This window comes from Lagenorhynchus albirostris, chromosome 5, assembly GCF_949774975.1.
Source record: "Lagenorhynchus albirostris chromosome 5, mLagAlb1.1, whole genome shotgun sequence".
NCBI classification, from domain to species: domain Eukaryota; kingdom Metazoa; phylum Chordata; class Mammalia; order Artiodactyla; family Delphinidae; genus Lagenorhynchus; species Lagenorhynchus albirostris.
Genome location: NC_083099.1, coordinates 87524067 through 87668245, shown reverse-complemented (window position 1 = coordinate 87668245; position 144179 = coordinate 87524067). Strand labels below are relative to the sequence as shown.

General features: G+C 39.5%; 2 protein-coding genes and 1 pseudogene across 3 annotated transcripts; 2 read left to right on the top strand and 1 right to left on the bottom strand.

Annotated features, from left to right (window-relative positions):
• The first annotated feature begins 49154 nt into the window (after window positions 1-49154).
• On the top strand, window positions 49155-134483 carry CD96 (CD96 molecule). The gene is given in 16 exon segments (XM_060149047.1): window positions 49155-49215; window positions 51551-51907; window positions 63905-64029; window positions 73138-73351; window positions 77167-77243; window positions 82861-83067; window positions 87935-88047; window positions 89756-89944; window positions 97391-97482; window positions 117269-117346; window positions 117855-117926; window positions 128483-128548; window positions 129327-129416; window positions 132294-132417; window positions 134319-134347; window positions 134350-134483. Coding segments are annotated over 16 exon segments (2028 nt in total).
• ZBED2 (zinc finger BED-type containing 2) lies at window positions 82085-84379 on the bottom strand. Of its 2 annotated transcripts, none has more exons than XM_060149351.1 (2): window positions 84349-84379; window positions 82085-83884 (listed from the first exon to the last, which is right to left on the bottom strand). In XM_060149351.1, the coding sequence occupies exon 2, from the start codon at window positions 83278-83280 to the stop codon at window positions 82672-82674; it is 609 nt and encodes a 202-aa protein (XP_060005334.1). In that variant the 5' UTR covers window positions 83281-83884; window positions 84349-84379; the 3' UTR covers window positions 82085-82671. The 2 variants fall into 2 exon arrangements, with proteins under 2 accessions (XP_060005334.1, XP_060005333.1); XM_060149350.1 differs by lacking the exon at window positions 84349-84379 and adding an exon at window positions 84041-84164.
• Window positions 123806-124883, top strand: LOC132520606 (cytosolic 5'-nucleotidase 3A-like; annotated as a pseudogene).
• Window positions 134484-144179: the final 9696 nt, after the last annotated feature.

Below are 144179 nucleotides of genomic sequence, written 5' to 3'. Positions count from 1 at the left end.
TTTGCGTATATTGAAGAATCCTTGCATCCCTGGAATAAACCCCACTTGATCATGGTGTATGATCCTTTTAATGCTCTGTTGGATTCTGTTTGCTAGTATTTTGTGGAGGATTTTTGCATGTATGTTCATCAGTGATATTGGCCTGTAGTTTTCTTTCTTTGTGACATCCTTGTCTGGTTTTCGTATCAGGGTGATGGTGGCCTCGTAGAATGAGTTTGGGAGTGTTCCTCCCTCTCCTATATTTTGGAAGAGTTTGAGAAGGATAAGTGTTAGCTCTTCTCTAAATGTTCGATAAAATTCGCCTGTGAAGCCATCTGGTCCTGGGCTTTTGTTTGTTGGAAGATTTTTAATCACAGTTTCAATTTCAGTGCTTGTGATTGGTCTGTTCATATTTTCTATTTCTTCTGATTCAGTCTTGGCAGGTTGTGCATTTCTAAGAATTTGTCCATTTCTTCCAGGTTGTCTATCTTATTGGCATAGAGTTGGTTTTAGTAATCTCTCATGATCCTTTGTATTTCTGCAATGTCAATTGTTACTTCTCCTTTTTCATTTCTAATTCTGTTGATTTGAGTCTTCTCCCTTTTTTTCTTGATGAGTCTGGCTAATGGTTTATCAATTTTGTTTATCTTCTCAAAGAACCAGCTTTTAGTTTTATTGATCTTTGCTATCATTTCCTTCATTTCTTTTTCATTTATTTCTGATATGATTTCTTTCCTTCTGCTAACTTCGGGGTTTTTTTGTTCTTCTTTCTCTAATTGCTTTAGGTGCAAGGTTAGGTTGTTTATTTGAGATGTTTCCTGTTTCACAAGGTAGGATTGTATTGCTATAAACTTCCCTCTTAGAACTGCTTTTGCTGCATCCCATGGGTTTTGGGTCGTCTTGTCTCCATTGTCACTTGTTTCTAGATATTTTTTTCATTTCCTGTTTGATTTCTTCAGTGATCACTTTGTTATTAAGTAGTTATTGTTTATCCTCCATGTGTTTGTATTTTTTACAGATCTTTTCCTGTAATTGATATCTAGTCTCATAGCGTTGTGGTCGGAAAAGATACTTGATATGATTTCAATTTTCTTAAATTTACCAAGGCTAAATTTGTGACCCAAGATATGATCTATCCTGGAGAATGTTCCATGAACACTTGAGAAAAATGTGTAGTCTGTTGTTTTTGGATGGAATGTCCTATAAATATATATTAAGTCTATCTTGTTTAATGTATCATTTAAAGCCTGTGTTTCCTTATTTATTTTCATTTTGGATGATCTGTCCATTGGTGAAAGTGGGGTGTTAAAGTCCCCTACTATGATTGTGTTACTGTCAATTTCTCCTTTTATGGCTGTTAGTATTCGCCTTATGTGTTGAGGTGCTCCTATGTTGGGTGCATAAATATTTACAATTGTTATATCTTCTTCTTGGATCAGTCCTTTGATCATTATGTAGTGTCTTTCTTTGTCTCTTGTAATAGTCTATATTTTAAAGTCCATTTTGTCTGATATGAGAATTGCTACTCCAGCTTTCTTTTGATATCCATTTGCATGGAATATCTTTTTGCATCCCCTCACTTTCAGACTGTGTGTCTCTATGTCTGAAGTGGGTCTCTTGTAGACAACATATATATGGATCTTGTTTTTGTATCCATTCATCCAGTCTGTGTCTTTTGGTTGGAGTATTTAATCCATTTACATTTAAGGTAATTATTGATATGTATGTTCCTATTCCCATTTTGTTAATTGTTTTGGGTTTGTTATTGTAGGTCTTTTCCTTCTCTTGTGTTTCTTGCCTAGAGAAGTTCCTATAGCATTTGTTGTAAAGCTGGTTTGGTGGTGCTGAACTCTCTCAGCTTTTGCTTGTCTGTAAAGGTTTTAATTTCTCCATCAAATCTGAATGAGATCCTTGCTGGGTAGAGTAATCTTGGTTGTAGGTTTTTCTCCTTCATCACTTTAAATATGTCCTGCCACTCCCTTTTGGCTTGCAGAGTTTCTTCTGAAAGTTCAGCTGTTAACCTTATGGGGATTCCCTTGTGTGTTATTTGTTGTTTTTCCCTTGCTGCTTTTAATATGTTTTCTTTGTATTTAATTTTTGGTAATTTGATTAATATGTGTCTTGGCGTGTTTCTCCTAGGATTATTCCTGTATGGGACTCTCTGTGCTTCCTGGACTTGATTAACTATTTCCTTTCCCATATTAAGGAAGTTTTCAACCATAATCTCTTCAAATATTTTCTCAGTCCCTTTCTTTTTCTCTTCTTTTCTGGGACTGCTATAATTCGAATGTTGGTGCGTTTAATGTTGTCCCAGAGGTCTCGGAGACTGTCCTCAGTTCTTTTCATTCTTTTTTATTTATTCTGCTCTGCAGTAGTTATTTCCACTATTTTATCTTCAAGGTCACTTATCCATTCTTCTGCCTCAGTTATTCTGCTATTGATCCCTTCTAGAGTATTTTTAGTTTCATTTATTGTGTTTCATCGTTGCTTGTTTCCTCTTTAGTTCTTCTAGTTCCTTGTTAAATGTTTCTTGCATTTTCTCTATTCTATTGCCAAGATTTTGAATCATCTTTACTATCATTATTCTGAATTCTTTTTCAGGTAGACTGCCTATTTCCTCTTCATTTGTTAGGTCTGGTGGGTTTTTACCTTGCCTCTTCATCTGCTGTGTGTTTTTCTGTCTTCTCATTTTGCTTATCTTACTGTGTTTGGGGTCTCCTTTTTCAGGCTGCAGGTTCGTAGTTCCCGTTGTTTTTGGTGTGTCTCCCCAGTGGCTAAGGTTGGTTCAGTGGGTTGTGTAGGCTTCCTGGTGGAGGGGACTAGTGCCTGTGTTCAAGTGGATGAGGCTGGATCTTGTCTTTCTGGTGGGCAGGTCCACGTCTGGTGGTGTGTTTTGGGGTGTCTGTGGCCTTATTATGATTTTAGGCAGCCTCTCTGCTAATGTATGGGGCTGTGTTCCTGTCTTGCTAGTTGTTTGGCATAGCGTGTCCAGCACTTTAACTTGCTGGTCGTTGAGTGAAGCTGGGCCTTGGTGTTGAGATGGAGATCTCTGGGAGATTTTCGCCGTTTGATATTATGTGGAGCTGGGAGGTCTCTTGTGGACCAGTGTCCTGAAGTTGGCTCTCCCAACTCAGAGGCACAGCATTGACTCCTGGCTGGAGCACCAAGAGCCTTTCATCCACACGGCTCAGAATAAAAGGGAGAAAAAATAGAAAGAAAGGAAAGAAAGAAAGAAAGAAAGAAAGAAAGAAAGAAAGAAAGAAAGAAAGAAAGAAAGAAAGAAAGAAAGAAAGAAGAAGAAAGAAAGAAAGAAAGAAAGAAAGAAAGAAAGAAAGAAAGGAGGGAGGGAGGGAGGGAGGGAGGGAGGGAGGGAGGGAGGGAGGGAGGGAGGGAAGGAAAGAAGGAAGGAAGGAAGGAAGGAAGGAAGAAGATAAAATAAAATGAAAGAAAGCAAGATAAAATAAAATATAGTTATTAAAATAAAAAATAGTTATTAAGAAAAAAAAATTTTTTTTAAGTAAAAAACCAAAAATGGATGGACAGGGCTTCCCTGGTGGCACAGTGGTTGACAGTCCGCCTGCCGATGCAGGGGACACGGGTTCGTGCCCCGGTCCAGGAAGATCCCACATGCCACGGAGCGGCTGGGCCTGTGAGCCATGGCCGCTGAGCCTGCGCGTCCGGATCCTGTGCTCCGCAACGGGAGAGGCCACAACAGTGAGCGGCCCACATACAGCAAAAAAAAAAAAAAAAAAAAAAAGGACAGACAGAACCCTAGGACAAATGGTGAAAGCAAAGCTATACAGAGAAAATCTCACCCAGAAGCATACACATGCACACTCACAAAAAGAGGAAAAAGGGGAAAAAATAATATATCTTGCTCCCAAAGTCCACCTCCTCTATTTGGGACGATTCGTTGTCTATTCAGGTATTCCACAGATGCAGGGTACATCAAGTTGATTGTGGAGATTTAATCCACTGCTCCTGATACTGCTGGGAGAAATTTCCCTTTCTCTTCTTTGTTTGCACAGCTCTCGGGTTTCAGCTTTGGATTTGGACCCGCCTCTGCGTGTAGGTCGCCTGAGGGCATCTGTTCTTCGCTCAGACAGGACTGGGTTAAAGGAGCCGCTGATTCGGGGGCTCTGGCTCACTCAGGCCGGGGAGGAGGGAGGGGTGCGGATGCGGGGCGAGCTGTGGCGGCAGAGGCCAGCGTGACGTTGCACCAGACTGAGGCGCGCTGTGCGTTCTCCCGGGGAAGTTGTCCCTGGATCACGGGACCCTGGCAGTGGCAGGCTGCACAGGCTCCCAGAAGGGGAGGTGTGGATAGTGACCTGTGCTCGCACACAGGCTTCTTGGTGGCAGCAGCAGTAGCCTTAGCGTCTCATGCCCGTCTCTGGGTTCCGCTCTGTTAGCTGCGGCTCGCACCCGTCTCTGGAGCTCCTTTGAGCAGCGCTCTTAATCCCTTCTCGAGCACCAGGCAACACAGAGGGAAGAAAAAGTCTCTTGCCTCTTCGGCAGGTCTAGACTTTTTCCCGGACTCCCTTCCAACTAGCCGTGGTGCAGTAACCCTTTCAGGCTGTGTTAACGCCACCAACCCAGTCTTCTCCCTGCGCTCCGACTGAAGCCCGAGCCCCAGCTCCCAGCCCCCGCCCACCCCGGCGGGTGAGCAGACAAGCCTCTCAGGCTGGTGAGTGCTGTTCGGCACTGATCCTCTGTGCAGGAATCTCTCTGCTTTGCCCTCTGCACCCCTGTTGCTGCACTCTCCTCCGCAGCTCCGAAGCTTCCCCCATCTGCCACCCACAGTCTCCGCCCACGAAGGGGCTTCGTAGTGTGTGGAAACCTTTCCTCCTTCACAGTTTCCTCCCACTGGTGCAGGTCCCATCCGTCTTCTTTTGTCTCTGTTTTTTCTTTTTCTTTTGCCCTACCCAGGTACGTGGGGAGTTTCTTGCCTTTTGGAAGGTCTGAGGTCTTCTGCCAGCGTTCAGTGGGTGTTCTATAGGAGCAGTTCCACGTGTAGATGTATTTCTGATGTATCTGTGGAAGTCCCATGTATAAGAGTAACACATTGAATATGGCCAGGAAACTTTATTTGTAGTTAACAAGAGCACAGTTTCCACGTCTTTTAAAATTCCCTTTTATTTACAAGTCACATTTTCAACTAGAGTAAGATTTGTACAAGTTAACAAGAATTTGAAGTATAGATATATTTTTTACATGTGAGTTTTATCACTTTTATGTAATCATTGTATCCAGAACTAGGATAATGTAAAGTTCATAATTAGCATATTAAAGTAAAAACCAAGGACAGCTTCACTTTGATTTTACTCAGTTGTAAATCAAAACATGTTTATTGGGCACTTAGTCAATAAAGAGCCCTGAATATGATATATGAGTCCCTGCTCTCAAGGCACTTAAGGTGTGGCTTCATTGTGCAAATATGGAAGTTGTATATTATAGTAACAGGCTTGAAATGTTTATGACAACTCTCCCAACTTCTCATTAAAATATCCATGAAAATAGAAAAAAAAAGTTTAAAAAAAAGCTGGCAACATCACTGTAAACTTAAGATAAGAGAAGACCATATGCCAAATCCAGGTGGAATTTCAACTAATTGCATCAGCCATGGGGATAAATTCAAGAAGTACATTCTTGAACTGCACAACACATGCTCTAATCTTTGAACCAGAATAGACCAGATGGTTAGTAAGGTTAGAAAAGGCTGATTCACCTTCTCTGTAAGTGCTTCATTCTGAAACAGTGAAGATGAACTGACTAGAAAAATAAGTGGCCATTCTCCAATTCTAGAGAAATTAATTCTGTAGCCAGATAGAGTGAAGGTCTTACCCCCTTCCCATTTATTATTTAATATTTCAAAATGGTAATTCCCAGAACAAAACAGAGAAGAAAATACATAGGGATAAGAGACTTGATAACCATAGGATGTTTTAAACATCTGGACAGAGATAAGAAGAATGTTAGAAGTGCAGGCTGAAGGCTATGGTCTTTTATGGAATTCTACTGTTTGATATTAAAAATTACATTACACCTTCTTGTTTACTGAAAGAATATAACAGAGCAAAAAAAGTCCAGAAAACTTGCACTAAATCCCTACTTTCTAAAATGATAAATTGAGTAAGAACAAACCTTGAGATTCGACTTAAGAGAAACAAGTTCCCAGACCTTCAGAAGATGGTGATGGAGTCCTAGAACTTACCACCTATCCTTTCTTTATAAAACTTAATTTATATATTCCTTGACAGCAAAGCATTAAAAATGACCATCATTAGGTCTGTTAAAGTGCAGCAATAAAGGGCATTGTTGCAAAGGTTCACAAGGAAAAAAAATCTTAATATGATTTTCTGTAATACCCCTGTGAAAATTTTAGAAGCCTCTACTTTGAATCCTGAAAATATGGTGAAAGGAGAGTACTTCCAGTTTTCAAACGACAATAAAGGATAGGTTTTTCCTTTCCACCCTTAGATATCACACAAAACTCAAAGAAAATGGGTAACAGAGCACTGTCTCCATTATCAACAGCTATAATTTACTAAACAGGAGACTGTTAAAACTTACTAAAATTTCTGAGAAACAATGACTAATTATAGTAAAGGTCTAATGGCTTTATGGAAGGAATCTAGAACATATGCTCATATCTGTAAATGTCCAACAAAGTTTTCAGAGCATAGATCTTCAAAGTAATTGACACCCCTAACCAATGAGCTCTGGTTTGGGATGATGAGAATGGGAATATTGTCTGGTAGCAAACACTTTTCTTGACTTTTTTTGTCACAGTATCTCAAGCAACAAGAAAATCAAGGTTAAGTGAGAAATCACACAGAGAAGCCATATTTGTTGGAAGATATCTGTTGGTAAGGCAGGGGATGAGAGCCTTTGCATATGGTAAGCCATCCTGATAGGTTGATCCCAGTGGGTTCAACCTATCAGGAAAGTAGAGGCAAAAAGAAGCCCCCCCCACCCATGCATGCATGTGTGCACACACACGCACACACTTCTGTGTCATAAGGTGAATTTCTACAAGCTGGAAACATGGTCTTTAAACTATAAGAAGCTTCAAAGTGAGTAGCAGGTCCAGGAATTCCTAATATGAATTACATGAATAGTAGTCAAAAGAACTAACACAGCATCATTATAAAGATATTACAAATAAACAGAGGAAAGGAACACAGAAGAACTTATAGATAAAATTTACTCATTTTAAAAATTTTTGATGAAGCAAACAACAATTGTGGGCAAATGTACTCCCATAAAATAAAAATTAAAAGTCAGAACCTTCATTGTCTCTTAGTTATCTTTAAAGAATTTCTCTAAATTAAGTAGAAAGACGTCACAAGGCAACAGAAGGAGATAAAATTTGAGCTTTCACCAGGCAAAAAGTAAACAAAAAATATATAAAACCTTAACAGAAGTAAAGGACACATTTGAAGCAGAATATTAGAAATTGCTGAAAACACAGTAAAAGGGGTAAATGATAGGCTTCAGGAAAAGAAACGAAATAAAAACAAGTAAAATGAAAATTACTAGGTTATCTTTATGGAAAACAGACAAGGGAAATCCAACATAAGTACAATTTGTATCTCCTTCTGTGCCTTATTTCAGAGATCTGAAATAATAAGACAGAAAGTATTTAAAGATATTTAGAATATTGCCCCTTCCAAACCCAACCTTTAATCTATAGACTGTAAGGGCACATCATGCCATGGGAAAAATGTCTACACAACCATCCAAACTAAGAAATATGGGTACAAGTATATGGGAACTCTCCATACCATCATCTCAGTTTTTCTGTAGATCTAAAACTGTTCTAAAAAATGAAGTTCATTAAAAAATTTAAAAGGCAAAAAAAAAAAAAACCTAATATGTTCTGGTAAAATTATCAACTTTAAAGATAAGAAAGTAAGACTTTGACCATTGAAAGCTAGTCATCTGTTATGGGAAAATATGATTTGTTTTAGATGTTTCCACAGCAACTTTAAAATCTAAATGCTATAAAATCCTCAAGGGAAGAAACTGCGATCCAAGGATTTTATACTTAGCTAATCTGTCATTAAGCTGTAAGGGTAACAGACAAATAGTTTTAAACATGCCAAGTTTAAGATCCTTTGAGCCTGTCTTGAAGACACTTGAAGCCACAAGGAAAATTTAAGCCAATCAAGGTATAAATGCATAATCTTACAGAAGAAAATCTACCTGTGAGCATTTGATTCATTTAGCTATAAACCTGAAACTAATGCAAATATGGAGATAATGATTACAGAACAGAATATAGAGCTTTAAGCCCAGACAGTGCAGAAATGAAGAATCTAATCAATAAATTGGAAAAAGAATTGCAAAAAATAATAATAATAACCCTAAGTAAATGAGTAGGAATTAATGTGTTAGAAATCAGTAATTGGCTGAATAAATCTAAGAGCTGATTCTTTGATAGTAGTGAAAACAACAATAATAAAGTAGATAAATTGATAGTTTTTTTAATGGAGATAGCACAAATTTACAAAATAATTATAATAACTATAAGGAAGATTTTATCAACTTTAAGGGACTATATTTTAAGACCTGGGTGAAATGGGTAATTTTCTAGGAAATCATAAATACCGACATTGACCTAAAAAAGAAAAAACTTGGACAGATCAATTACCAAAGGGAAAACAGAGAAAAATGTCGAAGAGCTAACCTTAAAAAAATGCACCAGTCCCTAGATGGTTTCACAAAGGAGTACTACTAAAGCTCTAAGAAAAGGATAACTTCAATGCTGTTGAATATGTTCACTAAGATAGAATTCTAAGGAAATCTACTAAATTCTTTTTACAAAGTGAGTATGATACTGATACCTAAACCCCAGGCAGCAAAATGAAAACAAAAACGTTATTTACAAAGGAAAAGAACCAGATGAACCTTAAACTGCTTTGACACTGAACACCAGACGACCACAGGACAGTAGAAAACTTGTGACCCAAGAATTTGAGTCAGAAAATGTGGTCATTTAGGTGTGAAGGCAAGAGAAAAACAATCTTTTAGATATGCAGTGGCTCAGAAAATATACTACTTATCTACTGTGCCTGTGAAATCTATTTCAAGATATTTTAACTAACACAGGTAAATGAAATAAAGAATTAAGGAATGGAGGAAATAACGGTATAAGAAGATTATCATTAACACTGAAACTGGTTATAAGATTTAACTTCTTTATATGAGATATATGTGTTCACTTAAATGTATATCTATATATGTATATAGATGATAGATGTTGTGTTTAGAAAGTCCGATGCCAAATGGAAGTGTGTGTTTGTATACATAAAGTTAGATGCCAAATGTTCATCTGTGGATCTATTTAATAAGTATGGTAATAAATAAAAATTTAAATAAAGAAATGCTTTCTGCCCACTGAAAATGAAAAAAAAATCTGTAAAACCTCTAGATTGAACTAAACCAAGGATATATTTATAAGCTTTTGGGTTTCTGTAGGTCATTTGCAATTTTCTAATCCAAATCTCTCCACACAATGTCAAAAAAAATACAGATCCACATGGACAGTAAATAAAATCACCCACCACTCATTCTTACAGCAAAACTAGAAGGTAGCGTGTAGTGCATCAAATTACAGTATATATGGGGAGTTAATAACCCCAAATATTCTAAAGCCAGCTCTAGAGTCATGCCATATTAGAGAGTACATAGAAAAACAAAATATAAATGAGAAACCAGCATAGGCAGTACACAAATAAAATCACCCTCATGAAAGAAGTCCCCATCCTGAGTTGTGAAAACAGAACTGTTTCACTGCCATCTAGGTCTAAGGCTAGATGGATCAGAGCATAAGCTACTGGAAGATCAAAAGGAAATGATTTTGGCAGTCTTGCCAAGATACAATTTCTAGGGGAGAAGAAGCAACTCGCAAAGGAGAGGCCTTCGTTGGAGGCTTGGAGTTAAATGGAAAGAAGGAAGGTGCAATACAAATTAAGATTAGAAACAAGAGAATCCCCAAATTTTCTAATGTGTTTTCTAACACATCAGCCCATCCTCTAACCCAAAAATGTGCTATTGATTTAAAATATTTTGAATCACTATACCAAAAGAAGAAAGTGCTCTTGAAGCAAGAAACTTAGTAAACACCCCCAACCACTTTACCCCTTCACATTATGACTGATTAGAAAAAATTAGACATTTCAGTGAACAAAAATGTCTGGTAGTATCCATACAAAACGGCTACATGGAAAAATAATGAGAAGAAAAACTGATGAAAAATTTACCCAAAGAACTAACTACAAAGTGGAGGAGACTGTGAAACAGTTCCTCACCCTGAATTAAATATCTTTAAGCATTTTACAAACAGGACTTTTTTTTTTTCTGCTGCACTGTGCAGCTTGTGGGATCTTAGTTCCCTGACCAGGGATTGAACCCTGGGCCCCAGCAGTGAGAGCATGGAGTCCTAACCACTGGACGGCCAGGGAATTCCTTTTATTTGGTCAGAAAAAAATTTTAATCAGAAAAGCACAATTAAATGAACAAATGAAGTAAGATATGATGAACAATAAATAAAACCTAAGAGAGAAATTGAAGAAAAAGGCAATATCATCTTATATAGGAAGAATAATTTCATAGTCCTCAATAAAAAAAAAAAAGGATTTCCCTGAAAACATAAGGAGAATTGAGAAAATAAGTAGAAAATTTCAAGAAAACAAAGAAGATAAAAAATATCATAGAGAAAATAATATAGAAGGTATGTAAGAAGATTAGACATATATACATTCAGATTTCTGAAAAAGAAAAACAGAACAATGGACAACAGAACTAACATTTAAATTATAATCCAAGAAAGTTTTCTATAAATGAAAGGAAATTTGGATCTATGATTAAGAAGGGCCCTTGTGTACAGGGGGAAAATGACCCAGAATGGTCAACTCTAAGACGTAGTCTTATAAACCTATTAGACATTAAATATCTAGAAGCAACCTTCTGAGTATCTATGCAAAAAGGCCAAGTCACTTTTTACAAAGGAAATAATATCATAAAGCAAGAAAACAGTGGAAGAACAATTTTAAGAAACTCCATAAAAAGAAAATGTGAGCCAACGATTTTTATATATAGACAAGCTGTCTTTTATGTATCAATCCTATGGAAAACAGTTTGATATAGACAAAAACTCAGTAAATACTCTATTTATAAACTCTTCCTTAGAAAGTTTTGAGATATAATTAAAGGAGTGATTAGAGGAAGATGCATACCTCTACACACTTGCAATGCTTAGGTAAATAAAAATTAAAAACTGAAAATAAGTGAATGAAATCCCCAACTTAGAAAGGCAGGGGGAAAAAAACTGAAGAAAAAGAAAATAAAGATATAGAAGTAGAAATCAATAAAATAGGAAGCTGAAAACTGGTAAAATTAATTAAAAAATCAAAATGCTAGTTCTTTGGGAAAAATTAACAACAACAACAAAAAATATACAAACCAACTAGCTAATCTAATCCAGTAAAAAGAAGAGAAAGCACAGTTACATAAAATAAAAAATGATATGGGGGAAATAAACAGTAAATTTTAAGTCATGACAGACTGTACATCTCTATGCAAACATATTTGAAAAATTAAATGAAATAGCTTCCTACAAAAATACAGTTTGCCAAAACTGACCTCAATAGAGATAAAAGGATTAATAAGATAATTTTTCAACAGCAAAACCAGTGACCTATGAAAAAACTACCCCACAAGAAGCACCAGGTCCACATATTTTCTCAAGGATGTTTTAGCATCCTTGCTCCTGAGCATGGAAAAAATCAAGGAAAATTCCAATTTTCTTAAATGGAGCAAGTATGACATTGATGTCTAAATCACATAAAATATAAAAAGGAAACTTTAAAAACAGTCTCATTTTTTAATATTGATGCCAAAATTCTATGTAAAACATCAGTAAACAGATTCCAATGATATATTAATAAAATATACTATTTTAATAGCCAAAGAGAAATAACAAATGATTATTTCTGTAGACACTAAAAAGGCCTTGACAAAATTCAACCCCCATCCTGATTTTAAAATATACACTCAATAAAATAAGAATTGATTTTTCTTTAACACTAAATATATATAACTCACCTCTAAAGCCATATTTTTACTTAATAGGGAAACTTTAGATGTAGTCCCAATAGGGTCAGGAATAAGCTAAAGATGCCCACTGTCTCTTCCATTGTTTAACAACATACTATATGATTTAGCCAATAAAATTAGGCAAAAGAAAATGACTTAACACATGAAAACTGGAAAAAGAAGTAAAACTACATCTTTCTTGAGAGACTATGATAAAATACAAAACTCAAAGGAATCAATGATAAAACTAACACAAATAATAAGAACATAGGAAGATACAAAATTAATATCTGCAAAATAGTCTTCAGTTGTATAAGTAATAACAAATTAAAAGATATAATCATATAATGCAAGAGAAAACCCATTTTATATTGACAAAAAATAAAATGCTTAAGAATAAGCTTTAAAAGAAGTAAGCATATTGGTTCCAGTCCTGGCATGATAGTGTAAGTCTGTTATGGTCTCCCTTTCTAGCTGATTACAACTGAAAATCCTGGGAAAAAATACAAAAATTAATTACCTATGTCCTCTAAAATTAAACAAAAGCAAGCAGATTGTGGAGGAAAATCAAAACTTAAAGAAGGTACCACACAAGTGAGTTTGCCAGCTTGCTTTTCGATGGGCTTTGCACTGAGTACAGAGCCCCCATTCAAAGTGCAAGGTGATAAAGCACTGAAATACCAGTAGTAACCCTATCTTTCTGGCTAAAGGAATCAGGAAAAGGAGATCCAGGGGCAGGAGCACAAGAAGGGAAAAGTCCCATATCAGAAAGGGATCTCTACTTTTTCATATAAATCTGCAGACCTTAAGCTCACCCCTGAGTTATGCATGTGTGGGACAGACCCAAAGCAGCATAACAAAGTCTTAGAGAACTCAACTGAGATGTGTACCACAACCAGGGAAAAGTGATAGTACTTGGGGTTTGAACTTACATGGGTTGCTGCATTCTTAAACAAATCATTAGCATTCACCAGAGGATTACAGCAGGTCTCACGGTCCAAACAACATAACATTGCACAATTTACCAAATATAATCAGAAATTGTGCAGAAAATGTGAACAATTCTCAAGAGAAAAGACAATCAACAAATGCCAAACACAAAATAACTTGGAGTTTAAAATATGAGAAAAAGATTTTAAAGCAGCTCTTATAACTGTATTCCATGAAGTAATGGAAAACACACTTGAAAGCATAGAAAGAAGCTCATTGAACCCCAAATGGGGTATAACAACAACAAAAGGAAAATTATCATTCCTAGACATAGCATAATCAAACTGCTGAAAACAAACAAAGAATATAGATGAAGACATGTAGGAAATTATGAAAGCAGCTACAAAATGATGCATTACATTGACTTTTACTTCTTGCATATGCAAAAATAACTAAAAATGAATTATAGGCCTAAACATTAAAATTATAAAATTTTAAAGAAAACAAAGGAGAAATTCTTTGCAATATTGGTGTAGGAAAGACACTTCTTAAATAAAACACAAAACCATAAAAAGTAATTTGGGGCTTCCCTGGTGGCGCAGTGGTTGAGTCCGCCTGCCAATGCAGGGAACATGGGTTCATGCCCCGGTCCGGGAAGATCCCACATGCCGCGGAGCGGCTGGGCCCATGAGCCATGGCCGCTGAGCCTGTGCGTCCGGAGCCTGTGCTCCGCAATGGGAGAGGCCACAACAGTGAAAGGCCCGCGTACCGCCAAAAAAAAAAAAAAAAAAAAGTATTTTGGACATCTTCAAAATTAAAATCCTCTGCTCTTTGAAAATCATAATTAAGGGGGAAATAAAGGCAAGCCATAATATGGGAGGATATATTAAGAATTCGTATGTCAGACAAAGGACTTGTATCCAAAATACATAAAAAAAAAAAAACTTCTTACAACTTAGTAACAGAAAGACAAACAACCCCTATCTTCCTAGCTCTCCAAAAAAACTGGGCAAAATGTATGAATGAACACCACAAATATACCGAAAGCAGGTAAGCACATGAAAAGATAATCACTAGTCATTATGAAAATGCAAATTAAAACTACAAGATTTCACCACACATTCATTAGAATGACTAAAATTAACAAAACTAACCACACCAAGAATTGACAAGAATGTGAAAAAAGTAGAACTCTCATACACTGCTGGTGACACTTTAAAACAGTAAAACCACTTTGGGAAACTTTGGCAATTTAGGAAAAAGTTAAATACACACCTACCAAAACACCTAGCCATTCCACTCCTAAGTATTGACTTAAGAAAAAAAAGTGTATTCACACAAAATCTTCTATCCTTATGTTTATAGCAACTTTATTTGTAATAGTCAATAACTGAAAACAACCCAAATGTTGATCAACAGATGAGTGGATAAACAAATCGTGGTTTATCTAAACAATGGAATGCTACCCAGTAATAAAAATGAACAAACTATAGATACACGCAACATCATGGATGAATATCGAAATTATGTGGAAGAAAGGCAATATTGCTAAAATGTACATACTCCCCAAAGCCACCTATGGATTAATTGCAATCCCTGTGAAAATTCCAATGCCATTTTTACAGAAATAGAAAAAAATCCCAAAATTCATTCAGAACCATGAATAACCAAATCAGCCTTGAGAAAAAAACAACAAACTTGGAGACATCACACTTTCTGATTTCAAAATATATTTCAAAGCTACAGTAATCAAAACGGTATAGTACTGGCATGAAGATAGATATATAAACCAACAGAATAGAATAGAGAGCCGAGAAATCAACCCACGCATACATGGCAAATTGATCTTCAGCAAGGGTGTCAAAAATACACAATGGGCCTAGATAGCCTCATCCACCAGGGGGCAGAGAGCAGAAGCAAGAAGAACTACAATCCTGCAGCCTGTGGAACAAAAACCACATTCATGAAAAGATAGACAAGATGAAAAGGCAGAGGGGTATGTACCAGATGAAGGAACAAGATAAACCCCCAGAAAAACAACTAAATGAAGTGGAGATAGGCAACCTTCCAGAAAAAGAATTCAGAATAATCATAGTGAAGATGATCCAGGACCTTGGAAAAACAATGGAGGCAAATATCGAGAAGATGCAAGAAATGTTTAACAAAGACCTAGAAGAATTAAAGAACAAACAGAGATGAACAATACAATAACTGAAATGAAAACTACACTAGAAGGAATCAATAGCAGAATAACTGAGGCAGAAGAATGGATAAGTGACCTAGAAGACAGAATGGTGGAATTCAATGCTGCAGAACAGAATAAAGAAAAAAGAATGAAAAGAAATGAAGGCAGCCTAAGAGACCTCTGGGACAACATTAAATGCAACAACATTCGCATTATAGGGGTCCCAGAAGGAGAAGAGAGAGAGAAAGGACCAGAGGAAATATTTGAAGAGATTATAATCGAGAACTTCCCTAACATGGGAAAGGAAATAGCCACCCAAGTCCAGGAAGTGCAGAGAGTCCCATACAGGATAAACACAAGGAGAAACATGCTGAGACACATAGTAATCAAATTGGCAAAAGTTAAAGACAAAGAAAAATTATTGAAAGCAGCAAGGGAAAAACGACAAATAATATACAACGGAACTCCCATAAGGTTAACAGCTGATTTCTCAGCAGAAACGCTACAAGCCAGAAGGGAGTGGCATGATATACTTAAAGTGATGAAAGGGAAGAAGCTACAAACAAGATTACTCTACCCAGCAAGAATCTCATTCAGATTTGATGGAGAAATCAAAAGCTTTACAGACAAGCAAAAGCTGAGGGAATTCAGCACCACAAAACCAGCTCTACAACAAATGCTAAAGGAACTTCTCTGAGTGGGAAACACAAGAGAAGAAAGGGACCTACAAAAATAAACCCAAAACAATTAAGAAAATGGTCATAGGAACATACATATCGATAATTACCTTAAACATGACTGGATTAAATGCTCCAACCAAAAGACACAGGCTCGCTGAATGGACACAAAAACAAGAACCATATATATGCTGTCTACAAGAGACCCACTTCAGACCTAGGGACACATACAGACTGAAAGTGAGGGGATGGAAAAAGATATTCCATGCAAATGGAAAACAAAAGAAAGCTGGAGTAGCAATAATCATATCAGATAAAATAGACTTTAAAATAAAGAATGTTACAAGAGGCAAGGAAGGACACTGCATAATGATCAACGGATCAATCCAAGAAGAAGATATAACAATTACAAATATATATGCACTCAACATAGGAGCACCTCAATACATAAGGCAACTGCTAACAGCTATAAAACAGGTAAACGACAGTAACACAATAATAGTGGGGGACTTTAACATCTCACTACACCAATGGACAAATCATCCAAAATGAGAATAAATAAGGGAAGAGAAGCTTTAAATGACACAATAGACCAGATAGATTTAATTGATATTTATAGGACATTCCATTCAAAAACAGCAGATTACACTTTCTTCTCAAGTGCGCATGGAACATTCTCCAGGATAGATCACACCTTGGGTCACAAATCAAGTCTCAATAAATTTAAGAAAATTGAAATCATATCAAGCATCTTTTCTGACCACAATGCTATGAGATTAGAAATGAATTACAGGGACAAAAACGTAAAAAACACAAACACATGGAGGCTAAACAATACGTTACTAAATGACCAAGAGATCACTGAAGAAATCAAAGAGGAAATCAAAAAATACATAGAGGGGCTTCCCTGGTGGCACAGTGGTTGAGAGTCCGCCTGCCGATGCAGGGGACATGCGTTTGTGCCCTGGTCCAGGAGAACCCCACATGCCGTGGAGTAGCTGGGCCCGTGAGCCATGGCCACTGAGCCTGTGCATCCGGAGCCTGTGCTCCGCAACAGGAGAGGCCACAACAGTGAGAGGCCCGCATACCGAAAAAAAAAAACAAACATAGAGACAAATGGCAATGAAAACACGATGAACCAAAACCTATGCAGCCTATGCAAAAGCAGTTCTGAGAGAGAAGTTTATAGCTATACAAGCCTACCTCAAGGAACAAGAAAAATCTCAAACAACCTAACCTTACACCTAAAGGAACTAGAGAAAGAACAAACAAAACCCAAAGTTAGCAGAAGGAAAGAAATCATAAAGATCAGAGCAGAAATAAATGAAATAGAAACAAAGAAAACAATAGCAAAGATCAATTAAACTAAACACTGGTTCTTTGAGAAGATAAACAAAATTGATAAACCATTAGCCAGACTCCTCAAGAAAAAGAGGGAGAGGACTCACATCAATAAAATTAGAAATGAAAAAGGAGAAGTTACAACAGACACTACAGAAATACAAAGCATCCTAAGAGACTACTACAAGCAACTGTATGCCAATAAAATGGACAACCTGGAAGAAATGGACAAATTGTTAGAAAGGTATAACTTTCCAAGACTGAACCAGGGAGAAATAGAAAATATGAACAGACCAATCACAAGTAATGAAATTGAAACTGTGATTAAAAATTTTCCAACAAACAAAAGTCCAGAACCAGATGGCTTCACAGGTGAATTCTATCAAACATTTAGAGAAGAGCTAACACCCATCCTTCTCAAACTCTTCCAAAAAATTGCAGAGGAAGGAACACTCCCAAACTCATTCTGTGAGGCCACCATCACCCTGATAGCAAAACCAGACAAAGATACTACAAAAAAAGAAAATTAAAGACCAATATCACTGATGAATATAGATGCAAAAATCCTCAACAAAATACTAGCAAACAGAATCCAACAACACATTAAAAGGATCATACACCATGATCAAGTGGGATTTATCCCAGGGATGCAAGGCTTCTTCATTATATGCAAATCAATCAATGTGATACACCATATTAACAAATTGAAGAATAAAAACCATATGATAATCTCAATAGATGCAGAAAAAAGCTTTTGACAAAATTCAACACCGATTTACAATAAAAAGTCTCCAGAAAGTGGGCATAGAGGGAACCTACCTCAACAGAATAAAAGCCATATATGACAAGCCGACAGCAAACATCATCTCAATGGTGAAAACAGAGAGCATTTCCTCTAAGATCAGGAACAAGACAAGGATGTCCACTCTCACCACTGTTATTCAACATAGTTTTGGAAGTCCTAGCCACTGCAATCAGAGAAGAAAAAGAAATAAAGGAATATAAATTAGAAAAGAAGAAGTAAAATTGTCAGTGTTTTCAGATGACATGATACTATAAATAGAGAATCCTAAAGATGCCACCAGAAAACTAGTAGAGCTAATCAATGAATTTGGTAAAGTTGCAAGATACAAAATTAATTCACAGAAATCTCTTGCATTCGTATACATTAATGATGAAAAATCTGAGAGACAAGTTAAGGATACACTCCCATTTACCATTGCAACAAAAAGAATAAAATACCTAGGAATAAACCTACCTAGGGAGACAAAAGATCTCTATGCAGAAAACTATAAGTCACTAATGAAAGAAATTAAAGATGATACAAACAAGGAGAGATATACCATGTTCTTGGATTGGAAGAATCAATATTGTGAAAATGACTATACTACCCAAAGCAATCTACAGATTCAATGCAATCCCTATCAAATTACCAATGACATTTTTTACGGAACTAGAGCAAAAAATCTTAAAATTTGTATGGAGACACGAAAGTCCCCGAATAGCCAAAGCAGTCTTGAGGGAAAAAAAACAGAGCTGGAGGAATCAGACTTCCTGACTTCAGACTGTACTTCAAAGCTACAGTAATCACGACAATATGGTACTGGCACAAAAACAGAAACATAGATCAATGGAACAAGATAGAAAGCCTAGAGGTAAACCCACACACCTACGGTCAACTAATCTATGACAAAGGAGGCAAGGATATACAATGGAGAAAAGACATTCTCTTCAGTAAGTGGTGCTGGGAAAACTGGACAGCTACATGTAAAAGAATGAAATTACAACACTCCCTAACACCATACACAAAAATAAACTCAAAATGGATTAAAGACCTAAATGTAAGACTGGACACTATAAAACTCTTAGAGGAAAACATAGGAAGAACACTCTTTGACATAAATCACAGCAAGATCTTTTTTGATCTACCTCCTAGAGTAATGGAAATAAAAACAAAAATAAACAAATGGGACCTAATGAAACTTCAAAGCTTTTGCACTGCAAAGGAAACCATAAACAAGACAAAAAGACAACTGTCAGAATGGGAGAAAATATTTGCAAATGAATCAACGGACAAAGGATTAATCTCCAAAATATATAAATAGCTCATGCAGCTCAATATTAAAGAAACAAACAGCCCACTCCAAAAATGGGCAGAATACCTAAATTGACATTTCTCCAAAGAAGACATACAGATGGCCAAGAAGCACATGAAAAGCTGCTCAACATCACTAATTATTAGAGAAATGCAAATCAAAACTACAGTGAGGTATCACCTCACCCCAGTTAGAATGGGCATCATCAGAAAATCTACAAACAACAAATGCTGGAGAGGGTGTGGAGAAAAGGAAACCCTCTTGCACTGTTGGTGGGAACGTAAATTGATACAGCCACTATGGAGAACAGTATGGAGGTTCCTTAAGAAACTAAAAATAGAATTACCATATGATCCAGCAATCCCACTACTGGGCATATACCCAGAGAAAACCATAATTCAAAAAGACAACATGCACCCCAATGTTCATTGCAGCACTGTTTACAATAGCCAGGTCATGGAAGCAACCTAAATGCCCATCGACAGCCAAATGGATAAAGAAGATGTGGTACATATATACAATGGAATATTACTTCACCATAGAAAGGAATGATATTGGATCATTTGTTGAGACATGGATGGATCTAGACACTGTCATACAGAGTGAAGTAAGTCAGAAAGAGAAAAATATCATATATTAATGCATATATGTTGAACCTAGAAAAATGGTACAGATGAACCGGTTTGCAGGGCAGAAATTGAGACACAGATGTAGAGAACAAACGTATGGACAGCAAGGGGGGAAAGCGGTGGGGTGTGGGGACGGTGGTGTGATGAATTGGAAGATTGGGATTGACATGTATACACTGATGTGTATAAAACTGATGACTAATAAGAATCTGCTGTATAAAAAAAAAAGAATACACAATGGGGAAAGGATCAGCTCTTCAACAAATGATGGTGGCAAAACTGGATATCCACATGTAAAAGAAAGAAATTGAGCTCTTGTCTTTTATCACACACAAAAATCAACTCAATGTGGATTCAAAACCTAAAGGATAGACCTGAATCTGCAACTAGAAGAAAACATAGGGGAAAATCTTCTTGATGGTGGTCTTGGCAATGATTTCATGGATATGACACCAAAAGCATAGGCAACAAAAGCAAAAAGAAATAAGTGGGAATACATCAAATTTAAAAACCTTCTGCACAGCCAAAAAAAACAATCAAGAGAGTGAAAAGGAAATGAACATAATGGGAAAAAATATTTGCAAACCATGTGTAATAAGGAGTTAATCTCCAAAATATATGAGGAACTCCTACGTCTTGAGAGCAAAAAACCTCATAACCTGATTTAAAAATGGGCTAAAGACTTGAATAGACATTTTCCCAAGGAGACATACAAATGGCCAATTGGCATATGAAAAAAAATAAAATTCAGTGTCACTAATCATCAGGAAAATGCAAATCAAAACCAGAATGAGATGTTACCTCATACTTATTAGAATAGCTATCATCAAGAAGACAAGAGGTACTGAGCGTTGTCAAGGATGTGAAGAGAATGCTTGTGCACCATTTGTGGATATATAAAATGGTGCAGCTGTTACGGAAAATAGCATGGAGCGTCCTCAAAAAATTAAAATTAGAAGTAACATATGATCCAGAATCCCACTTTGCATATTTATCCACAAGAATTAAAATCAGGATCTCAAAGAGATATTAGTAGTCCCATGTTCATTGCAGCACTATTCGTAATAGCCAGTATGTGGAAATAACCTAAATGCCCATGGACAGATGAATGGATAAAATGAAGATTTATATATACAATGGTATATTATTCAGCCTTTAAAAAGAAGGAAAATGTGACAACATGCAATAATCTTGAGGACATTATGCTACGTGAAATAAGCCAGTCACAGAAAAGACAACTACTGTGTGTTTCTACTTATTTAAAGTATCTAAAATGGTGAAATTCACAGAATCAAAGAATAGAATAGTAGTTGCCAAGGGCTGGGGGGAGAGGGTAAGAGGGAAGCTACTAATCTACAAGCATAACACTTCAAATAAGCAAGATGAACACGTTCTAGAGATCTGCCATAAATCATTGTACCTACAGTTAACTATCTGTTCAGTTAATAATCTCTTAAGGATGTCCCTGGTGGCACAGTGGTTAAGAATCCACCTGCCAATGCAGGGGACATGGGTTCGATCCCTGGTCTGGGAAGATCCCACATGCCACGGAGCAACTAAGCCCGTGCACCACAACTACTGAGCCTGCACTCTAGAGCCCGCGAGCCACAACTACTGAGCCCGCGTGCCACAACTACTGAAGCCCGCGCTCCTAGAGCCCATGCTCCGCAACAAGAGAAGCCACCACAGTAAGCCCACGCACCGCAACAAAGAGTAACCCCTGCTCACTGCAACTAGAGAAAGCCCACACGCAGCAATGAAGGTCCAATGCAGCCAAAAATAAAATAAATGCATAAATAAATTTATTTTAAAAAAATCTCTTAAGAGGAAATATCTCATGTTAAAATTTTCTTTCCAAAATAAAATAAAATAAAGTTCAAAGCACTATTCAATATAAAAAGGAATTTTTTTCCAGGGTTAAAAAATACTTTTAAAAATTACCTAATTTTTTGACTATCAATATTGGTAATGCCCATCTCTCCCAGTGACATTGGCAGAATTAAATTAGATAGATGTAAAAATGATTCCCACTACATCAACTTATGTAAACGTGGGATAGAGAAAAGATTTGCAAGAGACTTCAAAGTATTCTTTGTTTTTCAGAATTTTTTTTTTCCTTTTAGATTCAGATCTTACACATCTTTAGGTTAAAAGAGGAAGGACCAGTGAGCTGCTTCTACTAAAATTGCTGCTCATGTCTGTCATTAGGGTCAGAAAGGAGGCTATGGCCTGGTATGATAGCATAGGACCTCCAACTTAGATCAGAAAGGAGAGAATGAGAGAATATAATGATATGTAACCAAGCTATAATAGAAAACTAAAATTAGCTCATCTTTCTCTCCCTGTGTTCCTACTAGTAGTCTCAGTTTATTTGGGGTTTACTTTGAGCTTCCTGTTAAGGACATTGCCTTCTGTTTAGAGACTTCTCTATCTTTACCCAGGCTATGATTTCAATGCAGAAAAATCAAACTTTGAGTTTCTTGAAGGGAATCATGTTTCATTCATTTTTTCTCTCCAGTACTTAAGAGTAATTAGCATATAGGAGACCCCATAAATTCTTAATATTTAGATAAATAAACAAGAAAAACTATTGTGAAAAATTATGCAGAGAAATCTTTGATTTTTATTTTTCACTAAGGAAAAATTTACACCTAAAATCTAAGTCTTTATTTAAACAAACCTGAAGATGAGATGGAATAAATTAAGGATAGATGAGGAATAAAGGATGGTAACTTTCATTTGCAGGAAATGACATCACTCTGGAGAAGTTTTGTTTCTCCTGTTCTTTATTCTTTACTTTCAATGACTGTTTCAACAAGTTATGCTGCAGAGTCCCTGATGATATAGTCAGTTACAGCCTTGAGCTGTGCTAAATAAAGGAACAATTATAAATTTCATAGTGAAGGTCTCTCTGACATACCATTCTTTTTGTGGGGAGATAGATGAGAGAGGAAGGTGGGGGAAATATCATGGTTATTTTTTTCCTCATTGGCTCCTTTTTCCTCTTGCCCAGTGTGTTTTACTACCATCCATCAGAGTTATGTCAACAACAGGCTTTACCTAAAATAGCTGGAAAGTACCATAGTCTATCACTTACCCCCATCAGCAAGTCAATGTGAAACTTACTGTCTTCTACTAGGTCAAAAGGAATTGCTAATATTTTTAGAGAACATGATGGATTACAGTTAGGATTCTTACAAAATACAAAAATAAAATATCAATATCATTTTCATTTCCGAATTCAATGGAAGAAGAAAGGGAAAAGCATAGATGAAATTTCTCTCTCAACCTTATTTGCCATTTATTTTGAAAGGGAGGGAGGAGAGCAATGGGGACAAATTCCAAGCCATCATTTTAAAATGTGGCCACAGGCTCTTGTTATTGATGTGTCATTACATCATGCTACTTGATAAAATTTAAATGCATTTTCCTTTTCCTGCATCTGATTTAAGGTTGTCTGCCCCAAACTCCTCCAGGGATGCTTTCCTCTTTGTGTCTTCATTTTTCAAGGAGTGTGAAGTTGACACAAAACTCTCCTGAAATTTGGCCTTGAAATCATAGAGGAAAGAAAATTAGTGCTTTGTGGACTCAGTGCCCTCTCATAAAGGGCACCACTGTGAAACTGATGTTCTTCCTAGCTGACTCCTTAACTAACCAGAACCACTGGTACCCCAATCTTGTGCTACATTCAAGATTTGGCTTTTAGTTCCTCACGTCAAGTGCACCTAGTTAGTTTCTAGGGCTTCAGTGCCCACTTCCCTAGTACAAAAGTTCATAAATTGGTGTCTATGGAACACTAAAAGGACCAGCAGGAGGACAGAGGAGAGTACCAAGAAATTGTAAAATCTGCCTTCCACCCAAAATTCATCCATAAAACTTCTGCCTTTACTTGTTTTATATGTTAAGGTTAATCCATATACTATATGGATTAAGGAAACCACTTGTTTAAAAAGTTGGAAAACCATTGCTCAACCCAATTTAGAATATCGGAAGAAAAGCAGAATCATAGAAATTTAGAGCTAAAAGGGATTTAAGTGACAGTATAATCCAATTCTGTGATTACATGAATGAGAAAACTAAGTTGGGGAGAAGTGAAGAGACATATCTGAGGGCTGTTATTTGCAGACATAGATCTATTGATTTGTCGTCCAGTATTCTTTTTGTTCTATCATGTCAGTGATACTTGAAGAATGAAAAGTGAGGAAACATCCTTCCAATGGCTAACTCAACTCCATGATGTTGTTAGCTACTTTGAAGAGACTATGGAGTATTAAAACTAATTAGTCCCCATTCATTTATCCTTCCATCCTTCCTCCCATCCATCCATCTATTAATCTTTAGCCAAGCAAATGTAGGTTAACACTAGAAGCCTATTCCTGATTATATTTTAATAGCACAAGTACTATAGTAAATCCATCTAATTCCCAAGCACTCAAAGGCTAAAGACTATAAGCATGTCTTTAAGGATCTCTATGAGGGCATACATTCCACATCCTACATTTAAGAGATCACTGAATCAGGTAATGGACATACATGTACTATGGGGCTTCTGATCACAGATTCCTGGGGACTTCCAAAAATAATTCGTATTAAAAAGAGGAACTTTCTGCCTAGATTTTGCCATGAAAACCTGGATATCAGTATGTCAGGTTGATTTACATACTGATGCCACTTTTTTTTTTTTTTTTTTTTTTGCGGTACGCGGGCCTCTCACTGCTGTGGCCTCTCCCGTTGCGGAGCACAGGCTCCGGATGCGCAGGCCCAGCGCCCATGGCTCACGGGCCCAGCCGCTCCGTGGCATGTGGGATCTTCCTGGACCAGGGCACGAACCCGTGTCCCCTGCATCGGCAGGTGGACCCTCAACCACTGCGCCACCAGGGAAGCCCTGACGCCACTTTTTGTCATGAGTAATCTGTGTGTCTTCAAGCCACTCGTTCTCTCTCTTGGATGTGTGTTACTGTCTAGAAGACCATAAGACAAGGGAATTACAGTGATGTTAAAAACCTGCTTTTCACTGGCTCTTACCGCTATCTGCTATTGTTGTATCACCAACTCTCACACCAATCCCTCAGCTCTTAAGTGGTATCTCACATGTGCTTCAAATAATTATTTTAGTGACAAAAAGGCACGTGCCCTTTTCTTGGTCTTCTGTTCCAGACTCATTCAGGGACAAGTGAGTGAGTCTGCCAAGGCATCCAGTGGGTGGGGACCCATGTGAAGGTGCCCTGTATCAGCTGACAGAGCCCACAGCGATTCTCTCTCTCACAGGGCACTCTCTATCATGGGTATTACCATCACCTCCACAGGGCCTGATGCTGCCACTGGGCATGACCTCTGCCTCTCCCAGGTACTGCTTCTTTCAAAGAGTGCTGTCAGCTGCTACTGCCACAATGTGCTACTATCGTCTCAACATACCCCAGCCACTTTGGCTCCCATCAACTGCTATAAATTCTGTCCAAAGTATATGGGGCTCTGTGGAAAACCATAAAGATTTCTTCTTTCCACCTTTTGTTCCTCCTGTTAGTGTGAGATCAAAAAGGGGTTGTTTGGCTTCCAAACTCTATGAGTTTTTCTGAAATGGCTGTGATGAAGTGAAATAAACATATAGACATTCACAGCTTTTTTCCTTCCTTTCTTTCCCCCTACTTAGCTTTTTTGCCTCCCTCCTTTCTGAAGAGGTAAAGGACAAAATCTAAGTGGATTGTTTGAGAAAAGCAAAGAACCACATCCCCAGGTTGAGGAGGGGGAACATATGGTAGAGGGATATGCCATTTCTGATGCATATTAGGATGCTCTGTACAGAGGAGAGAGGAGGCTGATGGACCAGGATGGACAAGACTATGTGGATGGGAGAATTCTGTTAGGATGCAAGAATGAGAGACTTCCAGGTATCTGAGGATGCTCAAGAATGTGGAAAAGACAGGAGGTTTTCACTAGAATAGCTATGAACTAAGTTTCTTTGTTCACCTAATGCTTGAAAGACAAAGAAGTAAAGCCTTAACTTTCAGCCTAGACTAGGTGCAGTTTTATATACACTGTGTAGTTACACCCGTATTTATATACCGCACACCACTGTATCCCCATCTATTTGTCTCCCCTCTATAGATTGGGACATGAGTTCATAAGGACTAGGTCAGGAGACAAATGTGAAGGAAAGACACCAAGACGTATACAGAATCCCGGCTGCTGCTTGAGGTTGAATCTTCACTGCAAAGCCAAGCTTGACTATCTCTCTTCTCCCCTGAGATGAATTCTCACCAAGACTACTCTTAGTCTCATAAACTTCTGGTAGATCCACTGCTGAGTTGGCCAGAGTTGTCGTTCTAGCCTTGCCTGAGCCACAGCCAAAAAGGAATAGAGTTTAGGCTCAGTTGGGACCCCCAGTATCCTTATTTTCAGTAAAAAGCAGAATTGTGTCTCGGACCCTGGCAAGTAACTCTTGCTCATGCACTTGAGTTCTTTGGGTACCAGCGTAAGCTGACACTTTCATTGTTTCCTCATTCCTACATTCTAGTTTTATAAATCCCAAAATTAATTTGGAGCAGCTGAAGACGAATCTGCTTCAGAAGACTACATACTTCCCGAAGTATACCAGTTGATTTAAGGGCTGATTTATTGGAGACTTGTGGGTTCACCAGCTTTTGACTTCATTTTGCTTCCCAGATCAGCATCTGTGTTTGTTTAACAGCCACTGGTTGACTCACTATGAGAATCATGGGTGCCATGTGGAAAGCCCAGGGGCCACATAGCTCATCTCCTGAAGTGACACTGCGGGTGTTTCTGTCACTCGTCAAGTTAGGATTTGTCACGTGGAAATTGCGCTCAAGCATTGAGTCTACCAGTTCTCTGGAAAAATAAACCTCAGAATTCACAATTCCATGAAGTTTTCTCCAAGCATGTCAACATCCTTTTTTCCTAAAGCCAAAGAAGAGGTGATTTCATTTCCTGATAGCAAGGAGGTTATATTTAATTCATGTTCTCACTGCATTCCTATCCTGTACCAGGCCCAGCACTAAGTACAGAGATCATGGAAGGATACACACAGTCTCCGTTCTCAACTCAAGGATGACACTGCCTACTAAGGGAGCAGATGGGTACCCCCCACGGGCAGAGTGTAATGCTAAGTAGAGGTTCACTCAAGGTGAGTGGGCTATTAAGTTTGACTGTGGAGGGAGGAGTAGCTTACGGTAGAGCAGGGCAAGGTGAGGACAGTTAGCTGTCATCTTTCATGTCACCTCATCTGTGCCAGGAGGAGAGGCACTTGGCTTAGAAGCCCTTACACCTGTCCTTTGTGCAAGTCCCTCCCATCTCCTGCCAATGCCCCTCCCCTGAGTTAGTGTGGTGGTTGCATATCAACGTATTTGAGACACTTTTGAAAGACAGAGATGCCCAAACCCCACCACAGACTGTCTGAAAGAAGATCTCCAAGGGAGGAGCCTGGGGATCTCTATTTCTTAAAGCTTTCTGTCCAGAGGATTCCCTAGTGGTGCAGCCAGCCAACCTGGCACAAGTCTTCAGACTGCTCTCTGAATACCATTGCTCTGAAAGTTTTCTCCAAAATCCCATCAGTGGTGCTGGGTGGGTATTCTCTGAAGTGTACCACACGACAAAATCTGCCTTTAAAGATTTGACTGTAGGCCCAAGTTGAAGATGAGATGCCCAGGGGAAAGAAGGTATATGCTAAACTTGGAAGTCTCCCAAGTCTATTTTGTTCCTATCCATCATGCCTAGACTCTCATATGCTACTGTGGGGTAGAGCTATTTAGGACATAGCTAATCAGACCACTATGGGCCATGGAGATAAGTGTATGAGGCCAGCTCTAGGTTAGCTTCAAGGTTAGCTCTCATCTTTCCATAAATTCCTGAAGTATTTATTTGTTGGCCAGATCAAGTGCTCCTTTTTCTGTTGTGATTTAAGTACATGCCAGGTTAGGCCACTTGCTCAGAACAAAGACTGAAAACTTGCAAGCATCCCTGTACCATCAGGTTCCATGGGCACCCTGACCAAATGCACTTCTTATGTCCATCGGATGCGGTAGTATCAGCATGGAACAGGGAAGACTCTGGACTCGGGACAAAAGACCTGGCTTCAAGTCTTGACTGTGCTACCATGTACCTGTGTGTCTCACTTAACCCTTCTATGTCAATTTCCTTGTCTACAAACTGAGGGAATTGAAGATCATCTCAGTAGATGCAGAAAAAGCTTTCAACAGAATTCAACATGCATTTATGAAAAAAACCCTCCAGAAAGTAGGCATAGAGGGAACTTACTTCAACATAATAAAGGCCATATATGACAAACCCACAGCCAACATCATTCTCAATGGTGAAAAACTGAAACCATTTCCACTAAGATCAGGAAAAAGACAAGGTTGTCCACTCTCAACACTATTATTCAACACAGTTTTGGAAGTTTTAGCCACAGCAATCAGAGAAGAAAAAAGAAATAAAAGGAATTCAAATCAGAAAAGAAGTAAAGCTGTCACTGTTCACAGATGACATGATACTATATATAGAGAATCCTAAAGATGCTACCAGAAAACTACTAGAGCTAATCAACAAATTTGGTAAAGTAGCAGGATACAAAATTCATGCACAGACATCTCTTGCATTCCTATACACTAATGATGAAAAATCTGAAAGAGAAATTAAGGGAACACTCCCATTTACCACTGCAACAAAAAGAATAAAATACCTAGGAATAAACTTACCTAAGGAGACAAAAGACTTGTATGTAGAAAACTATAAGACACTGATGAAAGAAATTAAAGATGATACAAAGAGATGAAGAGATATACCATGTTCTTGGATTGGAAGAATCAACATTGTGAAAATGACTCTACTACCCAAAGCAAACTACAGATCCAGTGCAAACCCTATCAAACTACCACTGGCATTTTTCACAGAACTAGAACAAAAAATTTCACAATTTGTATGGAAACACGAAAGACCCCGAATGGCCAAAGCAATCTTGAGAAAGAAAAACGGAGCTGGGGGAATCAGGCTCCCAGACTTCAGACCATACTACAAAGCTACAGTAATCAAGACAGTATGGTACTGGCACAAAAACAGAAATATAGATTAATGGAATAGGATACAAAGCCCAGAGATAAGCCCACGCACATATGGTCACCTTATCTTTGATAAAGGAGGTAAGAATATACAATGGAGAAAAGACAGCCTCTTCAGTAAGTGGTGCTGGGAAAACTGGACAGCTACATGTAAAAGAGTGAAATTACAACACTCCCTAACACCATACACAAAAATAAACTCAAAATGGATTAAAGACCTAAATGTAAGGCCAGACACTATCAAACTCGTAGAGGAAAATGTAGGAAGAACACTGTATGACATAAATCACAGCAAGATACTTTTTGACCCACCTCCTAGAGAAATGGAAATAAAAACAAAAATAAACAAATGGGACCTAATGAAACTTCAAAGCTTTTGCACTGCAAAGGAAACCATAAACAAGACGAAAAGACAACCGTCAGAATGGGAGAAAATATTTGCAAATGAAGCAACTGACAAAGGATTAACCTCCAAAATTTACAAGCAGCTCATTCAACTCAATGTCAAAAACACAAACAATCCAATCCAAAAATAGGCAGAAGACCTAAACAGACATTTCTCCAAAGAAGACATACAGATTGCCAACAAACACATGAAAGAATGCTCAACATCACTAATCATTAGAGAAATGCAAATCAAAACTACAATGAGGTATCACCTCATACCAGTGAGAATGGCCATCATCAAAAAATCTAGAAACAATAAATGCTGGAAAAGGTGCGGAGAAAAGGGAACCCTCTTGCACTGTTGGTGGGAATGTACATTGATACAGCCACTATGGAGAACAGTATGGAGGTTCCTTAAAAAACTAAAAATAGAAGTACCATACGACCCAGCAATCCCTCTACTGGGCATATACCCTGAGACAACCATAATTCAAAAACAGTCATGTACCAAAATGTTCATTGAAGCACTATGTACAATAGCTAGGACATGGAAGCAACTTAAGTGTCCATCAACAGATGAATGGATAAAGAAGATGTGGCACATATATACAATGGAATATTGCTCAGCCATAAAAAGAAACGAAACTGAGTTATTTGCTATGAGGTGGATGGACCTAGAGCTGTCATACAAGCAAGTCGGAAAGAGAAAAACAAATACCGTATGCTAACACATATATATGGAATCTAAAAAAAAAAATGGTTCTGAAGAACCTAGGGGCAGGACAGGAATAAAGATGCAGATGTAGAGAATGGACTTGAGGACACGGGGAAGGGGAAGGGGAAGCTGGGACAATGTGAGCGAGTGGCATGGACATATATACACTACCAAATGTAAAATAGATAGCTAGTGGGAAGCAGCTGCATAGCACAGGGAGATCAGCTTGGTGCTTTGTAACCACCCAGAGGGGTGGGATAGGGAGGTTGGGAGGGAGACGCAAGATGTATATGTATAGCTGATTCACTTTGTAATTAAGCAGAAACTAACACACCATTGTAAAGCAGTTATACTCCAATAAAGATGTTAAAATAAAGGAGGGGGGGATTGGATTAGAAAATTGCCAAGATCAGACCCCTTTTCACTGGGATAGTGTATGATTGATAGGGCATTGAAAATTGTTATGAATTAATTTACATAGATTTTTGTCTCTGCCAGTGCTTTTAGTAATTAGAAGTGTGACTTACAGAAACAATTTTTCCAAAGCTATATTTTATTAATTAAAATGGGAAGGAAGAAAATAGCCTAATACTTACTCAAAGTCTGTCATGCATCAAGTATTGTACTCAAAGTCTGTCATGCATCAGGTATTGTCTGGAATGTTTCTTCTTTTGTGATTTCAATCTAATCCCTGTAAAAGCCCAGGAAAATTCGTATTCCAGTCAGAAGACCCTGGAACATTCTCATTCCAGATAAGAAAGCAGACTTAGAGGTGAAATAGCTTGCCTAAGTTTAAAGTGCTAGTAAATGACAGAAGTAGGGTTCAAGTTCAGGTTTTGTGATTCTAAATGCAGTGCTGTTGATAGCTGAAATTCTGTTATAATCCTGCAAATGCAAGAGCCCCTTTCCTGTAAATTAACCGGCCAGTCTACTTTAGTGGACAGTGATTGAGAATAACAGCACGTGTGAGCAGGGCTGCTGTGTGCCCTTCATTTCATCCTTTCCTTCAGGGTCCTCCATAAGGCTTAAGTTAGCCACTCAGTCTGACTGAATTACCAAATGAATGTCTCTCTCCTTTCTGCTCTCAGTAACTCTTTTTTCTTTGAGAGGAAAAATAAAAATAAAGCACAGTTAAGTATTAAAGCGAAATCAATGCTGTGTTTTTAATCAAGTAAATGCCAGCAAAAAATCCCAAGTTTAAAACCCCAAGGCAGGGCTTCCCTGGTGGCGCAGTGGTTGAGAGTCCGCCTGCCGATGCAGGGGACACAGGTTCGTGCCCCGGTCCGGGAAGATCCCACATGCCATGGAGCGGCTGGGCCTGTGAGCCATGGCGGGGCCTGTGCTCCGCAATGGGAGAGGCCACAACAGTGAGAGGCCCGCGTAGTGGCAGAGGAAGAAATTAATACTGTAAAAGCTAATGAAAATTTTTAAGTATTTGCCAGGACGTTGGATTGTAGGAGCACAGCGAGTCACCACTTTACATTTTCTGCCTTTCTGTGTGATTAGTATACCGATTTTGAGGCTGTATGAATTTTAACCACGATTCTCTTCCAGTTTATGAAATGTTCTTTTAAATATTCAGCATCATTATAAAGCATCATTATCAATTAACATTCATAAAAGATGAGCAGGCAGCTTGAAATGACTCTGAGGTCACACAGTAGGACCTGTAGGTGGTCAAATCCCCATTCACACTTGGCACCTGGAAAACATTAAACCCTTAAGCAACGAGGCCTGTGAACCACTTAGCCGTTCTTTTGAGTCACAGAAATGCCTCATAGGGAATCTCCTCAGGCAGAGCAGGCAGCTGGGCAGGTGTACCAGATGTGCTATTAGCCGCATCGAGGCCGAGTGTTCTGTGGTGTGGAAGACGCGCCAGAAGTGCTTTCCAGGCTTAGCTGTCTCCTTCGCCCCCAACCTTCTGTCCTTTACTTAGTGTTCAATTTCCCCTCATCTCCTACCACTACCACCATCATCACTTCTATTTCTTCTAGCTCAGAAAGGGTTGTTTTAATATTAATATCTAGATTGGTCTATTCCAGAAGCTAATAGTCCTTGCCAATTTTGATCTCAGATAAACATATCTATCTATCCGTCTGTCTGTCTATCCATCCATCTAGATTGTCAGCAGAGTTCTTTCAGTCTGGGGCTGTGAGATTTTCCAGGTATTTTACTTCCTATTTTGTTCTCTAGATTTCTCTGGCTTGGTTTCAATATAGGCTCAGGTATGGCCACTAGATAAAGTAGATACAGTTATCACGGGCTTGTGAGAGTAATTGCTTTAATGAGGGGTCTGATGAGCTTGTGTTGGTCCCCCAGGAAGCATGTCAGAAGGGACTGTGTTTATAATTGACTCTAATCCGCTCTAATCTTCCACCTTAACCTCCCCAAGAATTAAGTGATTGATTTTTGGTCTCTTGAAAAGAAAACAAAGACCTCCTGGGATGAAACTTGGCAGCTGGCCAAAGACAAAGAGACAGTCCAGGGCTGGCATGATTTGTATTTGGATGTGAAGAGCTAACTGGACCCAATCAGGCAGTTTCCTCCCACGTCCCCGTAGAATCCCAGTTTTTGGTTCCTAATTGAGCACTAGCATGATCCTGGGTCAGAGTTTAGACAGAATTTCATAACCATTTCTTTACCTCAATGCCAGATATCCATAAGGCAAACATGGCAGAAATGGTGTAGGCAAAGGTTATTCTTTAGCACTCTGCTTCCTCTAAGAATCACCCCTCCCTCCCTGGCCCCCAAGTGCAAGGCCTGTGGTTCCCAGTTTGCTGCTCTTAGGCTGCAGACACTACCCTTTTCCTCCTCACCCCCTCAGGAAGGCCACCACATGTGTAGTTTCGCTCTAACAAAGTCCTTTTCCCCATATATACTGGCGTCAGCTGCTACAACAATGAGCTGTTGGGATAAGCGGAAGCTAAATTTTGGATTGGATATTATTCACACAAGTTCTTGTTTTTTTAAAAAAAATCTACAGTGAAAATGGGGCCACAGTTATAAACCAATGTGAGTGGAGAACGATATAGAAGCTTTGAGGGGAAGTGGACCTTCTTCTCTCTTACCTCTCTTCCTCCCTCCAGCCCTTTTCTCCCCACTCTGCAACCACTTTTTGAGTTTCCATTTCTCCCTGTATAGCCCACAGTCTGTCAGAGTCTCCTCCCTTTGTACCTCCACTCTCAACCTCCTGACATCACCACCTTGCTGAACTGCAACTCACTGTCATGCTGACACCAAGGATTGTTGATTCTAGTCCAAAGTCAACCTGTCATCTTCTGCCATGTCCTCACGTCTGCTCAGGCATCATTTTCCTCATTTCTTTGCCTTCCTGTCACCATCCTCCCGGTCCACAGTCCAAAACCCCATGTTCCCCTATCCTCAGGGCTCCTCCATCACTAATTTTCAGCAAATAACGCAACTTCTCTTCTGTTTATATGTAAAGTCGAGGGCTCAGATCTGAATTTCTTCAACTTCCTTACTCTCCACATCCCAATTTTACTATAATATTTCTTATCCTCCCTATCAGAGCAGAAGCATTTCCCCCCGCCCCTTTATTCTTTGCTGTCTGATCACTCCATCTGTGCTCTGGATCTCGGCTCTCTTAATCTTCTTCCAGACAGTTTCCTGTAAATTTTCTACTCTTTCTTGAATTATTAGTCTCTTCTTCTTCATCTGCTTCCTCTCAGCCTAAAACAAATGCTATATTAGCAAAAATCCTGTCGTAAACATACTTAATTGCTTCCCCTCCTGCTACGAAACTTTTTTTTTTTCCTCAAAAAACTCCTCTATTCAGTCAGCTTCCCAAATTCAAATTTGGTCTCTGTGCACACTATTCTTCTGCAACTGCCTATTTGAGCTTTCTAGTGAGAAACAGAGCAGGGAGGAAGGATAGACAGAGAAGGAAAGAAGAAAGAAAACAGAATTTCAGGAAGACTAATATTATGGAGTGGAAGGTTGAGTGGCCTTCAAAGAAGGAGAAAGGCCTGCCACACAAGTGTGTGGGAGCGGGGGATGGGAGCAGAAGAGCACGGCCTTGGACTTGCCCACAGAAGCCAGAACACATTTCACAGGGGCCCCACCCTCTGAGCAAGGGGAGTCAAGAGAGGAGAGAACCGCCAGGTGAACCCTCAACACAGTCAGTTCGTGGGTGAGTTGCTGGGACAGAGCAGTGGAGTTCCCCGTGCCGCAGGTCCGGGGCTGACCTTGGCATCTTGCCACACACTGCGGAGTGGAGGGGTCAGTCAGCTGCTGATGCTCAGTCCTAGATGGAGCTGCTAGAGGACGAGGGCATCTCCTGCTTAGGTGACCTGGTGCCCCCTCACCTCCCACCCACTAATCCACCCATGCCGCTAGCCCCAGGTACCTCAGTTTAAACAAAGCATTTACTGTTTTCTAGGTTGTATTCTGTCTTAAGTGTGTTCACTCTTTTCTCCATGCCTGTGTCAGATGATGTCTTTTTTACTTAAATTAATGAAAAATGTTCTTGGTCTTTAACCTAATCAGCAAACTTCAGGACCTGTCATCAAACTTACATGTACAAGAAGGAAAGCCAGACCAGGGCTTGAGTATAATTCAAAGAGAAGAGAGTGTTTTATTGTTTTGTCCCACTGAGACCTTGAGCCAGACAGATCCAGTTTATGTCAGAAAATATTAAAGGTCCAACTCTACAGCATGTGGATTTGGGGGCGTATGCCATATTTGACACGGGAAAGAGAGGAATATCCCATGACTGGGTAGAAGGGAAATGTCAAAGGCAAGTGTACTCAACAGCAACCTAAAAGGAAATGAGAGAGAAAACCAGTGCGGAAAGAACCGTGAGTCTTTCTCAGCCAAAAGAAAAAAAAAAAATCTCCTCGCTTAGTTAGGCAATACTGAACCTGAGTAAAAACATTCGTCTTTGTGTTCCTGCTTTCTTTTATGGTGTCATTATTCTAGGCAAGGATTATTCCTGTCTGGTTTCCACTGAACCCCCAGAGTCACTGACACATAAACACTAACTTGCTTAGGGAACTCCACCGGCAGCAGAGCCCAGGGAAATTGTGTCATCCATTTGAGATGTCTCACATTCCAGACACACTGTTATCCCAGGCCATTGCTGGCTCCCTTGAAAGCAATAAGCAGACAATATAGGAAGCTGTCAGGAAATCCAATATCTAAACCCAACATGAGATTGTGGCCCCAATCTAATAAGAATAGATTCATTTTGCTTTATTCCTGTTTTGTCACCTGCTTTGTGGGGAAAGTGAAACATGATAAATCAGAACATTATGGTCAACTCAGAGTACATATTGACTCATCATTTCCTAAATTGTTATGCCAAACATTTTTTTTTTTTTTTTTTTTTTTTTTTTGGCAGTACGCGGGCCTCTCACTGTAGTGGCCTCTCCCGTTGCGGAGCACAGGCTCCGGACGCTCAGGCTCAGTGGCCATGGCTTACGGGCCCAGCCGCTCCGCAGCATGTGGGATCCTCCCGGACCGGGGCATGAACCCGTGTCCCCTGCATCGGCAGGTGGACTCTCAACCACTGCGCCACCAGGGAAGCCCCTGCCAAACATTTTGAACCATGTAAATTCACGGAGACTGAGTTTCTTAGCGATCCCCTCCTTTCTATCACAGTGTTATAACCTTCCTCTGCTAAGGAAGCTAAAAGACTTCCTGAGGGTTAGCTTAAAAGACTGGATTGCTGGGTGATCTGGGACTAATTTAAATTCACAGATAAATTTAATAGAAATGTGAACATTCATCTGATATAGACTAAGTTGCCTCTGACCAACACCACTCCAGAAAGCAGCTGGGGCAGGTGCGTTGGCTAACTTGCCTATGATTTCCATGGAATACACAGTTTTATTAAAACTTAAATTTGGTTTGAGAAAAATCACTAAGGAGGCAAAAGGAAAGAGAAACCGAGATCTCAGACTCTTCCGATTTAGTAGTTTATTTTAAAGTAGATTGATTTATTAATTCAATTTTAAGTATCTTTTATAGTGGCTCTATCCCCTAATCAGTACAGTCTGTGTATTGGGTGGCTGTTTACTTTGGGCCTTGATGTAAGCCCTAGCAAAGTCTTCCCGTTAATCCAATCACTGCAACAGACTATGATTAGTTTACTGTAGCAGTGATTTTTAAGGATCACAGAAAAAGCCTCCTTAGTCAGGGCATGGGGTGGGGGAGGGCAGGGGAGGAGTATTAAGGGATTATAGGCTGCATCTGCCAGAACACAGATATTCATCCCTATAATTTATTGTAATTATTTGTGATTTACGTGATCTATCATCTTCTGTATATTTCATGAAAATCTTATATTCTATAACTTAATGGCAGGCCATGCAGACTACTGTGTTGGATCTCTAAAAGTCATTTAGTGATGACCATTAAACTTGTCTTGACTCAATAAACTAGAAGACAGCTTTCATTTTTAGCGGTTTACTAATGAGGAAACGCCAGCCTGGAAAAGTTAAATGACCCGTCTGTCCAACCTCACTGAGTTGGAGAAGACCTATGTCTAGAAACCATCTTCCTTCTCTTGACTCCCCTCCTTTGTGTCTTATTTTTATTAGTATTACCGTGTAGCTACCCTATGGGCCAGGCTCTGTACCAAGTGCTTTCACGTATGCGATCTCACTGAATTCTCACAGCGACCCTGGAGGATGGGTATTGTCATTAGCCTCATTTTATATATAAGAAACCCAAGGCTCAAAGAACTTAAGTGACTTGACCAAGGGCATTTAACTAATAGCTAGTGAATCCCAGACGTCAAACTAAAGTTTGTTTCAATCCGAACCCTCAGTTCCTAACCATACCCCATACGTAACATTGCTTAGAAAGATGGCATTTCAGGGCTCTCGCGTGCTTTTCTCATTTCCCCAAGGTCTGTCTCCTGATTTGCTAAACTGCCCATGCTTGGAGCTCAAACCCTTGTCTGAAAATCATTCCCTTTGACCATCTTTTGCTCCATACATCACTGTCTGTTAGGGATTCAAAACATAGCTGGGAGCTTTAGTTAATGATGGATGACACTAAACTAAGCACCAATCACTTTTCTCCAGGTCTTTTGAAGCTGCAGTTGATACAAGTAGAGAAAAATAAGTTAAAAATTGTTTTCATCAAGGAAAGAATAAGTGCAAACTAATACTTTGACAAAAGTGCAAACTAATACTTTGACTATTGTTATCATTAGAAAAACAAAATTTAAAAAGTACTGTGCATTTTGTGTTAATAATAACTAATTTTGCAGTGGGTTTACTTTGGTGCTAGGCGCTTTACATGTCATCACTCTTCGCACCCACCCTATTTTACAGACACAGCAGCTCAGAGAGGTTAAACATCTTGTTTAAGGTCACAACGGGGAAATGGCAGAGCCAAGAACTGAAGCAGATCTAACTGTAGAGCCCACATTCTACACTCAATTACTCCAAATTGATAAAGATATTTCTCCTTATATCTATATACAGGCTTAGGTGTGATAATCCTTGTGATTAGGATTAGGTCATGTTTAGGTTTAGAAACATGACCTAACATGATTAGGTTTAGAAACATGACCTAACATGATTAGGTCATGTTTCTACATGAAGTAAGATGCTGGATACACAAAGATGAAAAGCATGAAAAAAATTTTAAAATGGAAGTAATATTTTTCAGGAATCAAACTGAAGGCTAAGTGGATGATTAGCAGTACTGAGTATGTGCAAGAGAAATTGTCTTTAAACATTAAAGAATATAGAGAAGATTTTGATTTGTGATGTATTTAGTGGTATGAATGATGCCCCCCAACCCTGAAAAAATACGCAAGTCTTAATCCCCAGTACCTGTAAATGTGACCTAATTTGAAAAAGGGTCTTTGCAGATGTAATTAAGTGAAAGATCTTCAGATGAGATCATCCTGGATTAACAGAGGGGGCCCTAAATTCAATGACTAATGTCCTTATTAGAAACAGACGAGGAGAGGACACGTTGGAGTGATGCTGACAGACCCCAGGAGCTCAGAAGCCAAGGAACAGATTGTTCCCTAGAGCCTTCGGAGGGAGAGAGGCCCTGCTGACACCTTGATTTTGGACTTCTTGTTTCCGGAATTGTTACATTGGGCTGGCCAAAAAGTCCGTTCGGGTCTCTCCGTGAGATGATACAGAAAAACCCAAACATACTTTTTGGCCAACCCAATAGAATGAATTTCTATTATTTTAAGCTACCAGGTTTCTGGTAATTTGTTACAGCAACCCCAGAAAACCAATACAACATGTTATAGCATTTAATCTCTACATAAAAGCTATATTTTTTAAAACCCATAGTCTCAAGTATCTCTTTCCAATGGATTTAGTGCAAACCATGACAACACGTCAGGATCCAGGACTGCATGGACACTCACCATTTACCTTCAGATGATGGTATAGAATGTCTCGACAGATATTCATGGAAAAGGAGTCTTAGTTCACAGTTTGTGGCTGGGTCCTGCTACCCACTTTAAAACCAATCAATTTCTGGTTTGCCTATTTCTCAGGTATTCATTTCTACTCCTAACAGGTCATGGGAGTATTTTCCTGGCCCCTGAGATTTCATGCCCCATATTATAAAGGTAAAGAATTCGTTGGAAAAATCCAAGGATTTTCCTAAATAAGGGCTTTAGGTTGATGTCTGTGCTCACTCTTAACTTGTCAGGGGAGCTTGGTCCTACCTAGAATGTTGAGACCTAATGAAAAAAAGAAGTCTTTTAAATGGTAATACTTGTTCTCCCCAGGGAATGCTCTAGACATACAAGGAGGTGACAGAAATGGTGGAACTGAAGGGTACTGATCCTTCACCAGTCTTTAAAAGCAAGAACTAAATGCTATTCTACCATGGTTAGAGTCTCAAAAGAATGCCTTAGTCACGCTATACACAGAACATAACGACACACTCTCCTGATTTCAACTGTTTTCTTCCATGAAGTCTGGGATCCTCTTGCAGGCATTGCCAACAGGGGGAGCTCCTTCCCATGACAGAACATACCTCATTGCACAAGACTAAAGTAAGTGGCATCTTCTTAAACCCTTCTCAAAGGAGGAAAAGCTCCTCACCTGGCTTTCATCCATCATGCTGCTGAACATTCTCTAACTGGTAGTTTCTGAGGTGCCTCCTCGCCAGTAGGCTGGGCACTCAACAGCAAGTCCTGTCCTGGTCCAGGTGGACCAGCAAAGGAAGCCTGCAGCCTTTCCTGTTACAATAACTGAGGACCATACAGCTGCTGTGCTGGATGTTGTCAGTTTGTCCCTCTGTATCCATCATGTTCATCGTCCTGGTAAGCTAAGCTGTGTGGACTGTATAAATGAGCTCCCTTGACCTCTGGTTCAGCCAATGGGCACACATAAATACCCTGATCTCATGCTCCTTCCCTCTGTTTGACAAAATAAAAATTATATATTTGTCAAAACTACTCGAAAAAATAGAGGGAGGAAAAAAGAGTGAGGTCAAGTTATTTCCATCCCCAGGTCCCTACCTGAGGGGTTGCCATGGCTTGGCTGCACTTCTGCACTGAAAGACACAATTCGGGTCAGGAGGGCCTCCCCCTACAGCCATTCTCTCTGGTGATCCTCTTCCGTTTCCCCTCAGTCCTAAGAAAGGAAATGGCTTCTTGGTGTTGCCAGTTCTGAGAACTGTGCCATCCCTTGTTGTTTCCCCTATACCCTACCACACCTTTATAAATAAACTGTATATTAAGCTCTACTCAGTTATCACTTTTGAGGGTGCTTTCTGTTTTCTGCTGGGAAAATGTTGGCTAACCAACTCTGGAGTAATTCAGCTCCCAGGGAGCAATTACTTCAGTAAATGCTAAGCCACCATGTGACTTTTCTGATATCTTAAAAATATTATGTGCCTGTATGTAAGAGACCTAGATTTTACCATGTTCATTTCCCCACAGTCACAGCATTATACCACTTAACTCTGACTATCAGAGAAAATCATTTTGTCATTGGTAGATGTAAGTTTCTCGCACTTATTTCTATCTTAAGTACTGCTATTGAATTCCATGGCTCATGTAATGAGGATTTATGTATTTTCTACAGTTGATTTGAGCATTTGGCAAGTCAGCCATGAAATGTCTTTAAATTTATATTCACTTTGTCAAGGTATATATTGTCTGCTCTTTTACGAACTGCTAATTTCCTTAGTCTAATATACTTCATAGGGGACCTAAAGGTCGTAATTTGTGGTAGATCCAGTGGGGGTCCTTGAACTGCTGATTCTCTCCGTGATAATCTGAAAAGGCATCAGGGGAGAGAAAGGGTTCTCTATCTTTGCTCTGTAGATCAACCCTAGTGCCTGACATAGAGCTGGAGCCCAGTATTTGTTGAGAAGCCCATCAGGGTGAAGGATATCTTATTTTTAGGATGACTTGACTAGTTTTTTTCAGTTTTGTGTATGTTGTGAGATGAAGATGGGAAGTGGTATTTCTTAGTCAAGAGGGTTTCACCCCAAAACATTCATATAGTATCCATGGGGGCTGGAGATAGAACAGTGAGTAAGGAGACAGCCTTTGTACGCATTCCTCCAAAAGCACAGCTGAGACCAGGGCCTTCTTACAGTTACTTGAGGATATTATCCTCTGGAACAGGACTGAAAAGAATAAAGTAAAGAAGGAGGGAAAGCCAATCCAAGGGTGCATCGTCAAGCAGCTAACACTGTGGACGAATGTGGCAGGGGCCCTCTGGGTGCCCTCTGAGGAGTTGGGTAGAACACCTGAGAATCAACCACCTGAACGTCAGAAGAAGACGGATTTATGCACCAGCCCCTGCTCCCCATTGGTCAAGTGTCACCCCGTGGGGCATTAACTCCCTTGTACTTCCAACGTTGTGCATGTGTCAGAGTGGATGACATACTGTGTCCCGGCCCTGGAGATGCCCAACTCAGAAAGTAAGAGGTGTTCAGGGCAGCTGGGGAGAGGTGCCTTCAGGCTGTAGATGTGAGCTGCCGGTTGCCGCCACAGCAGCTGGAGGGCAAAGGCGGATGGAGAGGACGTTTGCACAAGGTACAGAGACCCTGTCCTCACAGAGCTTGCATTCTAACGGAAAGTGACAGTATACCTACGAGAAAATAAGAAACTTAACTTACAGTGATAAGCATGACGAAGGAAGTACAGCTATTGATGTGACAGAGACCCATGGTGGGAGGAGGGCGCTTGGCAGGGGAAGGTTTAGTCACAGGGGTCGGGAAAGGCCTCACAGAGGAAAGGGCATTTGAACAACCCCAGAATGAAAGAATCCAGTCATGTAACAAGCCAGTGGAAGAGCGTTCCAAGCAGAGAAAATGGTAAATGCAGACAACCTGGAGTTTAATGAACATGAAGAGCCTGAGAGACAGAAAGGGAAGAGGGGGCAGGACTGTGGTGAGAGATGGAGTGTTGAGCGGGGGGTAGGCGAGCTGCGGTGAGGTGCTGGGTTCCTCTCAAGCATGTGTATGACCTAGACGCATATGAATAAAGGAGCTTGGACATTCACAGAACTGGTATTTGAGGTTTGCACCTCTCACAAGGAACTCTCAGGGGTCTCTGAGCAGTTTTCTGTCATAGAGGCACGCGTCTGAGTTACGTGGTGCTGTGAGGTTGGCATGGGTGGGGATGAATTCCTTTGCTGGGGAGTGAATCTGGTTGACAACCCAGCATCCACATTTCAGCCTGGTTTTGTTGTCTTTTACTCATGGCCACGTACATAGCAACATCTGTGATATGATTAATCTTTGTTTCTGTGGGGGAGAAAAGGGTAGCCCAAGGTAAAGCCAAACCCTGGAGTTCAATATTTATGGTATAAATAACTCTGTGACTTCAAGTCCATCATTTCCCTTTCCTGGCCACCAGATTCCTCATACGTAAAATAAGGCGGTTGGTTCTTCTGAGGTTTCTTTGTTCTGTGAGTGTGGTTAGACTGTGAAATTGATACAAATACTCCTAATTTCAAGTAGATTCTAACTTTCTCAAAAGCAATGAAGCATGATTCTGTTTTAGGGGAAAGAAAGCTTTTCTAACATTCTCAAAAGTGACAAAACATGATTTTGTTTTAGGGGAAAAAAAGGTTTGAGGATCTTCAGCTTCCTTCAGAGGACTCTCCACACACAGGGTTTTCCACATACATTTGTTTGCATCGGCGTTCTCCTAGAGATATGCCTTCCTAGCCAGGTGCTGGGTCATTAGAGCAGCTTCCCCATTCAGCACTGTTGAGTGTATTGGGGATAAAGGGGAAACTGAAAAGAGAAAGAGAATTGCTTGGAGATGTAAATAGGAGACCTGTAGTCGTTCCCTGAGCAAAACCAGAGGGGAAAATAAATAATAAATGGCTAAAGAACAGTGAAAATAGGATAAAACTGATGCTGAATTATATAACACCAGAGTGAGGTTAATTCAATAACTTCCATTAAAAAATAGCATGCCTGGTCTCACCCAAAGAAGTAGTCAGAATTCCTGCAGGAAATTAACTTGAAAAGCAAGCAAGCAAACAAATACACAAACAGAAACTTTTAGAACAAATATATATGTATGTGTTTATATATATGTGTGTGACTACATATATATATATATATATATACACACACACACATACATATACAAATATATACATATAAATCACTATTGTTTCCTCTGTGACATAACAGGTGCAGGTTAGTAGAGAAAAATGTCATGGGAATTAAAAAAAAAAACCTATGTTTTCTAGATTGTTGCTTCCTTGTCAAGATGTTGAAGTTTAATCATGTTGAAATAAGACTCAGTATAACAAGTAGTACAGGATTCTTTATAACAAAACGTTTGACCTTGGTCAAGGCAATTTTACCTCTTGGGCCTCAGTTTTTTTCATCTGTAAGATGAAGGGTTCTGTCTATACTAGATGATCCTACAGTTACTTCTAGCTTCAACATTTTATATATCTTGGCAGAAAATATACAAGCTTCGCGCGCGTTCATGCCTCTGTCTTTGACTCTTCCACAAAAGAGGCAAATCTTTCGAAAGTTAGACTTCTTCTCTAGAAGAGGGAGTAGATTTTTATTTACAACTATCCTCTATATTCTTATGTTCCACGCTGGGGTCTGAGGTTCAGAACAATGTCCCTGGTCTCTGTAAGAATCTCAATCACCAAATAAAATGAAATAATGTCCATTACAAAGTTTTTATTGAGCCAGAAATGAGAAGTAATACCTTTTAAAAAAGATGTTCAGGGGCTTCCCTGGTGGCGCAGTGGTTGAGAGTCTGCCTGCCGACGCAGGGGACGCGGGTTCGTGCCCCCGTCTGGGAGGATCCCCCATGCCGCGGAGCGGCTGGGCCCGTGAGCCATGGCCGCTGAGCCTGCGCGTCCGGAGCCTGTGCTCCGCAACGGGAGAGGCCACAACAGTGAGAGGCCCGCGTACCGCCAAAAAAAAAAAAAAAAGATGTTCAGCAATGAGGACTATCTTTCCATCCCACCATTTCCTCTCCCCATTACAATTGTTCCTCCTCCAAGAAAATAATTTGGTTTAGCTCTCGGTTACCCTGGAAATGCTGTTAATCATAATCTCCTATTTCCCATTAGCGCTACTTAATTAAGGTTGCATTAAGCAACATCACTACAAGAAAGAGAGAAAGGAAGGGAGGGAAGGAGGGAGGGAGGAAAAACACCAGCATGGTCTCTCTCCCTCTCTTTCCCTTTCTCACTTACTCTCAAACTTAGAACTCCATTTAAAGACAAATTATTGGGGAAAAGGAAGAGGGGGATTACTGACAAAGGTCAGATCCAGTCCTTGGCTGACTTTCCCTAGCCTATTGTTTTCACCAAGTGTAGCAACACAGTATCTCTACATGAATCGGTAGCTGTAATAATGTAATGTGGTTAAGAATATGTTTGTAGCAGTCTACAGAAAAACCAGGGTGTGTGATTTTTGCTCCACACTGTCTTTTTATTAAGCTCTAAAATCAGTTGAATACTTCTCAGTTTTTCAAGGTGTTTTTTAAATTTCTCCATTGAATGTGAAGACACATTTGAAATAAATTTCATTGCTTTGAAACCAGGTAGAATGTAGAATTTAAAATATTTCTTCTAATGCTCACTATGCTAACTTAACCCTAGAGATGTTAATGGTTTTTCAAGTGTTTTTCTGCAGAAGTCACCATTATTGAGTTATTATTGAGTCATTAGCTTCCCAGAGCTTTGGCCAAATCAGGATTGATCTCTCTTTCTCTCTTTCTCTTTCTCTCTCTCTCTCTCCCTCTCCTTATTTCAACTTGCCACTGAAAAGAAAAATTCAAAGATTACTTACTATAATTATTCAATTGAATTTTGTAATTCTATTTCTCAAAGTAAAAAATATTCTAAAATTTCTCTTACTTAAAAAATACTTTTCTGGACATCTGTAGAATAATATATTACGCAACTATTTTAAAGGAAGAAGTTTATCTTTGTTTTATAACATGTATATATGTCTACAATATATTAGGAAGTGAAAAAAAGCACAGATTAGAGTACATGCAGTAAAAATAGTAAAAATCCAGTTTCTTCATATAACATATTTATGTAAATGTCTAGAAAGATATAAGACAAAATATAAATACTTTGGTTGTCTTTGGGTGGTTAGGATTCCAACTGATTTTTATTTTCTTTGTTATCCTTTTAAAGTGTTTTCTTGTAATGAGCAGATATTGATGCTGTCATTACAAAAATATATTACATTAAAATCAGTCTTTACTGGATGGATTGAGCATGGTGGAAATGATGGTGATAAAACAAATTGCTGTGTGGAAAGTCTCATGAAGTTCTCTCTCTTCCATTAGATGATAATTCTTAAAATTCATAAAATTTGAGTGAAAGCCAAAAGGAGGACCTTCATTCTCATGGAGGCAGGGCCTCTACCTGTACCTAATAGGTCATCCCTCACTTCTAGTTCAAAGTCCAGTGATCCTTGACGATTGCTCCTGGGGTAGGGAAGGGAGCAGGAATCCATTCTTCCATCAGGAATCCAGCTCTATGATGGTTTTTCTTTCCTCCTAATTCTGATGTATGAAAATTCAAAGGAGATTTTGACTCCATATCCAACTGGACACCAAGCCTTACCTCCGTTCTTTGCAATGTCCATGCCCCTATCATACTTGACAATTGCCAATAGGAAAGCTCTCATCCTCAGGTGCCTAAAGAAATACAAAATTCCTAACAGGTCTCCTGCCTCTTTTTTTCTCCCTTCTTTTATTCAGTCTTCACATGTCCACCTACTAATTCACCTAATTCATCCTACTAAAATGTTACTTTTAAATATGTTACTCTTTTGTTGAAAATCCTATAACTCTCTCTGACATGAAGAAAAAAATCTATAGCCTAGAATTCGAAGCCCTCCAGAATCTAAGCTCATCCCTAGCATGACTTTGCCCCAAGCCCCCCAATAAAGCCTCTGCTTCATGATAACAGCTGACTCACTGAATTGGCCTCGAACTTCAGTACTCCCAAGGGTTGGCTCTGCCTGGAATGACTTACCTCATGGTTTCCACCAGACTCACTTCTACAGTATAAAGCCAAGTTAAGATTCCACGCTTGAGATGTTCCTAGCCCACCTGATCCCTAGGAGATAATCCCCTTTTCTAAAGACCTGTGCTACCTACTCATTTAATTCTGTGCTTTATGTTACCTGACTCTCTGGTGCACATGGATATTTTTTCCCCAGCAAAATGATAAGTGCCTTAAGGGCTTATTTCCTCATTTGTATTTAAAATCACCTAGAACTATGCCTCTTCAGTAATCCCTTAAGAGTTGGCACTAAATACATATTTTTTGATTAACTGAAACATCAAGCAGCATGTTTCCTAAACATTTTGGGAAAGAAACATGTACAACAGTATAACACTCCACGTTCTTATTTTTTTATATAAGTGGTTAAAGAATAAAATCCGGGTAAGACAGGAATAAAGACACAGACCTACTGGAGAACGGACTTGAGGATATGGGGAGGGGGAAGGGTGAGCTGTGACAGGGCAAGAGAGAGGCATGGACATATATACACTACCAAACATAGGGTAGATAGCTAGTGGGAAGCAGCCGCATAGCACAGGGAGATCAGCTCCATGCTTTGTGACCGCCTGGAGGGGTGGGATAGGGAGGGTGGGAGGGAGGGAGACGCAAGAGGGAAGAGATATGGGAACATATGTATATGTATAACTGATTCACTTTGTTATAAAGCAGAAACTAACAGACCATTGTAAAGCAATTATACCCCAATAAAGATGTTAAAAAAAAGAATAAAATCCAAGACAAATCAATAATATTTGAGTTAACCTCTCTGAAAACCACAAAAAATAAGATTACCTTTTGCTCAACTTCCTATTTCTGAAAATGTCCTTAATCTCATTGAGGGTAAGCGTTTAGATGGAGCATTTAAAAAGTTTGTCCAAAACACACAATTGTGTCTTGCCTGCAGCAGAAATAATGTGTGCCCCTGCTTCACTTTGTCAATAATTGAATTTGCTTCTGAAGTTCAAGATTTCTTTTTGTGTGTGAAACTGACTGCTTCTGTTTTCTCTTTATATGCAGTAGACTCTAATCTAAGGCAGAAGAAACACCATGCAGTTGGGATTTAGTGAGCAGGGAGGATAATAGAAGAGATTGACATGACTTCCATAGAAGAGTTATTTTTAAGTATAGAGAATGCCTACCCTCATGCTGAAAGGGCCTTTAGAAAATATTCCCAGGATTGAAAAGCAGTGAGGGCAATTCCCATCACTGGGCTAGCAGTGCTGGTCTGTGGGGTGTTGCTGCCACCTGCTGCATGCAAACAGCCATGGAGGGGCTGGCGCCGGGCTCTTAGCTGCAGGACGCCAGGTGAGCACAATTAATATTCTGTGGGCATGTGAAATTTTTCTTCTATTAGAGCCTGGGTGAATCTCAAAGGAAAATCAGTCCAATCTGATGACTCTAGGCCACGGAAGTATAAAAACCACACCCAGGATGGGCAGATTTGCCCAGTAGCCACTAAATGGGGCCCTGGGCATCCCAACCCCAGGCATGGATTCCATTAAAAGTTACTCTGTAGCTCTGGAAAACAAGTGAGGATTTCCCTTTTTCTGAATCTGAGGGATTTATTTGAAGAGTTGCTTCACCTTCAGGCAATAAGAGATAAGAGACCTCTAGATGATTCAAGGGGGAGGATATTTTCTTAGAGAATTCAATAAATTTAGATTCTTATTGGTTTCTACTTAGGTAGATTCCTCTTAATATGACAAGTGGAGTAAAGTAACTGAAATCCCTCCCCAGGCTTGTAATGTCTCCCAGTTTAATAGGGACACCAACCTATAGATCAGGGTCTTCTTACTATATCTTCTGGCCTGTTTTTGCCTCTATACTCCATCACCGTGATTTACTAGAATCTCTAGGAGGAAAAGGGCAGATATGAAGGCATCAAGAGCAGTGATGTTTCTTCCTGCCTTTCAATCAAAGACTTTGAACTCCCCAGCCCTCCCTGAAAATATCCCTATCAGCCCCGACTGACCCAACACCTCCAGGGACCTGAGACCTACTGGGGAGGTGGTAGTGGGGGATAGGAATAACAGTTTGGGAGCCCTGGAGTAGGAAATCAGTAACTCCATTTTCTGGCCTCTGCAGGAAACATCATTAGCTGAGTAGTAATGAGTATGACAATTGTCACGGCAAATATTTGTAGGGGTGGTGTAGAGGGTAGCCTGGACATCCAGGAAGACAGTAGCCCTATTTCACCATATGCAAATGTCTTCTCCCAGGTAATTCTAATCTCCTGAATGGCAAGAGTGATGCTTTATATCTTAGCATCATCCGTATCCACCCCCCCAAGTCCTTGTGTAGGACAGATCAGTACATCTATGATGTCATGATACATGACGACATGATACATGATGATGACCTGGTCAGAATTCTCTCTCCCTGACCTCAAAAGAGTAACCATCTCAGGAACACAACTCAGTCTTCTCATTTGTCTTTAGCCTTGCTGGTAGTAAAGAGATTAGGGTCACAGAATATTTCACCAATTGTTCATAAGATGGTACATATTAATTCATTTTTATTCTTTGTTCATTAAACTTATGCTGTAGTTCCAGCCTAATGTTTCTTTTCTTAATGTTGGCAGGTAAAGACGGCCTATTTTACCCCAAGGTAGAAAACCAATACAGTTGTATCTGACAGGGGACAGTCATCATGTCCTTCTGCGAATAACCAGGGATTTTTACCAAGGAGTCACTTCCCTGAAATCCGGCCCTCGGTAAATGGAAGTAAGTGGGTGGATGTAACAGGGCCTGGTAACCAGCTGAGGTAGGAGATTCTCTGCCTTTGGATTCTGATTGTTTCTGTCTTACTCTACATGATCTTTGCTGAGGCAAAGACACGCTTTTCTGTCATCATCAAAACAGACCTCCCGCCAGGAGGGTGGGAGAATTCCCTACTTGACCACCAGCCTATCCCAGACACAGGGTGGAAAAGGAGCCCTCGTCTCCTCACCTCCAGGGAATGTGGGTTTCCCTGAAAGAAGGGAGACGTTAAAATTCCATTTCTTAGCTGGAGCTACCCTCTGTAACTTCTCAGATTTTATTAAAATTAAACCTGTTAATTCTTTGTTCTTTCACCCTGAAGCAATTCTGGAAAGAAAACATATTTTAAAATTGAACAGAAAAACTATTATGAAAGACACTGAGCTCACATTTGTTAAGTGACTTTGTGCTCTTGAAAAGAAATGTATAAAAAGCAGATTATGAACTGCTCTGCGTGATCTCCTTTGTGTGGATTTCAGAAGCAGCTTGACTGACACAGAGATCCTGGAGGAGAGAATCTTTGGATGCTAAAAATGCTTTTAACGAAGGTGATACACAAGATTTCAGAGAACAATTTCAACATTGTTCTGCTGAAGGTTATACTTAGCTCTGAACCACATTACTTTCCTGTCTACGTTTCATTTCCTGGGGTCTTGCCAAGTGATAAACAGACACAGGCGTTTGGTAGATGTGGCGTTTTTTCAGCACGAACAGGGTGGCTGGAGTTTGCTTAGTTAAAGGCATCTATTGACTTCTGTGATCATTATGGAAATGCTGGTGTGAGGCCTTCAGGAGGCTATGGGGGGAAAATGGACATACTGTGCTGTCTATTCCATCATCCAGATACATTTTGTCAGGGGTAAGGCTTCTGGTTGTCCTTTCTTGTCAGATCGGCTGCTTTGAGGGGAATGGGGCCTCTGTTTATTTAATATGCCTTGTGGCTACTGCCGAAATTGATCACCAAAGGCAGACTGTTATTAAGGTTTTCAGTTATGTATTTAAGTGGCAGCTCTCAGAGAGATGTTAAGAGTCTAGAAAGGATTACAAATGAGCGCTAAAAACAAGAAGGGAATGGGTGGTTTGTGCCACTGCCCTGAGACATTTTCACCCGTTTTCTTTCTAAGAGGGTCTCTTGGAGTAACTGGGAAATTGTGCTTCTTGCAAATGAAATGCTCTCCAAGTGATAGAATAACTCCGGAATACTAGAAAAATCACAAGCCATCGAGACTCAGAGCTCCTGGCTCAACCTTTTCTCTTTCTCAAATACTTTCTCTTTTGGATAGAGCAAGAATTTCTCCTCCAAATACTAAGATCTTTGGGAGCTGAACATATGTTGAATTTTAATGAGGCATGTGTAGGTATGGACCTGGGAGACAAAGTAGGGTCCTTATGACAGCGGGGACCAGTGCCTAAAGGGCCTATTTAAAAACAGCAGGAGGAGAGATTTGTTCTGCATTCCGTAGCACGAGGGTATTAGAGTGAGCCCGAGTGTCTTAAGAATTAGCTCTGCTTTTCAGATATAGTTATGAAGATTTTAAAGGAGAATTTCTAAATCAAAGGAGACTTTGGAATATAATGCTGTAGATAGGATCAGAGATGTATTACCAGGCAAAGGTGAGCTCACAGGGAGCTACGTTAAGCTGCACTAACCTCTGCCTACCCAAACTTTTGCATTCATAAAAGTGTAGTAACTCCCATTTGTCTAGTACCTTTGGAGCCTGTTTTTTTCTCAGTTGCTTGTCATCTTTTTATCTTTTTCCTTTGTGAGCTTCAGTGGTACTTGTCACAATAATATATCATTCCTGTAACAGTATTCCATGTTAATTCTAAAACTGAGACCTACACTATTGAAGGCATGTCAAGGGCTCAGTGCTTAACATATTGTAAGTGTCCTGTACCATTTGGTCAGAGAGCTGATGGGAGGGAATCTTCTTTCATGTCTAGTGTTTCAGTGTTGATTATAGATGATGCTGACCAGTGGGTTATCTTTAGTGGAAACCTCTACCGCTGTTTTTTCCCCATCCTTTCCTCAGGCACCCTAACTACATGGAAATGATGGCCCTTTTGATCCTCTGATATTGAATGTCAAATTTCTTACTCTTCTCAACCAATTTGGAAGGCAGTTTGGAGGTCATGAAGGTTATAGAAGGAGCACAGACTCTAGACAACCAAATTAATGTTCTTTTACTGAGGTGTGACTTTAAGCAAATCACTTAATCTCTCTGTGCCTCAGTTTCCTCTTTGATAAACAGTGTTAACAAACATCACCCTTTGGACTTCCCTGGTGGCACAGTGGTTAAGAATCCGCCTGTCAATGCAGGGGACACGGGTTCGATCACTTTTCTGGGAAGATCCCACATATTGCAGAGCAGCTAAGCCATGCGTCACAACTACTGAACCTGCACTCTAGAGCCCGTGGGCCACAACTACTGAGCCCGTGTGCCACAACTACTGAGCCCGTGTGCCACAACTACTGAAGCCCATGCGCCTATAGAGCCCATACTCCACAACAAGAGAAGCCACCACAATGAGAAGCCGCGCACCTCAACGAAGAGTAGCCCATGCTCACTGCAACTAGAGAAAGCCCGCACGCAGCAACAAAGACCCAACACAGCCAAAAATAAATAAATAAATAAATAAAATTTAAAAACAAACAGAAAAATCACCCTCTGGTGTGTGCAGAGGATTAAACAAAATAACCTATGTAAAATCCTCTTGTAAACATATATTTTTAAAAACATACGCATATTAGTTATTTTTCAGTTTCAGAAAATAATATTTGTGTGTTATTATATGTTATGTGCTTTTGATTCATAAACAAAAAAAGCCAATTATATTCATTGTAAGAGTAGTTGTCATAATAAACTTGCTAGTGGGCTCCAATCTTTAAACAGGCTTAATTTTTTTCACAGGTAGTCAGAGAACTTACATTATTTTTTGGACAGACCAATAGACAAAGTGATAGACATTCAAAAGTCAATAATTTCCTCTAGTGTCTTTAAGCAAATGCCTCCTCATTTGTGTTGAGTCTTATGCTTCTCTGTCTAGATCAGGAACAAGCTCTCTCTAACCCCTAAGTCAGCCAGGGAGGAAAGTTCCAGCTGCTCCCTCACTTCACCAAAGTAACCAAGGTTTCTCATTGAGTCACTCTGTGTGAATCATGCAAACTGATGGCTCACGTCCTTCCTTTTCAGGAGTATTGGAAGAAACGTTCAATGCAGAAGAAGACATTTATGCATTACCTGGTTCTGATGTCAACCTGACCTGCCAAACACAGAAGAAAGGCTTCTTGGTGCAGATGCAGTGGTCCAAGGTCACTGATAAGTTGGACCTGATTGCCCTTTATCATCCCCAACATGGCTTTTACTGTGCCAATGGGCGCCCCTGTGAGTTGCTGGTGGCTTTCAGAGAAGCTCCCAGGAATGTGTCAAAGTGGACTCTGCACTTAAGGAACATGTCCTCCTTGCTCACGGGGAAGTATGAGTGTAGTTTCACTCTGTACCCAGAGGGCATTCAGACGAAAATCTACAACCTACAGATTCAGACAAATGGTAAGCATGTCTGGGAGGGGGAAGGAAGCACATGCATTCATTCACCTCTCATTTGTTCAACAAGTATGTGTTCTGAGCCAGCCATGTGCCAGAGTACATGTAAACTTGCACCACTGATAAGTGGTGAAGACTACAGCCGTTTTGTGAGAGAATATAATAGACGTCAGGAAAACTGACTCTGAGAAAGCAACGCCTGAGCTGAGGTCTGAAGATTAGTAGATACTAACACCATTTGGGAGGTGGAAGGTTTGTGAGTGATCCAGAGACAAGGAACAGCTGATATGAAGGGCTGTGTAGTGTTTGAGGACATAGGAAGATGCCAGTGGGACTTCGGTACAGAATTAAGGGATGAGGTGGGAGATACGGTAAGGACCAGATCATGCTGAACTTTGTCAGCCATGTTTGAGGTTTGGATTTTTATCTAAGTGCCTTGGGAAGACATCAAAGGATTTTCAACCAAAGGATGGCATGACATTTATAGCCTGACTGAATTTGTGTTATAAAAAGCTGGTGCGGGCTTCAGTATGAGAATGAAGTGAAGAGGCATGAGAAGGAGAAGGTGGAGACAAGTTAGGAGACCAGTAGCCCAGAGGAGACAGAGTGATAGTTTGGGTAGATGTAGAAAGAAGATGACGAATTTGAGCTTTGAGCGTTAGACAGGTAGGACTTGGTAATAGAGTGGATCTAGAACAATGGCAGTATGAGTGAGGGAGAGAAAAATCATGCATGTGTCTGGCAAGCACACCTGAATGGTGGTGGCATTCACTGAGATGGGAGGCAAAGGAATCAGAGCAGTTTGGGGGGGGCTTATCAAAGTGGCTTTGGATATATTTAGTATAAGGCAAGGTTTTGCGGGGGGAGGACTTATCAAAGTGGCTTTGGATATATTTAGTATAAGGCAAGGTTTTGCGGGGGGGGGGGGCTTATCAAAGTGGCTTTGGATATATTTAGTATAAGGCAAGGAAAGTTACCAAGGAGGCTGCTGAATGTGTAGCATTCACTCATTCTTGCTTTAGAAGGCTGCCTTTGGAGGCAGGAATCCTAGGTTAAAGTTCTAGTACCTTTCTGGCTAGAAAAGAATTTCACCTGGGGCCTGGCATGTACATTCTCTGAGCCCATCTGGAAAATGATGACAGTAATGCCTACCCTAAATTAGTTGGTCCTAAAATAAATGATCTCCATTTATACTAACGGAAAAGATGAAAACGAAAGCCAAATGGAAAATGCACTGGAAATGGAATGTTTTTAACTCAGGGGCAAAGTGACCTGGTGTTATATGAAAAAAGCACAGCAAAAACTAACTCATGAACGCTATGCTAAAGAAGGCATGGGGCTGCCCAGGACAAACAACAGGTATGGATTTATTACTTCCTCTCCTCTTCTCAAGAGATAAGACCATGCATGGTGTTGGGCAGTCCAGCTATAGAGCAGGATCTCTTCTACCTCTACCTTAACAATGCCCCATTCCCATTGCTGTTTTCCAGGAAAAAATACTTCATTGGGGGATAGGTTGGGATGGTGGGGGTTGAGTGAAGAGAAATGAGAAGACCTGTATAGAACAGTGTTTACCTACATATATTTTGGCATCAGGTGGCCTGGATTTGAATGTTGGCTCTGTCATTCACTATATATTTCATCTTCGCCGGGTTCTTCCAAGTCCCTAAGTTTTTGTTTCCTGATATAACAAATACGGATAATGATAGGAACTCCTTCACAGGTACCATTATTTTGACGATGAGATGAGATAATCTGTGTAAAGCACTTAGCATAGTTCCTGCCCAAGAGTAAGAGTTTGGAAAATGGTACTTTTCATTATGAATAGTAGAAATAATAATGAGTGAACTCTATATCTCAGGTCTCATTAAAAATGAGTCTTCCGCCCTCCCTTTTTGTGTCTGCCTGATATGGGGCCCAACAAAACATGTGCCGCACATAAGCACAAGTACACGCTGACCTTGGCTTTAGACAAAGATTTTGGGTCTTCTTCCTAAAACTGTAAACTATGCTACTGCGTATGTGAGGACCTAGTGTTTATTCCATGGGGAATTGACAACATGGATTAATGTGCCGTATAGGAAATAGGAGGTGGGAATCGCTCAACATAAAGACAGCAGTGGAGAAGAGGTACAGTGTCATTCAGAAAGGAGAGTGGTGTTGCCTTTGAGGGAAAGTGTATTTCTTAAAATAAAGGGCCAAGCTTGTAACTACTAAAAACTGCAAATCACTGGGGAGGCAGAAGCCAAGTATACATGCTTTGTGGTTGTCAATTTCCCAGTCTTCTGACTGTAACTTCGCTCTTGATCTGCCGGACCAGACGGAAAAAACAATGGCCTCGATGTTAGAGAAATGGTTCTGGTATTGTGTATTTGGGTACAAAGGGAGCAAAAGAGAAAAGAGAAAAACAGAAAGGGAAAGAACTCTTTCACCGCAGAGTGATCAAAAATGTAAGCCTGGTATAAAGCTAAGGGGCAGATACTTAGACGGGCAGTTGTCACTCAAAAGCCCTGTCAAATCCCCCCTCATGACATCTTTTTCCCCTTTATTCTTTTGATTTTCACTCCTTCTTCTCTCTCTCTTGCCATTTGCCTCTCACAACCCTGAGAGATCTTCAGGTTTACAGGCTGGTTGGATAAGCAAAGCACACACGAGTGCAAGTATGTGCAATACACGAACAAATGCAAATTGAAGTGGTGTATGAGAATCTAAACATGAAAATGCTGAGGGACCAGAGGCGGTTGGGACCTCTTTCTGTTTCCTTTCTGTTGTCTGCAGAGTCATTCTCCTCCCTGCCTGCTCACAAAACAGTGTGTCTAAATCCTGTCCCCATGTTCCTGGAGTGCCTAGCTGAGAAGGGACTCTTCTCTTCACTATACCTCGTTCCTTTGTGTGAGCTAGTGCTCTGAGGCTGTGGATGAGGGTAGAAATGTAACACACTGTTTGGCATTTGCTGCTTTTTTCATTTTCACTTGACAGGGTTTCCTTTTAGGTTAGTTTTAGGGTTATTCCAAGAAACGCAGTTCTCTGAGTCAAGCCTTGGGTTATTGTCATCCAGGTTTCCATCATTTGACGCTACTGGATCCCACAATGCTTCAGACTGTGAGACTTTAATGTGTCTGAAATGTGTAGTTGTTAGGATTAGTTCTAAAAAGTACAATATGGCTTTAATTTCCCAGATTACAACAAAAGCCTTGGGGGCGGTTAATGTTGTTAGAAGCAGTAGTAGGAGAAGAAGGAGGAAAGGTAGTAGAAGGAGGAGGAGGTGTGGTAATAGAAGTAGTATAGACTATAATAACAGAGTAATAGTACTGGTAATAGAATGGAATAATCTGGATAATATAATCTTGATAATCTCAGTCTAACTACATGCTACTACCCTGTCTAAAGGCGTAGTGTGTTCTTTGACCTTTTTTCCCAGTTTTATTGAGATATAATTGACATATTGTATTCATTTTAGGTATACAACATGATGATTTGATATATGTATATATTGTAAAATGATCACCACAGTAAGTTCCGTTAACATGCATCACTTCACACAGTTAAAATCTTTTTCTTATGATGAGAACCCTTAAGATGTGATCTTTTAGCAACTTTTAAACACTTTTTTTTTTTTTTTTGCGGTACGCGGGCCTCTCACTGTTGTGGCCTCTCCCGTTGCGGAGCACAGGCTCCGGACGCACAGGCTCAGCGGCCATGGCTCACGGGCCCAGCCGCTCCGCGGCACGTGGGATCTTCCCGGACCGGGGCACGAACCCGTGTCCCCTGCATCGGCTGGCGGACTCTCAACCACTGTGCCACCAGGGAAGCCCCTTTAAACACATTTTTAACTTTAGTTACCATGCTGTACATTACATCCCCAGAATTTATTTATTTTATAACTGGAAGCTTGTACCTTTTGGCCACTTTCACTCATTTTGCCTACTCCCCACCACCTGCCTCTGACCAGTCTGTTCCCTTTTAATCTGAAGGCTGTCTTACATTTCTTATTTTTCTTTTCCAATGTATTTGTTGAGCAAATTTGATTATTTGTCCTGTAGAATTACCCACAGCCTGGGTTTTGCTTTTCACATCTCATGGTATCTCCATGTTCCTCTTTCACCTTTTAGTTAGGTATACAGATTTGATCACATTTATTTTTATTTTCTGGCAAGAGTATTTCATAGATGATGTTGTGTAGTTACATCAGAGCTACATAATGTCTGATTGTGTGATGTTAACAGCCACTGATGGGTATTGCCTAGATCCATTCGTTCATTATGGGCTGCCAAAGAGTGATGTTCTAATTCTATCATTCCTTCATTTATCAGCTGAAGTATTCTTATAAAGAGAAATTCCTCCCATGAACCAATTATTTACTACATGTACAATTTGTATAAGAAAAGCAGAATAGACACTTGGTTCTTTCCCTTTATTTACCAGATTTAAAAACGAGTTGGTTCACTAGCATTCTTAGGTCACAAATAAGTATTTGTGTTAAGTATCAAGAATTTATATGAATTTAAACATACTAATGAGTTTTAATTCATTATAATTATTATCCTTATTAGGCTGAAAATGTCCCACATATAAAATCTATTAACCATTTATAATATAAATTGCAAATATTTTCTCAGTTTGTCCTCTGTCCATACTTTCTTATCCTACCGTTTCCAATGCAGCATAATTCTTACATTTATGACATAAAATATATCACTTTTTTTTCCTTATTGGTTCTAATTTTGAGTCATATTTAAGAAACGTTTTCCCCATTCCCAGATTATACAGAAATTCACTCATGTTATTTCTCACACTTGCATGTTTTTTTAAATTAGCAGTTAAATTTGTGATGTTAGGTTTCTAGTGTTAAAAATTGTAACTAAATATATTTTTTTATGATTTCTAATACTTTTCTTTCTGTATTTCCTACTTTTTTTCCTTCCTGTGGTTCAGTTTAGAAATTTTCTATTGACCTCTTTTCCAATTCACGAATCTTATTTTTCTTGGTATCCAGTAAGTTTTCAATCTCATCAAATTCATTCTTAATTTCTGATGTTATATTTTTAAGTTATTGGTTTTTTTAGATTTTTAATTCTTTGATGAAATTGTTCATCTTTTCATGTAGTTCCTTCATCTTTTTCTCTATTCTTGAATATGTTAAAAAGAGTTAATGTCCTTGTTGGCTAACTCCAATGTTTCTATTTTTTCTATATATGCAGTTTATTATATGTATAATAAAATAAATATTATTATATTTATTATATGTATTATATGTATACATATATAAAGAATATATATTGTGTTATTATTGACAATAATAGCAAAAGGAAAGGATGTGCTGGAGTAAGTTGTGAAAAAGAAAAAGTAGACAAAAAACAGACACATGAATGATCTCCTATAACATACCCAACAGAACAGTGCCGCAATTAATGGTTTAAAGAATTTCATGTTCTTAAAGAAATTGAGAAGAAAAAAGAAAAAAAAAAGTATATATTTTATATTGACCCATATATTTACCATTTCCTATGCTCTTCTTTCCATCCCATGGAGTGAAGTTACTATTTGGTGTCATTTTCTTTCAGCCGGAAGGACTTACTTTAGAATTTCATATAAAGCGAATCTACTTGCCATGAATTCTGGTTTTTCTTTTTTTCATTTTTATTTTTGAATGATATTTTCAATGACTGTAGAATTCTTAGTGGACTGTTTTTTCTTTCAGTATTTTGAATATGTCTTCTGATCTCCATTGTTTCTAGTGAGACGAGAGCCATTAATTCTGTTATTGGTCCCTGCATGTGATAAGTTTGGGGCTTTTTCCTTACTGATTTCAATGACTGCTTTCCTACTTTTCTCTTTGTTTTGGCTTTCAGCAGTTTGATTATGACATGCCTAGTTGGGTGTTTCTTTGTATTTATCATATTAAGGTTTTAAAGTTCTTGAATGTGTAGATTAATTTGGGGAAATTTTTAAAAAATCAAATATGAAGTTTTTGGTCTTTGTTTCTTCAAATATTTGTTCTGTCCCCCTCTGTTTCATCTCTCCTTCTATGACTCTAATTACATATATGTTAGGACACTTGATATTGTCCTATATGGCTCTGACACTCTTTGTTTTCCTTCAATCCTCTTTCTCTCTGCTATGCAGATTAGATAATTTATATTAATCATTATTCAGACATAGTGACTTTTTTCTTCTGCCATCTCAAATTGGCTGTTGAGAATTCCCAGTGAATTTTTTATTTTTATTATTGACTTTTCAACTCTAGAATAACCATCTGGTTCATTTTATCCTCACTAAAATTCCCTGTGTATTGAGTCATTGCCATCATATTTTGCTTAATCCTTTGAACATACTTTTAATAGCTGCTTTGAAGTCTGTTAAATCCAATGTAGGATCTGCTCAGAGTCAGTTGCAATGAACTGCTTTTTTCTTGAGTATGGATCACACTTTCCTGTTTCCTTCATATGTCCTCATTTTTTGTTGAAAGCTAAACGTAAAAACAAAAACAAAAAACCCATAATGCGACAACTCTAGATTCTGTGGGTTTTTCAAAATTTTAGTAATTTACCCATATTTAAATTGCAAAATCTGTCTCCTTTGCAGTGTGTGGCCATTGAAATCTCTGCTTAGCTTTTTACTATAATTCTTATGTCTTTAGTTCGGCTTCCAAGGAGTTGCCCCTACATTGGCAAAGCCCCTTTGTTGGTCCACAAATGAATTTGGCAAAAATTGTGCTCAAATACCTCAAGCCCAATAGGCTTCCACCCTCTACACATAGATGTCTGTGGAGGCGGGGTTAGGGAGTGCCTTCAAAATTGCGACAGTAGTACCTCCCTTGGCTTTCACTTTTCACTGGGCTCTCTCAGGTCCCCCCGACTCATGTGTATATTTTCCCAGTCAGCCTGAGATATGTAGAGAATTTATGTCAGCTATTATATGACTCTCTGATTTCTAGAATCTCCATGTTAACTGTCTATCTGGTCTGCCCCTCATCCCAAATGAGACTGCAAACCCAGGCTAACCAAGCGTCAGTTTTTCTCTGTTTCCTACCAAATTTGTCCCTGTTAGCTGACAAAGTGAAGGATTTTCATGCTTAGACCTAATTTAAGTCTTCCCCTTTTGGAAGAAAAGATGCTGGGTTTTGTAGCCAGCTCTAAGACGGTGAAACTACCTTTCTCACCGACCTAGTCAGGAAAGGGGATAGAAGGATCCCTAAGCAAGAAGGCTAAAGACTCCTACTGTTCTTATTGAAACTCTAGTGGTTTTTCAGGAGGAAATGCTTCCCAATTAAATGTTTGTCTTTGGTCAATTTCCAGGGCCCTGAAAGTTGTGATTTTTTTAACACATTTGCTCAGTTTTATACATATCTTTTTTTCACTGACATCTTCATGCCCGCAAAACCAGGAGTCAGCCCCTCAATCCCCGCCTCATCTGCGTTTTTGATACTTATATTGTATCTTTATTTAAAAATACATATTCATTACTACTCTCTTATAACAATTATTTATTCTTAGTGCTAAAGGTAAATATATATTCAACACTTACCCCTAGCCTTTATGTGAATGTCTCTTCAGTTTGAAGTATATTCTATTGGAGAATCCTCAGGAAATGTTCATGGGGCAATATTCCCTGAGCTCTTGCATGACTCTAACATGATTTTTATAGTCTTCATATTAAAGACTGAATGTAATATCCTTAACTCATATTTTCTTTCCTTGAGTATATTCGCTATGTTACTATATTATTTTCTGACATAAAGATTTGCTGTCCAAAAGTTAATAACAATTTGATTTTCTTTCCCCAGAACTGACTTTGTTTAATACTTTTATAAGAAAATGCTTAATGTCCATTCTGAGACTATTTTCCTACTTTTGCAGTATAATCTTTTAATATGTATTTTCTAGTCATTTTATTTTAAGAAATTGTACTTGAGTTATAATTTTCAGTATTTTTTCTGTCTGTTGTTTATTTCCTTGAGTATCTTCTATTAAACATACTTTTTATCTTCTTTGCCTGTCTCTTTCTTTGAATCCCTTTTACCTCTTTTTTCTTTTAAAATTCATTATTTATTAACTCATTTCATTTAAAAATTTCCCTCATTCTATTTTTTAAATTTCTTTTAATGCATTAGCTTTTGTGTTAATATATTCTTGGTTTTGTTCTAGTTTGCTCTTAATTTCTGAAATGATTTTCAAAACTTATTATTTCCAACCCTTTCCTGAATTCTCTCACTTATCTTCTATAAACTTTCTTCTCTCCAATTGACTCATTTACTAGTCTTTCTAAATTTTTTCATAGCTTATATCATTTTCTTTATTTCTTTTAGCTCATTTTGAATAAGTAGGCTATAGTTTTTATTTATTTTGAAGTCATGTCTTTCTAATATGCTGTTATTGTTGTAGGAATGTTACTTTGTTCTCTCTTTTTTTTTCTTATGGTATCTTTACATGTGATTCTACCCCATTTCTTTCCTATTGCTCGATCTAAGTATGTTTAAGTTAAATGGATTTTGATTTTTATCATGGAAGAGTGGGCCAGGCTATCTTTTCTAGAGTCTTCAGTTTCTCTAGAGCTCTCTCTTCTGTTATGTTCAAGGTAAATTATATGCCACTGTACTTTGTGAGATGTACTTCCTTTCCTCCTATCCCTCACTTTTATCTAAATTGCCTCTTTGCTTTCTCCTGTTGGGCCTGTCCTGTTTAATTTGGATTCTACTCCCAGGGGTTTCTTCTCAGTATGGGATATGTCTGAAGAGTCCCCTCTGCTCTAGCACTGACAAGCTTTTCTTCTTTCCCTAGAAGGCTCTGGTAATTTGGTGCCTACATACTTCTTTCTGCATTTCTGCTGCTATTCTCAGATTAGTCTGCCTTTTTTCCCAGTGATTGCCTGTTGGTTTTTTTCTGGGGCAGGGGGAGAGTTCTCTAGTTCTAAGGGCCATCAGGAGCCCAGCTGACTTTCCTGTTTCTTTTTGCACAGTTGCTGATATCACAGTGGTCTAGTGGTTTGTCTCCACATATTAATGGTGATATATTGTTATTTAGTGTTCCTGTAGATATTGCTGTAGATATTGTGTTTAGTTTTGCTACTCTAGTTAGTCTGTTTTTATTAGGAATTTCAGGAATATTCAAAAAGTTATGCCACTTGTATTTCCAACTTCCCAGAATCTGGACTAACTTTACAAAAAATGTAATACTTATGTATTTGGGTAATGCACATTAAGATAGAGTTAATGTACCAAGTGGATTTCATAAACTACACAAATCTGTGCCTAGGTCAGTCTCTGTTTAAAATAAACTGATAGGTTCTTCCCTGGTGGTGCAGTGGTTAAGGATCCACCTGCCAATGGAGGGGACACGGGTTTGAGCCCTGGTCCAGGAAGATCCCACGTGCCGCGGAGCAGCTAAGCCTGTGCACCACAACTACTGAGCTTGCGCTCTAGAGCCCGTGAGCCACAACTACTAAGCCCACGTGCCACAGCTGTGCACCTCAACGAAGGGTAGCCCCCTCTTGCCGCAACTAGAGAAAAGCCCACGTGCAGCAATGACGACCCTACGCAGCCAAAAAAATAAATAAAATAAAATAATAAAACAAAATTTCTCTCATTAAAAATTTTTTTAAAATAAAATAAACTGATATAAGTCGAAAAATTACAATAATCTCAAAAATAAAATCAATAATATTAATGGTGGTATGCAAACATGGCAAAAAAAGTTTCGTAGTGATATACAAGTAACTCCATTTGGAAGTACTGTTATAGTTAAATGCCTTTAACCATAAAAGACTAGGGTTTTATTGTTTTGTTTTGTTTTTTAAATTACGGGGTTGGAGTAATATTTTGAAGCAGCAGTAGAAAGCAAAGAAGGCACTGATCCCATCTCCTGATCTTGAGGAAATAAGGGTATAAGAAAACAAACAACCACTGTCTGAGAATGATGCGGAGAAGATGGGCCCCAATGGGAAGGCCTGGCTTCAATTAAGGAAGGGGGGGAGGAGAGAGTTATCAGTGAAGAGGACAGCTGATACTGATGAGAGCTTGAAACACAATGAAGTTCTAAAGGCTAGGTATAACTTTCAAAATATCCAATCTTTTAAAAAAAAATGTGCTGTTGATAATAATGAGGATGTTCATACCCCATGATCCATTCGTTATACTTCAGGGAACTTATCTTAAGTAGCTGAATGGTCAGAAGAAAGCTGTTAGTTTAAGGACGATCCTTGCTATAAAGATTGTAATAGTTTAAATAAGGTAAAAACCCAAACTGAAAAAGCATATGCTTCAATAATTGAAAATTACTAAACAAATGATGATGTGTATATATGACATAAAGCATCTAAGAATTTCAACCACAAGTAGCTTAAGAATCATGCAAAACATTTTAAGTAAAAATATAGGTAACACTTTTTGGTTAATAAAATTGCAAAGTATGAAAAAAAATACATGCATACAAATAAGATTTGTATAGATATAGAAAAAAAGAAATAAGATTTTCAGGATATTAGGATGATAGAATTGTTTTCATTTATAAATGTTTTAAATTTATTTTTTAAAATCTATTTTTGGCTGCATTGGATCTTTTTGTACGTGGGCCTCTCACTGTTGTGGCCTCTCCTGTTGCAGAGCACAGGCTCCGGACGCGCAGGCTCAGCGGCCATGGCTCACGGGCCCAGCCGCTCCGCGGCATGCGGGATCTTCCTGGACCAGGGCACGAACCCGTGTCCCCTGCATCGGCAGGTGGACTCTCAACCACTGCGCCACCAGGGAAGCCCTGCGTTGGGTCTTTATTGCAGCGCGTGGGCTTTCTCTAGTTGGGGCGAGTGGGGGCTAGTCTTCGCTGTGGTGCACAGGCTTCTCATTGCGGTGGCTTCCCTTGTTGCTGAGCATGGGCTCTAGAGCGCAGGCTCAGTAGTTGTGGCTCACAGGCTCTAGAGCTCAGGCTGAGTAGTTGTGGTGCACGGGCTTAGTTGCTCCGCAGCATGTGGGATCTTCCCGGCTCAGGGCTGGAACCCGTGTTCTCTGCATTGGCAGGCGGATTCTTAACCACTGCACCACGAGGGAAGTCCTATAAGTTATTTTTGACATTATTATAGTTTCCTTACATATGTATATATGTGTGTGTGTATATATATATATATATCACCGTCCTGAAAAGAGAGACTACAAAACTTTATCTAATATCACTTTTAAAATGAAAATAATTTATTAATGGTGCTTCCTTGGAGTTCCTTATGTGTTTTTCTGTGTCATTTCTTCTTTGGAGAAATATTTATAAGCTCTAAAATGACAATTAGGTATGAAAACAGTAAAAAGATCAGCATATGTCAGGAGTTTGGTAGGAGGAAGGTATGAATAGGCAGAGCACAGAGGATTTTTAGGTCAGTGAAACTATTCTATATGATACTACAATAGTGGATACATGTCAGACATTTGTCAAAATTCATGGAATGTACAACACCAAGAATGAACCCTAATGTAAATAAACTATGGCCTTTGGGTGATGATGTGTTTGATGTCGGTTCATTGATTGTAACGAAGGCAACACTGTGGTTAGGAGTGTTAGTAATGGGGGAGGCTGTGCATGGGTGGGGCAGGGGATATATGGAAACTCTGTACTTTCCACTCAATTTTGCTATGAACTTAAAAGTTCTCTGAAAGTAACTGTCTATTAAAATTTTTAAAAAGACAGTTAGAGGCTAGGTTATAACGTTTTATGTTCTACCTGATCCAGGAAATGTGATCTGAAGCCTAAAGCACCAATTTGGGGTTAAAGCAGAGGAACATAACAAGCTGTGAGCTGGATTCTGTTAGGGTAGTTTCCCTATAGTTTTTCAGTGAGAAACAACTCTGTGCTTCTCAGTGACTCTTTTGCCATTTATACAAGGACTGTGGGTGGGATCCCCTTCATAGGTGTACCCTGAGGATAGATGAATCTCTATACTAAAACTGTTCTCATTTCTTGGATTAAAAGCACTTTACAAACCAATCACAGATCCATGTCTTTTCTACCTTACGTTTTGTTACAGTTACACAGGATGAATGGAGAAGCAACCATACAATAGAAATAGAGATAAATCAGACTCTGGAAATACCGTGCTTTCAAAATATCTCCTTAGAAATTTCATCTGAGCTCACCTTCGCATGGTTGGTGGTAAGTGTTGCCCTTTTCAGTGAATAACTGCAATGATCTTTAAATATTAATGAAGTAAAAATGAACAAGTAATAATAGGGAAGGAAACATGCTGGATGAGAGGCAGGCATTATGTGGAAGGTTGGGGAGTAGCCAGGGGAGGGAAGGAAGGACGCTAGGATTCCTTGCAACTCAGCAAGCCTCTGGGTCTGTGAATGCAGGAGCTTAGAAATTAGTTCCTGAAGGTTAGTTTATATTTCAAGCTATATACTAAACTGTGATTACAGAGAGAAAAAAGTGGGATGGTGCCCCCGAGAGGAGCCACATCCCGCAGAAGCTCCTACTTACACACACTTGTTTACACACATGTGCAGAGGTGTAGACTACCTTTTCCCAGAACGCTTACTACTCCATTCTGGAAAACATAACATTGCTTAGATTGGGAAGCACAAACTCTAATGCTTATCAAATATAGGGAGAAAATGTGCATGAGAGAAGCAGGAACTGAATAAGAAACAGTCACTGCCCAGCTCTGTTATTGCCACAGGCCCGTAGTTGCCATATTTTCTGACTTAAAAGAATAAAACAAAACAAAACAGAAATCTGGATTTTTATGAGAAATTTTCCAAGGCAAGCCAGCCAAATGACAGCCAGCTCTTAACCAGTATATACAGTAGACCTCTAGTACTACTGTTAGATCAGTTGATAGCACAAGTCTTACACAATTATAAAGATAACCATAAACACACTTTCGAGAATCATGTAATAGGGTGTTTATTTAGGTGATCCAGAATATGACTATATTAATTTTTCATATCATCATGCAAATGAAAACACAAGAGTTAAAAATTCTTACAGAACTAATAGTTGTCCGTGAACATAGCTGCCGATACCACCTGCAAAATACTGTGCTCGCATGGTTGATCACTCATGTTACAAGTGAATAGGTTTTTGTGGGCTGTCTTGGAAACTAGAACCTTCATATAAAAAGATTTCTCTGAGGATGTGCCAAATCCAAAATAATTGACTTGCAAGTAGGCCTTAAAATACAACCTACTGATAATTTTTTACTGTCTAGATATTTTTGGAGAGTCAGTAGGATCAAAAGATATTGTAAAAGAACTTTCTCAAATTGTCCTAAAATCTACAATGTCTCCTTGTCATCTGTCAAAAACCACATTTTTCCCCCCTTTTAGGGTTTGCTTTCCAAAATGTAAGACTTCCTGCCTGACATTATACCCATCATTAGTATAAGTCAATTGTTCTTAACAGATGTGATACAGTGTGGTTCTTAGAAAAAGAATTTAAAAGTGGAGATTATGTCAGGAAGCCAGAAACCTGCTGCTCTAAACATTACTGTCATGAAAATGCAGTATCTATACCTTGTTTACATTATTAATATATACCACCAATGGGCGAAACGTTTCTACCCTAATTATCACAAATTCACTATCAACAGGAATAGTAAAGTCTAATAGTAATAAATAAGACTAAAGTTTACAGAATATTGAGCAGAGTTCCCTGTGCTCAATATTCTGTAATAACCTAAGTGGGAAAAGAATTTGAAAAAGAACAGATACATGTATATATATATAATTGAATCACTTTGCTGAAACCAACAAAACATTGCTAATCAACAATACTCCAACATAAAATAAAAATTTTAAAAAGAATAATACTAAAAAAATAAAAGACAAAAAAAGTTTAAAAAGACTAAAGTTTAATAAGCTTTACTGTACAGATTTTTGCTGGCTAGTCAGTTGATCTGTAGTGAACTTATCTTATCTGAAGGGTGTCTAATCTGTTTTTCCAAGCAAACGTTAAAGCTTTCAGTCAGCTTATGTCTTTTCTGTGACGCTGAGCTTCTCCAGGGCAAAAAGCTGCATCACTCATTTCAAAAATCCCTAGCATCTAGTATAGTGCCTAGAACATAGGCAATCAGTAAATATCTAATACATAATTGAATTGTTTCATTTCTCTTTGTCCCCTTCCCTCACAGTCCTATTCGTTGGCCTCATATTAAATGGATGATCACTAAACCTCATGCTGTCTGATTGGTTAATGAGCAGCTCATTAAGTATCAATGACTAGATAACTGATAAGACATCCTCTATGTAACAGTTTTCTTCAAAGAAACTAACATTATCTGTGAATCCTGCCAACATATTTAGGATAAATAAGGGATGGAGAGATTGCACCTAAGGTCACACAGTGAGAGAGTGAGTCCTTAACTTCTACTGGAACTTCAAGCCATGCTCTCAGTTTAAAGAATGCATCATAATTGAGACAACTTGAGGAACTTTTTGAAAGAAACTTCTTTTCACAGGGAACATTGTATTGGCAAATGTGCTGATCGAATTCCAACTGTGCATTCCCTTTTAAAATGTCAAAATCTATTTACTCCTCTAATTTACATCCATACTCCATACTGCTGGTACTGTGGGATTCAGCAAGCCTGAGATGAAATCATCTAATCTCCCATTATTAAGGAATAAACTACAGTTTTTTATGTCATGACTGTTGTAGGTCAGAAGAGAACATAAATATCCCCTCAGTCCATTTTTTAGTGCTTTAGTTTCTTGTTAAACTGGCAGCAGTAATCATAATGATAACCAGTTGTTCTTAACAGACATGATATAATGTGGCTTTTAGAAAAAAGTTAAAAAAGTAGAGATGGTGAAGATGAGCCCAGGAGGGTAGAAACCTGCTTTATTGAACTCAGTAACTCTGGGGAGCTACAAAGTGCTTCCACTTCAAGTCCTGCATTAAACCCTGGAAACAATTTGACAAACTAAAATTAGTTTAATCTAAGTCACTGGAAAGCAAAAGCCATGTCCTGTATGTGGAATTTTATAAAATCTAATTAATTCAGTTGTGACCCTCATGAGAAAGGTGATTATTGGGATTCTCAGTTATAAAAATATTATTTGCTGGGTGTCTCTGATCCCATGCTAACGCTGCGTTAAATGTGTTCATGGAGCAGATCCTTTGCATGTTGGAATGTTACATTCCAGGATCATGACTACACTGAAGTAGAAAGGCATCTGGTGCAAATTGTATATCCAACATTTATCTAGAAAGAGAGGTAACTAAGTAAACGCAAAGGGCTAACCGCCAGTGTCAGCTGAGGCTCCATGTGCATGGTTGGATGATGTAGAAAAAGTCATAGAATGTGTGTATTTAGATGGAGTGCAGTTGATAGAGAAAGGACAAATGCTATTTTTCCTAGTTTATGTCCTGGGGCACAAGCATGCAGTCAACAGGGAAATTCTGCGGGCTTACTCTGGGAGCTTCTAAATACAGTCTAATATTCTGCGTTCATTCCAAACTATCATCCTGATTTCCCACAGTATAAATTTCAGTTCAATCTAACAAACATATGTGAATCTGTTTTAAGTGCGAGGTCCTGCAGGGATACAAAACTATATTGAACATGTTTCCTACCATGAAATACAACTTTAATAAAAATGTAAAAACTAGCAACATAGAGGGAAAATAATTTGATTCTGACTAAATGTACCTGGAAAAGCCTCTTAGGTTATGTCTGAGCTGGATAATTAAAGCCAGCAAACAACAGACATGTACTACACCAAGGCCCTGGGACCTGTGAGCACATAGTGGGAGTGGGAGTGGGAATGGGGGAGGTGATGAGGGAATGTTTGTTCCCAAACTTGGTGGATAAAGAGAAATCCATGACTTTTCTCTTTAAAATCACGAAAAGAAAATGAGAAGCATACCAGATTCACACAGTTCAATATTAGTGATAAAGGTGTATAACTAAAACCTAGATGCTTACGCTTCTGTACATTTTTATCTATAAATGTCTCTTTTAAATATTCTCTTCTTTATTATTTGTAATGTTCTATATGTAAACAAAAATTGAAATGGTACCATCAACAATATTGGTTTTCCATGCCTATGGGAAGCCTAGCTATTCAGAAAAGAAAGCTGTCACCTTCTACCTGATGGCAACTGACCCTAACTGTCTTCACCATAATCAAAAATGATGTGTTAACAAATACCGTATGCTAACACATATATATAGAATCTTAAAAAAAAATGGTTATGAAGAACCTAGAGGCAGGATGGGAATAAAGATGCAGACCTACTAGAGAATGGACTTGAGGACATGGGGAGGGGGAAGGGTAAGCTGGGACAAAGTGAGAGAGTGGCATGGACATACATACACTACCAGATGTAAAATAGATAGCTAGTGGGAAGCAGCCGCATAACACAGGGAGATCAGCTTGGTGCTTTGTGACCACCTAGAGGGGTGGGATAGGGAGGGTGGGAGGGAGATGCAAGAGGGAGGGGATATGGGGATATATGTATATGTATAGCTGATTCACTTTGTTATACAGCAGAAACTAGCACACCATTGTAAAGCAATTATACTCCAATAAAGAGGTTAAAAAAAAAAGAAGTGTTAGCCAACCTACAAAGTGTTGACAACCAATTGTGATGATTGGAAAAATATTGTTGTGGACTTCTATAAAATGGACATGGGGAGCTTTGCAAGGACCCTACTTGACAGCACTGACTGGATGGAGAATAAATGGAGCAAAGTGAAGATAGGAAGCAGTTAGGAGATAAAGAAGTAACAATCGATGCAGTTAACAGAGTTTATTGAATGGGCTCTATACACTCAGCACCTACTTGTCCTGTGGCCACCACTGCCAGCCCTGACATGGAGATGAGGTCACCTCACTAAATCAAATAGTTCCATGGTCTCTTTTCTGCATTGAAAATTCTGATTCTAGTACTAAAATAGGAACCCCTCTGCAAATTATTTTAGGGTTTGTGAGGTCATTAAGAGACATTCAGGAGGAGTTTTCTATGATTCAATATGAACCCTCCCAGCCCTCATCATGCTAATTATTTTATCCAACTCCTGTATGTTATTATGCATTTATTTTTCTTCTATGGGTTCTGATTTTCTATTTGTTTTTCTTGTGAATTTTTCTTCTCCTCAAACAGACTCTCAGCAGAAAAGTCAAGGACTGTCCATTCTACTACTTTTGTGAAGCAGTATGTAGCAAAGGCATTAATAGCATGGCTTTTCAAGGGAAATTGTTGTTTTCAAATCCGGGCTCTACATTTAATAGCTGTGTGACCTAGGAGCTAGGATTAGGGTGAAGTGAGTAGGGTCCTCACCTTGGGTGCAAAATTTAAGGAAGTGCCCCAAGAAATCAGTAATCAAGATATATATCTTAATAAAATATTTTTAAAAATCAAAATTTAGGGAAAATCCATGATGAACAAAATGTCGAATTTTAAAATAAAGGCACAATGTTTTTAGTTTGTTTTGAGATCCTGCTGTGCTGTTCAAAGAATAGGATTTTCCAATCAGCCTGTGGTTCCTTGGTCTTCATGGCATCATGCCCCCCATGGGTGCGGGTTTGAAGGTTGACAAGGGCAGGAGAAAAGATTGAGCAATGCATGGCTTCATGTAGTCATTTTTCAAAATATTAAGTTGTAGAGAGTTTATTAATTTTTTCCACTGAGGTAAAATATGGGAGAATATTTTGATAAGTGCATATAGGGATACATATTTTTCCTTTTGTCTCAGAATTCTATACAGCCTTGGATACGTTGCCCAGCCTGAGTTTTAGTTCTATCATCCACGAAAGGGGATAATTGTAGTTATAGAATATAATTATATTATAATTATATAATTATAGTTTTATAATTATATTATAATTATAGCTTTATAATTATATTGTTACAGTACCGGCTCCATGGTGTTATTGTGAGGTGCTAAATAACTTAGCACAGTACCTAGGCTCAATACATATTAAAAACTAATCTTTAAAGAGTTCGTTTTAGGACTCTCCATAATTCTTCAGTTTAGTTGAGCAGAGAGTAAATACTCATGAATTCACAGCAGGCTGACTCAGTTGAGGCTGGAAGACAGTGATTTAGTATTAATTGAACATCTATTGAGTGTTAGGACTCGTGTAGGTGTATCAGATACATTAGCTAGTTCAGTCTACATTCCTCATTCAGTTTTGTAAGGGTCTACCAAGTTGGAAGTCCCATGAAGTTTTAGAAATATTTATTAATATTTTTAAAATTATCAAAAGAAGAAAAGAAAAGAAAAACAGGCAAGAATAAAGGTTCTGTGGAAGATCCCCCACCAGACTGTTTCCGGAAGAACAGGTGCCCTAAGATCATTCTTAACAGGTAGGAGTTGAGGTGTATTCTCTGACCCTTATCACCAAAGGTAGATCAATATATCATAAAACACTCCTTTCAATCAGCAAATTGTCCACATCTCTAAAATCTCCAATTTATACAAAGACCTCTGGCTTCCTGGAATTTCTTATACATTTTTCATTCGAGAGAGTCCACCAAAAAAATTTTGTTTTGTGATGGCTTGGTTTTATTAAGATGTGCTGTCTCAGAGGCTTCTTTGTCCCTTTTTTGGTGCTGTGTCTTAAGTACCTTCTTTGTGTGACCTGAGAGCAAGTTAGCTAACCTTGGTTTATTCCAGATCGTTGTAAGGAGTAAATAAGGTAAGACTTGAAAGAACTTGGCACAGTGCCTCAAACACAGTAGGTGCTAAATAAATTTAAGCTATGACTAATAAGAATATAAAAATGCAGTAGTGGTCATCGTATAATGTTAGTATTGTCTCTCCCTCTCCCAGCCCTAGACATTTCATCGTTTCCCTGCATTTTGTCACCTCTCTTCCCATTTGCTCCACGAAGGCAGGTGCTCACATGCAGATTCTTGCCTCGCCCCTTTATATCCGGAGACTCTGGAATCTCTCAGGCTGTCCTGATGTTGTAGATTACAGGGCACACTTTGCAACCGAATCCGTCTTTCCCAACGAAGGAACAAATCCCTCCTCTACAACAGTCAAGCGCCCAGAAGATAAACAAACAAAAAACACTCTGCATAATTTTTTAAATATCTTTTCTCCATCAGTTAAACTACCCTGGCCAGTCACCCCCAGCTATGCAGTAAAGGAAAAAGCAGTTCTCTCGCCCATCTCCAACTTCAGCCTCTGACTGCCCTTCTTCCACGAAAGAGTGACAGATGCAAGTGTTCCAAATGGTGAGTCATTTACTAAAAGATCAAGCACTCTGAACCCCTAGATTCTCACAAAAGCAGTCCCTGTGCGTAAAACAATAGCTGTAAAGCGTAGCTTATGCTGAAGAACCTGCAGGGGGAGCCAGCCTCCTTAATTACTGGCCTCCAGATCAGCAGACGCTGAGTGAAATGCCTTCCTCTCTCTTCTGCCGTCAGGGCTCCTTTTGGGGCCCCTGTCTCCAGAACATAAGTTCTCTCCCTTTAATTTTCTGTATCCTTCCTCCTTAGGAAGGCAGCGGCACAGACTCTTAAGTCCTACTTTATGTGGGTATAAAGTTACGTTCTTTGCTTCAGGAGTAAGTCTGTGATTCTCTGCAGGCATTACTACCTGTATATCTGTAGGTAAAGCTGATACCAATCCTCACCATGTTCACCTAAAAAATTGTCTTGCGTAAGAGTTTCTACTAAGTATATTCTGGAAATACCTATCTAAACTATCTAAGTAGTCTGCCTTCCTGTTTTCCACTTCTTGCTCTGCTCCCAGCTCATACTTGAATTTTCTCCCTCACCTGGCTTCCCTTTCTTCTACCCTGAACTGTCTCAATTTTTAAACCAGAGAGTCCAAGTCACAGACCTTTGTTTTCATTATTTCATGGCTTCTTCCCCATCCGATGCATTCCTGTTCACCCTTCTCCTTTTCAGTTCCTTCCGTTTCCCCGACCCCTACTCATAATGATTCATCTGTTGTTTGGAGTTAGACCAGTGGTTTTCAGCCCCCGGTCCTCTGAGGACCTTTTAAAAAATGTGCCCTGGGATGAGACTGATCCCAGAACAACTCCAGTAGAACCTCCAGAGAAGAAGCTTGTGCATCAGAATGTGTTCAAAGCAACTCAGTTGAAAATATAGAGCTATACTGAAGGAGGATAAGGACATAGCCTTTCCTCTCTGCTTATGCCCCTGAAGAGTCCCCTTCTTACTAGGCCCTTAGTCAGCACATTTACTGACCCTGCCCAACACTGTGACATCTCCGGGACCTGGTCCATGAGATTCAGGCTAAGGCAAGAATAATGAAGGCTTTTTTTCATAGACCCACAAAAAGGTAATAGACTAGAGGAATCAAGTATTCCAGTTAAATTCTGATCTCCAAATTCAGATTAACATTTACAGCCTATTCCTTATGTGTCCTTTTTTGCGTGTGTGTGGTACGCGGGCCTCTCACTGGTGTGGCCTCTCCCGCTGCAGAGCAGCTGGGCTCCTGACGCGCAGGCCCAGCGGCCACGGCCCACAGGCCCAGCCGCTCCACGGCACGTGGGATCCTCCCGGACTGGGGCACGAACCCGCGTCCCCTGCATCGGCAGGCGGACCCCCAACCACTGCACCACCAGGGAAGCCCCTTATGTGTCCTTTTTGAAGCTCACAATCACAGAAATAAGAGCAGAAGGACAGCAACTAGGCTGAGGTAAGGAGGTAAGGAGATACCAAAGACACAAAATTTAAGGAGGCACTCACTCTCAGGTGCCCACCCTGCACTTACAAGATCCTGGGAGTGACTGCTTCCTTAAATTTTGCATCCTAGGAGACTCTCTTTACCTCATTCTAGTCCTGGCTCCAAAGGGAGCTAAAATGAGACCTTTTCTAAAGGAATGCTGGAATGCTGGGAAGCGAGGATGACTGTGATCACCCAGTTTAGTGAAGATTTAATAAGTAAAACTGATACAGCCTCCTGAGCACATCTCAGCAGTAAGATTTCAGAACTTGAAATGAGAATTATGATCTGACATTAGCTCCCAGGGCTGTACCCCACCCCCCAAATCCCACCCCCAATAGGCAACTTATGGAAGGTTATGAAAGGCAAGTTTTAGTCAGAAGAGCAGCAAGTTTCTATTCGTGTTAAGAGAGAGTGACACAAATTTATAACTGAAAGTCAAGTGTCACGATACTTTCTCTAGTAACATACTCAGTATCTCTTAATTTCAATCCTTCATTCATGATCTCTGTTGTTACAAGATACAAATGAATTACTGCGTGTGGGACACCTAGTCCAGGGCTGGTACAACTGAGCGCTCAAAGCTGGCAGCCATTTTGTCTCATCAGGAGGATAACGGAACTCAGGAAACACTTCTCACCCAATATCACCCCATCAGCAATTCCACGTGATCTAAAGACAGAGTCAAGCCAGGTACAGACTACAGCCTCTACCTCTCTCCAGTCCAAATCCAGGGTGATGGCCGGAAGTTCCCTTGCTAGGCTGTAGTCAGGTCTGGCAAAATCTTCAGGCGCTCCACCACGGTCAGGGTTTTTGCTAAGGGTTTCTGTTCTCTGGACTCCCTGCCATCCTCCTGTCACTGTCTCCTGCTTTCTCTCCACTAAAGAGGAAGCACCCTGTTAGCGGGAGAGCAGCCACACAAGGGTCACTATTCTGGAGTTCTGTTTGCCTTGATAGTTGTCATTCGTGTTACGGCTGGGGACGAGGGTAGGAAGCTAAAGAATGATGGTTCAGTTGCCAAAGATGGGTCAGTTTCCTGGTGACCACTACCTTATGTGCAATTTTAATGTTTCCTGAGAATACTGGAAGTCTCTTTAATTATAACTAGGTCTAATTGCTTAGTTGTCTAATTGCCTTAGTTGCTTTCTGGAGCAGAGTGGAATAAGGCCAGTGTGAGAAAAGGAAAATGATAAACACAGCTCCAAAGAAACTCTGCAGGAGTCCTCTCACCCCTACCAAGGCCAGCTGGGGTGAGAGACTGTCCAGCTTCTCCAGCCAAAGAACCTGCTGGGATGGCCCTCTGACCCTGCAATCACAGGAGAGTGGAGCTTAGGTGAAATATCCACTGTGGCCTCAAACAAATTGCAGAGACTCTGCAGGGTGTGAATTTAAGGGAAATGTGAAAATTCTATTTTGCTCAGTGATGCAAGGAAACATCAATAAACAGAAACCCTTGGCTTTGGATATTTTTCATTTTTGTGACTAAGAACTGTGTTTTTTAAAACATCATTTTTAAATGAAGGCAAAGAGAAAAACAGTGATGTGGATGAGCAATTAATTGTTTTTGAAAATGAGGTAAACAAAGAGAAAATAATTCACACCACCTAAGAGCATGGGCTGGTCGATTTTTTCTCAGTTGTCTGAATGATAGGACAAGTGAAAAATCTTTGTTTTTACTTAGAATCTTATTGATTATTATTAGAGGTCACACAATTCAGTATTTTGAAGGAAATGCAAACCCTTTAGTTCATAAAGGGGGGAGGAGCTACAACCAAAAGGTATTTAGTTTGAAGTCGCTTGCTTATAGCTTCTCCTATATCTCTTTCTCCAGCTCTCACTCTCGTCCTCCTGCCCTGCCTCCCTTTCTCCTTCCTTCCCTCCCTCTTTTTCCATCTCTCCTCAGGGATGGGCTAGGAAATAATCAGTTGCCCTTGATGGTCAGGTTCCTTATGGAGCCTAGACAATGCCCCGTGATGAGTTGGAAAGGCTGTTCATCTCTTTTATTGACATCACCATTCACTCACTTATGGGGTATGACTGTCTTAGCACAAACATGAAGCTGACTCATCTGGCCTGACTATTGGCAAATCGATGGAGGCAGCCATCCGGGGTGTGAAAAAAAATAATTCTGTGTTAGGCAAACTGTGTCCCATTTGGCCAAGAGTTTTTGTACCATAACTCCATCTAATTGCCTTGCCAACATTTAAACCATGTCCTGTATCTCTTTGCTGAATTAAAATACCTTCATCTTGGTCTGGAATGCTTTTTACTCTCTTACATCTCATCTTTATCACCCTGTCTCTACATCTCTCTGTCTCTATATTTCTGTTTTCTTCTTCTTTGAACTCCTTTCAGTGGATGCTCAAAAATATGAAACTCTGCCTGTTTGTTCATAGAATTAGATTTCTCCTGCTTCTTGGTCTTCTCCTTTAGCACATGGGCCAGCTGTGTTGTGTTTGGACAGTCTTTAATCTATTTGGGGGTGTCACCTGAGTGTATATCATAGTGATCCTGGCAGAGGTATACACATACCGTATTCAGGACCCACTCTGCGTGCCTGGGTGATTCCCCGAATAGAATAAACCAAAAACAAAAACATGAAAACCTTGAAATAAATATTCAGATGTATCACTGAGCCATTCTATAAGCCCTAAGTCCAGTTTATTTCTTCTTCCAGAACACCTTCATTCTCTGGCAGACCAGGGATTAGAAGCTTCCCCTCTGCTACTTCCTGCATCCCTCTCACTAGCCTCCTTTGACTTTCCTTTCTTTAGTGGGGAGTCACCTGCCATCACACGTTTGCTCTCCTGCACTCCTAAGCTCTAAACGTGATTGTCCTGAGCCCCCCGAAGAATCTGTCTCTCTCAATCACCTCTGCAACTTTTAGTAATTGTTCTTGCTTTCAGGTCCTTCACTCTACTGGCATTTGTTGCTAATAGGAAATCAGAAATAGGCCTCCTCCCATAACCATTTTAGGTTGTATCTTGGTTTGGGTTCCCCTGAAAGAAAACTTTGAGACAAGGATTTGAATTAAATTAATTTATTTGAGAGGTAGTCCTAGAAAACATAGGACTGGGAAAATATGTCAAGGAAGGGAAGGAAGATAATAAAATGTACGTGATCAAGCCAGTTAGCACTAGGGTTTAGAGCTCATTCCCACTGGGAAACCCTGGGAGAATACCCATCAGAGTTATACCAAACAAAGATGAGGAAGCTGGGGTGTTATCCACCAACTCCCCACCTGTTGTCACCATTAACCCTCTGGGACTTCCAGTCTGCTCTACTTGTGGACTGAGTGTGTTTCCATAACCTCAGTAAATCTTCAGGAGAGGATCATATATATGCCCAGCAAGAGGCCTTCAGTAAGCAGAGGCTGAGTGGATGTAGCAGACACTGATGGCATCTGTGACAAGGGTCTTAATATTTTTTCCACTGGTTCATAGAGGGCATTGTCTGCTATACTCAAGAACTTACTTGAGGGATTTCCCTGATAGCTCAGTGTTTAAGAATCTGCCTGCCAGTGCAGGGGACACGTGTTCGATCCCCGGTCTGGGAAGATCCCACATGCCGCGGAACAACTAAGCCCATGCGCCACAACTACTGAGCCTGTGCCCTAGAGCCCGCGAGCCACAGCTACTGAGCCCATGTGCCACAACTACTGAGCCCACTTGCCACAACCACTGAAGCCCACATGCCACAACTACTGAAGCCCGTGTGCCTAGAGCCTGTGCTCCGCAACAAGAGAAGCCACTGCAATGAGAAGCCCGTGCACCGCAACGAAGAGTAGCTCCCTCTCGCGGCAACTGGAGAAAGCCAGCACACAGCAATGAAGACCCAACACAACCAAATAAATAAATAAATAAATAAAATAAATAAAAATTTTTTTAAAAAAAGAACTTACTTGAAGTCACTTCAGTTCAACATGATGTCCTCAATGTCTGTTTTATGCTGGGCACTAAGTGCTAGAGATGGAGAGATGAATAAAGCATTCTGGCTCCAAGGCACTTACAATTTAGCGGGACAACAAAATCGCTGAAATAGCTCCTGATCTTTTCCAGTACCAAACAACTAAATAAGAACCAGGTGTTCTTCCTGCCCCTTCAGGGACCTCTAACTTGTGCTTTATTTCTAGGCCTTTGGACACATAGAACATTCCTCTCTTCCATCTGCCCACTGCCTGCCCCTCCTCTCCCCCGCATTCCTCCTTTCACCTGACTCACCCAGAAGCATCTTTCAGATATCAGATGTGGCCTCTTCCAAAAGCCTCTTCTTATTCCCTAAGGTTGAGTTAGAAGCTTTTCTCAAAAGCTTTCTTCAAATCCCACATGTCCTTAATAGCAATACTTATATCAGTTCTATCAATTCTAATTTCTAGTTTATGTAGCTGTATTTTCCATGAAAATGTAAATTTCTTGAAGATGATGAATATGATTTCTTCACCTTTGGTTCCTAGGCATCTAGTATACTGCTGGTACACAGTGGGAGTTTAATAAATATCTGATGAGTTATGAATGTTTTACACACAGACACACACACACACACACACACACACACACACACACACACACACACACACTAGTGACCAGGTAGGGTATCATTCAGGGCCACTAACTAACTGTGTTTTATTTGCCTTTAAGCTAAGCCAGAAATCTCCACAACTGTGGAAAATAATTTCACGTTAAAGTTTTTGAAAATCTACAGCATAATTATGCCAGTGTGTGTCAGTTTGCATCATTGCTCAGAATGTTTCTCAGAGGACCTTATTCCAATTAATTTCTGGTGGGAATGAAGGAAAGCTGAGTTGACTCTAGAACCCAAATGGGAATCCTTATTTTCTGACTTAGGGCTCTCAGAACATGTTATCTTGTGATCCTTAGTCCTTAAGTTTCCTGGAAAAATTGTCTCAATTGTTTAAATTTCTGTTTAATAAATGTTGAAGTAGATAGTGAAGGAAAAGTAGGGCAGAAAGCAGTGTGAATCCTGTTGTAAGAATGAGGTTTTTGCTCATCCTTTGACGTTTAATTTGTTCTAATTCATTTCCTATACCAGCTTTCCTAGTGTTTTTATTTTTAAGTGACAAGAGGAAATGTACCCTTCTGAACTCATTCAGAGCCCTGGCTATTTCTTAGGCAGTACAAGGAAGGGCAGGAGAAAAAGGAAATTAGAATAGGCCCCTCTGACTTCAAATTCTTGTAGGTAGTTCCCAGCCTCTAGTCTCTGGGATCTGGGCTTATTTCCCAGCTCTTCCTCTTGCTGGCTGTGACCTTGAACTAATTACTTCACACCTTTGTAGTCAGTTTTCCCATCTATATGAAGGGGGTAAGGAGAGTATCAGCACGTTGTTGTTGTTTTTAGGAATTAAATGAAATAATCCATGAAAAATTCTTGGTATATTGTTTGGTATATATTAAGTACTCAATAAGCATTTGGTTGTTATTACTACTAACGTGTGTTGATCAGCTGTCTTATGGCATTATGGCTTCATTGAAACTTTTCAAAATCCCAAGTAAAATAAATATTCTTCTTAATTCTCAAACATTTCCTGTTAGATGGGATGAGAGAAAATTATATTCCAGTTTCTTCTAGCCCCAAGAACATTAAATAACTTATGATTTCTTGTCATGTTTTCACTGAATATCAGTCATGTAATTTGACAGCTGCATTCAGATCATAGCTCAGGCTCTGTGGTGTGGTTTTAGATGAGTATATTGTCCAAGTCTTTTGATTTTATGAATTAGTCTCTTAGATTCATTGTTATTATAGTCCCAAGTACATAGGAAAGGTTTCCATTTTTTTGTTCTGCCACAATTAATTTTCAAGTTTATTAGTGGACTGCATTTCAATAGTTTAAGTAAAATAAATAATCTAATGATATAATGTTTGGTAGGTGTTTTGTTTCTTATCAGGATTTTTTTGTAGGTTCTTGGGCCAATGTTTATAGGTAACAAGGACTCAATCCAGATATAGAACCACAAGGTTGGATCCAAGAATTCCAGTTTAAAAAGAAAAGGACTTTGTCTTACGTGTCATCAGATTTTCTCTTCTGTACCCATGCTTCCCTGGGCACTGACTAGAAAAACCAGAGAACTTTCCTTCCTGGGGAATTAGTTGGAATTAGTTGGTGTGGAATCACCAACTCCACATAACCAGCTACAGGACACAGCTTGTCTGTGGATCCTTTAAGACCTTGACAAACGTTGGCAATTCCTCACTCTGATATTCTTATAATCCCAATTATATTTTTAATAACTTATTAACTCTTCAAAGCCCTTTCACATGCTTTTATCACGTGATGCTCCCAGTAAGCCTCTGAAATAGGTAGAACATCTTGTTATTTCACAGATGAGAAATCGGGGCCTGGAGAGGCTAAGCCACTGGCTGAGCCACTAATGAAGGGCAGAGGTGGGATGAGAATTTAGCATGCCTGTACCCAGGCAGGATGGCATAACGGAAGGAGATCATCTTTAGGGGCAGACAGAACTAAGGTCAAATCCTAATTCAACCACCTACTAGCAACATAGCCTCATCTAGTAGTTAAGCTCTATGAGTCCCAACTAACTCATCTCCAAAACTGGGATCATAATCAGTATTACACAGGGTTCTTAGGTGCATTCGATTTATGCACAGTAATGGAGTACGCAGCACAGAGTGGATGTCTCGGAAATGTTTCTTCCCTTCCCACTACTTATCACTCACTCTCTTTCACTTCTTCCTTCCTCTGCATGAATATTCATAAATCTGCTATGTGATTGATTCTTAGAGACAGTGGGAGTTAATGAAAAAACACAACAAGATAGGTTGTGGAATCTGATGAACCTGGGTCTGAATTCTCCTCCTTCACTATTAACTCTGGGCCTTGGACCAGATTAGATTAGATTAGATTAGATTCCTCATCAATGAACAGGGACAATGATACCAACCTCACAATGGTGACATACGGACCAAATGAGAGACCTGTATGCAAACTATCTACTATCTGGCAACCATTAGTGCTCAGTAATGGTAATTTCCTACCCTCTTCCCTTCATCTCTTAAAAATTAACCAAGTCAGCATGCATGTATTGATGCTTACTAGGCGCTACATGTTCACTGCACCAGCAGCCCTAAGTGTTAGAACAATAGGGGTTTGGTCAGCTGTGAACTGTGTCTTCCAGTGTTACTAGTTAAAATTACTAAAGCTTATGGTTAATTTAGCTTTCCTGTAGAATAGAAAAGCCCCCAGGTTATTCTATCAATGATGCCTTTCAGGCTTAGACATGCTAGGGATGTCCACAGAGAGTGTCACCCCTATGGATGTCGTGTTCTTGTGTGTTTCCAAGGGCTCGGCTTTGCCAGGGCTCCAGCATGGCACACAGCCTCACCTCCACAGCTCCATGGAAAGAAAGAGTCTTTAACGTAAACTTCAGGGCCCCCCATGTAGCAGCTTTTTGCTCTAGAGCAAGAGACGCTGGGCGGAAGAGTCCCTCGGCCACAGCCCCTGGCCCTCTATACCCCTTACTCTGATGATGCAGCAAAAGAAAGCACAGGAGAGATACACGAAAACTCTAGTTTACTCAGCAGGGCGGTCTTTTCACGAGCCACATGTGTGTCTTTTTCCTGCCTGTGCTTTTACTAGATCATCTCCGTGGGTCCTGTCCTTGTCACTCTCTATTATGTTTTACAAAATTTAGGAAAAAAACTTAAAAAACAAAACAAACAAACAAAAAACAAAACTACCTCACGTGTGAAACGTAGGAAACAAAAGCAGGTGGGATTGAAATGCCTAAAAATGAAGAGAGGTTAAAATAATAAGACCCATGGAAAAAAGTCACTGTAATCTAAAAGCAAAACATCAGAGTTTAGCAGGACATCTCCAGTAGCTATTTACAGAATTTGATTGTTTCTGTTTATTTAATTTTGGTTTTGCAAAGCCTGAGTTTTGTGCATTCCTTGACCTTCTTAAGCTCCATTTCCTGTGTGTGTGTGCGTGTGTGTGTGTGTGTGTGTGTGTGTGTTTAAGATTAGATATTGCAACCTTTTTTTCCCCTCATAGCATCTTTTGTAGAACATTAAGATTCTGAGTCCAAATCTCCAGCCGTGTGACTCCCAGCCGCCATCATCATTTGCAGCAGTGAGCCCCTGAGCCCCTGAGCTTTCACCACAGATGGAAAGGGTCCTAAAAGGGGCATCACACCCCCGGGGGGAAACCATAAGGAAAGTGAAAGCTTTAATATCAGGCAGGTTTCTAGAAGAAAGGGGATTACAGGACTGCAATGCAGCCTGGGTTTTTCACAAGCCTGGTGTTTGGACTTGTGTCTTTTCACAAACAGCTCACAGGGAAGACAGATCTGACTGTTAGAGCTGCTGACATGTCTAAGAACAGCAGTTAAAAGGAGCCACATAGGTGGGGACCGAATAAGGCAAGACACCATTATTATACCAGGATCTTGTCTGCTTTAGGGACATGGCTGTCTACAAGATGAAATGCTGGCTTTGTCTCCTCTTGTCTTCCCCCGCTCTCACCATGCCCTCTTCCCCACTCCCAATGCAGTTTTGTTTTGTTTTGTTTGTTTGTTTTTGCGGTACGCGGGCCTCTCAGTGTTGTGGCCTCTCCCCTTGCGGAGCACAGGCTCCGGACACGCAGGCTCAAGGGCCATGACTCATGGGCCCAGCCGCTCCGTGGCATGTGGGATCTTCCTGGACCGGGGCACGAACCCATGTCCCCTGCATCGGCAAGCGGACTCTCAACCACTGCGCCAACAGGGAAGCCCCCAATGCAGTTTTAAAAATAAATAAATAATAGGTTCTACAGGAATCATCCGAAACAAGTCAGCTCCAGCACAAAGGCCAGAGTAGTTTCTAGTTTGATTTTATTCTACTCCTGAGTTAATATTTTAAGCATATCCTCAGCAGCCCAGGGCATTTTCCTCTCCATATGGACTGCTGGATCCCTTTTCTCAAAGCATCTCTAAATATTTAAAGATGAACAGCTCTTAAAAAATCGGAGAACAAGGCATTGGCATGCAGTTAGTATCTTGAGGAATATAATCTGAAACCTACTGCTCAAATGAATGAGTGGTCTGTGTGGTATGCGGGGACAAAACAAAAGCTACTTAACTCATTAAAATTGACCTCAGAAGCTAAGAACATGTTCTCTGTCCTTCACTCTCTCAGACAGTCAAGGTCTCCTACCTTTCCATGGTGAATTTTCTCTAGGGAACTGTCTCTCTTATCTTCACATTTCTTCTCTATCCCTGTTTCTTTTTTGGTTTTCTGCCTCTGTTCTTTATTTCTCCTAATATACCCCAATCTCTCCTCCTTTTTCTTTTTCTTTTTCTTTCTGAGGTTCTTTCATCTCTTCCTCACATACTCCTCCTTTAACAGAGCTTAAAATGAAATCAAATTATGCTTTAATATATATCCTCTATTCTTAATGTTTAATTCAAGTGAGTTGAAAAGTCTTTACTTTTCTCTGTGCTAATTATGCATTAATTACTTATGTGTTAGATTGTGAGAGAGACTTACAGGATTCAGACAGGCTATATTGATGAAGCAGCTTTAATATAAGCGCGGCAATAATGGGAGAAAGATATACATCAGAAGAGTCTGGAGATCTCAGGCTCAGGTTTCTTTGTCCTTCCACTGCTGGGTCCCACAGAACAAGCTTTGTATCCAGTTCTCAAATCAACACCAGCATGTGTGCAAACACCTCTCTCCCGGGAAGCCTAATCTGTGTTCATGGTGGGCTCTCAAGAGTGAGCTGGTCGCATAGGCATATTCCAGCCACCCAACCAGCCTCAACCATCAAAACCTTCAATTCCACCAAAACCAAGTGCTAGGCATAAATCCCATTATTTTCACTCATCAGTGCTGACAGCCTGGTACATTCTGCCCCCAAATAACCCACAGATCCATGGTGGCAAACCGACATTTCTCTTTAGTTAGTATATTTTAAAGTTTTGATGAATACAGCTCTAAGGAACTTTATAGGCAAGCATTTGGCCAATTCAGACCTGCTGAGATTAACCACACTATGCTCTCTTTCTGTTAAAAACAAAATCCCACTAAGCCACTTTGCTATATATTAGAGCTGGAACTAAAATGGCCTTCTTTGCTATGGATCTAAACTCAGTGTTTTCAGAATAGAATCCCCCAAGCCCCGTTTAAACAAAATGGAAGGGATGAGCTGCTGCGGGCTGGTCTTTGTCCCTCTGGCAGGCCTTCTTCTCAGCCCTCACCTTCCACCTCATCTCCAGGATGGCCCTTTCCACCTCGTCCAGGGCTCGCTCTCTCCTTTCCACTGCCCTCTCCCTCCTAAGTACTTCCTTTTCTCTTTGGCTGGCCTGCTCCAGGATCCTGGCCCAGTCACCCTCAATGCCTGTGGGGAGCTGCGGCCCTTGAAGCCTGGGGTCCTGGTGCTGCCCGGCCTGACCATGGCCACCCTTCTCCAGCTCCTCTTTGTGCATGCTTTTCAGATGCTTCCACAGGGCTGTGGTGCCCAAGTTAACCCCAGGGCCACGGCCCACCTGCCAGCCACACAGGCGGCAGGTGGTGTATGGGTTGGGGTGGTGTCCAGCACAGGCAGGGGCCAGGGGGAAATACTCCCAGGCCTCGGAAAACCAAGTCCCCTTGTTGTGGGGCATCGGGGTGGGTGTGGTACCCGCAAAAGGGCCGACCGGTCCTCCCATCTCACTGATCTCCTCCTCCTTCACTTCTAAGTCCCCTTTTGCCTTTATCCTGGTTCCCTCTCCTTCCTCCTCTTCCCGCCTCATCCTGTCTCTTCTTTACAGCTTTCCTTTCCAAAAGTCTCTAAGGCTAGAAGTGTACTTGGCAAGGGACTGTGGTGACTCTTGGGGATTTGCAATAATGGTCAAAGGCCGGCCACACCTGGGTGGTGTGATGTTTCCTTTCTGCTTCACTGGAGAGTAAGGGTGCATCAGAGCCAAGCAAAATGGCCCGGAGGCCCTCCTGTACATTCCCTCCATGACCCGGATACATACTGATCCCTCCTTGGCTGGCCCAGAAGACAAAACAAATTAGTGCAACAAATACAAAGCTCTTGATTGAGCTCAGTGTTCTCTACATCAACCAGCAACACGGGTGTTTTTGAATATTAAACATTTTAGGTTTTTCTCTTCATTCTCCTCCTGGCTGCTTCCGCTGTTTCTGTGCTCCTGGCGATCGATCCAATGCGTTCTGGAAGCAGGAGGAGAAGCCTCAAGGTTCAGGCTGTTCAGGAGCCCCAGTGCTGGGGCCTCACTGGGTCTCCCTCAGCGTGGGTAGAAGCGAAGCATAGACAGATGCTGACGTCGGAGACTCGTGTTTCCTCAGAACGGATGCAACAGGCTGTCTGGAGGCTACAAAGTCTGCCAGGGTCTGGGAAATAAAGTTCTCAATGTGAGGTTAGCTTGTCCCTAGGGAGGTCCCTCTGGGGCTGGGATTCTAGGAATTCCACACAGCAGGCTTAGCTGTTTTCAGCGGGAGGAGCTGGCATGCCCGAAGGAGAGAGAGGTGGAGCGAATCTCCACAGACCTGGTTGTGCCTGGGTGTCCTCGGCAAGCAGCTCACCCCATCCTCCACCTTCCCAGGCACCATCGCCTGCAAAGCCAACAGCAGATGAGAACTTCCTGACAGCAACTTAGTCCAGATGTTTGGCTTATTTTAAGAGGTACCTCATTTTAAGAATAAATAAACAAAGGGAAAATTATAGTACATGTTAAAAACAGCCTGACTTCTCTCTCCTTTCTTGGGTCATTTCTTAAGTGATTGAGAGTTTATTCGTTAAGCTTTGGAACCTTGAACAGTTAGGAAGCACCTCCCAGCCACAAGTGGGTACTTACAGGCAAGCAAGGCTCTGGACTGGTCTCTGATGGCTCCGGAGCAGGGTGAGCACTCCTGCCGCCTTAGAAGGCTGTTAGCTGACTCCTATCCCTGGGAGGAGGGCACCTCCAGTTCCTGTTCCCTCCCACTTCCAGGGAAGCCTGGTTTCCAAGTGGGTGTGTCCCTGCCTGTAGGGTTTTTCTGCAACAAATGCAAAACTTTTCTCCGACTCCCTCCACCGCTGAAGAAAGTTGTCCCCGGCAAATATCATGTAGTAAAACAGTAAGTTGAGCACCTACAAGTCTTAGTTCTGTTTCCAGAAGACTAGATCATCTGGCCTGTCAAGCAAAGAAGGAGATTTAAGAGGGGGAATGGGTAGCATACGGGCAGAGAAACCACATGCCTCAAGAATATCTGTGGTTTCAAATATTTTATCCAGTTGTCAGACCATGAGTCTCCATTTTTGGTTGGAAACTATTGATGTTGTAAATACAGTCAGTAGAAAAGCCAGAGAACTTGCAGAAAGGGGAAGATTAAGTGAAAGGACTTCACCCCCAATTTAGAGTAATATAACAAATTTGGGGTTGCTTTTTATTATATTATGTAACTAGAATTGGAAAAGCTGAAATATGTTGGCTTCTACTCTCAATTGGAATGAAATAAAGGTATAATCAACTTAAGCAAAAAATATGTATTTCAGATAGGTAGATAGATAGATAGATTTAGGAAGGAAGACCTACCAAGAGGAGACAGGCACATTTTAAAGAAGGTGTCCATGGGAGAAAAAACTTTTGAGTTATAGAAGAAAATATAGAAATGGTAGAGTAGAAAACATGTAGAGACTGAAAGTCAAATTTCAAGTGAAAATCAAATGTGTGGGGCATGGAGAGACCCCAAATAGAAATGAAGAGCTGGTAAACAAATAGGGAAACTCTTTTCTTTTTTTTCTTTTTTTAGGTTTTCTCTTTCTAGACTAAACAGCTATTTTCAAACTGATTCTGTGAAAAGTCCTTTGGAAAAGGTTCTGTCCAAACTTAAGCAAACTGAATATGGGATAATTTACAAATGGTCACCATTTCAGTATTTCATCTGTGGAAATAAGGGAATGATCAGTCTTACAGCCAGATTTGGATTCATTTTTCCTGACTCATCAGTTTTATCCTGCTCCAACCTCTCCTTCCAGGACAACATCCCCACCTCACTCCCAAGCCCATGAACCGTTCCATCTGCCCATCTTTGTGAATCCCCCACTACTTTTCACCTGTAGGATCCAGGCCCAACTCTTGCCTGTCCACAAAATATAACTGTGCCCTCTAAGTTATTTCCAGATTTCATCCTTCTCTGTACTCCCACAGAACTCTCCAAATACTTTTTGACACTTACTGCAGAATTCTTTGTGCTACTGCTTACTTATTCCATATGTACTTAGAATAAAGTGCTGGAGAAACCAATAATTTACTTGTTTCATGAATGCAACAGACACACTGAGTGAGTGATGATTTTGACTTCTCAGCAGAGTAAGGGGTGTGTGTGTGTGTGTGTGTGTGTGTGTGTGCGCGCGCGCGCGTGCGTGCTTATATGTATGTGTACGTAAACTCTTGTTCATATTTACTTCATTTTTTTCCCAAATTTAGCATGTTTTTCTTCTTAATTGTTTGGAAATACAGCTCTGCTTTCTCAGCAAAACCATATGTGCTTGACATTTCATAATATGTTCGACTTCAATTTGAACTAGTTTAGTCTGAAGCTTTTCAATTTTGGAGACTAAAGGAGTTTCGGGACAAGAACCATATCCCTAAACAAAATCTTGGAACACTGTCTGGAGCTCGTATAGAATATATGAAATCTGAATCATTCCATGAAATCTGAATTCAGAGAATCTACAAGAGTTAAATCTTTTTGATATTTTTATTAAATTGACAAGAAATTTCTTCAGTGAGCCAGTTGCCTTTATGAAATAATGGAACCCCTACTTGTTCCTGATATGACCATATCCTCATCTTTTGGTGGGTTGAATGAGCATGGAGAAAATGAATCATGAGAGGGGTTAAAGGTATGGGCATTAATACAAACTTTTACAACTTTTACAAGACATTTTTTTCCTATAACTCTTACATGGACGACCTGGAGATAAATATCAATCTTTGGCACTTTATTAGATTAAATAAACTGAATTCTCTTTACTTATTAAGAATACAATTCGGGGGACCTGGTTTTACTTTTAGGACAGAAAGAGACATAATTTCATGGAGCTGCATTCCCGTCACGTGCCTGCATCCCATTGGCAAGTGCTGAATGGGTAGGAAAGCTGGGGCTGCGGTGTTTGCTACTACCATTTTGGATGCAACAGATGACCTCCTCTGAAAGTCTCATGATTTCCTTAGGGTTTTTGCCATGATGTGATGTTCTGAGGGATGTTCAACTGCTCCTCAGTGGGATCTCACCAGAAAGATGGGACTTAGTATCCTTAGGTTTGGTTTCTCAGTTCTGCTCAAGACCAGACTCTTTGGGCACCACTATCTTGTGGGGAAATTGGCACACCAAGCATTAAATATAGTTAATTGTTCTTTACTAGTTAACTAGCATATTCATCAGTATTCATGTTCATCAATGAAAAATATTTGAGAACTAAGAACTAGGGCTGGTCATATGTAAAACACACATATCTCTGGATGAGAAAACAAGTAGCTAAAAGTGGGATTATAATTTTGCAGCATCTCAGATAAAATAATGAAGATCCAATAAGTCTTATCAGATATGTTCACCAGGCTCTTGAAAAAACCACCATCTTACAAAGAACAAACACAGTGTTGAAAATAAAACATAACTAACCCTCCTCTAAGCTCCTGGGTTTTGTAACATAAGCTACCTCTTCTTCTACTTCTTTCTTGTTTCAATACAACGTGTTTTACCAGGAAATGTCTTGGACTGGGATTAAGGTAACTCTTCCAATTGTGCTATCAACTACATTCTTCTCCTTTTAACCATTCTGTGATTCTGTGCCTTGATTTCCCCATCTGTCAAATGGCAATAATAGGGTGGGTCCTATCTAGCCCATAGGATTGTTTAGATGATAAAATAAAAAATTAATTAGGAAAACTCTTTACAAGTCAAAAGTGAGATGTTTATATTAAATGGTTCCTGTAATTGTTGCTACAACTAGTACTTTACATTATTTGGGGAACGAAAGCAACAAAAGTCTGGCTATCTTTTAGCTTTCAGTCTAACAGAATATTCTTCTCTGGCCGCTTCTTCTTTCTATTCTTTGGTTTCCATTTATACAGTTTTATTCTGCCTATGTAGGGATGTAATTTTCCTTTTCCAGAACCCAGAATCCAGACTTGCAACATTAGTATAGTCCTAGATTCTTCTTAAATTGACCTTAAATTCTAACCATTAATTTATAACATCTGTACAGGAGATTGCCTGTTTATAATTCACTCTTTAAACCTCTTACAGGTAAACACTGCCTTGTTAAAAGTGGAGAAAATAATTTTGTGCCAATTTGCCTTGTTTGAGGCTTGGTGGAGATATAAGGGATATCAATTCAGTTTCTTCTGAATTGGCAAATAATTCTTTCTGTATTCTGCCTTTCACCACCTCCAGAGAATATTTACCTGCTCACTGAGGAATGTATTTCCCACAGCAAATCTTACATGGTTTATAGAGAGAAGCTTCCCTCAAGGTGAAAGAGAAGGTAAGGAAATCAGTCAATGGAAGTGGGTTTGGCAAAGAAAGAAAACAAAGCACAACAGAAGTTGCCACTGCCCAAGTTGATCTTGGCATTTAAGAGCAATTCTCATTCCAAGAAAAACATCATCTTGCCTACCAAATGCCATTTTCTGATACCTCATCTAGCTCCTCCAAGGGGTTGGGAGGTAACATTTCCCAGAATATAAGAAATATATTTGACTTGGTCAATTCGTATATAAACACTAACGTTGTATTTAACTGTCAGTAAATGCAAATCTTTTTATATGAGTGCCAACAAGTTTAATTCAACCTACATGAATTAATCATTTCAGTTAGTTCAGTGAACTTAGCATCACTGCTTTAAACCAATAAACAAATAGTTTCTACTTTTTCTTGCAAGGATCTGGGTGGGTTGGGGGTGAGGAGGTTTGGAGGAAGTGTACATAAAGGACTTGGCTCCATGGCAAGGAACATGTTTACCAAGAGGATTAGAAGTTCCTGGAGCAGGACACACGTCAAGACAAGCTCAGGTGAGAACATACAAAGCGATACTCTCATAGGTGGTAAACATGGCAGCCTCTGCCGGAACAATCCCAGCTGTCTCCTGCCTGGGACAGCAGCCCTTCTCCTTTCTCCTGAGTCATTTTGCCTCAGAGCTCAGTATATTTTCAACAGTCGCTGAGTCACGTAGCTCCTGCTGCACTGTGATCTTTAATTGATAAAATTTTAAGTTTACGTTGATGAATGATTGTATTGATCCACTTGATTCATTTTGAGACTATTACTGGTTTTGTCATTAGATCACTTTAAAAACAATTCACCCACGATAATGACAGGATGCAATCCTGCAAATATCTTTTAAGGGTCATTATAGATATGTTCTGTTAAATAAGCTGTGATTTGATGTGCCCACTACCCTTCCAACCTTGAGGCCAGGAGGTATGGCCAGAATTTTACCAGCACACAACTGCATTTAGTTATTATTTTGGCAAGTGATAACTTCAGAACTGGCATTTAGAACCCTCAGTGTCAAGAAGCTGTGAGACAAAGTTCTGGCCTCCAGGGATGGAGAGTTTTACATTCATTTTCTGCTACCATGTATGCTATTTGGAGGTGGTGCTAACAGTGGCAGTTAATATTTCTAAAGAAGACTTGCAGGACCCAGAGTGACAGTGTTATAAGTCTACAGCTTAATTCAGGAAAAGGATATAATCTAGCAACAATATTCTTAAAGTAAGGATACGCTTCCCATGTACACATTTACAGCACTCAAAGTGGGGAGCCCAAAATGGAGTCTCAGCTGAGGTTGTTTTATATTTTCCTGGTCACTTAGGCATATTCCTGCTACTACTCACACTCGACAGAAGAGTCCTCCCAGGTTCTCGCCTAGGCCAGGGGCGAATCATCAATCTCACTGTTATCGATAAGCAATGCTGATGAGCTGGGAAAACTTGTCCCTAGACCCACTAGGCCCATGGTTACAAATAAAGCAGCGCTTTTAATCAATACATTTCATACCTTGACCATGGATCGATGCCATGCAGGAGCTTGAACAAAAGAGTTCAGGTTAATTTCAGGCCTTCCGCACAAACGCTCACTGCAAAGAAGCTGTGGTTTGACCACTTTAGATTCTATATCACCATAAACCACACTGCCTCTAGCCATACCTCGGCATCATTGTATGGCTCATATGGAAAACGTTGGGGACTAACCTTATGCTTATCTGCCTTGTAGAAATACACATACTAATGAAAAGAGAAAAGACAAAGGATTTTGGGAACTGAAGTCTGTTTTGACAAGTGTGTATGATAATAAACCAGCCCAATCAAACAACCTGACCATCTGGTGTATGGCTGTGTCTCCAGTCCCTCGAAACAAAGTGTGGGATAGCTCATCCGAAAAGATCACGTTTTCCTTGGGTGAGTTGTCTATTTAATGAGATCAACAAGGGGTGGCCAAGACTGCCATAAGTTCAGAACATTTCTAACTGAAATGAATAGAATACTGAGTATTTCCATGATATTTTAATCTCTGAAAACTCTCTCTACACAACTCAAAATTATTAGATTTCAAAGTAATGGACATTTTTTGACTAAAGGAACTCTACTGAAAAGAATTTCTTCAAATAAAAAATAGTTGATTCCTGTTTCTAAGAATTTCTGGTGAATACAGCAATTTTTTAATTCAAATTCCATTAATAATAACTCTAAACTAGCATTTTTGTTAATCTACAATATAATAAAAATTAACACTAACATACTGATGATCAAGAGAGTTTTTAAAACCCTAAAATTACTTCAGAGTCTATAAAAACATTCATTTATGTATAGGATATATAATTCTAATACTTAGGAATGGATAAACCATGTATGAGATATAATGATTTTATTTTTTTTTTATTGAAGTATAGTTGATTTACAGTGTTATGCCAACCTCTGCTGTTATAACAATTTTAGTATCCCTAGACTTGAAGCACAAAATCTGACACGGAGGATTTTTATGACTTGAAAATTTATATGTGGGATCATTCTACTGTTACAACATTAGATTAACCAGAATATTCATTACTCTGAACCAGATCAAACAATAAAGATTTACTACATAAAAGATGTGAACACATATCTCAACAAATACAGTGACGACAGATTGTCTATAGAAAATAGAAGTGCATAATGACAACTGTCAAATATGCCTATGTAACAGTAAAGTAATACCTATAAAACTTGAACAGATTTGCAAGTCATTATTATGACTCTGCAGAACCATTAACATCTTTTACCACCTTCCTATTTTCAGAGATATTGTAGTCTATAACATACTTATAAAAACCAGAATAATTTAAACTGTATCCCTTTGTTTCAAGGCTACAGTCTGCATATTGGGTCCTTCCCAGCCCTGTTACCAATGCTGTTAGTTGGTTCCTGCGAGCTTTGGATGGGGTATGTTGCTGTGTAAACCCATCCCTGTTATGCAGAAACAGGTGCCATTCAGAGATGAGGACACTAGCATGATCCCTGCAAGCCTGCAACCACGCCCGTTCACATCATTCTGTGAATTTTGAGTTCATCATTCAGAAATGGTCATGAAATATCCATACTCAGCTTAGCCTAATTCCCTCAGAAATAAGTGCACCTCCTTTCCAGAAGACTGTACAAGGTTAGGGCTGCAGTCTTGGAACAGTGTAAAGGTAACTGGTTCTCACATAGATTTACCAGTAGCTTTGGCCGAATCTAAGGACATGAGCTAAAAAACAGTTAACCTCAAATTCCTAAGGAGAATCCTATTCCCATCATAGACAGAGCCACGTTTGAAAAAACAATATTTTATGATGTTAAGACTGGTTCTTGTTTTTTTTGTTATTGTTTAAAGACTTTATTTTTTAGAGCAGTTTTAGATTCACAGCAAAATTAAGAGGAAGGTACAGAGATTTCTCATATACCCTCTCCCCACACAAGCATCCTCTCCCTCATTATCAACATCACTCACCAGAATGGTGCATTTGTCACCACTGATGAAGCTACACTGACACATAGCAATCACCCAAAGTCCTTAGTTTACTTTAGGGTTTCCTCTTGGTGTTGTACATTCTACAGATTTAGGCAAACGATGTACTCATCATTATGGTTAGGTTAGGTCCTACAGCCCTAAAATTTCACTGTCCTAAAATTGACTTCTCTCAGTAATATGCATTTAAGTTTCCTCCATGTCTTTTCATGGCTTGATAGATTTATTTTTCAGCACTGAATAACATTCCACTGGATGCGTATACCACAGTTTATGTATCCATTCATCCACAGAAGGACATCTTGTTTGCTTCCAAGTTTTGACAATTAAAAATAAAGCTTCTATAAACATTCATATGCAGGTTTTTGTGGGGCATGCATTTTCAACTCCTTTGAGTAAATACGAAGGAGCACAACTGCTAGATTGTATGGTAAGAGTATGTTTAGATTTATAAGAAACCAAGAAAATGTTTTCCAAAGTGGCTGTACCATTTTGAATTCCCACCAGCAATGAATGAGAGTTCCTATTCCTCCACATCCTTGCCAGCATTTTGTACTGTCAATATTCTGGATTTCAGCCATTCTAATAGGTGTAGCAGTATTTCATTGTTGTTTCAGTTTGTGTTCTCTGATGACATATGATGTGGAGCATGTTTTTGTATGCTTATTTGCCAACTGTAGACTTTCTTTGGTGAGATATCTGTCTCTGGCACATTTTTATTTTTTTTTAACTTTTTAAAAAATTTATTTATTTTTGGCTGTGTTGGATCTTCGTTGCTGTGTGCAGGCTTTCTCTAAGTTGCGGCGTGCGGGGGCTACTCTTCGTTGCGGCGTGTGGGGGCTACTCTTTATTGCAGCGTGCGGGCTTCTCATTGTGGTGGCATCTCTCGTTGCGGAGCACAGTCTCTAGGCGTGCGGGCTTCAGTAATTGTGGTACACAGGCTCAGTAACTGTGGCTCCTGGGGGCTCTAGGCGCAGGCTCAGTAGTTGTGGTGCACGGGCTTAGTTGCTCTGCGGCGTGTGGGATCTTCCCGGACCAGGGCTCAAACCCGTGTCCCCTGCATTGGCAGGTGGATTCTTAACCACTGCGCCATGAGGGAAGTCCATCTGGCCCATTTTTAAATCAGGTTGTTTGTTTCCTTATTGTTAAGTTTTAAGAATTCTGTGTATATTTTGATAACAGTTCTTTATCAGATATATCTTTTGCAAACATTTTCTTCCAGGCTTTCCTTCTCATTCTCTTGAACTGTATTTTGTCTTAAGATCAGAAAGTAGTGAATATTTTTTAAGGTAAGAAGGAAGAGCACTGATTCTGATACTCAAAGCACACCATAATTTCAATTTTACAGGACAGCCCTGATCTAGTATAATTTTAGGCAATTTAAAATTGTCAAATGAGTCTTTATCCTTTATGATCAAATATTAAAGACAGTAAATCTTAAACAGTTCGGTTTCCCAAAATTATAGCTTATATTCTGCTCATATTCTGACATTTATCTTTTGAATGATTTAGAAGATATAGTTGAGGCTCTGTAAAGCAATATCACTGCCATGTCCTATTTTCCTATTTGTTGTAAGTTCTTAAACATTTACTTCCTAACATGCTTTCTGCCTGCAGTAGTACTGCTGGATGCTTTATAAACTCTGGAGTAAAGTTCTGATGCCTTGTGCAAGCGTCATTGCCTTGTGGGACAGATATTGACATGAAAATGCAGGAGAAAAATCTGTCTCTTAGTGCTAAAGTAGAGAAATTCTAAGACTATTACGGAACAAAAAGGAGATTTAGGGAGAGAACGGGAGGACTTTTTGCTCTCTTTTGTTCCCAGAAAAGAGTAACAATGTTGGAAGGCTGCAAGGTAACAGCCCTCTGAGGTGCTTCTTTCCCTACCTACCCACCTGTCTCTCGGGACATTCAAGTGCTCAGTGATTCTTATTCTAGAAAACTCAGAAAGGGGAAGGGGTCAAGGTGAAGGTGACTCGTCAGGCAGCTATTCGAGTACCAGGGCCTGAAGAATTGTCATGATTCAACAGTAACTTTAAAATAAGCTCTTTCTAAAAATATCCTATCATGCCAACCAAGTCTGTCAGAATGTCTAATATTGTAGCGTGGAGGAGTCAATGTTTTGGCATATACAAAGAGTTGTTTTGTTTTTTTGGGGGTAGAGGGAATAGTTTTCTTTTTCATTTCAAGAGTTGAGTGCAGGGGCTTCCTGGTGGCGCAGTGGTTAAGAATCCACCTGCCAATGCAGGAGACATGGGTTCGAGCCCTGGTCCGGGAAGATCCCACATGCTGCGGAGCAACTAAGCCCATGCGCCACGACTACTGAGCCTGCGCTCTGGAGCCCATGCACCTAGAGCCCGTGCTCCGCAACAAGAGAAGCCACCTCAATGAGAAGCCTACACACCACAAAGAAGAGTAGCCCGTGCTCGCCGCAACTAGAGAAAGCCCGTGTGCAGCAACGAAGACCCAACGCAGCCAAAAATAAAATAAATAAAATAAATTTATAAAAAGAAAAAAAGAGTTGAGTGCAGATACCTCCTGAGGTGGGTAATATTCTGCCTGTCTTGTTGATTAAGTAGATTTCTAACTGTAACTGTCGAGATCAAGACCTTTGGGATACAAAGAGAGTTAAGGGTTGGTGAGGGGTTCAGTGTGTGTGTGAGAGTGTGTATGTGTGTTTTGGGATGTGGAGAGAGGATTAAAAATGGATAGTTTGATAGTGGGATGAGAGGACCACTGAATATTAAGGTAACGTATGCCAGAAAAATACTTCTGGTTTTATGATTTCTCTCATACCCATGACTGATCCCGGGAATACTGAGAGTATCAATAAAGGACTTTACTATACATACAGATCACCTAAAGATCTTGTTAAAAAGCAGATTTTGATTCAGTAAGTTGAGGGGTTGGGAGGGGCAGGGCCTGAGATCCTGCATTTCTAACAAGATCCTAAGAGATGCTATGGACCACATTTTGACAAGCAAGGACCTAGCAAACCATGGGGTTCAGTTCATTTCTGGGTGGACCAGCTAATGGCTGATTCAAGCTCTGAAGAAGCTCTAGAATTGACCCAGCTGCCTGTGGGACAAACACGTGGCCACTGCTGCCCATGAAGGTGGTCCTGAGAGCCCTGCCAGTCCTGTGCAGAACAGACGCACTTGTGAACGGATGGAGTACTATCCCCTCTTAGTTTTGTTTTGACCAAGACAGAGTTTCTCCTTTATAGGCCAGTCTGAAACTAAAAGGACTCCTTATGGCCTCAGTGAAGCTGTGCCTCACTTTTGTCACAGAGCAAAGGATTCATCTCAAAATGCAAATCTTGCAATAACGTCCTAATGCACTCTGAGGTTGTATGTACCAAGAAGCCCTCAGTTTACAAAGACATTTGGTGATGAAACATGGCAAAATAATATCTTAAAGTAGAAATATTCAACAAATGAAAACTAAATGCTTCTTTCCCGTTTTGGAAATCTAGGATTGAGCATAACCTATCAACAACTTCTGTTCTAGGAGTTGGCAAACATTTTCTAATTTTAATCTGCCAGATAGTGAGTATTTTATGCTTTGTGGACCATATGGTCTCTACCACAAGTATTCAGCTCTGCCATTGTAGTACAAAAGCAGCCGTAGACAGTACATAAACAAATGGGCATGGCTGTGTTTCAATAAAACTTTACTTACAAACATAGGCAGTGAGTGGGATTTCACCTAGCCATAGTCTGCCAACCTCTATTCTAATCAATCCGCAGAGAAAAACACCTAGGCATTATTTTTCCAGGCCCGTTCCATCTCATTAAGGTTACTACTTTGGAAGATGATGCACCAGCAGTCACGTATGTACTTAAAGCTGATCTTTGTTCTTTGAATGTTAAGAAGAAATCTGTATACATTCAATTCATCCACTTGCATTTGCCAGGAACCAGAAATACAGTGAGAAACAAAACAGTTACTTCTCTTGAGAGGTGTAGTGATGAAGTAATGAGGCCTTTGCTAGGGCAAACATTAAGAGCTATGAGTGCATCACAGAGATCCCTAGGATTCTTCAAGTCTGAGAGGTACATAGTAGGAAGTTTGGGATGGGAAAGTATTAGGAAACAGTAAGCACAAACATCAAGAAGTCATGGAGAACATTGTGTTTGGTAAATTGGATTGAAATATTACCTGTTGGATTGAGGGTGTATTATTTTTTAAATGTATTTATTTATTTTTGGCTGCATTGGGTCTTTGTTGCTGTGTGCGGGCTTTCTCTAGTTGCACTGAGCAGGGGGGCTACTCTTCATTGTGGTGCACAGACTTCTCATTGCAGTGGCTTCTCTTGTTGCACAGCACGGGCTCTAGGCGCGCGGGCTTCAGTAGTTGTGGCATGCAGGCTCAGTAGTTGTGGCTCACGGGCTCAGTAGTTGTGGCTCGTGGGCTCTAGAGTGCAGGCTCAGTAGTTGTGGCGCATGGGCTTAGCTGCTCCATGACATGTGGGATCTTCCCGGCCCAGGGCTTGAACCCATGTCCCCTGCATTGGCAGGCGGATTCATAACCACTGTGCCACCAGGGAAGTCCTGAGGGTGTGATTTTAAAGAGATATAAAAGATAATAGTCAGCATCAGGAAATGAAGATAGGAGTGTAATGCGGGATTAAATCATGATCAGATTTGTGTGTCAAGCTGAAGAGTTCAAACTTGTCCCAGATGGCATAAGGGGAAGAGAATAGTCATTCTGCTGACCTATTCACATACTCTCCATATAACTACCCCCCAACCTCCTGAGAGATTAATAGCAAGGGATCATTTATGATAGCAAGTCACAGCCAGCTGTGAGTACTACCTATATCCAACAGCAAGAACAAACTACCAATGAGAATAAAACATAGATGCATTCAGATCACAAAAACAAATTCCTTCCAATGTGCTATGTGCTATCAAGTGACATAGCTTAAATTGTATATACTTATTCCTTAAAGTAAATTAAAGAATAGGAACAGTAGTATAATTTCTAATTAAATGTCCAAATAATTGATACAGCTCATCAGATGTGTTATACTGTACCCAATGCCATGGTGTCTAGAAAAATCACAAAATCCCCTAGCCTGGAAATCATTTAATTATATTTAATCCACATATTCCTAAAGTCAATAGGTCCTTCTTACATTTTTAAATTGTTTTAAAATGCTAATAGGATTATTTTACAGTACAATAATGGAGACTTATTAAGGAAATGACATGAATGTATAATGTGATAAGTAAAACAATGTATTCCAGCCTCTCTTTCATCCCAGACACCCCCCACACACACAGAGAGAAAAGCTATAGCCAAATAAAAGTTTTATGAAAAAAATAGAAATTTTAGAAAGAGCACAATAATACCATCAGTCTTAGGTTTATTGATGTTGTGTCCCATTGGAGAGCTGTATCATTGTTTCTACTCTTAGTAATAAAAAAATTTGTGGGTTTATGGATATGTAAACTGTATGGTTACTTTTCAAATACCTCAAAACATTAGCTGCAGTAATTGTTTTACCAGGTTTTGGTTAAATGTCTCTTTCTCCAGGAAACTTTCCCTGACCTCTCAATGCTGGTTGGTGCCCCTCCTTTGCATTCTCGTGGCACCCTGCACTTCTGCTGTCACAGCTCTAAACACAGTGCCTGGCTACCTGTCTATTTTCTAGGCTGTATGCTCTTTAAAGAAAGCTCCACGTCTTTGTCATCCACCATTAAATTCCACTGCCTTGCCCATAGCAGGGCAATAATGATGGTTTTTAATCAATAATAATTTGTTAGATGAATAAGTAAAGGTTTGGGGGGAACTAAGTTACTACTTTATCTTCCTATCACAGTATTTTGTTCATTACCCGTGTCTATTTAATCCTTCCAGCTCAGTGAACCCTCCAACAGACTCTCTGCTTGATGCTACAGCATCTACCCGTGGCATCCAGCCTTCTCCAGCCAACAGCATATCTCCTACAGGTAAGGATGTTTTCATACTGTTTTACTTCCCATGAGCTATTAATCCTTTAACTAAGTAGGTTGATAGAGGAAAAATTTTCAGAAAATTTGTATGATTCATGCCCTGTTCTTGCCTATGGCATTTCAGGTAAATATGTTAAGTACTATTCTCATGGATTAAATGAATTAGCACCGTTTCCAAAGCCCTTCACTTGAAGACCTGGCAAAATCAGGGTCAATAAATCTTCAATGAGAAATTTAAGTTCTGTATTTATTATTAAATAAGTTAATAAATTGACAGTCCTCCTCCACAGCTATGTTCTCAGTAGGGTGTTTAAGAAATTGGTTTGTAAATGGGGATCCTGTGGGCCAGAGGTGGGTAGATAGTTTTAAATTTAAATTTGTTCTGGTTCATATTAATTTTGACAAAGTTGACTGGTGTGGACTTGAATTCAGCCTCCTAGTGGCTGACTGGTGTTGACTGGTGTGGACTTGAATTCAGCCTCCTAGTGGCTGACTGGTGTTGACTGGTGTGGACTTGAATTCAGCCTCCTAGCGACATTATTAATAATGGAGTTCAGGCTGGGTCAGTGTTACTGTGGCAAAGGGATAGCAGTGACTTTCAGAAGTTGGCAGTGATGCAAACAAATCATAAATTTCCATATCTATGGCCTTTTTGTTTAACAAAGAGCCAAGGTGACTTTCTCTAACACAGAAAAGGATGTTCTACATAGAGTAGAAGTATGCTTTTTATTTCTTATTTAATTAAACTATCAATTTTAGCTCAAAATGAGAACTGAAAATGGAATAAGACAAAGCAGTCAGCAGGAATGAACAATATAGCCTGTAGCCTTTAGCATATAGCCTGAAGTCACTGTCACAGGTTGATATTTCTCAGAAAATGAAGCATGTGGCAGGATGAGAAATGCCTGCAAATCACCCAACAGAAGTTTTACATCCATCTGATTGTTTCCTAGTTCTTAAGGCTTTGTAATTTTCTTTTTTTATGCTTCTTCTTCTTCCACTTTTAACTCATCATTCAGCAATAAACCATAGTAAATTATGATATTCTTCATTCAACAAATATTAGCATATTCAACATTAATACCTTAAGTCTCTTTAGTACTGTACTCTACGTATTACCTATCCACTGCTGTATAACAAATTACCCAAACAAAAGTTAATTACTTATAACACATATATTGTCTCACGTGGTTTTACATGAGGCAGGAGCAGCTTAGCTGAGTGGTTGGCTCAGGTTCCTCCATGAGGTTGTAGTCAAGCTGTTGGTTGGAGCTCCTGTCATCTGAAGGCTTGACTGGAGCTGAGTGAGGGCTCTGCTTCCAAGCTTGAACACGTTGGCAGGAAGTCTCAGCCTCACAATATGGCAGCTGTCTTCCCCCAGACCAAGTAATTCAAAGAATAGAGTCACCAAGACAAAACCACCCTCCCTTTTTATGACCCAGTCTGCAAAATTGCACACCATTACTTTTGCTACATTCTATCTGTTAAAAGCAAGTCACTAAGTCCAGCTTACACCCAAGAGGCAGAGAATTGGGCTCTACTTCTTGAAGGAAAAAGTGTCAAAGAATTTGTGGACAAATTAAAACAACCACATCCTATCACTTAGAAGACGTTTGCACCTAAAATTCAATGTGGTTTGATATTCTCTATTAAGAGAGGTAGACAGAGTAAGCATTACCATTTCCATTTTCCAGATGGGGACACTGAGATGCTGAGAGCTTAAATGACCACATAACTAATAAGTGGCAAAGTAGTATTCACACCAAAGTCTTCTGACTATAAATCTAGTTCTCAAAACATTAGATGCCATGTTTTCTCCAAATGGTCTAAACACTTCATGAGGACAGGGACCATACTTATGTTGCTTCCTCACGCACGCTTAGCACAGAGTAGGCATGCAAAAATATTAGTTGAATAAATGAATGAAAAAGAATAAATGAGAATAATGTTCCTTCACTATGTAGATATCATTTAATAGACTGCATGGTGTCAAAAAAAGATGATAATTTGTTTCTGCCTTCTAAAAGGTTGCCTTGTACTTGGAGAGAGATGACATGCACATATGAAAATAAGTCCGAATAGTAAGGTGAAAGGTGCAGTGTTTTATAGAATTAAAATGCTCAGGGAGAGATACGGACCAAGAAGTCTTAAGTTTTGAGTATGGAAAGGTGCCTATGAGTTCGTGGAGTCAGGAAGCGTTACAGAGAGAGACGAAATAAGCTGACCCTTGAAGTATGTATTGTATGTATTTGACTATTAAGAGCTTGAAAAAACATTTTAAACAAAGAGAACAAAATGAGCTGTTGTGCATTGGTGAAGATATTCATGGGGATTTGAGAAAATTTTAGTAAGTAAAGTCGGGTCAGAGGAGTGGGATTGTGTAGCAGAGAAGCAGGGGTGAAGATTGGAAACTGCAGAATAAAGAGAGCCTTCAGACCCAGTCTAAGGATTATAAATGTTATACCTTAAGAGATGGGAGGGACCTCATTAAACATTTTTTTAGAAGGGAAGTGACATAATTCATTCACCAAATGTTTATTGAGCACTTCCTATGTACCAGGTGCTCTTCTAGGTGCTAGAAATACAACAGTGAACAAAAGAGAAAAAAGAATCATGCTGTCATGGCATATCCATTCTGCTAATTGAAAGCACAAATGAATTTCTTCTAGCTCAGTTTTCTGTGGGGTTAGTTGACATATACTAAATTGTTCCATCATTTCAAACACCATTTTTATTTCTGTGAAGAAATTCAAGAAAAAGGAAAGGACATTTGTTATCTTCAAAGAGTCTACAATCTAATATAGCACTAGTATTAGAGAGGTTGAAAGAGCACAGTCAAATAAATATATTTGTTTAAAAGCAGAAAAACTGCTACCTGATCTGCTATGATACTAAGGTGATACAGTTTGGAAATTTCTGGAGAATCAAAAGACCTCCTTAAAAATAAGGCCCCATTACACTGGACCTCAGGACTGTTTTAGATCAATGGTTCTCACCAGGGTGATTTTTGCCTCCGCCCCCCTCCCAGGGACATGTGCAGTGTCTGGGGACATTTTTGGTTGCCAAAATGGGGGAAGGGACGGTGCTCCTAGCATCTGTTACGTGGAGGCTGAGGATGCTACAACATACGACAGGACGAAGAATTATCAGGTCCAAAATGTCAATAGTGCTGAGGTTGAGAAACCCTGTTTTAGTTCCAGGCTCAGGTATAATAATATTTCTCACTTTACAAAATCTGGACCTCTGTCAAGATAGTAACAAGATAATGTTTGGGATAATTTTCAGTCTGATTTTTATATGTCAAAAAAAGATGTTAAATCAATGGCTGCTTATATCTAAGTGAAACTTATTTGCTTAGAATAACACTGAATTACAACTGAAAAATCTAAATCTCATCCTGGCAATCTGGAGGGTAATTGTGAAATCACATGATGACTAGCTGCCTCAGAAGCTGGTAGGATTCGCCCTTGTGTTCTTTTAAGAAAGGAAATGGGGTGGAACATGTCATGGAAACCAACTTCAAAAGGCTATGGTTTTGTTCTAAATTCTAAGATGTAGTGAACTATATAATTCAGTCATAATTATTAAGCTACAGATCTTGCTGCAAACATCCAATTCATATTCTTTTTTTTCCTCAATGAAAGGATATTCTTGAAACAAATGTAGAAAGTAATGGAAACAATGGAACCTTATAACTCACAGCCAACTTCAAGAGTTACACAGGGAAGCCCAGCTCAATTCAACCTGAACTAACTGGTGTTTTCTGAGTGCCAGCTGCATTCGCAGCACTGTCCTAGAAAAAGACAGGAGGCTGACAAGCTAAGTGGTGAGATGAGGCAAGCCTGCATGGAGCCATAGAGACCCCAGACAAATCTAGGATGAGACGGTACTGGCGTAACTCCAACCTTCCGTTGCCCTGAGCAGAGCCCTGTGCCTTCTAACGCACTGGCCATGAATTGCCTCTAGACTACGTAGCCTCAGAGAGCAGAAGCTCAGAAACCTCAGAGAGCATAGCCTCAGAAACACCAGCCCAGACTGTAGCAGTCATCCAAGACCTTCTTTCATTCAACAAACACCAAGTGCTGACAACGAGCGAGGAATTTTTGAGGCGCTGGTATACAGTAATGAATGAGACAGGCAGGCCCCCTGCTGCACAGAGTTTACGATCTAGCCAGACCCGCTTGCCTAGCCTCCCATTTCACTGGCTACCATGCCACAGACCTTTTGGCTTTGCCTCCTATTTTTGTGTACAACTCTTGGACCTTATGGCATTTACCTTTGATATTAAGCTGTCTCTAAAAACTTAGATAATCCTTACAGTCTGGATCTTTCTACTCCTGGAAGCTTTGAGTGAAATACCATATCCAGTCTGATTCTAACCATTGGCCAGCTCTCCAGGTGAGCACACCTGATCCTTGGCGAGTGGGGGGAATCAGAGAGGAAGGGTACAGACTGAAAGAAGTAGTTCCACAGGGGATGCAATGAAACTACTAATTTATGAGAAAGCCTGTCAGAAATGGGTGGGAGATCAACCTGGAATTAGATGAGATTAGTCCAACAGAAATACAGGGGAAGCAGATTAGATCATTTGTAGATCTGGATATTCTAAAGTGAAGAGGGGGGTCCCAGAGAGACTCTGCAAGGCAATGAGAAGGCTATGTGATTTGTTTGTGATAGCAACTTCTGACACCTTCTCTGGTCATGGCGTACCTGTCTTCAAGGGTCAGGACACCTCTGTTGCTGTCTGATCATTTCTGCCTTTATCATATGTATCCAGGCACCGAAAATTAAGAAAAGTAAATGAGTTCTGGGGTCATGGAGAGTAGAATCAGGAAAGTTGCACAGGGGGTCTGGAAAGAAATATAGACTCAAATAGAAGAAAGGTGAGAGACAGATCTTCACATAATGGTCTTGAGCAAAGACATAAAATAAAATGCATGCAGGACCTAGGAAGACAAGCAGGATGAGTGCTGGCAGTGCTTGTTGGGAAGGGGGCTGCAAGTTGCTTAGGTGAGGTGGAACCAGGTGGAGGTGAGCTTAGGTTAATAGGCTATGGATTCGATCTGCGGTCTGAACATCAACAAACATCCACTATGGCTTTTTGAGTATATAAAAAATGTAAGTAAAACAGAAGACCAAATGATGACGACCAGATGATATAGATTTAAAGTGATAATGGTCTGAACTAGAATGGGCATATGTAGAAATTGAGAGTTCTGTGTGTGACAGAAGCCTCAGCAGGGTTGTCTGCCTAAATGTGGAGGAATAAATAAAATATTTTTATAAAACTATCACACAAGGGCTTTCCAGGTTTTCTTTTTCTAGTTATTACCTAAAAATTTTTACCAGCTGCCATGATTGTATTATAGTACTGAGCAATAATGTTAACAATGTTTGTTAATATTTGAGTGCCTCTGATGTGCCTGGCACTATTCTAAACTAGTAAATGTATTATCTCATTTAACCCTCCCCAAAACACAATGGTATAAGTACTGTCATTATCCCCATTTTACAGATGAAGATACTGAAGCACAAAGAGGTTAATTAACTTGCCCAAAGTCGTGCAGAAAGTGAAACAACCTAAACAGTCAGCTGCAAAGCCCAAGTCTTACTGCCTCTGAGAGTACATGACGGGTACTCAATAAATGTCGTTAGACATTGAATAAATCCCTTCTAGTGTGAAGCTGGTATTGCTGCTATGAAAAGGTCAATATGACAGCTATGCCTATATTAATCTTTCCTTCTCTGGACCAGTGCTTTCTGAGAAATGCTGCCTCCAGAAGTGGGGCTGACATTTCCTCAGTTGGAAATAAATTGGAGAAAAAGACCCTCCTCCATTCGTTACTCCTTTTCCTCTCAACATCATTATACTCTAATTCTTATTGCCCAGAGATATGTACAGAATCCATACAAAACTCCAGTGCTCTCCCTTGAATCCTAGGAAATTCTGGACATTACATCTTTCTCACAACCATTCACCTGGGACGGACTTTACAGGTTGTTAAAGAATTTCTCAATTTTTTCCACTCCTGTCACCCATAAGTCAAGGGTAGCCTCCTTGATGACTGACTTACCTTGGTATGTGTTTATTCAGTTTTCCCCCTTTTGGGTGAGGTATGTCTGGGGAAAAGCTATTGGACGTCCTATTCAGTTCATTTCCTAATTATTGAGTGTCTGTGGACACACCACATGATGTGTGATGAGCTCTGTCCTGCCTACTGTCATCTTCCCCCAAAGGAGTCTTGCAGATCCTTTCTGGACTAGTAATCCAGCAATACACATTACCTTTAGTCCTTCAGTGAGCACATGTTCCCCAAACTATCTGCCTTCCATGGGAAAACAGTTGTATGTAGAAATTAAGATTTCACACCACACATCTCCTTTACGTTGACCTGAGGGTCAATACCCACCTTATCCTGACATTGGGGGTTGATGAGGCTGACTTGGATGTGTTTAGATGTATTTGCTGACCTATATTCTTTTAAGTGCAATTTTCCAGTCAATGCCATTGTGGGTTTAAAGCCTCTTTGTGCTGCAGGTGAATGAATGGAGTACAATTACACATCTGTCAAGGAGACTGGGTAGTTATGTCAATAAATGCTATGTCAATAGAATGGAAGGCCAAGTGAAAATATTACTATTTGAGAATATAAGTTAAATTCTCAAGTTTAATTTTACATAAGAATAGGCAAAGTCTTAGACAATTGAGCTTGATGAACTCGATCACTATGACAGCAGCAGCCTGAACTTACAAATAAATTTTACCTCTGTTTTCAGTTGAATAAATAAACTGAACTGGGTAGATTAGAAAAAATAATTTTCTTTTGCCCCATCATTCCCTGTCCAAATGAGCTCTGTTGAATTTCTGCCTAGCCTCTGAAAGAAATTTTAGGTAATTTTTTTCCTTGGCTTTTTTGGTGATTTTCATATAATAAATATTATCTGGTCCCTTTCAGCCACAAGAACAGATTTGTGTCAATAATTTAAAAAGCTTGTCAATGTAATGTCAAAATTGCAAAAGTTAATTCAGTTCAGAACTCCTCTCCCTCCTTCCCACCAACTGTGGGTCTACCTCAGCTGTGGAAGCCTGGGATGTGAGGTTGTGTCTTTTATGTCTCGGGGTGGGGGTGGGGGAGTGGGTAAGGGACAGACATGGGAGATGTCTTTGAGATTTCCTGGCTCCATCCTGTTCTCCAGTCCTAGTTGTTGGCTTGACTGTCTCTTTGGAGATCATATAATGGGGGAAAAAGAGGAGGGGTAGGTAAGGAAAGACCTTCCTTGTCAGGCTGACTGTAATCTGACTTAGGTGCCCTAAGGCTGGGGAAAATAAAAATTGCCATCTTGACCTCATGGGGCACTTTGGCAGATTTCAGAAATCTGTGACTGAGCTGTCCCCTTGATGGGCCATGCTTCTCTTGCGGTCTCCTGCGTTCCTCCCCTCCCTGCCTGTTAGCTTCTGGGGCTTTGTCAGCTTGGGAGCTTTTTTGTTCCTCTTAGTATTTTTTCCTGGGTGAGATTTCTTTTTGTGGCATTCTGTTTTGTCTGGGAAAACATGTACCTTGGCCTCCTGTTTGGGGAAGTGCTCTTTTTCCCCAGTATGGCCATATCTCTCTTCTCTATGCACATTTAGCACTGCTACTTAAGCATAGGCTCCCAATATAGCCTCTTTAGCCTGAGTAGGGCACTAGTCCCCTTTGTCCCAAACTCCAGTACACACAGGTCAAGAGATCTGAGTGCTGTATGGAACCCACACTTCATTTGGACTAAGGTAAGGGAGCATATTCTTCTTTCCCTCATCCATGAAAAGGGACTTGACTCATAGCACCCCAACTCTCTCCAAAGAAATCCTCACCAGGGCTGCTTTCATCCCCTTACATAGCCTTGAGGTGGATGATGGACCAGAACTGATGAACCCATTCTCCTCTATCTTCACATGTCCTTCATAGGTGGTCTAAAATTCTACTTTAGAATTGAGGATGACTTGCCCTGTAATATCATGCTTAGCCTTTGGGACCTCACCTAAAATGGAGGTACAAAGAGTCCCATTTGAAAATTCTGCTCTGCATTATCCGTTAAAATTAAAAGAAATTCAGTGACACCAGCAACAACAAAAAAGAAATTAAGAAAACAACCTCATTCACAATAGCATCAAAAAAGAGTAAAATACTGAGGGATAAATCTGAGCAAGAAAGTGAAATATCTGTACACTGAAAAATGTAAAACATTGATGAAAGAAATTGTAAGACATGCAAACATGTGAAAAGACATCCGATGTTCATGGATTGGAATAATTAATATTGTTAAATTGTCCACACTACTCAAAGCAATATACAGATTCAATTCAGTCAGTCCCTATCAAAATTCCAATGGCATTTTTCACAGAAACAGAAAGAACAACCCTAAAATTCATATTCACAAAGGACACCAAATAGCCAAAGCAATGTTGAGAAAGAAGAACAGAGTTGGAGGTATCACACTTCCTGATTTCTCACTATACTACAAAGATGTAGTAATCAAAATAGTATGGTACATGCATAAACAGACATGTAGGCCAACGGAACAGAATAGAGAACCCAGAAATAAACCCAAGCAAATATGGTCAACTAATTTTCAACAAAGGCACCAAGAATGCACACTGAGAAAGGATAGTCTCTTCAATAAATGGTGCTTAGGAAACTGGATATCCACATGCAAAAGAATGAAATTGAACCCTTTTCTTATACCATACACAAAAATCACCTCAAAATAGATTAAAATTTTAAATATAAGACCCGAAACTGTAAAACTCCTAGAAGAAAACATAGGGAGAAAGCTCTTGACATCAGTTGGCCTCAGCAATGACTTTTTTGATATGACACCAAAAGTTCAGGCAACAACAGCAAAAATAAACAAGTGGACTACATCAAACTAAAAAAAAATTTCTGCACAGCAAAGGAAACAATCAACAAAATACAAAACAATCTATGGGAGAAAATATTTGCAAATCATATATCTGATAAGGGGTTAATATCCAAAATATATAAGGAATTTATTCAATTCAATAGCAAAAAACAAGAAACCACCTGCTAAAAAATGGACAAAAGACCTGAACAGACATTTTTCCAAAGAAGACATACAAATGGCCAAAAGGTATACGTAAAGGTGCTCAAGATCAGTAATTATTAGGGAAATGCAAATCAAAACCACAGTGAAATATCACCTCACACCTGTTAGAATGGCTATCATCCAAAAAATTAAAGATAAGCGTTGGCAAGGATATGGAGAAAAGAGAACCCTTGTACACTGTTGACGGGAGTGTAAATTGATGTAGCCTTTAATAGAAAACAGTATGAAAAACATGGAAAATGGTTTTCGAAGTTCCTCAAAAATTTAAATGTAGAACTATGATTTGATCCAGCAACCTCACTTTTTGGTATATACAGAAATGAAATGAAAGCCACCTCTAAGGGATATCTGTGCTCCCATATTCACTGTACTATTCACAGTAGCCAAGATATGGAAACAGCCTAAGTTCCCATTGATAAAAAATATATATTTATGTATGTGTGTGTGTATATATATATATGTATGTGTGTATATATATATATATATATATATATATGTTATTCGACCTTAAAAAAGGAGATCCTACGATATGCAACAACATGGATGAACGTTGAGGACATTATGCTAAGTGAAATAAGGTAGACACAGAAAAGGACCTACGTGATCTCACTTATATGTGAAATCTAAAAAGAGTCAAATACATGGAAGCAAAGAGTAGAACGGTAGTTACCAGGGCTGGGGAGGTAGAGGAAATATTGGTCAAAGTGTACAAAGTTGGAGTTAAGTAGGATTAGTAAGTCTAGAGATCAAATGTATAGCATGATGACTATAGTTAATAATACCGTATTGAATATTGGGAATTTGCTAAGAGTGGATTTCACATGCTCTCATCACACACACACACAAAAGTAACCATGTGAAAAGAGACAACATGTTAACAGGCTGAGTATAGTAATCACTTCACTATGTATATGTCTATCAAATCATCATGTGTACACATATACAATTTTATTTTAAAAATTTGTAAGTAAAATAAAATAAATTCATTGAAAATGAAGCAAACATGATGAGGTGATGGTTTACGCACTGAGATGGCCCACAGAAAGCTGTAGTTCTTGGCAACGGTGTGATCGATTGACAGGTAATAAACAGAGTTCTAAAAACATGGCCAAGGTGAGGATGCTTGAAGAAAATGCGGAAAGACAAGAGAAAGAAGAAAAGGAAGAGTGTTAGCATGGGTACTGCCTTCCTTAATGGGTTATTAAAAGCAACAGAGGACACTCGGCATGTAAAACACCAGGTAGTATAGTACCCGGTTCATAGTGTCAAAATGTTACGTTTTATTATTAGTTCCGTTAAATCCCTTTGGGAACATGGTAGGAACCCAAGGTAGGAAATAAAGTGGTTGAGAAATTAACCAGTCTGTCTTTGTTTAAATTGTTTGGTGTGTGTGCGTTTGTGTGTGTGTGTGTGTGTGTGTGTGTGTGTGTGTGTTTTAATAAAAAAAAAAAAACTAGAATTATGTATCTACTTCTACTTGAGATGGATTCGGATGTCAATGAAACCCGCATGATCTTATGAGTGGAGGAGGAAAGTGGGCAGTGAGAAAAAGCAGATATATATAAAGTTGGCCTGAAAGGTCACATGTTATATCCAATTTATTATATTCCCACTACTCTACTCTCCCCCTTGCTCACTGGGTTTCACCCAAATCGGCCTCTTTGCTGTTCCTCTAACATGACCCGGGTGCTCCCACCTCAGGGCCTTTTCACTCATTCCCTCTGCCTGGAAATTCTTCCCCCCAAAATCCACATGGCTCACACCTCATCTTCTCCCAGTCTTTGTTCAAATGTCACCTTCTCAATGTGGGGCTTTCCATGACCAACTCATTTTAAACTGTAACACCCTCTATCTCACTTCCTGTCCTCTTTCCCTGTTTTATTTTTCTCCTTAGTGTCTTTTAACATCTTGTATAATTGACTTGTCTGGCTTTTCCCCACAAGAAAGTAAATCCCATGAGGGCAGGACTTTTTGGTCTGATTTGTCTACTGATGTCTCTCCATTGCCTAGAACAGTGATAACACATGGTTCTCAGTAAGTATTGATAACTCCATAAACATTTGGGGGTGGGGTAAGGATATTTTCTAAAGTACAAAGAAGAAAGTGATTAACAAGGGAAGGGTTTTAGAAAGAGCAGAAGAAGGCTCCCTGAAGAAAAAGGCACCTGGTCACAGCCCAAAGACTGGCTAGTCTCATGACAGGAAACTAAGAGGTGATGATGGGAGAGAGGAGAGAGGAGAGAAGCAGAGGATATAAAGGCCTTCTGTTTTGAGTGGTTGTGTGTTAGGGACCATGACTGAGCTCTTCCACGGCTAAACCTTGGTTCTCAAAGATTTCCCCCCAATTAATCTGCCTTGGGCTCTCTAGCGTTTCCTTCCATGCTGTTAACAAGGCTAACTATACTTTTTTTTTTTTTTTGGTACACGGGCCTCTCACTGCTGTGGCCTCTCCCGTTGCGGAGCGCAGGCTCCGGACGCGCAGGCTCAGCGGCCATGGCTCACGGGCCCAGCCGCTCCGCGGCATGTGGGATCTTCCCGGACCGGGGCACAAACCCGCGTCCCCTGCATCGGCAGGCGGACTCTCAACCACTGTGCCACCAGGGAAACCCCTTTTTTTTTTTAATTTAAAAAAATTTTTATTTTATTGAAGTATAGTTGTTTTACAGTGTTGTGTTAATTTCTACTATACAGCAAAGTGATTCAGTTATACATAAATATACATTCTTTTTCGTATTCTTTTTCCATTATGGTGTATCACAGGATATTGAATGCAAATGAACTTATCTACAAAACAGAAACAGACTCACAGGCATAGAGAATAGACTTGTGGGTGCCAATGGGGAGGGGCAGTGGGGAAGGGGTGGATTGGGAGTTTGAGACTAGCAGATGCAAACTATTATGTACAATGGATAGACAACAAGGTCCTACTATACAGCACAATGAACTATATTCAATAGCCTGTGATAAATCATAAAGCCTAACTACACTTTAAGGCTACCAGAGTGGATTGAATATAATCTTTGGTGTCAGACAGGCTTGGGTTCAGTTCTTATCTCTGCCACCTACTAGCTCTGTTACCCAGGGCAAGTTATTTCACTTCTCTAATACTGCTTTCTTATATTAAAAGAAAACAGAAGTAATATTTTCTAGTTCACATGGTTATTAAGAGTATGAAATGTAAAAATGCATAAAGAGCAACTCTAAAGCTAAGGTTCACACACTCCAGTCCAAGAAGTAGGCCGGGATCAAAAGAAGAGTCCAGTGAGCAAAATTAATCTTGAAATAAATTAGTACTTTTACTTGTATTTTTTAATTCCTTGAAGGAGGAAGCAATGACCAAATCAATATTTCTTTTTTGTTGTTGTCATTATCATTTTATCCTTTATTGTCCATTTACATCACAACTGCTCACCTGTCTTCTTTATTTGGCACATAGTAGTCGATGTTAAATAATTAAATTGTTTGGAAAATATTTCAATATTTCCCCCAAATTAATCCACACGGGGCCTCTAGCATTTCCCTGCCTTTCCCTCTCCAGCAGTGAGAGGGATGGTCACTGGGAAGATGACAAGAGTCCAGGTTAAGAGATTGGGTTTTGCTTCCTAATGTCACAAGGAGCCAACCAGAATTAGCTCTTATAGAACATATCTCTGTTTCCCCCATCCGACTCAGAACTGTCTTCTGAGTTGATTGGAGCTGTCTTCTGACTTCATTAAATTTCTGGTGGTAACATAAAGGGGTAATTTTTAACATTAGTGAAAAAGCATTTTAAGTTTTAATAGAAATGGGCTTCAAAAGGTTTCAAATCTCGTCTAACCTCATGGCAGTTTATGAATTAATATAGCAAACCATTTTGTACTAAGCAGTGTTTTCCTCTAAACCCCCTCTTCTTTCCTGGAAACCAAGGATCATTATTTTGTACCTCTGAACATGTACAAGGTTAAATAACAATAAACATTCAAACTGAAGAAGAAATAAACAACCAGCAAACAAAGCAAACAACTCTCTATCACTGGGTTTGGCATATTACTTGCCTACATAGTATTTCATAATATAAAACCAACTACTGAATGCTGAAGAGGTTTTGCCATATTGTGAGTATAAACATAACCTTAAAACAGAAAAGACAAAAAGCAAGTATGGCTTATTCGCATGCTGAAATATGTAATACAAATCTTTTAAAGACTTGACTGAAAGGAATATGAAAGCAAGTCTTATAAAATGCTGTACTTGATGTCAAGAGATTGGCAGATACATATGTCCTCTTATAGTTACAGAATCTCTAGGTCAGGCTCTAGGAAGGGATTGCTTTCAGAAACAGAAATAAAACAAAAGAAAACAGCTCAGAGAAACAAGCAGCGTTGACTGCCACCAGCATGCCACAGGTTGATCACTGTTCTGCTGCTGCTGAGGCCATGGACGTGCACTGTGACAACACTCAGTTCAGTTCAACACACAGAACAAACACTTCTGAGGGCTTGTAAAGGCCCAGCCCTGGAATAGACAAGTACCACACATTACTAATTCTAAACCACAGTGTGTAGACCACCCCAGGGCCTTTGCACTTGCTGTGTGCTCTACCCTAAAGCTCCCACAGCCCCTCCCCTGCCTCCATTCTCCCTCTACATTCCTCAGGGCAGCCTTCCTGGGACTCTGACTAGGCCTTCTCTCCTTCAAATGTTCTCATGTTTGGATTGGTTTATGTGATTCTCTGGTTAATGTCCATATCCTCCATGAACTTAAACTCCAGGGAAGCTAATCATTGTATCCCCAGTGCCAAGTACAAGGCCTGGAAGATAGAGGCTCCCAAATGCTTGGTGAATAAGTGAAAGAATGTAGGCCGGGAGTAGCAAGAGATAACAATGTTGAGATTGTTAGAGGTTGTGTCATGTAATGCCAAGAGGCCTTAACCTTGAACCATCGTGTAAAGCTATCTCTGGCTGGCTTCAGCTCTGACTTCTGCATGATGGACAAAATTCCAGATTAAAGGGATCATTCTTTCAATAACCTGTGCAACTTGGCACAGACCCTTAGGCCAAGACCAAAACAAAATTCAGCTGGAGACGAATAAGACTGAAATGACCTTGGGCTCCCTCAAGATAGTGATAGCTGTCATTGATCCCTTTGTTCCCAGAAGCTATGGCACTGATTCAGCCCTCAACAAACTCCACAGGCCTGCCTGTGAGAGGAAGTGCAGAGCTGTTATCTAAACCAGGCAAGAGACAGAGTGAGGCAAAGATCAAGGCAGCATTCATGCCCGAGGCAGTGTTCCTCTTCCCATGGTCCAGGAACAACACTCGCTAGATGGAATCAAACGAATGAATTCTTCCCCTGCAGTAAATCTGCAGTAAGTAAGGATTTATGTCACATTATTTTCTGACCTCTAGAAGAGAACATTTAAACAGTCCTTTTAATACAAATGAAATTCCCAGTTATCATACTTCATCAGGATTCCAGTGAATCCTGCCAGGATTAAATCATATGTTACTAATCAGTGCTAGCACCCAGTGTGGGCAATTGGAAAATGTCTGTTCCTTCTAAGTAAAAAGTATTTTCAAAGGTGGCTGGCAGTTGCATATTAGACTGAGATTTCTAGGTGATGGTGGTAGCTCACAAATATATACAAAGTTCTCTGATTTTTGCTTCCTCGTTCTTTTTCTTCATCATCATCGTCACCATTGTTATGATGTATCACCACTGTAAAAACATTCCTTTCTGCTTTCACTTACTAAGTCACTTGGTGAACACTGTGAAGGTCAGTTCTCCCAGTGAGAGGAAGAGAGTGGGGGAGGGAGGAAGAATGAATGATGCTTGCCCATGGGAAGGGAGATAAGAGATGAGACTATGACTGATGAGACTATGACTGACAATGAAAGCCACACTTTCTCCTCTACAGGGAACAGAGTTCCAGAGTAAAGGGATAATTCTTTCTTTTATCCTTCTGAGAATTGTTTAAAATGTGGATAGTCTTTGTTCTTTTTCCCTTCCCCTCCTCACTTCCTCTTTCACCTTTTCTTCCTATATTAATTAGGAGGAGCACATCATATCTCTCAGTATCCCACGGTATCCAATGATTACTTATGGCTAGTTTTCTTCTACGCATTTTTTACTTTGTCTTGTACGGTTACGAGGTAAACTTACAAAATTTAAAAAATAGATAACTGAAGAAATTATTGCAAAGAGGGACAAAGATAAAGCCATCTCGATGAGAGAAAGAAATTCAGATTCACTCTGTGATCCATAGGTTCTTAAAATCGTAATGAGCCAGTTGCAGAGGAGAAGCACAGCTGCTCTTGATGCAGAGACTTCCTGGGCCTTCCTCTAGAGGGCGTGGTGGAGCACAGCCAGCCAAATGCTCACAGGGAGTGAACAGCGGCTGACCTCCTTGCTATTCGACTGCCGGCCAGGGTGGGCCAGTGGGAGAATGCCAGGGCTCAATTCCCTAAGAGCAGTTCTGGGGTGTCCAGGAATGTTATCCCAATACTCAGTTTGAGACAATCTGAGCTTGCCCTACAGCTACTTCGTGTATCCTGCCACCAGTCTTTTGGTGCATTTTTTCCTGCCATTTGTCTTGATGAGCAGTAGGAGGCAGTGAGCTGGAAGTTACAGTGACTGCACGAGAATCTGAGCCACGGGGGCTCAGTGAGGTGGAAGAGGAGAGCTGCAGGTGACTCTGCCAGTAGGCATCAGTCTGCCATCAGAGAGCTAATGCCCAGCACGCTGCCGTTCTCTTCACCCCAGACAGCCCTTTTCTGGTGCAGCCTTTTGGAATGTAGTTCTTGACTTGGGCCAGCCTGGGGAGGGAGGGATTGATTACCTGGAATCAGAGTCCTTCTAGAAAGACCAAGGAAAGTGGGTCAATGGTAGAACTCATCAGGAGATTCGTCTATTGCTACGATATGCTTGTGTTTTCAGCACCTGAACTAAACTGCAGATGACCTGTTATATAACTTCTAAGATTACTTTTTAGTGCTTACCTCATGCCAGGCATTCTTCCATGAGAATTCATACAAGTGATGATTTCTCAATCATCACAGTCACCCTATAGAAAAGTACTGTTATTTTACACACGAGGAATACAAGAAAGAGAGACAGGTCCATAGACTTTACCAAGATCATACATTTAACTTAGAACTAAGCAAGGCTTCAGCTCACGGTATCTGGCTCTGGAATTCATGCTTTTAATAGCTAAGCTACACTGCTTTTGCCCGTCTCCAAGTGGTTTGCAAATCTGTCTCTTAGGCTTTGTATGCAAGTCTAATACAATGGCTTCCTAGCAGTTAAGAGCTAGAAGGGAATCTGTCTTCTTGGTAGCATTTGACTGCACTGACCCAGCGTTTGGCACATAGCGCTCACTCACAAATATTTGCTGAATTGGACTGACTGGCCCTGCGTCTGGAAACCCTCTGTCACCTTGGCTTCTCTAAGCCATAGCCCCTGACTTTCTTCCTGCCTCCCTGGGGTCCTCCTTTTCAATCTCCTTTTCTCCTGCCAGTACCTTACATGGAAGTGGTCCTCATCGTTCCATGCTAGGCCCTCTTCTCTTCTGCCAGGACCCATCTTCTTTGGCACTCTCAGTTACTCCAATTACTGTCTACGTGCTGATGTCTCACAAATACTCATTTGCAGCCTAATTTTACTCCTAAGATTCAGACTCACATGCTCAACCCTGTGGAATTGAATGTCTCATATGCACTCAGAATCAATCTGTCCAAAGTTTATTTCATCTTCGTGCCTCTTGCCCTTCCAAAGCTATTTTTTCTGTTTATTTTCTCAGATAATGATGCCTTGATCCAAAACTCTGCCCAAGCTGGAAAACTGGAAGTTATTTTGACTTCTCTGTCTTCCTAATTTCCTACATTCAGCCATTTACCAAGCCTGTAGAGCCCACTCTTGAAACCTGTCCACTTCTCTTCTTCCCCACAGCCTTCATGCTATAGTCCAGGCCACCCTTCACTTACCCTGGGGTCAGAGCATCTGTTAAGGACTAGTTGGATATTATTCCTCCATGGAATCTTAAGGATGTAGCTTCTTCTTACTTCTCTATCCTCGTCCCTGTTCTTCTCACAGAGTGCCTTCAACATTCTGATCGGGCTTCAGTTCTCTCCCACTTTTTCTGTCCACACTGCTTGGAACATTCTGCTCCTTGCTTGCCCCCTTTCTCCAACTTGTCTGGCTAATTCTTGTCACCCTTCAAGCCTAGTTGATACGTCACTTCCTCCAGAAAGCTCTGAGCTCACATGTCTTCGTTGTTTATGTGTTCCTCCTCTGGAATCCCACAGCACAGTGCATTTTCTCTACCATAGTACTTATCTTCTACTGCAATTCTCTTTATACTATTTGTGAGGGAAAGAAAAACTACAGTAACAACAAATTCCAACATTTCATTTTGTTTGTTTATACTTGATATAATACAAATTTATTTATCCTAACAGAAAGAACCAATAAAAGGACAAGCAAGTAGCTGAGTGCTCTGTTCTGTAACCCATGCTGTGGCAGCCCTATCACATTTAAGTTGTGATTTCCAAGTCACTCTATGTCATAATACCTGGATAGTACATGAGGGAAGATCATGGAGGATCATATGTGGGATATTTTATAGGACAAGCCTTGAAGTGACAACCATCACTCCCATTCACAGTCCATTGCCTGGGACTTGGTACATGGCCACCACACCTAACTGCATAGGAGGCTAGGAAGTGTAGTTTCTCTGTACCAGAAAGAAGAGGACTGGGTTTGGTGGCCAACCAGTAATCTGCCATATTGACCTTTATTCTCACTAAATTGTATACTCCATAAGGGCAGGGGCAAAAACTCTCATTCTCTGCACTTTGTCTCCAATACTAGTGCATAGTGGGAACTCGATAAGTATTTGTTGGATAAATGAAGCTGTGCATATCCTGTCTTTAAAACACTTTTTTCTGCCCATCCTGCTGCTGGCTGCCCATTTTCATTCCTCATACAGCATCATGTGAGACAGCCTATGACACATCTCCCCGTATCTAACTGTATTCATGGAGCTGGTGTGTGGTATGTCTTTGGTGTTCATTGGTAGGCTACATTGTAGAACGATTGTTGTTGGTCATCTCTTATGTGAGCTTCTTATGAACCACAATGCCATTTATTTATTTATCTTATATATACTTCTTTCAGAGATTTGATTACCCGTGTTTTTTATTTAAGGCATGCCCTTTCCCAGAATCGAGGTACCTGGGAAGTTGCCAGGCTATTCACTACTAACTAAAGCTTGAGGGTGAATGAGCATATTGGCTGCCATACTGTAAGGATGTTGTTGAGAATATTGTACACATTTTATAGTATCTTTTTTATAAAGACTGGGGAGAAAATTTTTTTAATCATAATAAAAAGAATAGCTGTGTTTCTCTTAAAATTGACTGTATTTATCTTATAATGTTCATCAGTGGCATAACATACACTTATATATATATATTTATTTACAGATATTTGATTTTTTTAAAATTTTATTTATTTTTGGCTGCGTTGGGTCTTTGTTGCTGTGTGCAGGTTTTTTCTAGTTGTGGCGAGCAAGGGCTACTCTTCGTTGCGGTGCATGGGCTTCTCATTGCAGAGGCTTCTCTTTTTGCAGAGCACGGGCTCTAGGCGTGCAGGCTTCAATAGTTGCAGCATGTGGACTCAGTAGTTGTGGCTCATGGGCTCTAGAGCACAGGCTCAGTAGTTGTGACGCACGGGCTTAGTTGCTCCGCGGCATGTGGGATCTTCCCAAACCAGGGATCGAACCCGTGTCCCCTGCATTGGCAGGCAGATTCTAAACCACTGCGTCACCAGGGAAGTCCAATGGCATAACATACACTTTTATTTTTTAGCATTGTTACTAGAAAGTTCTGACCAAATGTGCAGTCCATATCTACTAAGAGAACACTACATCCAGAAATGCATTTTATGTAATATCCCCAGTCAGGTTTCAACAAAACTCAACATTCTTTTTCTAACTTCATTTTTCCTTGCCCTTGTTTTCTCTTTCTATCCACTTCTTTTATCTTCTTGCACTTGCATATTTATGTAAGCCACCATGAACATGTTTTGGAACAAAGAAGAAATACATATAAATAAAAAATCTATTAAAGATTTGTCTTCCCTAGAGACATATAAACATGTTTCAGTGTGCTGTGGTAGGGTATTTTTCTTCTTCAATCTACCTTGCTTTATGTCCAGAGATATTTTCAAATGAATATGAATTAGTCTTTCATTTTGGGGGGAAGGGAGGGAGGAGAATGGGAATTATGATGGCTTATAAAGATGGAGATGATTTTGAAAGCTAAGAATTGAAGTAAATATGAAACCATATTTAGTATGTGAAACTATTATATACAATTGTGAAGATTTACTACAAGATAAGTTCCATGAGGGTGAGGACCTTGTCTTCATTGTTCATTGCATGTCGAATAGTCTTGCACACAGTAGACGCTAAAACAACATATTTTGAAAGTGTGAATATTGGGTGTATAACCACAAGCATAGAACTTTGGAACTCAGTTTCATAATTTATAAAATGAAGCCATTAGAGTATGTATTCACTAAGATTCTTTCCAACTCTTAACACTCCATGCTCTACGTGCCACCCTTGTTAAGCATAGTGGCATATTTAAACATGTGAAAGTAAATACCTATGACAATTTGGGAATATTTTTTCAAAGTAGGTTATCCAGCTCCATCTTCAACAGCCCTTGTAGATGTGACTACATCGACTCCAAACGTCACCCCTCCAAGTACTCCAAGTGAGTATAGCAAGGCTTTCCTCATGTGACTTAAAAGAGACAACACAACACTACAGCTATGATAATATTGAGGTTTGGGCAAAATGCTATCTTTTTTTCATTTGATGTTGATATTTTTGTTTTGAGTTACTCTGTGGCGAGTTATAATCTGGTGACTCTATATTGATATGCCAATCACTGTAATCTTAAAAATATGGGTTGGTGATTTGTTATTATATTGTATTTTTCATTTGTCATGGGATTTTTAAGGTAATGTTAATCTTGACAATACTCCCAATGATCTGAGTTGGTGACAAGAACAGAAAAAGAAAGAAAATCAGTGACAAGTTGGCATTAAACATAAACTACAGACTTTTGCTTATTATGCCAGCCAGTGTTCCTGTGTAGCAAAGCATATTTTCAATTTCAGATTTCCCCAAAGTCATATAGTTTAAAAATTCAGCACATCAAAGTAAAATTAAATTACAGCCTTACAAGAAAGTGGAATTCTGAAACTTTTGTCTTTCAGCCAGCAATTACGACCTGACTACCTGAGGCTTCAGCTACTCCTGGACCTCCAGTGGGAAAGACGCCAAATACTGTAAGTGTAACTGTGAGTCCCTTGGAGTACTCTGGGCCTCATTCTTTTACCCAACACATATATTGAACAGCTACTGTGTGATTTGTTTATAATCAAATTAACAAATATTTACAAGGCATTGACAATTTTTAAAGCATTGTTGTAGTTGCTAGGGATATATCTGTAAACAAAACAGACCTAAGTTCCAAAATCTGGTGGAAGAGAGACAGACAAATAGTGATAAGTGAAACAGAAAAAATAAAGCAGAGAAGGGAGAGTGAGAATCAAGGGTGAGGGGGGCACTACCCTTCTAAATAGAGTGGTCTTGAAAGGCCTTACTGAGGAAGGCAACATCTGAGTGAAGTAGAGATAAAAAAGCGAACTATTAGTAGATCTGGGGAAAGAGGGAACTAGCTAGAATATGCATATCACTAAAAAAAAAAAAAAAAAGGAAAAGAGAGAGCCCAGCGTGAGGCACAGAAATGGTTTGTTACTTGTCATCTGACCAAGTAGCAGCAGGGTCTGCTGATGCTGCTTTAGCAGGTATTGACAGGATTTGAAAAGGAAATATACTGCCTCTTAGTGGTACAAGACAAAGATCAGCATGGTGGGAAGCAGCAAAGGATGTGTCTAAAGCGAAGAGAAACCTGGATGCCACAGGTGCAGGACTTCTGAATTTAACTCCCGGGCCCTTTGCCACAGAGTAAATGTGTATGTCCCTTTTAAAAAGCATTTAAGTTGTACATTGAAAACCTCTAAAAGTCTTTTATACCCACTGGCTCAGTCAGTCATCTCACTGTTCCTAAGGAACTTGTCCTTAGGAAATAAGTCAAAGAGAGAAAAGGAACCTGTGTAATATCACTCTTTGAGCATAATTTATTTATTTTATCTCTTTTATGGATGTCAGGTTCACAGATTTCGATTAATCACAATCTTTAATTCATGACACGGTTTCATTCTTAGTCTGGGCATGACGCTCTATAATTTAATGTAACACAATTCTCTCAGCAAATACGTTGATAATATAATAGACACCCATGAACTCAGTACCCAAATACAGGAATGAAAAGGCAGTATCAGAAGAGAGAGCACACAAAGAGATCCATAAGGCAGTGTAACCTAGATGTATGTCAAAGCTGGCATGCAGAGTACCGTAAAAAGAAGAGACTGTTCAGCAAGTGGACCCAGGAACGTTGATTTTTTATAAGAAAAGCATGTTAAAATGCACTCCCACCATGCACAGTACACAAAAATAAACTCCATGTAGTTTAAGATATTTGTGTCAAAAAGCTAAATATTAAAACATGTAATAAAATTAGGGTGAACTTCTTCCTGGCTTTGGGGTAAGAAAGGGCTAAAAAAGAGACACAAGGCCATAAAAACAATTGAAAAATTAGAATACAATAATATTAAGAACATTTTTTTCATCAAAAGACTCCTTAAAGACAGTTTAAAACAAGGCAAACTATAATCTGGGAGAAGATATTTGCCACACATACTTGAAAAAGGATCAAGAATATATAGTTAGCAAAGGTTCAAAACTTTATATCAAGAATATATAAAGAATGCCTACCAACCAAGTTTTAAAAAGACAAAAAGCAGTAGGAAATGAACAAATAGGCACATCACAAAAGATGAAACACAAGTAGCTAGAAAACATGTAGAGATTCTCAGCCTCTCTAACAATCAGGACATGCCAGTGAAGACTAAGCTCAGGAAGTCATTTTACACATAATCAACTTGCAAAAATTAAGTCTGGAATTGCCAAGTGTTATATAGGATGTAAATTAATACAATTTGTTATATGTTGCTGGTGAGGGTATTAATTGGTACCATCTCTTTCCACCACTTAAGCATTATGCTTTATAGCTGAAGAGTTTCATAGCAGACAATTCAACACTTCTACTCCAAGATAAATGCCCCCCAAAAAACAAGTTATTACATGTGTCCAGGAGATATGTACACAAACGTTGGGGGGAAAACACTACTCATAATAACAAAAAAACTGTAAATTATCTAAATGGTCATAGTTAGGAGGGTGGATAAATAAACTGTTATATAGTCATATCATAAAATACTATGGAGCAATGAAAAATGAGTGAATGGCAGCCACGTATGACAGCATGAATGAATCTTAATAACACTGTATTGAGTCAAAAAAGTAAACGCCAAGTGACAATATATGGGATGATATTTTAAAGTAAATTTTATTTTTTAAAATTTTAAAAATTTTAAAAATTTTTATTGAAATAAAGTTGATTTATAATGTTGTGTTAGCTTCAGGTATACAGCAAAGTGATTCAGATATATATAAATATATATTCTTTTTTCACATTCATATTTTTTATGAGATACTGAGTATAGCCCTGTGCTATTCAGTAGGTTCTTGTTGATTATCTATTTTATATATAGTAGTGTGTATATTTTAATCCCAAACACTTAATTTATCCCTCCCCTCTCATCCCCTTTGGTAACCATGTTTGTTTTCTACATCTATAAGTCTATTTCTGTTTTGTAAATAAGTTCACTAGTATCATTGTTTTAGATTCCACATATAAGCTATATCATATGATGTTTGTCTTTCTCTGATGTTTGGCCGGCTTACTTCACTTACTATGATAATCTCTAGGATTAAAAGCAAGTACAGCCAAACACTATATGGCTTAGACATAATAAGTGATAAAAATTTAAAATATATATAAGTAAGTGAATAATAGACAACATTCAGAACAGCGTTTGCTTTTGAATGGGCATACAAGCGATGGGACGAGGAGTAAATATTTATAGTGTCATTTTTAATAATTCCAAAATCTGTGTGTATGAGTTGGGGGTAGGATGAGATAATAACTCAATGGATGTTATGAAGCCAAACAAAACAATAGCCAAAATGTACTAAGCTACATAGAAAAGGGTAGAAGCTGGGAATTTTTTACCAATCAGATATTAATTGATAATAAAAAGCATTAGACTGGGGATGAAAGTTCATACTTAATAGATTAACATTTATCCTATGTTAAACATAAAATTGATGTTAACATAAAATTGAGTTGTTTATAATAAACTATGCTGAAACCCTACCTACACTAGTTGTCACCCTTTATTCTTGATACTATAATACAAGAAAGTTCCATGAGAGTGTTTTTTTGTTTGTTTACCTGTATCCACAGTGCCTGAGATAGTGCATGGTATTGAGTTGGTTCTCAACAAATATTGTTGAATCAATAAATGAATTAATACTTCTTGGTTACAGGGAAGGTAGATCATGTGACAATGGGGATAAAAATTTATTGGACAATGTTATAGGAAAAAGCTGAACAACTTAAATTTATGCTATGATTGCACATAAATTATCCCATATTTTAATTAGCATCTGATGTTTTCCTTTATTTATTTGAATTATTTGATTGTCTATTGAAATTATGCTAGAATATAAGATACACAAGAACAGGGACCTAAGCCTTTTTCTGTTGTTCACTGTAGTATTCTAACATCTGTAATAGTGGCAGGCAACAGTAGGTGCTCAGCGAATATTTGTTGAATGATTGAAAAGGTATGTGTACATTTGGGCAAGGAAGAAAACACACACACACAGTGAAAAGAAATGATCTGTTTAATTGAAAGTTTTGAGCTTTTTATTTATTTGTTTTATTTAAATTGTTATTACAATAGCATGTGTGCCCAGAATAAAATCCTTTTTACCCCGTGCAGCCCATCAATATAGATCAATGGCATAGAGGCCACCCAAGGTACTTTTTGCCCCAGAAACTAGAAAATTGAAAGGGTCTTGCTTGAAAGTGCTTCCTAATTTACACAAGTATATTCTTGGTCTTTTCAAAAGATTTCATAATGAAATGAACTATTGTAATCCTTCACATTTTCTGTCCTTCCCCACTTGAAAACTTCATCTATCCTCAGACATCTCTTTATCATTCTTACCATAAAAATAGCCTTAGAAATTGTGAAATCTAGGAAGGGACGCTAAAACCCAACAAACAATTTTTTTTCCTGGCAGTGAAAACCCACTTTTTTATTTATGCAGGAAGATCTTGTTAACCATTTGCCATTTTTCATCCATAAGCTTAGAGAAAAAATTCCCCACAGTGAGTTGCTCTATTTATAATCATTCACAAAAACACATTAGGATCCAACAAGTTAATATTGATTGCTCAGTCCCAAACTGTTTTTGAAACATGTTTCTACTCATTGGATTGGACTGCAGTATGACATCCAATATTAGATGATGCATTTGGCAAGATTCGTGTCAGGCATTGGTAATGGGATTTTTTTCTTCCAATATGTTTATTTCAATAGATTTATGAAATGTTCAGAGGGAAAAAAAGAATGATAATGGATGGATTTCTAGTGAAATAAACCCACTAGCAGTGTGTCTAGGGCCCTTGCTATTCATGAACACATTTTATGGGATATTTGCTTATACATGCATTTTGTATAGCTCATATATATTTGGATGTCACAAGGAAGTTCTGAGTACATTGCATTTACAATAAATTTATTAGTGTATGTTTTAATATATTCTTTTGTTGTTATTTTGTTATTTATTAACTTGAAGAGGTCTTGGCTGCAATTCAAGAGTGTTGGAATCTAATCCTAGTTCAGCTTCCATACTTCCTACAGTCTAGAACAGTAATGCGTATTTTACTGTAACCATCTATGAAATGGGGATACCAAATCTGAACTTCTAAATACCCAAAATGTATGAGCTTAATAACAACCTGGGACACATTTTCATCCTGACACAGGTGATCAGGCCATGGAGGAGAAAACTGAAGCTTAATTACTTTTTTCTTTCTGGTTTTTCCTGCCATCCATCTGGCCCAGTAGAGCCTAAAGCCACATTGAAATCAGCTTGTCTGTCTAAGTTAGGCAAGCAGAAAAATGATACGAGTCTCCATGAGTCCCTAAGCCTCCAATTTATCCCATTACCAAAATCATCAAGTTCACTGTCACCACATGTACGCGCACACACACACACACACACACAGACACACAGGCCTTAGAGTACGTCGTATCGATCTCACATGAGGTCTTTATTCTCTTCTTTGACCTTGCATCCCATATTCTTCAAAATTTATGTATTCTTCTTAAATCTTACAAGTGCATTTCTTATCCTGTCCCTGGTCCTGGCTGTTTCTCCTCAAGTTCCTGGTAGTTGTGCCTAATAATTTCATAACAACCCCTTTTACTTTCCATAGGCAGAGGGTGATGGAGAAGCTAGAGTTGAGGAGTTGAGGGTCAATGGCAGGGACACAGCAATGCCAGGACCTACAACGATGCTGGGCCCTGTGTCCGGCTGCACCATAATCTCTTCAGTCCCTCCGTTCCCTGTTGGTCAGGATGCTGACTCTCTAAACTCACCATTCTTATCTTCAAATTCTAAAATCTTATATGTCTCAGATCACATCTCTTTCCATTTTCCTTTTATCTAAAACACTGTTCTGCTCCCATTCTGTCACCTAATTCCTCATTAGGTCAGCCTCAAATTAAAGATTTAGTCCTCTGATTTAAAATTCGATCCTCTGTTAAAATACCAATTTCTGGGGGCTCCATGTTCTTCACAGTTAGTACACAAGCCCCACACTTCCAAAGCTCGTAAATGTCATCTTTGTTAGGAAGAGCATAAGGGGGTCCCATTTATGGACTAAGTGATCATGGCAAGAATGGACACAGTAGCTGGTGCCAGTATTTGCATCCTGATGGAAGAGGTGATGCTGACACAGTATATATTCCCCTTGAAGGAAAAGTTGGGGCAGAAGACCAAGATCAGTGACATCTCTGTGTCCAAGCCCTGCATCTATGATTATTGCTTGCCACCCTATGCCTTTGTTCTAGGACAAAATTAAGGGCAGAACTCAGAGTGTCTTAAGGAAGATTGGTTACTCAATATAAAGTCAGTACATGTAAAAATCATGCCAGAATTTTAGAAAAGTTCAGTTTGCCTCAAGAACCCTATAAGAGTACCAGAAATTACCTGTGATATTGTCAAAAGAGGAGCTGCCAAAGCAGATAATTATGGACTTTTATATGACAGTAAGGATTTTCCTACAAAGGGAAAGATGCCTAACATGTCATAATATTATTGAGAACTGTAAGCTGGTTACAAATGAATATCAAAAAATGTTATTGCAACTCTGGGCTTCCCTGGTGGCGCAGTGGTTGAGAGTCCGCCTGCCGATGCAGGGGATGTGGGTTCGTGCCCCGGTCCAGGAGGATCTCACATGCCGCGGAGCGGCTGGGCCCATGAGCCATGGCCACTGGGCCTGCGCGTCTGGAGCCTGTGCTCCACAATGGGAGAGGCCACAACAGTGAGAGGCCGGCGTACCGCAAAAAAAAAAAAAAAAGTTATTGCAACTCAAGGAAAAAGACAATGCTATCAAAGTGATCTTGTTTTTACCATAAAAGTACCCTTTTATGGTAGAATGGTATGCTAAGTTCACAGAGTCTCCTTGTCGAATAACCTTTATCAAAAGCTAAATTTAAAGGAATTGTGGAAGAAACTGATGTTATGCTAAAGGAGGGATATAAGAATATATTTGAGAAACTCTAACTACACCATATCCCTATGTTCATATTTTCAACCAATAATGGTGATGTACTTAAGGATGTTATCCATCAAGCTGGTGTTTGTCATCCAAATGTCAAAGTAGTGTTCATTCATGGATTTTGATGAAAATGTGTTCTCAAAGAACTTAAAGGAGAATTAACCTATATATTTAACAAACATGATGATACCTTGAAGAACACAGAATATTTCAATCAATTAAAGGACAATAATAATTTAACTCTGCTGAGAGACTCCCAAGGAGACTTAAGAATGGCAGATGGAGTAGCCAGTGTTTAACACATCCTAAAAACTGGATATCTAAATGATGGAGTGGGTGAGCTTTTAGAAAAAGTATTGTTTTAGTGAAAGATAAATCACTGGAGATAGCCAGCTCTATCTTACTGAGGATTCTATAAACTGGTGTTCTTCAGGAAGACCTCTCTCCTATGGGAGCAGTTAATACAAGAACTGCCCATCTCTTAATCTTGCTGAAATGCTCTTAATTGTAATATATTCTTGCTCTTGAAGTTTTTCCTTTACATTACTGAAATATTTTCAGACATGTTAAGTCTATCAGCTGGAAGCTTCTTTTTCTTCGCCTCTCTCAACACACTTTCCTCTTTATTTCTTTTTAACAGATTTTGAAAAATCTTAAAGCCAAAATCAGAAAAATAACTCCCTAGTTTTCCAAAGTGGATTTTGTAATTCAATTTTATCACACATATTTTGAGATCTTTTTATACTTGAAAAGTTTTCAGAAGGCCAACAAGAAATTTTATGAAATGGTCAAATAATTTACATGATTTTAAGTTAAGTATTGCCAGTTCTGCAATTTGGATGGATCATGCTGATGGTATTACCATCTCCTGAAATTGTATTATGTTTGGTTTTCTTGTTTGGAGAAAATCAGAATTGGCCAGAAAAGACTGGTGCTCTGTATTTAATGAAAAAACAGTTGGTATCCACATGTAACTGATCATTACAGGTGTTCTATATTGACTCGCTGATAATAAACATAAAATAGAAAATTTATTTTTAAATACCCATTTGTCTCAAGGTGATAGCACTTGTTAAACCATTCATATCTTAGCATAAATTAATTTATCATATCCTTTCTTGCAAACGGACTTTGAAGACATAAGAAATAAAGGCATCAGGCCCTAAAAGTAGGAAGTAAAGGAGACACCATATTGGGCAAAAAATCCGTAAGGTTATCCAGAAGAAACTTCCTTCTTCATAATTTTACCTAAATCCAGGCCTGGCTCCAATTTCTTTTTAGTTGGTTTTGCTCTGTGTCAATCAAACTCCTGGATTAATGGCTTAAACATTAAAAATTGGCATTAAAAAAGTACCCAGTCCATTGTCATCTATAGACCTTGGCATTCTGTCTACAACAAAAAGGATCAAGATCACATGTACAGGGTCATAGAACTATATTGAAGATAAGAACATCTCCCAGACCTAGACAAACTCAAAATAGCTATATACAAAATCACCCTAACCTGGGGGGTGACCCCAAGTGGAGCAGCTGTCACAGACTGTCCTGTGAGCAATCCCCAGAAAGCAGTGACTTTCAGCTCTTCCAAAGGGCCTGGTAACATACCTTTGTCGGCAGCTGTAACTGCTACTGGCATCTAGAGAGAAACCAAGAAAGGGTCAGGCTAAGGGGGGTTTTAATGTTTGTTTTATTTTATCTTGGTTTTGCTTATTGTTTTGGTCTTGACACAAAAGAAAGCATTCAGCTTGGAAAATCATGTATACTAATGTTTTAAATAAATGAGCATAATGTTTTTCTACCGATTATAACCATATACTACTGCAGATATTTTACTTTACATTACATTATAGGCATGTTATCAGGTACAGATATGTGGAGTCTGCCAAGAAGTGGAACTTTCTTGCCAGAGTTGGAGAGCTAAACAAAATGAGTTGATATATCTATTTCAAAGGCCCTATGTGCTGCTGGAATTTGCTGCCATCCACTCAAGGGGAAGGTTTGCCTCTGAATGTATCTAAAGGACTCACCCAGAAGCTAACAAGTCCTGTAACCACAGGGGTCTGATTATTCGCTGTTGACACTTCAGTTTTCATGGTCAAACAATAATGTCAGCTTACCCTTCAGACTATACTACAAAGCTACAGTAATCAAGAGAGTATGGTACTGGCAAAAAAAAGAAATATAGATCAATGGAACAGGATAGAAAGCCCAGAGATCAACCCATACACATATGGTCACCTATCTTTGATAAAGGAGGCAAGAATATACAGTGGAGAAAAGACAGCCTCTTCAATAAGTGGTGCTGGGAAAACTGGACAGCTACATGTAAAGAATGAGATTAGAACACTCCCTAACACCATACATAAAAATAAACTCAAAATGGATTAAAGACCTAAATGTAAGGCCAGACACTATTAAACTCTTAGAGGAAAACATAGGCAGAACACTCCATGACATAAATCACAGCAAGATCCTTTTTGACCCACCTCCTAGAGTAATGGAAATAAAAACAAAAATAAACAAATGGGAGCTGATGAAGCTTAAAAGCTTTTACACAGCAAAGGAAACCATAAACAAGACGAGAAGACAACCCTCAGAATGGGAGAAAATATTTGCAAATGAAGCAACTGACAAAGGATTAATCTCCAAAATTTACAAGCAGGTCATGCAGCGCAATATCAAAAAAACAAACAAACCAATCCAAAAATGGGCAGAAGACCTAAATAGACATTTCTCTAAAGAAGATATACAGATTGCCAACAAACACATGAAAGAATGCTCAACATCATTAATCATTAGAGAAATGCAAATCAAAACTACAATGAGATATCATCTCACACTGGTCAGAATGGCCATCATCAAAAAATCTACAAACAATAAATGCTGGAGAGGGTGTGAACCCTCATGCACTGTTGGTGGGAATGTAAATTGATACAGCCACTATGGAGAACAGTATGGAGGTTCCTTAAAAAACTACAAATAGAACTACCATATGACCCAGCAATCCCACTACTGGGCATATACCCTGAGAAAACCATAATTTAAAAAGAGTCATGTACCACAATGTTCATTGCAGCCCTATTTACGATAGCCAGGACATGGAAGCAACCTAAGGGTCCATCAACAGATGAATGGATAAAGAAGATGTGGCACATATATACAATGGAATATTACTCAGCCATAAAAAGAAACAAAATTGAGCTATTTGTAGTGAGGTGGATGGACCCAGAGCCTGTCATACAGAGTGAAGTAAGTCAGAAAGAGAAAAACAAATACTGTATGCTAACACATATATATGGAATCTAAAAAAAAAAGTGGTCTGAAGAACCTAGGGGCAGGATAGGAATAAAGATGCAGCTGTAGAGAATGGACCCGAGGACATGAGGAGGGGGAAGGGTAAGCTGGGATGAAGTGAGAGAGTGGCATGGACATATATACACTGCCAAATGTAAAATAGATAGCTAGTGGGAAGCAGCCGCATAGCACAGGGAGATCAGCTTGGTGCTTTGTGACCACCTAGAGGGGTGGGATAGGGAGGGTGGGAGGGAGGCGCAAGAGGGAAGAGATATGGGAACATATGTATACGTATAACTGATTCACTTTGTTGTAAAGCAGAAACTAACACACCATTGTAAAACAATTATACTCCAATAAAGATGTTAAAAAAAAAAAAGTCCTATTGGTATCTTTTCTTTACTGAAGGCCACTGTAACACACCTGGGCTTTCATTCTTTTAGCTCCTCTGTGGGATAGACATGAGAACAGTCACAACACACTCTCTGGGGCTGGAAAAACCTCTCCTAGTGTTTTCTTCCATTTCTTCTTCCTGCTTTAAATGGCTATGATCAAAACGTTCCCTATTAGAAACATCTGGACCACAAGCATTCCCTCAACTCCCACTTTATTTTGGGACATTCTAATGTGTGCTGAATTTTTAGGTTCAATTAAAGGTCAAGAAGAGACAATAAAATAATTAGTCTTATACAGATTAACTTTTCCATTATCTTCTTCCTTTAGCAGCTTCATGGATGCCCAGTGAGATGTACAGTTCATCCCCCTCAAGGGCAGGTTCGACACTTCATGGTGAGCACTTAGGGAAAATTTCGTGTCAGGGAAGGTTGTGGTCTGCTTTATTTGATCAGAGGTGGAAAAATGAGAACGAAGCCAATCTCAGGTATTTAAAAGTGCATCTTGATGAAAACGACAGTGATGATAAAAATGACAATGGATGGAACCAAAATTCTTCCCAGTCACTCAAAAAAGGTAGTCAGAGAACAAGTCTTAGATTTGTCTCTATTTTATTTCAAAATGAAATCTACATAATAGCATTTGGGGGCCAAATCCATTAAAGTGCATTTTAAGTTTTAATTTTCCATTGGAAAATGGAATGATTTGTTGACATGGATTTGCCTACTCAGATGTGGCAGAGGAATTTTAATTGATCTTATCAAACATATTAGAGTGGGAAGAATCAGCATTTTGATCCATTGGACCTCTGATAACCTGGGCTACTATGGGTAAGCCTCATCTTCCCATGACACCAACTTCAGACATTTTCCCATAACCACTTCTCATGGAGATTCTTTAGCAGATCTTATTTTGTTTTATGTGCTGTATTGTTTCTCTTTTTTTTCTTTAAACCAATAGGAAGTTTCACTCTTTGGTAACTGTTAGATCCTAGGATACCAGTCCTGCATAAATTGGTCCTTAGTAAATTTTACAGGTAATATTTTAGGAGCATTTAGGCCATTCAAATTGAGCCCTTGCTAATAGCAAGTGAAGTCCAATCACAATTTTACACTTCTTGACCAAGTGGAGATGGTCATTAGGATCAGATCAGATATCCCCTTTCTATCCCTAGGTGACACCTTCACCAGCACAGCCAGAGCATTTTCAGAAGTTCCCACAACTGCCAATGGATCTACTAAAAATAATCATATCCATATCACTGGTGAGCCATTTACCATTTTTTAAACGTTTATGTTTTATTCACTCAACAAGTATTTACTGAGTACCTGCCATTTGTCAGGTACTTTGCCAGTTGTTGGGTATACGTTGAAAACACTTGCCTCCTGAAGATTATAATCTATTATAGAGGATATTTAGTAAATAAATAATCGTGCAATTCAATTTATTTGTGACACATCTTATGGTATAGTACAAGGTGTTGCCAGCGTCTAACAGAAAGCTCTGATTTTAATTGGGGAACAAGAAAGGATTCTCCGAGGATATATTTAAAATTAAAATCTGAAAAATGAATGAGAATGAGCCAGATAAAAAGTAGTGAGAAACATTTCGGTTCTGTGAAAGTATAGTCTGATTTTTGGAACAAAGAGTATTCCTGTAGGGCTTCCCTTGTGGCGCAGTGGTTGGGGGTACGCATGCCGATGCAGGGGACACGGGTTCGTGCCCTGGTCCGGGAGGATCCTGCATGCCGCGGAGTGGCTGGGCCCGCGGGCCACGGCGGCTGGGCCTGTGCCTCCGGAGCCTGTGCTCTGCAACGGGAGAGGCCACGACGGTGAGAGGCCCACATACCGCAAAAAAAAAAAAAAAAAGAGTATTCCTATAATTCAACTACTAAAATTTTGTCAATGTTAAATGTAATCCCTTGTTTTATATCATAAGAGGTCATGGTATTCAATAAAGTTAGGACCCTCCCAACACAGATCTTGATTGTAAATTCAGAGCCATAATCAACTCTTTCCCTTCAGAAGGTATTCACTTCAATGATGAACGTTCCACCTGGGGACTCAGTTTATTTCATATTGAGGGTCATACAGTCCTCAGTTACTGGAGCGTCATCCATCCTGCACACCACATAGCAGCAGAGCTGCAAACTGACATCCTACTAACATCTTTCACTATTGGTGCCTTAAAGAACTGCCCAATTGAGAGACAGGGCAAGACTGGAGCTCGGCTTCTCCACCAAGACATTCCTGAAGTCAGTGGTCTCATTTTCTATATTTGGTTGGGAGAAAATTAGTAAGCATTGATGGAAGACCTATTAGAAGACCTATTTAAAACCTTTTGCTCTTTCATTTCTCTAAAACTTTGGAGGTCAAATGTTATATTCCACCATATTACCAGTGTAGAGCTTAGTAAGTCTTGACTTTACTAAAACAACTTTTGTGTAGTCCTAAATTGACCTCTTGTGAGATTCTTTCTTTTGTGATCATGATATTCCAGTGGTTTGAACTACTGTGAACTCTCTAGCCACCTGTGCATACAATGAGCCACACGGTTACATATTTTAGGACTGTGTGAGCTTCCAGAGTACCCTCAGTGTCTGCTTTGACGGGGCTAGAGTAGCGTGAGCATCAGGAAGACCTTGAATCCCTGGATACGTGTTGTAAGAGGAAAAATCTTCAGCACTGATACCCAGTGTTAACATGACATCATGTGGCTGCCATCCAAACTACGTAAAACATAGAAGAGATTTGGTAACTAATATTTGAAATCCAGTTTTTTGGCCTGTAGTTTTTGAAACTTTGCTTTATGAAAAGCAGTGTAATAAATCTGAGGGAATCAAAACAATTAAAAAACTAGTCTCCACCTACAATCAGTTTATAATCTAGTGAAAATGATGAAAAAAACAAAAACAATCCAGATAATTCTGATACAAAAATGCACTTTTTGCCCGAAGAATTTATGTAATCTGAAGAGCTAATGATCTACCTATAATGTATTAGGAATTTCACTGGAGTGTTGTTAGACATAAGAAAAGCCTGGAAACAATTTAACCGTCTAACATTAAGAGGCCAATTAAATAAACTATGGTAGATCCATACGTTGGGGAACTAGCCAGTAATTTAATATTGTAGAATGAGGAAAGCCTCTATGTACTTCTGTGAAAAGTATTCCAAGAATATTTTTTAAGAGAAAGAAACCAGGAACAGAACAGTATGTACAGTATGCCCCCATTTGTAATAAGAAGGGATATATATTCACGGTACATATATTTGCTTATATATGAGTAAAAAATTTCTGATAGGATACATAATTAACTATTAAAAGTTATTGCCTCTAGTGTGGGTAGCTGGCATCTGAAGAAGTAAGGATACTTCCTTTTCATTGTAGTTTTGTATTTTTGTACTATCTGAATCTTTAACGTGATCATAAAACACTTTTTAAAAAGGAAAAAATTAAGCAACTATATAATTATAAACGTTCCCTTTTATTCTCTGCCAGGCAGAACCAGACAGTCTTATTTCCTAAGAGAGTTTGTTTTCTTAATTTTTCCTTCATGTTAGAGAAAAAGTAAAACAGTCCTGAATATTACATTTATATTGCCTCTGGCCTTTTTGGCTTTGGACTTTCAGGGCTTTGAATTGTTATAATGCTTTTTATTCTTTCCTCCTCCTCCTAACACACGAATATTCCATAAAGCATTTAATGACTCCTTAAAGAATAAGAAAATCCAAAGCTAGATCAATATTTCTACATATAAAGTTTTCTTTACTGAAGTGAATTTGGAAAACAAATTTACAGATGATCAGTTTTATTTAGTCATTCTTACAAATACCATTTCACTGGGCACCATGTGCCAGGAAATGTCCAGGGTCTTGGGGAAATGGAAAAAAAAAGAAAAGATCAGTTCTGGAACATTCTAACAAGAAAGACATTCATATGAAAAGAAGCAATTGTATAAATGCAAGAACAGATATGAGAACAAGGCATAGATATGGTCCCAGAGCATGACTGTGATCAATGAACACCCCATGGCCTTTGGAGAAAACGTGTTTCAGGTAAGCAAACTAATTCAATTCATCCTGCCTTCCAGTTGCCAAACTTTGGCATTAAAGTTCGTCTCTCTTTATGCCCTTTTCAGGTATTGTGGTTAATCAGCCCAAAGATGGAATGTCCTGGCCAGTGACTGTGGCAGCTTTGCTCTTTTCCTGCCTTGTACTGTTTGGTCTTGGAGTGAGAAAATTGTGTCAATACCAAAAAGAAATGTGAGTCCAATACTAAGATATGCAGGAACAGATACTTTTTTCAGTACAAAATATTCACTCAGCACTTTAAATATCATTCCTAGCATTTGTCTCGTATTTAACTGAGGAAATAAGGCTCAGAGAAGCCCAGAGAGGCTACCTAGCTTCCCCAGCACCACACAGTTGGGATTAGATGCACAACTTCCGACTTCGTCCCACCTCTCCCTGTTCAGGCTCGAGCACTCACTGGATGGAACAAGTCAGTGGGCATGAAATGAGAACTGAAACTGATTTTTCTCTTAATCTTCATTAGTTTTTTTCATTTTCATGCATCTCTGAATTGCCTGGGCCCCGCTGGGCCTAGATGCTCAAGTGTGAAATTGAGTGAGAAAGGTAATTTTAAGAAATTTCCACCTGCTTTTCAGCAGAATGGGCTTTTACTGCCCTTTTCCTTTTTCCCCACGGGGAAAAGCAAGCAAGCAAGCAATGAGTTACCCCTTTTGTGTCTTATTGAAATATTTTCCAAAACTCTCCTCCCTCCACTCATCGTTCTGAAATGACATGGAAGGTTAAGCCTCACTTTTCTGACTCGGCTACTTTGGATCAGTCTGGATTAGGCCATGCCTAGAGGAGACCCTCAGAGTACATAGAGCTGATCTTCCACGTACCTTACTACTACTGTCTCAGATAACATTGACCATGTACTCTACCTTCTACTTAGAGTACCCTCGAAGACTCTATAGCCATGTGCAAGGAGTGTTTTGTGGTGAATAAAACACCAAACAGAGTCAGAAATTCTGGATTCTTGCAAGTACTACACTTTGGCCACCACGTGACCTTGAGAAATTCTTAATTTCCCATAAAAGATAGAAGTGCAAATTTCTTGAATTTTGTCCACCTTTTGATATATATCTTGTCTCCATTAAAGCATCAGAGAACCAGGTAATAGGCGTTGGGATTTTTATATTAAAATGAGAAAACGGGAATCTGAAAATATGAATTGATTTTTTTATTGTTCTGCATTCAAATGTCTGTGTTATATAGAGATGAAAAACAATCTCTCCCTCTCTCTGGAGAAATTAAGGTACTGTGGATTGATAGACAAAGGGTAGAAGTATTTGAGTCATGGACATAAATCTGCTCACAGATATACCTCTATTTCCTGATATCAAGAGAGCTGGAGCATTTGTACAGCTAAATGCCACACTCACCTTTATGCTTGAGGCGCTTCAGAGAGAGAGATGAATTGTGCTAACATAGAACAGTACTTCATACAAAGACAACTTTAAGAATATTCACTAAAACAAACAGAAGGGATGTGGGCATCATCCATCCAGTACCAATCCACTCAGAGACTCAGGAGGGTTTACTTCCCGCTTCCATCCTTCCCCACAGTGTACACACAGTGAGTGAGTGGGTGAAGGTTCGGGGTAAGGTTGGCAAAGGGACTATTAGAAAAGCTGCCATCTTTGGTCCCAGAATTTTAAAATTTTGTCCCTGAAGGAACGTTTTAACCCACATAAGAGAAACACTTCTTCTATTAGGAGGCAGTTGCCATGGAGAGTGTAGGTTCTGGTTAAAAGGCTTGAATTGCTGGTCTGGTTCCTTTGAACAAGTTGCTTAAAACCTCTGAGCCTCAGTTTTATCTATGGAATGGTGACAATAATATTCAATTCCTAAATACAAATTATATAATGCTGTGATTAAAATGATTTACAAATTGTAAAGTATCACATAAATATTAATTAATGCTACTATCATAACAGGACTAAAAAGCAGGTTACGCCAGGAAAAAAATCTGAGAGAACCAGGGAAGCATGTCTCTTTCACTTTCTCTGTTTTCTACATTAAAAAATATATTATACATACGTACATCACCCCCTGACATTCTCAGCGTTGAAGGAGCCATGTTTTGTTCCGAGCATGGAACGACCTCCGCCTTTCAAGCCGCCTCACCTCCCATCAAGTACACCTACATTCAAGAGTCCATTGGAGTTGATCTGCCTTGTCATGAGCTGGAGACACTCTCGTCCTCTGAGACTTTGCCACACAAGCAAAACTCTGCTAGAATCCTATCGAAAAGATAGATATCGTGCTTTATTAATATAACCACCCTCTAGCCAAGTCTCTACTGCAGTTGAAATGGATGTCAGAATTGAATGACCTGCTTTCCCAGCAACTCACCCTCTTTCATCTGCACATGCTGGAAATTTAAACAAGAGTGAGAGGCTATGTGAAGCTCACACCTAATGCTATCTGCAGGGATTTTCTTGCTTATGTAAGAAGTGCAAATTAGGCTGCTGTCATTAAAAAATACTTGCAGTGTTTTTATGTTTCACTTTAATTCTTTGAGGGGATGACAAGGGTTTCAAGCTTATGTCCATACATGATCCTCTTCTCTTTGGGGCATCTGCTAACATTCTAAGCTATTTGCCAAAATTATGATAACCTCTGAGGTTTGTTGCATTCCCTAGGAAAATTACAAGAAGAAGAAAATGTGAAAGTTCTAGCGAGAGTTCCAAATAATGGGAAAGTGCAATTAGTCTTTGTACTGAAATTCAGTTGTTTATTTTCACTGGAGGAAAACAGAATACCTTGCATAAGAACCCCAGTTCCAGTCTTTCTTCACTCTTCCTCCCGTCATGCTCAGCCCGGGCTCCTGCACATGGGATGAACAAAAGGATAACCATTTGGTTTTGTCTTACTGTCTCATTAGAAGACATAAATATGTGTAGAAGTATTGGGTAAAAAGTGGCCGAGTTGGAGGATGTCTAGATTGTTTCGGTAAAGGGATAGACAGTTGTACGGTACAACATACGTCATGTAATTGTTCAATCTATCATATGGCAAGTGTCTCATGATGTTTTAGTCTTAGCCATCTCTTTGAAGTGGCCTCTTCTGGTTTTATAAGTAAGTTCTGGTCAACATTTGCAAATTCATCTCCAGCTTGAATAGAGTGAACATTTGCTCATTCATGGATGGATACTCATTCCATGATTCAGAGGAATTTTCTGCAAAATAGAAGGACTCTAGACGATTTTCAGGCAGTGTTATGATCTTAACCTCTCTCATTTGACTAAAATGACACTTTTACCTGCACCTTAAAATTGTGTGCAAGTAAGTTCATAGATCCTGTCTCAAACCAGCAACTCTGGACTCTAATCCCTAAGCTTTCTGCATATCTTCATCATAGGCTTCATTTTCACTGAGAAGAAGCCATATATAAGCATTTTTATCACTCATTTCCAAAGCACAGTGTGTTATATAACATTGTTGTTCAGAAATATTCACTTCTTTGCCCACATGCATCATGAGCACCCCTTGTCTTTGGGCTTGGCCATATGATTTGCTTTGGACAATGAAATACCATGGACCTGACTAATCCAAGACTTGAAAGTCTTTGTATGGTTGGACTCACTCTCTTGTTCTCTGCCATTACCATAAGAAGAACATTTTAGGCTAGACTGCTGGCTCCAAGAAGAGGATGAGAGACTCATGAATTAGAGCAGAACCACCCAAGCCAGGCCCAATTTAGACCAACCAACCTCCAGCCTAACCAAATGTGCATTATTAAATGGTGTGACAGTTACACAGCATTGTTGTAGCAAAAGTTAACCTATATGCATAAGTCTAGAGGTAGGCATATTTAGGTCTTACGCAAGTGCCTAGGGTGAGAGAGAAAATCAAACTTAATTCAATCAAAATAGTCTTTCCCTTGATTAAGCTTAAGTTTTGTTTCAACTGAGGAACATACGGTCAGCTTGACCAAATTAACCTTGCAGTGTAAGTCTTTAATATCATAAAATATTTGATTACGATGGACATTAGAGGTCATATTACAAATAAAGAGCTAGAGACTCTGTGAGATTGACTTTCCAAGGTTACATAATTAGAAGTGATAGGGTCAAAATGATGACCCAGCTCTCTGATTTCCAGTCCAGAGTGTGATCAGTCTCCACTATATCATGATATTTAACTGCTTTGGTATCTCCTTTTACTATATACAAGAGCTGTTTTGTGTGCACTTAAGTAAATATTGATTTTTTTAAATGCCCAGGTAATATATTCCAAAAATTGTTGACAGAAAACAAAGAAAAGCAGAAATAATTGGTCCCTGGGGTGGGAGGGCTAGGAAAGTATGCAAAAAAAAAAAAAAACAAAGACTAGGAAATGAAAAGAGAAAAGAAACTAATCAAGATCAAAAGCTAGAAAGAAAGTTTAAAGAAACTAACCAAGGCCAGAGATAGTGGAAAGAACATTGTCTCAGAGGCTCTGAGGAAGGGGAGAGGTTTTCGAAGGCAGCCCCCTTGGCACCCTGATTTAGGAGAATGGCTTTGACTTGAACTTGAATCTGCAGAAACACAGAAACTTTGTTCTTTGAGGGATGACGGACATAGCCTGAGTTTTTGACAACAGCAGTCATGGCTATGTCAACCAGCTGAAGCTTGAGTGTCCAGCAGAGACAGCTGAAATGGTGAGTGAAAGTTACCCTCTTGAGAGAAAAAGACATTAACTGGCAGAAATGAGCTGAAGTTCCAGCCAGAGACACATGGTGAAATGGTGGGAACAGAACATTTTATTTCTCAGCTCTGGCAAAGCTGTTTTTTTTCCTGGATTCTGTGACTACCAGCAAGGCTGCAGGCTCCAGCCAGGAAGATGTAACCAGAGAGCAAGCAAATATGAACTTAGGCAAGGTCGGGACCAAGGAACACTTTTCAAATTACTCTTAAACCCTGTCTAGTGCTTCTGTGATGGGTCTAGGCATTAGCTGGGTGCAGATTAACAAAGGAATAAGAACAATAGAATCTAAATTTTTCTCCCCAGCCGACATCTTTGTACCCTCCTAACCTCGGTTACATTCTTTATCTGGTTTGCTCACTCAGATCCCTCATGTTAGCGCAAAGGCTCTGTGAGATTGTGATTATAAGGGAGGATACTGAGGAAAACAAGGGGGAAGAGTAACAAACCCAAGATCACAACATAAAGAAGAGAACGTGGAGGGGGCCGCATCCAGCTACCCTTGGTAAATGGCAGGAACGTGCCTGCATTTGCCCTGAGTTCTGTCAGACGACTCCCCATTTACCGTCCAAAAAAGTCATACCACCAAACTAAACTGCTCACAGTGTTAAAGCCATTCAGCTATTGCTAGAAGATACTCAGAGGTGCTGGGAAGGCAGGGTGGAGTGGACGGAAAAACAGTTACATGAATTGTGAAGGGAAATTTGATGGTGGACCTGAGAACCACGTAGAGTTAACATTTCTTAGACATGTGAAACTGTACTGATTATACCATAATGGCAGATTCGTGCCGTTATACATTTGTCAAAACCCATAAAAGGTACATCAAGGGTGAAACTTAATGTAAAGTTTGGACTTCGGGTAATAATAATATGTCTGTGTAGGTTCCTTGATTGTAACAAACATACTGCTCTAGCACGGGATGTTGATAGTGAGGGAGACTGTGGGGTGGGGCAGGGGGAATATCGGAATTCTGTATTTTCCACTCAATTTTGCTGTGAACCTAAAAGTTATCTTAAAAAACAAAATCTATTTTAAAAAAATGTTAACCTCTCTATTCTGCACTTTCTCTTGTGAAGACATAAATACACGATAATGCGGAATGGGAAGAGAAGTGGGGATTTGAGAATTTTATCTGTGGTAGAACCGTTTTTGTACCACTGGTTTGGGATCAGCATAATTCCACTCTCATAAGTAATTGGGTTGCATTGGATTTTTCTTGTACATGAAGCCATTGCCCTGATTCAAATGGACATGCTTTAATGCCTAATAGATCTGAACCTGACATAATTATAAATAGGAATTTATTTTAATTTCTGCTGCTAGTTAATGGAAAAGTGTGACAAACACTGCTCCTGAGTACCTCTTTTTTTTTTGGCCGGGGGGGGGGGGCTGCATTTGGTCTTCGTTGCGGCGCGTGGGCTTTCTCCAGTTGTGGCGAGCAGGGGCTACTCTTCGTTGCTGTGCGTGGGCTTCTGATTGCCGTGGCTTCTCTTGTTGCGGAGCACCGGCTCTAGGCACGCGGGCTTCAGTAGTTGTGGTGCATGGGCTTAGTTGCTCTGCGGCATGTGGGATCTTCCCAGAACAGGGATTGAACCCGTGTCTCCTGTACTGGCAGGCAGATTCTTAACCACTGCACCACCAGGGAAGTCCCCTGAGTACCTCTTTTGAATGGCCAGTTTAGGGTCTGTAGAGTTCACACTCAAGAAACTGATATAAAAAAAGTTCTTAGAATCACTCCATGCCTTCAGTGAGTATAGAGTTTAATGGGAGAAACAGATTCTAAACAAATAAATACAGTACAGAGTGATACGTCTGAAAATAAAAGTATGTACAAAGAAGTGAAAAGAATAAAGAAGAGGGTATCATTTCGGGGACAGAGTGTGAGAAATATTTTTAAAAGGCTTCAGAGAGAGGGCGTCAATAGAGCAAAGGCACTTCAGTAGAGACCTTGACATCTAAGACAGTGATGGAACTTGAAACCTTACCTAAGGATTATACCAGGAATGCAAGGAGGGCTTACTAATAGAAAAATCTCTTAAATTAATTTACCATATAAATAGAGTTTAGGAGGAAAAGTATAGGATTAATCTCCATAAATGCTTTAAAAGCCATTGGCAAAATTCAACACCCATTTCTAATAAAACTCTTGAGAAAATGGGATATTTCCCTAGCTCCATATATACATGTGTGTGCATATCTATATCTATATATTTATATATAGCTATACTATATTTATGTACATATATACACTATTGTTATAGTGTATAGATATTATAACTATATAGTTATATATATACACACATATTCTATAGAATATATACATAAAGACGTGTGCCATAATATATACTATACTATAATTATATACATACAATGGCAATTACTACAACTATAACTATACATATATATATATATCCAGATGTAATGAAAGGGAAGATGGATAAATCTGACTACTTAAAAATAAAAACAATTTGCATGAAAAAAAGGCAAAGTGAAAAGGCAAATGATAAACTAGGTGAAAGTATTCACAACATATATGACGAATAAAGGGTGGTGAAGAATTTGCAAATTGATAAAGAACTTACAAATGTTGAGGATAAAAAAGCTGAAAAATTCTGTGGAAAAATGGGCCAAAGATATGACACCAGTGATTCACAAAAAAGATCTGAAAATAACACTTAAACACTTGAAAAAATTTCAAATTCATTCATATTAAAAGAAATGCAAATTTAAAATTCATTGAGACATTATTTCTTCCCCAATCACTTGTCAAGAATTTGAAGTTTGACAGCATGCTCTGTTGTCAAGGCTATGGGGAAACAGGCACTTTCCTATGTTGCTGAAGGGAATGCAAAATGGTTCAACCACTGTGGAAAGGAACTGACAATATCAAACAAAACTACATATTAATTTATCCTTTGACTTAGCAATTCCTCTTCAGGAATTTGCCCTGAAGCTCCCTTCCAACAATATCAAACTGTATATGCACAAGATTCTTCTTGGCAGCATTATTTGTAATTCCCAAGTACTAAAAACTAAAGTCCAAACATAGGAAATTGATTGAATAAACTATACTAAATACACAAAATGGAAACTGTACAGCAGTAAAAAGAAGAAAATCTCTATTGACTTATATGGAGTGATTTCCAGGAGATAGTGTTAAGGGAAAAAAGCAAAGTGCAAAGAGTATATAATATGCTACGTTGTGCAAGAAAGAGGGAAAGATAAGGAAAAAATTATATTTATATAAATATAATTTATATAATATCATATCCATCTGTCCCTATTGGTGGTGGTAATTTCAATCGTGTGTGTGTGTGTGTGTGTGTGTGTGTGTGTGTGCGTGTGTGTGTGTGTTGTATGTATATATACATACCTATTTTTCCCAGATCTGTCTTTTGGATGGACCAAGAAGCAAAGATATTCCAGTAGCAATAAGCACAACTGGCACTAGTATCTTGTTCACTAATATAATTTCATGCTGAAAGGAATCAGAACTTTCCAGAGAAATGTCTGATGTTGGAATATCTTGTTATTTCAGAAAATAAGAACATATTCCAAAAAATGGTGGGGGTATGTCAGAAGGATTCAGGAATCAGCTTGAAGTCTCCTACTGGCTAAATCTAGGGCAGTTTAAGCACTAATATAATGAAGTATACTAATGAATTAGAAGCCATTGAAAAAAAGTAAGAATTCATAAATCTATACTGGTAATAGATGACAGATACATAGGGAGAGAGAGAGACATTGAGAGAGAGAAAGAGAGAGAGAGAGAGAGAAGGGAGGAAGGGAGGGAGGGAGGGAGGGAGGAGAAAGAGAGGGCTCTTGCATACAGTAGGATGTTCGAGCTGACTGGTAAATACAGAAATGCTGGAGTTGGAAAGTCATCATTCTGTAATCATTATAGTAAAGATTGAATCAGGCTAGATTCATCAACAAATACTAAATAAGGAGGAAACTTTGATGACAATCAGGATATTTGCATGGTCTCTAATGGTCTCCCTGAAGTATGCTTATTAGTTACAAGGGGGTAAAAAGCAGCAGTAATTATATAGTGGAGAAATTAGACAACTCGACCAAGTGGTCAAAATTAACATCTGTGAGGGACCAATGGACATCCTGCTCCGTCAGATGTGATACCCTCGGAAGGACACAATGTTCCCTTTGCAGTATTAAGGCAGAGAATGAATAAACTGAATCCAGTCACAAAGCAACATCAAATAGACAAAATAAGGAGTGTCTAAAGGCAAAAAAAATCCAGATTAAAGAAAGCTAAAAAGACATGGCAAGTTAATTGCACTATCTTGCTCTAGACTGGATCCTTTACTGGAGGGGGATTAAAGCTACAAAGGAAATCTGGCAAATCAGATGTGACAAATCTGGCAAATCAGATCTGACATTTGTCTGATGAGCTGACAAAACTAGAATAGGGGCAGAAGACTAGATAAAGAAGTATCGATAACTCTGCTGTGGTTAAGTAAGAGAATATTCCTATTCTTCGGAAATGCACACTGAAGTATTTAAGGTAAATGGCCATGATGTATACATAACTTACTCCTAGTGGGTATGTGCACATGTATATGTAATACACATACACACATAGATACATGCATGCATATGTACATATACATGCAGAGAGTGAGAAAAGCAGATGATAAAAATGTTAACAATAGATGAATCTAGGTAAAGGCAATATGTGGAGGTTTTTTTTTTACTCTTGTTTTTTTTGCGGTACGTGGGTCTCTCACTGTTGTGGCCTCTCCCGTTGCGGAGCACAGGCTCCGGATGCGCAGGCTCAGCGGCCATGGCTCATGGGCCCAGCCGTGGGATCCTTCCAGACCGGGTCACGAACCCGTGTCCCCTGCATCGGCAGGCGGACTCTCAACCACTGCTTCACCAGGGAAGCCCTTTACTCTTTTTCTTTTTGCAAACTTTTTCAAAGTTTGAAATTATTTCCAAATAGAAAGTTTAAGGGGAAAAAAAGTACTTAAGTAAGACCCTAGTAAATATTAGTTAATTGACTCAAAACCAGCCTATTTTCTTAAACATTGCAGCCCTTAGTATGACAAGATGCAAAGATCTATTTATTTGGAAGAGCTTTCTTTCTCTGTCCCTGAGTGTTATTTAATCTCAAAGTTCAGGTGAAAATAAATGAGGATTAATCCTGCAAGTTCACTGTTTTTGTTTCATTTCTGGGTCTCACTTATTCTGCCTTAGGTACTGGCCGGGACACACCAAAACTTCAATCAATTTTTCTTTCTTAAGGAAATGAAGAGAGCCCTTAGGTTTCCCCAAAACTCCAGGGCAAACTTTTCCTCTCACCATTAAACTATTTTATATCGAAGGAGACTTAAGCTGTCTCTCCAGAATTCACCCAAGAAAGAAACTGCAGCTCCTACTCAAACCCTTAGGCAGTGTTTTCTGTTGACACCTTAGTAGAAATTGTGGAAACAGTTCACAGTTAAAGCAGTCCCTGGGGCAAGATCCCGCACACAGGGCAGTGGTGGATGCAAGCTCCGGGTCAGCCTTCCTACTGGGGACTCCCCAGGCAGAGTGGGGGGCAGAAGACTCAGCAATCACTTCCCCTTCTTCTCCTAGAGAACTTTATTCAACTCTCCAAATTTTTAGTAAACAGCTTGAGCAATGTGTGTTTATTCAATAAATACTTAATCTGAAGATATTCTATATTACTGAGGCCAAACTTTTTAGTCTGTTGTGTTGCTTTGGTGTAATGGTCAAATCAAAACTTGCAGTTAAGGAAATGCAGGCTGTGAACACCTCTGTTGACTGGAATGCCCTCAACCACAAGTCTGTTCTCTGAGTCTGTTTCTGTTTCATAAATAAGTTCATCTGTATCATATTTTAGATTCCATATATAAGTGATATCAAGTGGTATTTGTCATTCTCTTTCTTACTTCACTTAGTATAATAATATCTAGGTCCATCCATGTTGCTGCAAATGGCATTATTTCACTCATTTTTATGGCTGAGTAGTATTCCACTGTATATGTGTACCACATCTTCTTTATCCATTCATCTGTCAGTGGCATTTATATGTACCACATCTTCTTTATCCATTCATCTGTCAGTGGCATTTAGTTTGCTTCCATGTCTTGGCTATTGTAAATAGTGCTGCAGTGAACACTGGGGTGCATGTATCTTTTCAAATTGTGGTTTTTTCCAGATATATGCCCAGGAGTGGGATTGCTGGATCATATGGTAGTTCTACTTTTAGTTTTTTACTGTTTTCCATAGTGGCTGCACCAACTTACATTCCTCCCAACAGTGTAGGAGGATTCCCTTTCCTCCACACCCTCTCTAGCATTAGTTATTTGTAGACTTTTTTTTGATGACCATTTTGACCAGTGTGTGGTGGTACCTCACTGTAGTTTTGATTTGCATTTCTCTAGTAATTAGCAACGTTGAGCATCTTTTCATGTGCCTATTGGCCATCTGTATGTCTTTTTTTGGATGAATGTCTTCTTAGGTCTTCTGCCCACCCTTTGATTGGGTTGTTTGTTTTTCTGTTATTGAGTTGTATGAGCTGTCTGTATATACAACAAAATTTAAATGAATTTGTAAAAAAAAAATGCAACTTGAAAGAAATGCCAGGATAAGTGCTTGCCATATGGAGCTCCGGGCAGTGTGAATTTACCCTTCTCCAGGGTTAGGACATCTCAGGTGGAGATTTGGGGAGTTCTGCCCTAGGACCACACACACATCAGTCCTACCACCATGGAGATGTTGGAGGCACCAAAGTGACTCCCATCTTGGCCATTCACGCTCCCCATGCTGAGAACTCCACTAAGTGTTTTCTGAGACGAGCTTCCTGAGGTCGGAGCATCTCATCCTGGGTGCTGAACATGGGGAGGGGGGTAGAGAAAATTTTGAGCTGTCCCAGAGGCTACAGTGTATAACCAATATAAAGGCCTTATTAGAAAACTACTCCCGAAACCAAAACTCAAGTTTTTGCTGGTAGCAGCATGACTTTAGAATATCAGTTCCGTATTTATAGAAAAGATGTTCCCGTAATCCCAGGCCCAGCAAAAGAAGTCAAAGATTTGAGTAAATCAGTGTAATAAAGAGGAGAGGAAGGAATGGCTTCAGTGTGTAAGGATACGGTTTTACAGCTGGTGGAGGGAAAAAACAGAATATGGCTGGAAAGACCGTAAAGCTGCGTAGTTCAGTCTTCCATCGATGCTTCCAGCACCTTACTGTCTTATTGTTACCAAACTCAGCTTGGAGTCATAGGGACTCATTTCCTC

Excerpts from the sequence above, each read along its gene's own strand:
- ZBED2 (XM_060149351.1), bottom strand. The coding sequence starts at position 83,280 with ATGAGGCGGGAAGAGGAGGAAGGAGAGGGAACCAGGATAAAGGCAAAA.